Source organism: Camarhynchus parvulus, chromosome 5 (assembly GCF_901933205.1).
Source record: "Camarhynchus parvulus chromosome 5, STF_HiC, whole genome shotgun sequence".
NCBI lineage: Eukaryota > Metazoa > Chordata > Aves > Passeriformes > Thraupidae > Camarhynchus > Camarhynchus parvulus.
Window position 1 is genome coordinate 49078397 of NC_044575.1, and position 144179 is coordinate 49222575.

Consider the following 144179-nt stretch of genomic DNA (forward strand, 5'->3'; position numbering starts at 1 on the left):
AATACTGTAAACGTATTTTAAGACAGAGTGCACTAAATTTAACTTTTAAAAAAAAATTAGCCGTTGTTCCTGAATTGTTTTTTCTCATTCAATGATAGCAACTTGTAATTTGTGTCATTTGAGTTTTAATTCAGCAGTAAATCATTTCCATTCCATTTCCTAAGCAGCGTTGTCCTGAAAAAAAAAAAAGGCTGAGAATAATTCAGCTAATGTATGTCCGAAGTTGTGCTGGGTATACATCTTCATTTGATTGGGTCTTATGGCATTTTCATGTCCACTATCTTCAACCAGTAATTTTTATTTTTTTTAAGTAAATGTGGCTCTTTTTTTTTTCTAAAGAATGTACTTTTCTTGTTTTACTTTTTTTTTTTAAAAGTCTTTCCATTTCACAAAAACATTTTGCATTTGTCTCAAGAGACTCAAATAGGAAGATCAGTTTTCAAGGCACTCACGTCAAATTGAATGGCAGTAGAAAAACTGTCCAATAAATTATTTTTATTTATTTTTCTTTATAGTGCCAGTATTGTGAATGCCATGCTTAGCAACACTGACACTTAATCTCAGCTGTTCCTTTACAGTTTAACCCACCTTTGGGCCAAGTAGAATATGATGTAATTTCTTGTTGAGAAGCCATTTTTCTCTTAACCACAAACAAAAGATTTAAAGTGCGGGTCAACATAATTAAAATCTCTAACCATAATTGTCTACTGTTTGCTAATATTAGTTGAAAAAGGCTTTTAAAAATTTGGAATTTGAAAGTAGAGCAGGTGCATTTTTCTTTGCTTTAATTTTTCTCTGTCATAATGCTTTTATCTGAATACAATTCCATTCTGTTCCTAATTAAGTTGGAAAAAATCTTACCAACTTCAGCAGGAGCAGAATCTTGCCAAGACAGGTAAATCAAGCAGAATTTATTTTTCCCTTCTTTATAATAACATCACTGTACAGCATCTAAGATAGTTCTAATATTTCTATTCATAAACCAAATGCCTGAGTTGAGGCTTTTCATCGAGAAATTCACACTTTCCTACCTTTTAGTAATCAACTACAGCAAATATGTACTAAAGTAGATGTCCTAAATTCAAATTTATGATTTTGTGGTTTCAAAAAAAAAAATTATGGCATTTGGCTCCTCTGAGGTTTGAAAATAATATTAAAATGCTCAAGATGTACTTTTATTGTCTCTTGGAAGAGTCACAGGAGGGGAAGAGGGAGGGAAAAACACTCCAGAAAGTGACAAACTGGCATCATTATGTTGCCATAGCTTTTAACAAGAAGAAACTATCCTATAGTAATGCACAATTAAGAATGTTTCTGGGTTTTGAGTGTAGCAGCCTTCTGCATCTGTCTTTTTTGTTGCCATAACTTTAGTGCTGAAATTCATCTAGAAAAGGCCTCTATCTTCAGCGACATTGTCAGTGCTACGTATTTGATCCAATTTCAAAAGAAAGTGCTAATTTTAAAGATTGTTATCCGCTGTACAATTTTGTTTTCCCTAATCTTCAAGGTTATCTAAGGGGAAAGAAAAAAAGGAAGGAAGGAAGGAAGGAAGGAAGGAAGGAAGGAAGGAAGGAAGGAAGGAAGGAAGGAAGGAAGGAAGGAAGGAAGGAAGGAAGGAAGGAAGGAAGGAAGGAAGGAAGGAAGGAAGGAAGGAAAAGAAAGAAAGAAAGAAAGAAAAGAAAGAAAGAAAGAAAGAAAGAAAAGAAAAGAAAGAAAGAAAGAAAAGAAAGAAAGAAAGAAGAAAGAAAAGAAAGAAAGAAAGAAAGAAAGAAAGAAAGAAAGAAAAGAAAAGAAAGAAAAAAAAGAAAAAAAGAAAGAAAGAAAGAAAGAAAGAAAGAAAGAAAGAAAGAAAGAAAGAAAGAAAGAAAGAAAGAAGGAAAAAACAAAAAAGAAAAAAGAGAGATTTCAGTTCAAATGCTGGCTTCCTCACAAGAAATTACACACACTTAGCTTAAATTTCAACAAAGCAGCGGCCCAAAAATTATAATTTTAAAAGATATGTTTCTCTCCTACAATGCAAGTAATCTCAGGCTACAACTGGGTAAAATTAAAAAGGGATACCCAACAAAATTTTTAAAGAAATTTAAACAGAAAGAATAAAAAAAGTACCTGCACATGCCAAAAAATTACAAAAACCCAATAAATACAGAAATTATTGCACAGTTAAAAGGCTCCACAATTTTTACTGCCTTAATCAACCCTCGGGTTTAATAGAACTTTGTAGACACAGGTTATATTTAAGTGCCAAAGTCTGGCACCTTACCATAGTTATGCTAAGTTATGTTTACGGAGGCAAGTTAGGTCATCTTTTCTCAGTTGACAATAGTTAAACTGTACAAATAAAATGTTACCTAGACCCCTGAAATTTAACCTAGCGGAGGTGGGGGTGGGGAGGGGATGGGGGGGGGTGAGGGGGGCCTTAGCTTCTTTCTGCCTGCTCAATTTTGACGTCATTTGTCAGCAAATGTTCTCCATGCCACTTTTTCATGTGTTTCTCCAGGGTGCTGTAAACACTGAAGGGCATCTGGCAAATGTCGCAGCGGTAGACCTCCTTCCCTATCTGGCCATGCGTTTTCATATGGCGCGTCAGCTTACTGCTCTGGGCACATGCATAGTTGCAGAGCTCGCATTTGTAAGGCCGCTCTCCAGTGTGGCTCCGACGGTGAACCGTCAAATTGCTGCAGTTCTTAAAGACCTTGCCACAGTACTCACATGTATCGCTCCTGCGTCCTTCCTTCGAGCTGGGTCGCCCGGGGCCGGGTCCGCTGATGTGGGGGGTGCTGCCTCCGCTGGCCGTGCCGCTGCGCCCTGAGAGCCCCCCGTCCAGCATGTCCCCCGGCGGAGTGGAGAAACGCAGGCTCCCGTTCTCCGATGAGTGCTCGGAGGAGGTCGCGAAGGGGGATTGTCGGGAGTCTGTGAATCCGAGGAACGGATCCTTCATGAAGTGCCGCGATGCTGCATACCCTACCAGCCACTGGGAGTAAACGTTTTCGGAAGGTATTATCGTTGCTGGTGGCAAGTCCAAATCTTTCTCTACCTTTATTCTTTTAGAGGAATTGTTTAAACTGGGGCTCGTGATAGGTGTTGGCTTGCGGGGGAACAAGTTTGGGAAGGGTTCACCCGGGCCAAAGTTTCTTCCATTGACCGTACCTTCCTCAGTGCGGTCCAGCTCTCCTACCACTGAGTCTTCGTCACCCGGATCTCTCTGACAGAGGTCTCGAGGACACAAGTCTCGCTGGTCAGAGGACCTTTTCATGAAGCTACTCCTCTTCTGCTTCTCAGCTAACATGTCGTTATATTGCTGAATGGCACCTAGACTTACATTCTCAATGACTTTTCCCAGGACGAGGGATTTCTCATCTGGCAGCGACTTGGAGCCGTTTTCTCGGTTACGACTCAGCTCTGAGTCCATACTAAAGCTCGACTCTGGTCGGCTCTCATTTTCAAGCTCCTCTTCCTCCTCCTCCTCCTCTTCCTCTTCTTCGTTGTCATGGCCGAGGGAAGGATCGCTCTCATTCCTGAAATCTGCCTCACTGGATTTCAGTCCCTCTCCAGTGAGCTCACTTGTGCCTGGCTCAGGGGAACTAGTGGTGGACAGTCCATCATCTGACCTTCCCGTCATGGAGCCAGCTTTATGCATATGCGTTTTCATGTGGCGTTTTAGCTTGCTGGCCTGGGAGCAAGCATGGTCACAGAGCTGACACTTGTAGGGTTTTTCTCCTGTGTGACTGCGCCGGTGCACAATAAGATTACTCTGGAACTTGAATGTTTTCCCACAAAATTCACAGGACTTGCTCTTGGCCTGAGGCTGGGGAGGCGTAGTGCTGCTGGGGGGCATGGGGGGCAGTGGCGGGGTGCTCAAAAAAGGTGATTTAGGGCTCGGCTGGAAAGGATTCAACAGACGATGCATAGGGTTGGTGCGACTGGGTGAGACTGGCGGAGGGGTGGAACTGTTTCCTGCCAGCTCTCGAAGCCTTCTGGAGAAATCCATCGCTGGGGACTCAATTGCCATGGGGTTTAAACGCATAACTCTGTCAAAGGCACTGGGATGCTGGGCAACTAACCCCATTTCTTCGGCACTAAGGCGATGTGGATCCAGATGATGACGAGGCGGTGGGCTGAACAGCGGAGGCGTGTTTGGGAGCCGACCCTCACCAAAGCCAGGGTGTTCACGCAGGATGGGTCCTGTCATGCGCAAAAGGTTGAAAGGGTTGTTGTCTCCAAGAAAATTCATCAGCGGGGACTGTGCAACAGTCTCCGGTCCCAGAGGAGGAGGGATGGTGATGCGTGGAGTAAGGGAACTGTTTGAAGGGCTTGTTTCCAGGTAGATGCGGAATCCATGTGTGTTCTGGGCATGCTGAAGCAAGAACCAAGCGCTATTAAAAGGCTGCTTGCATGTTGTGCAAATATAGCTTGAAGGCTCATCTTTACCTATAAAAGAAAAAACAGAAAGAACACTTAAAAAATAATACAGCGGAGAACATTTAAATACAGTTGGCATTCACTTTATTTTGTTAACACACTTCCTCCTTGGCATTTCTGAAAGAAGGATTTAATTGCAACGTATTGACTGATATAAATTGTTGAACAGCACATTTACTCACCGCACTTATTCACTTAACATGTATGACAAATATCACACATACGCATTTGTGCTATATACGTTTACATCCTCTAATTTGCAAATAAAACCTTCTTTTATTATGTGTAAGGATCCAAATCCTTTCATGTGTTTATTCCACAAAAAGGAATTTGTTTCAAGGGATTTATGACTACAGACAAAAACCAAGAAAAATGTGGTGTGGTAGGTTTTACAAGGCACCTGTAAGGACCTTCAGTGTCATTTTCACTTTCTCATTTTATATACTTCATGCATCAGTCTCCTGAGATCTTGCTGAATTTAATTTATACATGCTTAAGTCATGCCAGCACTTCCATTTTTAAAATATTATGTAGCTATTTAGCCACAAAAGTCCTATTCAAGTCAACAGGAGCTTGGAAAACATACCCTTGCATAAACCACTTTGACGTTCTTTTTGCCAAAACACCAAGAAGCCACTCAAATGAAACATCCAGTAATCAAAGCCGACAGCACAGTTGCAATTAACAGTAACAAATGTCGGGCCATGCTTGAACCGGGTCCCAAGAATTTCTGAGCCTGAGCCTGCCCTCCAATGCAGAAATGCTCACCAGAGCCAAAAACACTGTTCTGTTTGCTTTTCTAGCCTCTTGGAACAACTGCATAAAGGTGGAAAGCATTCCTTTAACCTTGATTCAGCTTTACATAAAGGACAGGTGTGGACAAGTCTGCATCACAGTCATAATTTTGCTAGCTAGAAAATTCCTGTCCTGGGCACAATGTAAACTATGTGGTATCTGCAAAAAGCACTTCCCTCCCTGCCCCCCTCCTTTTTTCAATGCCTCTTCAAGACTCTGATAAATTCATAAATATGTGTCAACTTGAAAATCATGATCCAGGATTTGTTTTGTTGTTTGTTTTTAAATGAGTGGGAGGTTTCCTGAAAAAAACTGACCATTTTGGAAAATCAAAAATTAATTCCTTACTTGCTTGTTTGTTTATGATAGCACATGTCTTGTCTAGGAATGGCCACATTGAACATAAAGGCACCAAACTTCCTGAAAGCTCAATACTTGAACCAAGCTTCCTTTCTGTCCCATGATGGACCCAGGACACAAGCAATGCCTGATTCCACCCCTCCACGGGAGCTCAAATCCAGAGCTGAGCTAACAGACACTTTCTAGAAGGGGCTCTGCCATTCCCAAAAGCCTGTTACATGAGCTTGAAAATTAAAGTGTTTATAAAGAAAACAGAAACATATTATCAAAACTACCTTGTAAAGAGGAATGACTCATAGCAGACCAAAAAAATCCCAAAAAACAAAAAACAAACATTTGAACTTGGGCACATCAAGAGAAGCTGATTCAATTCCCCTCTTCTGGCTGTTACAGGAATGACTGCTGCTAGCAAAACCTACAAAACCTTAGACAAGGAGGCTAGAAGATTATCTGCCTACTTATCAGCCTGTCAGGTTATTTAATCTTATCAACAAAAATGCATCCATAACAGCATAAAGGAAAAAGCACATATCAGATTGAGACATATTTACAAAGGTAGGTGATAAATGTGGTGCAAATATTCATGCACTTATTGATTTAGCAGGGCTATTGCTGTGGATAGCAGCTTCAAACCCTGATTTCACTGAAGCTGTCTCCTCACAGCCAATAAAAAATGTTCACAATACAGTAGACATTTCTGCCTGGCTGATGTGGCCCCCACGCCCTGGCCCCACACTCTGTGTCTGTATGGGCCAGACACAGTTGCTTTGATTAATTTCTAACAATCACTATGGGGAAAAAACCAAGTTTGGGAACTGCCCTTGGCTTGGAAAAAAGTGCCTGTAACTGCTATTGACATTAATGAAAGCCACATACAAACATGGAAAGAAACTGATACATTATCATTTAAAAATCTACACAGCACTGAAGCAGTTAGGAAGTTTTATGTCAGCTTTGTAGCCAAAGCAACTGTAAATGCTCCCATTATTACTTCAAATATTTAAATTTCTCTTTCTTACAGAAATATTATGAAAATGTCTAGACCTTTAACTTTTCTTGCACAGCAACATGTGTAGTATAAAAAGTGACAGAAATCACTGAAGCAGACTAAAGTATATAACATACTCTGTCAAAAGCTTTTTTGAACAATATGTTTTACCTCAGCTCACCCTAGAATAGATTTTAATAAAGCCCCTTCCGAAGTGTGATCTAATAGCAAATGAAGTGCAGCATCTTACAAGGTCATATATCTTCAAATTAAAGAGTGCTCTGCACCCTTCACCTTCACTTTATCCACTCTAATTAATCGATTTATTACCCACAGCTGTTCAATTCTTTCATTTTTAAAGTCACAGCATGCACTCTTTTTTTGTTGTGGCCTTTTTTTCTTTAAAAAAATAAAGTGCCTGAGTGTCTGTGTATGTGCATGCATTCTCTTTGCTTAGCTCAAGAACTGACAGGGGGAAGAAAGCAGCTGTGTATTAGGCGACAACAACAGCAACATGTTTACTTCAGAAGAGGCACATACGTAAGAAGGAAAATCCCTGAGCAGGATGAGGATCAAGGCCAACCTAAAACTGAAATGGCTGATTAAAAAAATTACCCTCAAAATGGCAGCTGGCTGGATGCTTGCTATTACATGTTACATGGAACTAAGATATTTTGGTTTGTTTTGCACTCCAAAACTTCACCTCCATGAAATTCAAGAGGGGAAAGTAAGTCCCCACCTTTTTAGTTTTCTTTCAAAATGACAAAATTAGTGCTACTAGTGATCTAAGATTTATATGCTAGCAGCCATAGGCCTTCTCTCCCTTGTTTGTTTTGTTTAGCTTTTATGTTCCTTAGGGCTCCTCTTCAGGAGACCTCAGCACAACAGCAAAATTGACTGTAGGCTACCCAGCTACTAATCTCTGACTGATTCATGAATGTTCATATATGCATACCTATATATATATATATATATATCTTACAGCCCTCAAAGACTCTCCCCAGACTCCCCCTTTAAAAAAATAGAAAAAAATTAATTACCATATTATCACTTTTGGTTATCTTGCCTAAAAGTTGCCCTGAGCAGTGTAGATCCTCACTTTTAAGAACAGAACAATGTCAAAAACTCTTTGAAGATTCACTCCAAACATTTTTATGTTCAAAAACTTGCTAAATATTTTAAACATGCCCAGAAACAGCCATGTATTGCTCAAGAATGAGCCTTATATTTAATAAGGCACCTACACTATAAAAGTGTTTGTTATAAGGCTATTTTTGATGTATAGCTATCTTAATCCCTTGCCACCTGCACTGAAGTCTGCCTAAATACCCACTTTATGACAACTACCTATATAGTCTTTGCCATATGCAGTCTTTATCACTTCAGCATGTGCTTCACTTTGAGCATGTGAGTAATCAACATCAGTGAAACTTAAGCATAGGCTGAAGTGCTCTGTTGGATAGTGATGAAATTATTCATGTGCTTAGAGTCAAACACAAGCCAAGACTTCATTAATACTGTTCAATGAATTGCACATGGTTTCAATCCGACTGTCTGTAACTAGGCTTGAATTTCGGGGCTAAGGGCTGAAGTATAATTTATTTTTACAGTAGTTCGTAGATATGTGTATGTACAGAGATGAGACATCCAGGTCACAGCTCCTGAGCAATCAATTGTAACTTCCAGGTTACAGTAAAGCCAAACAAATCCTGCCAGTTTAGACATGACAGAGGTTTGTAGGGCTGAATCTTACTAAGACCTATTGAAATGGTATTTCAGTTATTCAGAAATATCATTTAAAGGCTAGGAAAGATTGTGAAATTAAAGAATGAGAGGACTGGGATAAACCCTAAGGTTTGGCCTCATCCAATTCCTGACCCAAAGGATGATAGAGTCATAGAATGGTTTGGATTGGAAGGGACCTCAAAGTTAATCCAGTTCCAGCCCTTCGGTCATGGGCAGGGACATCTTTCACTAGACCAGGTTGCTCAGACTTCCATCCAGCCTAGCCTTGAACACTTCCAGGGATGAGACATTTGTAACTTCTCTGGGTAACCTGTTCCTGTGCCTTGCCAATCTCAGAGTAAAGATTTTTTTCCTAATATCCTATCTAAAACTACTTTCTTTTAGTTCCCTCTTTGTCCTGTCACCACATGTCCATATCTATGAATCTATTCATATCTATGCCAGCTGCTCCAATATCCTGCTTCAAAGGCCACCAAATGGAGAGCCTACAATCTTTTTAAAGTCTACCTCATTCGTTCTCTCCTTTACCATCATTAAGATTCCCCAAGTGCCTAATCTAAATCTTTCTTCCTGCAATTTAAGATCTTAATATTTTGTCCTACCCAGATGTACATGCAAAACACAGGAAACAAGTTAGTCTGCACCTCACAGTTATCATCCAACCCAAGGATTTGCAGCTGAACCGCCTTGTGTCTTTTAGCATCCCCTTCTCCCAATTTGATTTGGAAATGTTGAGGGAGAATTCACTTTGTATTGGAGCAGTCAGTGGCCATGTTGACTATTTTCAGTATGAAAAAGAAAGCTGTCTTTCTGATTCAAATTGCTGAGTTCAACTCCCAGCAATTAGATCTTGTTGTATTTTTGCCTGGGAGATTAAAAATCTCTCTAATACTTTCTCCTAAACCAGGTCATTATAAACTTTGAACTTATTGAACACTGTTGCCTTTTCTGCATATTATGACAAAAAATGGTCTTTTCCAGAAATATTAAAATGCGTTCCCTCGATCAGTGCATGACAGATTATGTTCCATTCAAAATGTCAATGCAATAAGGAGCCTTTTTCTCTTTCATGAACAGCTCTAAACAAATCTGAATTCAGACCCCGCCTCCCAAATTCTGCCCTTACAGAAGACAGTGAGAAAACACAGGTCAGAACAAGACTAGACTGGGTCTGTAGACATCCACCCCACTGCACCAGTCAGCCTGAATCCCTGACTTATCTGTCCCCTGCAGTCTGACTTGTATCCTTTAGTGATATGCAGATCTTCCTTGCCCAGTAGGTGCATAACTTTATATGTACCCTGAATGCCAAGCGCCTTTACTCTGGAGATAAAAATTTCCCTCAAAATATCCTCAGTTATTCTGGATACCATCAAACAATAATCAGTGTGAGATAAGAACTGTTGAGAATTCATTATTTTCTGCTGAGCTACAGTGACATCCAGTGCCTTATGAATCCTCCCCTCAGCATGCCTGAATAATTCCATTAGCAGTAACAGGGAATGAACTCCCCCTCGTTTTCATCACCCACCCATAACCCTGCCAGGACTGCAGGGAAGACGTGCAGCCAGGTCCATATAACCACTGCCATTCCTTACCTCTAGCAGTACTTTCCAGATAATGTTTCTGGTTCCATTTTACAAAGTTACAACAGCAGCAATAAAAATGTTAAGGAATTTTAATGTTGGTTTACTGCACCTTTAGAAGTTCAGGAAAAGTAGAAACTTGCAAGCTTTAAAGAAAGAACACCTTTTATTGTAGCACTCAGGAACACACATGTATCAGGTTCCTACAATCTTTCCTCCAGTATTACTCTCTTCTCCACCACTTGATTTTTAATGAACATTTAAATAATTACTCCATGCTATTATGATGGTTACCCTAATAATACCAATAAAGGTAGCATGGATGCTCCATAAAAAACACACCTTGAATTGAATTATTATTAAATTAAAATGCCATAATTGAGAACACAATTTTAACAAGTCTCCTTATAAGACCAGCTGACATTAAAGAGAAGGGCATTAAATACTGGAAATATTTAGTGTTGCATGGTGAAAAAAATATACCATCATAAGTGGTTTGACAGATCACCCAGACAAGGGCCAAATGCTTTTCAGGTGTCTGCAGTGTTGATCTGCTATGTGACCTATATCAGTTCATGCTTAGTGCTTGGTTGGGTCTGCAAAAATATCTCCAATATATTGAGAATGGTATTCAGTATTTATGCTGAAGGGTTTTATAAGCCATATTATAACTTTAAATTTTCCAAGTTAGCAAAAACTTTTACTTACCTATGTTTATAATAGAATAAACATTATTTGAGCAGACACAATATTGAGCATTTTACCCTCCTTCCCTGCATTCACTGAGCTGTTTGAAAGTGCTGCTACCTCAATTTCAGAAGGACTGACAGTCTCAATAAAAATTAAGACAGAAATGTAAAGTAGGGTTCAAGTCTGTGTGTGAATCACCCCTGCCAGTCCAAGGCCAATCACTAGCTTTAAACAATAGACACAAAAGTTCCACATCTCTTTCCACCTCTCTTAATATTAATTCTGTTTTGATGGCAGCAAGAACTGAAGATGAAAAACAAGCACAACTCCATCCCCAGAGTTAACACAGTTCATCCATCCCTACACTGCCTCATCTAAAGAAAGGGCTCAAGAGAGTCTTGCAGCACATCCTGCTGAGGGTTACAGGGACTATCACCAACAGTTCATAAAGTTAGTGTCAATTGGAAGCTAAAGTTGGTATTTTATGACTTAACAAGTCGTCTGCAGTCTCACAGCCCACGCACCTCCAATTCTACGCTCAGATAAACAGCCCTGGTCTCCTGTAAATCTCAGCTAACCTGAAGTGCATCTCAGTCAAGAAGATGAAGGTTTAGGTGTAAAAGCCCAAGCATGAGGGGCCACAGGGCCTGTCATCATCTGGAAATGGGGAATCTAAGGATGAGGCCAGTGAGAGGAAAGAATGTGACAGGGAAACAAAAATGAAATGTTTTTAAGAGGTGGATGGAAAATCAGGGGTGTCTGAAGAAAGAAGTAATCGTGAGGTGTTACTTCTCAGCTACAGAATCCTATTTCCTCCCATACAAGGCCCTGTTCTCTTTTCCTACCTTGCCTTTTGATAGCCTATCTCCTCCAGTGCCATCTTCAACACAAGAAAAATCACGACTTCATGCAATATTCTTCTCCCACACACTGCCTGTAGGTTTTACAGCTTTCCCCATCCACTTTCTACCTTGACTAGTGAGACTGCAAGCTCTCAACAGAGATTATGCAAGAAGCTTTATGCCAAGAGACCCTACACACCCCACAAGACCCTATCATTCCCTGCACTGATTTTGATTAGTGATGTGAATATTCTAGAGAGCATTTTCTACCTGTTGGCAAATATATACAGTAGTACTGGTTGACACAAATATTAAAAAATATTAATATTACACTATGGTTAGCAATGTACTATTAATTCTTCCTGTGCTAAAGTCAATTGCCAAGCTCTAGTTTTGGTGGATTAAGTGCTACCCCACTTTTGGGAAACTATTTTATTTTCTGAAGCCATTACAGCAGTGTTTTATTCCTATTAAGCAGAACTGCAAATGATCTGTTTGTCACTCTTGTAATAATAAATATCTATTTTGCCAAATTAACTGTTTTATTAAATTAGGGGAAAACCAAATGAATTAATTACCAATAGAGAGTTGAGAAGTCAGACTGTCATGCTATCTACAGCCAACCTTTCAGAACTCCAAGAACAAAGAGCATGAATCCTTGAAAATCTTAGCGATATCAAGCTGATACACCTTGCCGAACTCTGATTTGAATTACTCGGCTATGAATTCAAAGTAGCTGTGATGATCACCAATGCAGACTTTTTCAAATTTTTCCAGATAAACCATACCAGGTTGTCACTAACAAGGATCTTAACTAGACTTACATAAATATACCAAGTTGCAATTCATTTGGTTTTTTTCATTGAACTTTCCCCAGAAGCATATTATATGTCCTCTCTGGCATTTATACTTATAAAAAAGGAGGAGGCTGCAGGCAGACTACAGCCATGCATAACACAAACAGATGCTTCCTGCTTCTTAATGGACATGGGCGACCTTTGGCTGAAGCAGCTTGCGTTCAATGGTCCCATTTTCTGTGAGACTTAATCATACCTCAGATCAGGACTGCCAGATTCACATAAATGAACCAAATGCACAGCTCAGTTTAATTTCTAGTGCATTACAAAACAGTAATATTATATTTTTAGGTATAAAATGTCAGTAGGCATTTTGGGCAACTTCCTTCTGGATGTCCAATTTCTCATTCCTTAAAAGAGCTTCTGGCTTACTGGAAGTTAATGTTCAGCCTACAGAAGCATAAGAAATGCTTTTACTTAGTGCAGAAAAGGAAAGAAAAATGGGTTGCAGAAGTTGGAACTCGTGACACAGGGATTTTTACCCAGAAGCACCATTTAAATGGAAGATAAAAAACATGTTTGTCATCTCTGAACACCTTCTCCTAATTGGTGTTAAATCTAAAATGCAAAGGCAATTTATAAAGCAGAGGAAGGGAGAAGTGTGAAAAGTAAGGAGCAAACAGGAAAATCAATATTAAAAGATCAATAGTGAATGAGTTAACTTTTAAATTAGCCCTTTGTGATACAACAGTTTCAACTAACTCCACCTTTAGCATCTAAAGAGCTTTGTGTCTTTTAGATAGTTTCTTTGAACCTAAAACATCAACTAGCAGACTGAACAGATGTTTTACAAACCTGCAGCATAAAATAAGTGAAAACTAACAGCTAAAATAGGGACAATGATACAGAGGGGCACCGTACCCACTCATGAGATTAAAAGACCATAGGACTACCCATGGCTGGCGGTTTAATATATAGGATCCCATTTACAGCACTCATGAAAAATCCTTGTACTGCTCAAGGACACTTTTAGGCCTTTTCTTTGCATAAGGTATTCAAATGCATTTGAAATAATGTCAGTCTTTTCTACAACATATGAAATATGCCAGCAGCTTCCCTTTAAATCGGTTTCCTGTAAGCAGTTTTGTTTGAAAACTGGCAAGTGCTGGGATTTTTTTTTTCCCACAGACTTCTAAGGTGCCATTTTCTCATCTTACAGTCAAGAATTCGCAGTAATCTGAATAGGAATTAAATGGAGGGTACATGAAGGAAATTGTCCATGTCATATAATGGAAAAACAAAGAGTAAATTAGAAAACAATAAAAAAAGCCAAAGGGTGAAAACAAATTTTCCTGGGATTCTTTTTCCCCAGGAGTACTTCTGTCTGTTTTACTACAACTATTTCTTAAGGGTATTAGGTGTCTATTCACAGTTACTAAATAAAATAGCATTTTTGTTTTAATTCATTGCTTCTTTAACAAATGCTAACTCCCATCTCTGCTTCTTTAAATCCACAAAATCTCCACATTCAAGCCTAAGAAGTATTGTAAAGGCTGTAAATCTTGTTTTAATGGAATGTACATTTAGCTATGAGGAGATAATTGACGTTATGGAGGGCCTAGATGCTGAATTATATAGGTTATCTAATACAAAGGGGACTCATTACCGAAGCACTACAAACAAGTAGTAATATATGTATATTGTTCTGAGTGGCGTTATAGCAAAAGTGTTCAGGTCTGCAGGGATTTATAAAACACAAGAAAACAGCAGACATGCACTTGTAAATTTGTCTCATTTGTCTCTGAAGTTAAAGGTTATTCCCTTGATCTGAATTTGTAATAAAAACATGCTAGACTAAGGTTTGTAGAGAATGTTTGAATATGTAAATTGTGTATAATGATAGGCAATTATAGGGTAAAAACTGGACCTTATGAATGTTAGAGAATTGCATGGAGCATCAAAGTATTTTCCTTCAGATGAAATATTTATCTTTTATGCATGTTATAAGCACTTTTTCAAAGGTATTCAGCAACCTATTTGAGCAGAGAGTTGACAAAAATCAAACCATTACAGCCAGCTAAGACTGTGGGCTTATGCACAGGAGAAGCCACAGCTTTTTACAGAATATACATAATAAATCTCTTGAACTAATGGTTCTGGAGATGGATCCTCAAGGACAAGTTCCACTGATTTTCACTCCCTTAGATGAAAGCTGGTCAGATGTTCCTGGATTTTTTTGAAAAAGCTATGGGGGTGGAAGTATAAGGAGGGAGACTGCAGAGAATAACTAGGTAAGAATGTGAATTTTCTTGGATTGATTCAATGAAGCTCCATTTTCCCTCCAGTTTGTTGGCTGCTGTTTTCAGGAAATAATAATAATAATTTTTAAAAAAAAGGACACTCCATCAAGATAGAAAGGAGTAAAGCCAGGAGATGATACTATAGTTTATGCTACTGAAGATAAGGTTTTCTCCTTCTCTGAGCACGACAGTCTGTTCAGGTTAACCAACTGCAGTGTTAGAATAACTCCAGCCGACTTGTCACAGAGTACAAAAGTCATCAGCAACTGAATGTTCTTTTCTGCACCGCAATTAAGACGAATCAATACGACGTGCCACAAATGGTATTTTACTCTCAATAAGAACTCGGGCTGAGTTTATTCAGAATATTTTAGCGCTTCCCCAGGGGATTTTGGTCCGACGCAGATGGCAAATAAAGTACTCAGCCTAGGGCTAGAGCACATTATGCTAATTCTAATGTCAGATGTACTTTAATATACAGCTCTATTTAATCACCCCATTATTTCACATTTCCATATGAAAAACCTGCGGCACTTCTGCAGAGCTTTCACTCTGCGACAATGCCAGCTTCCTTCAACTAGCTCACTGTGAAAGAGAAAAGAAGACTGGTCATTCTCGCCAGTCAAAATGTTACAGTTTCAAAGTTTCAGTATTCCTGAATTTAAAGTGGGTCTTCCAGTGCAATTAGCAAATCGCTCGGCTAGAATGCTGATACGTACAAAATGCTAAGGAGGTGTGATTGAAAAAAAATAAAAATAACAGCCCTCCCTTTCCAGCTCATCTGCTCACGCATGCAGACATAGGCAGGCACGTACCTCAAACCCACTTGCAGAACTGTAATAATAAAAATAATGAAAATATTTTCATAGTGCAATTCAACCAATATTCTCAACACTTGTCACTAAAACGTTGCTATTCCCGGCTGTGTGGCTTCCGTTACTTAGAAGAACAGACATGGCTGGCACAGCTGCCAACCTACAGATGTCTCTGAATAAAACCTTCCTTGTGTATCAATAATTTTTGCCTGCAACAAACTACACCTCTAATTAGGTTTTAGAAGCCACACACCTTCAATAAGGGCCACTACCCAAATAATCTGCAAATTTACCTTGATGCCCTTCTCTTGAATGTAAAATGATTTAAAACTGGATTTACATTGAAAAGAATGAAGGAAAAGACTTTGCTGTGGAGCAGTTTTTCAAGCCATGTAGGCTCTCAGTGTGCAGACAGGGAAAGCAGAAGCAGTCCTTGGAGCACCTCTTCAGCATCCAAGCTTTCTCTTCTAAATAATTCTGTGAAGGATCCTTAATTCAGCATGCATGTACAACCACCAGCGAAATGAGTTGCATGGTCTCAACAAAATCTTCCCTCTGTTTGGCATAACTGGGGCTGCATTGACAACTAGTACTGCTCCTCAGTGAGAGCCAGGTCAGGCCTAGATTATACAGAGCTGTTATTAGAGGAATGTATGAAGCTTAAGTCGATAATTTTTTAATCATTTCATTAAACCTAAAACATATTTCACGGGAAAAAAAAAATGTGTTTAGAAAAAGCCATCCTTTTTCCTCCTCCAACCACCCAATCTGCATCCTTTAAAAATTGTTCAACAATGCATGCAGCAGCCAGCACCTGGGGCCAGATCTCACCTGGTTTCACTGCTATGCATCAACATTTAAAGACACAGAACTGCACTCTGTGCCTTGACACGACATATGCCACGACTTCCCTGTCCTAATTTGAGCACAGAGGATGATAACCTTCACAGTCAAGGCAGAAATTATCACATATTCAAGCTTTCATTTATTTTTATATGCATACACATATATAAATGTATGTGTGTGTGTATGCATATATGTGTGTTTATACACGTATAAATATATTATTTGGTCTCTGTTAGACTGGCTATGAGTACAGCATTATGCACAAAGGAGAAGGGCAGCTCTGGACAGGGCAGAGGTCCATCCTTCCTTAGCTACTTAAACTAGACCTTCAAACCCATGATCTTACCATGGGAGGAGTATATGCTACAGTTTCACCTCACTGGAAGTTTTGTCTGCATGGTAAACACAGCCCAAGTTAATTTACTACATTAGGGCAACTTTAAGATTTGTTTAAAGTGAGGTCTGTCACTCTGAGAATGAATAGTTAAATTAAAAAAAAAAAAAAGAAGAAGATGAAATAAATGTTTAATATCCCAATGCAAAGCCCACCAAAGCCAATATGAATCTTTCCACTGGCTTCAATGGGCTCTGGAAGCAAGTCGTCTTCCACATTGGGATTTGTTAGTCTCAAGACACTGTGTTCAGTGTAGGGATAAATCTGGTTGCGATGGTGTAGTTAAAAGAAGATAACTGATTTCACAGCAGCTACAAGCCTAAAGAACTCAGCTGTAAATATTTTAGAGGAATAAATGGAGAAACAAATAGTAAAGGATCTTATGTATCTCTAGTTAAAAGGAAAAACAGTTGAAATATATGAAATACATAAACTGAAATTAATCCTTGGCAATTCTGTTGCTTTTTCTTCTGCTGATATTATGTTGATTTTTGGAAATAAAAAAAGGACAATAGCAATTCGCCCTAGGTCTGTCCTATTTCTTTAGCTCGCTTTAGATAAACTTCATTCTTAAACTCCATTTTTAAGAATTCTGTTGCGACTAGCAAAACAATTCTTAATAACATATTTATTCTTGAAAATACACAAATTTGTGGAATTCCATTCAATTTCCATCATTATGGAAATTTTTGAATGCCAGAATGTTTGCAGACACATCTACACTAAAGGGTTCCTACAGGACTCAGAAGTCCTGCAAAGGAAAATCCAGCCTGAGTGAACAAAGAAGCAAAATGAACAGAAGCTTTAAAAGCCTAAATGGGGAGGGGGCACAAAGGGGAGGACAAGGGAAGGAAAAGGGTATAAAATACCCAGATGAAAAATAAAACCCATTAATTACAGAGGTAGGGATCTTGAGGGTTACTCTAGATAAAGCAGTTAAATTGCAACCTATGACTATGAAGATGCAAAAGATGAATCTCCAATCATACTTCTTGAAGTGCAAAGATAAAAATACAACTTTTGCTCCTTAAATAATCCTGATCTTGGCTAAAAAAGAACATCCTAAAAACTTCATATTTTATTTCTATACAATCCAGATTCGTCACCTAAGAGTAGCATAATTAAACAATGCTAAGAATCCCAACCCCTCAGAGAATGTGCTGCTTAAAAATATTTTTAGAACAATCACTGTAGTAATTCTTCTTAGTTGTAGAAACACTCCAAATCAGAAAGTCAATTTTTCCTCTATTTGCAGAAGTGTGCTGGTTTTCACTGGAAAGGCGCCTGTGTTTTGTTTGGCTGCTGTTCATATACTGCCTTGGCAGGATTTCCTTGGATTGCTTACAGTGAACATTGCTCTTGCATACAGTAGCACTCCCATTTTAACCGTCCCAGCCACACGTTTTCTAATAACACACGGAGAGCTGCAAAATCCCTATAAGCACAGCTCTTTAAAGCAGCAACAGAAGGGGGTGGGGGTGGAGGACCGGAGAGGGGGAGGCTCTGCCCGTTCAAAATCCAGCGCTGCAAACAGAGGAGAGTCCTTTTAAAAACAACCAATGTGAATTGTGTTTAAGGAGCAGCTTTCCAGGGAAAGAAAAATCATCTCCGAGAAGATTCAGCTGATTCACCGAATCTGAGCGGCACAGGCTGGGCTCTGAGCATCACTGAATTGGGTCCTAAGCACTGTTTATGTGCAGTTTCTTTTTTTCCTTTTTTTAAATATTTTTCCTGCTCTTCTGAGGGGTGTGCATTTTTGAGACCCCGCACCTGAGCCTGTGTTCCTCATGTGCCCCAATTTTTTGCCTCATCATGGAGAGGCTGGGGTGCATGGAGAACACAGGGCTCCACTGTGAAAACCAAACAGGCAGGAGAGATGAAAAAGGAGGACATCTATCTCGCTGCAATAGTACCAGGAAACAAATGCAGCATTTCTACCTACGGCTGAGCAAGAGAAAAAGCCAATAACAAAACCGTTATTCAGCTCCGTGCCCTTTACAAATAGGACTGACTTGTTAGTGGACAGCTGCGGCTCAGCCCCCCTCCACACCATTCCAACTTGCTGCCTTTGCCACCCTGCTTTTGGAGATCAACAGCAATTTGCATCTCCATGCATCTCATTTCTCGTTAAGTAAGTTGATTAATTTGGGCAAAGGAAGTTGTCATTCAAAAAAACCAGAAATTTCCACTTGCATAATTTCTGCCTTTCAAAACTGGCTGACCTCCTCCCCACCGATCCAGCCCCCACTTCACACCTCTCTTTCTCCAGGTCCCTTTCTCCCCCATTCCCGCTCCCTCCCTCCCTCTTTCCCTCTTTCTCCCTGTTGTTTACAAAGGTTTCATTATGTTTTCAACTAATCAGAAAGGCCTACTAATACACAATTAACATGTGACTATAAAAAAATAGCTTCCAGAAGAAGGAAAAGTAATTAAGTAGAGAATGCTTTTCAGTAAGTGCTTGCTTTAACCCATTGTCAGAGAACAGAGTGTAGGTTAGTCCACAATGGATGGAACAGATGCCAAGGGCGAAATGTTAAAAGCAAATAAAAAAGGGCATTATTTTCTTTGGGAATAATAACTATCAACGCCACAAAAACGTACATCACATTGCAGTTGTTTATATCTGACCTCCTCCTCTTTCCTACACTTTTCTGAAGTGCCTTTTCTGCCTTTTTCATTAAAATAAATGTAAAAATAAAGGCATCATTTATTGCATCTTTGCTTCCAAAGTGACAGGAAACCAAGTGTCCTGGTTTCAGTTGGGATAGTGTTATTTTTCTTCCCAGTAGCCAGTACAGAGCTGTGTTTTGGATTTAGAATGAGAATAATGTGCATAACTCACTGATGTTTTAGCTGTTGCTTACCCAAAGGACTTTTCTTCTTCTCGTGCTGCCCTGCCAGCGAGTGGGCTGGGTGTGCACAAAAAGCTGGAAGAGGAAACAGCCAGGACAGCTGACCCCAGCTGACCAAAAGGATATTCCATGCCATATGCCCTCCTGTCCAGTATATAAATTATGGGGAAAGCTGGCTAGGGGCTGCTGCTTGTCTATAGTCTGGGTATCACTCTCTTCTCAGTAAGCAGTGGGTTTATATTTGCATCACTTGTTTTTCTTCAGTTTTACTTCTCTCTTGTTTTGTTATTTGCCTTTTGATTACAATTTTTCATTATTCTTTTGTTTCATTTCAATTATTAAACTGTTCTTATCTCAACCCACAAGTTTTCTTACTCTTACCTTCCTGATTCCATCTCCCATCCCACTGGAAAGGAGTCAGCAAGTGGCTGTGTGGTGCTTAGCTGCCAACTGGGATTAAGCTCAGCGACACTGAGTAATCACCATCACTATCAACATAGCACAACACTGTAGTTTATTAAAAAGATTTTACTTCAAAATATTTTAGGCCTGAATGTACACATAAACTAAGCACCCAGAAAAATCAGTAGGAATTATGCCCAAGTAATGACAAGGGGTGTTGAACCCTTCTCAAGATGTGCTGTGTTATTACAACACAGGAACTGCAGGAAACAGTTTTAAAGGATGTAGTGTTTGCAACACTTCAGTTATTAACTTTAGATCTGTCTGCTGACACTGTCCTCAGGCTGAGAGCTGCCACACAGGTTGGAAGCCTGAGGACACTAGCATATATATGTGTGTGTGTATATTGGGGAGGGGGCTTAAATGAAAGTGTTATCTAAATAGATTCAGTTTTTTTTTAACTTTTTTTTTAATCAAGGGATTGTCAAAATATGTCCAAATGTTCCCTGTGTTCTTTTTGCATTCAGTCAACCTCCACAGTAAAAATGGAAAAATATGTATTCCTCTATATGTCTGTCCTTGGAGTGGAGTGTTTGGGATATTTTTTATTTCTGTTCCCCTCCCTTATACGAGTTCTAAAGCAAACAAGACACTTACTTAGTTGTGTAATTTCAAAACCAAATCCTGCAAGGAGCTCATTATTTTCAGCAAGACATTAAACACCATTTTGGTCCCACTAAAATCAAGTGAGAGGTGTTGGGAGGAATAGGTCTTCCAAAGTCATAAAGGACTACACATAATAACAGCTCCTTTTCCTTATATTCCTCCCCCCCACACACCCCATGAATTTATATTCCAAACTATGTATCACATACAGAGTATTTTTTACTATCCAAAATCCCATTAGTTTCATTGGCACTTTAGGTAATAAGATTTGCATGGTAAAAATTCCATTTCTATTAGATTGGGTCCATAGGACTCACCAGCCTGATATGATTGTCAGAGGAAAGGGAGGATGTGTGGGTTTGTTACAATATGAGGATTTGTCCACACAGAATTTGGCACCAGTTTAATCAAAAGGACTCAGTTTAACCAGTGCAAACCCCACTGTAGCTGCTATTTCTGTCAGCTTAAAACTGGCTCTATCAGGAAATTTCTCACTGTACATTTATACAGGTATGCTAAAACAGGCCAGCTGAACTGGAGTGGCAATCAGTTTAAATTATCTATACCCTGAAGTATTCTGGATTATCTGTCTGGAAGACTCCTTTAGCTAAACTAGTGGAAGGAGGTGTTCAGGCCAGACCCAAATGATGTTTCACACAGGAGAGAGAGAGATGATGGCCTCCTGGGCTGGATCTCAAGGTCTCTTTCTGGACAGAGTGAAATCAGTGAGAAACTATCAGCCAGACGCTGCTGCTCTTGTTCATGTAAGAGCCTAAACCCTCTGGGTCATGCCCACAGTCAGGAACCCATTTTCAAGCATGGTCACCAGCTGAAGCTTAGGGGAAAAGCTTGTGAACCAAGGTAGAAAAAAGTTCACAACTAGACCCTGTCCAGACCTCCTGGCAATCAATGGTTTAGAGTACGATTGATCAATCGTACTCTAGCCTGTTCATTATTTTTAGCCCATAGGGCAACCTGCAGCAATGAGTTCCACATCTCTATTTGTTGTGAACAAAAAACTACATCAGTTTTTGGTCTGCTGCCTGATTCATGGGGTATTAAACGGGGACACTTGCACTGCCATGTGCAACCTGAGCAGGTCACAGAAGTAGACCATCACAAGGTACTCTCTAGAGATATGGACAGAAAAATCACACTGTCTGCTTTTACACAATTCTTACTTTATTCTTTCTTATTGTTCCCACAGGAGACTGAATTGTAACTAACAGCAAATGGAAAACTTCAGGACTGGGCATAAGTCAGATATGGTAGCTCCTTTACAAACCATCCCTCCCTTAGTTTGTTTGCTCTTGATTTCTGATTGACTAAAAAGTTTCTTGTCTGTTCCTACCTTTGTTGAGGCTTAAACAAAGGAGACATATTCACCAAACACTAAGAGATGGTTTTGTAAGTACTTTGCTGAAATTTGGCAGTTTTCCACCTCTTAAGAGCACTCTATGACCTGAAAATGAGTCATGGTCTGGAATTTTTTTCTAATACTCATTTCACACATAGTTCTGTTACCTATTATTCATGGCTATAACTCTCATTCTGAAAATACACCTATGTGTAGCATCAGGCTGATACTGAAGTCTATTTGGCTTCACAGACTTTGAAACCTCACTCCAAACCTTCTGAAAATGGGGCCTGGAAGGGCTGTCACACTACTGAATCGTCTCCACCGTTCCTTGACACTTCAATCATAATCCCTCTACCTGCTCTTTATTTAACTTGCTCATATATTTTTAGTTTTTTTATCTTTCCTTTCAAAAAAATCCTGTCAACATTTTAATAATTTTTGTTGTTCTTCTCTGAATTACCTCCAATTTAACAACGCCCTCCAATCAGCAAGGTGCACAAAATCATAGGCCATTTTGGTCTTTGTTCTGCAGAAAAAATAGTTTCCCATTTAGTCTTGCTGTGGATCAGATTCTGACTTCAAGAACACCTTGGGATGGTGAAACTAAGGACTGAATTTGGCCCATGTACTTAACTGAGAAGTAAGATTACTTTCCACAGTTCTGTGTCAAGGTTCCTAGATGAAGAGCCTTCCCTCCTCTACCCCTGAGACCAGAAGACAGAGCTGGGTGACAGAAGGGTTGATTGACAGCGCTCAGTCTGGACTGTTTTGCCTTTATCACTCAGGCAGATGTTTAATCCTACACAGAAGTTATTTTCTAACCAAAACATCATGGCACATCAGATTTACAGAAAAATGCAGTTGGGGATATGGGATGCAAAGCAGGAAGAAGGGCCCTGGACACGCACAAATCAGACAGCAATCAGGCTGACTTATAACCAGAGTTTGGTTGGAGACTCCAGATAATCATCCAGGAGTGTCTGACAGGAGACAGATAGTGAGGCTAGCAAGGAATTGTTTGCAGATCTCACTGGGGTATAAGAAGAACTAATGAGATTTAACTGGGCTACTGACAGTATAGGCTGATTATCAGGAAAATATTTCCTAACTCTGAGGCCAGCAAATCCTTGCAAGGAGCCCCAAGACACTGACATCTCAGACGAGGAGAGCACTTCAGAGTACACAATGATAATGTCCCATTGCCAAAGTCAGGCAGCATTATGAAACAGGCACTTTCTGCTTGCTAAATTTACAGTTGTGATTCACAAAAATGAATTGAGTTGATCCAAGAACTTCATTTAGAAACACTGGACTCAGCATGAGCTTCACACACCCCCTCCAACCTCAACAGAGGCTGTGCCGTATGGGAACCTCAGTGTGCTCTAGGAATGAGTGTTATCAATATCAGTCACTGAGAGATCAGGTCAAAACTGTTAATATCTCATCAGTCACGCGAAATTCATCTCCTTTCCAACACACACCTACAGATTTATTATTAGGGTACTTCAACTCTTTTGTATTTTTAAATCAAGCTGATTCACATACTGTAACATTCATTACATAACTAAAAATATATGATGGTAAAATGTTTTTTCATAACTCATTAGGAAAAGCATATGATATATATTTATAAATTACATATTATCATCTTTTTAGGCCTAATGATGTGTGCTGTCTCAGGCAAGATGACCTGTTACTCAGGCTAATTGATGCCATTTCATAGCTACAAGCACGAGGTATTTTTATCTAAGCTTGGTCAATTGGGTCTATCCATTAAACATGTACTTGGGGTTTTGCTAGGAAGGGGGATGGGAGGGAAACAAGATTGAACATTTGAGTCAATATTTATCCCTTTGTCAATATGGATGAGGAATGGATAAATCTGGTGTATATGCTTTGTCTACTGAACCTGGCAACATGGACTCTGCTCAGCAGACCTATCTAAGTCAACAAATACTCTCCCAATTAACTAACAGGGAATTCTAGGTATGAGGCAAACAAAGTCCTGACTGCTGCAGTGAATAACATGAACTTTCATGAAGACAAAATCAACTCCCCCTAGGGGTGAGATAAACACTCAAGGTAATTGAAGTGTTGGGAGAAATAATAAAAATAGTTTTGGGGGTGTCAATCCAAAGATATCAGTTTCTAAAGCCTCTTTCTTCACCTAAGATCCCCTACAAATAGTAGCCTTCAATTCTTCCAAGCCCCAATGCACCCACAGTTGCTCTCAATTGTATTCGTATGTTTTTAAAAGAAGAAATTGGAGTAATGCATAACTCTTGCCTTACTGAAGACTAAAATGGAACAGAGGCATGAAACCACCCCTAATTTTCTAACCCTCAAAGCATGGAAAGGGACTTGTATCATTTTACTCCTCAAATCAAAGAGGACCTAAATCAAAGTGGTCACTCCTGCCTCAGCCAAGGGCTCTGACCTTCCTCAGAGACAGGGAGCATTTTGTCACATCCCCTGCACAGAATGATGTTCTCTGAAAACACAAAGCAACAACTGGCGGAGTCTGGAGCCATATTCCAGACAGCTCTGCACTGCCAGCTCTCCCTCTCCTGGGTACACCAGTGTTTGTGCTTGGATCTGGAGCTGCAGGCAGACCGAGCTCCTCTGCACACGTTGGCTCTGTGCTGAGCAAAGGCCATGGCCATGGCACACACGGCTTCAGAAGGACAGGGCAGGGCTGGGAAGCAGCATGAGGACAGCAAAGGGTAACTGCCACAGAGGTACTGCCTGTGACAAAGCCACCAGGCTCCGATGAGGGAAGGTAAATGGTGGCAAGGGCGACATCAGAAAGCTGCCCAAAGAAAAACACTATGGAGCTCTAGTGAAGATACAGGGAACGAGAGATCAGCATTCTCCCCTTCAAATCTCACTCTGTGAAACACACAGTCCATTCATATCTTTCCTATTAATTATTCATCCTTTCTTTGCCAACTTCCCCTTTGTTTTTCCTCCTATTATCAAGCTCTCTTATGGGAGCTTCTGTTTAATTTTTCCACCACTGGACTACAAGTCAGAAACTAAGCAGACCAAATTTTGCCCTATTGAAAAACTACCAGAGCCTTTTACCAGAGATAAATGTAGCTCTGCAGACACAATAGGATGCAACAGCATGGTATATGGAAAGATCTGATTTTCATTACTAGAAGGATAGACAGTGCAGATATGTGGTGATTATTATATAATCCACACTTCTATAATGGACAAACAGGAGTCAAACTTGTGTACTTCAGTAATAAAGGGTTTACAAATGGGCCTCTTCTATTCATGTAAATAGTCTTCCCCATTTTATTAAGATCCATCTACTGTATGATGCACTGAGCTAACAGGCAATCTTCAGTTGCCACCTCGCGTGTCTGCATTGCATAGTACAATTCCTCCTAGTTAAATATCTCAGGAGAAGCAGGAAAACAATTAAAACTAGAAGGTAATAAATGATGAAGAAGCCTATGAACAGCATGCTGGCCCTCTTCCCAGTCTTCATTCATGCATCAAAAAATCCCATAGCTCTGAGTCTTTGAGAGGGCAGCTGGGCAGTAGGGATGTCCACAGTAATATAAATGGGAATTAGATATGATCGAATGTGCTCATTGCATTTTCAACAGCACATGTAATATTCTCCCCCCTTCCCTCCAGTTCCCCCACCTCTCACCCTGCTACCAGAATAGATGACTAATGATCCTGTAACCAAGCAACGGGGCAATTGAAGAGTTTCAAAGTTCCAGTACATGATAATTTAGCTATGATCATTTGGGTGATCGGGCTCTGACTGGAGAACCCATCCCTGAGTTAAATACCTCTGCTCTCTCCAAATAGTTTTACCCTGGCAAGGGTTTGCAAGGATTGGCGGAGGTAGAATTTTGTCCTCAGAGCTTGGCAGCTCTGTTCATTACTTCTGCTTCTCCCTGACACACGCAAGAGGATGACGAACACAGAGGAAATGAAGATGCATCTACTTGACAGTCACCTGCATAGCAGCAATGGAGGCAGCCCAGTTAATACAGCCATTGTGAGACTCCGTCAGTGATACCCCAATGAGATTTCATCCCCAGTGAGCAGTGCTTATCAGTAGGTACACTTAGCACAGTTTAATCCACCACTGGGTTTTTTGGGTTTTTTTTGCATAACGCAAGAACATTATTTATAAGAATTAAGTCACTGAAAACATTTTAAAATACCTAAATCTTTTTCATGGGTCTATTCTAACTGCAGTAGTCCTTTCCACTGGGGAATGTATTGTGAGATAATTGATTTTGATGCCACCACGTGTGCCCTTGCTTTAGACTCAGGACACATAACTCACGTGGGTCAATTATCTCATAGTACAATCCCCAGTGGCAAAGTCTATGGCTTGAAAAGATCCTATGCTAGAAAAAGTATACCATTATCACTGGCTGGCATTTGTTTCCAAAGAAAAATGTATTGGTAAAATTGTTTATTGCTGGTCCACGTATACATGCAGATAAAAGTGTGTGTATAAAATATATATTGAATATAAAAGGAATATGTTGAATGTATATCTATTTGTACACATATGTCTGTAATTCTCACCACTACAGCATCTTTGATGTAGATGTAGAAAAATACAATAAGGATTTTTAACTCTTGCCTTGCAAAGAGATTATTTCTAGTAAGGACATCCAGCTCTAGTCATTTGAGTAAACAAGGCAAATATCTTTAAAAGAAATGCAGCCCAGATTCTGCTAATTGTTTTTAAACTCTGAGCTTTATTAAGCCTTCTTAAATCCTGGACTATCTTGATAATACTGAGTTAGCATTCATGTATCATCTTTAATTACCAACTAGCCACCACAGTTGAAAACTATTAGTAATAAAACTCAACTCTATCGCATTGACCCTAGATTAAGTTTTCTGGCTGATCACTGAATAGAGGTGGTCAGACATGCATCTGCACATCTCCATTTAACCACAGAGGCCCAAAAGAATGAGGCAGTATTCTAAAGAAAACTAGTCATAGGTAACTAAACCCCCCACAAAAGACTTGGCAAGCCACCTTAAGATCACACTGCCAAATTCCAAGGGAATGAGCGCCTTCCAATCCTCAGTAAATAGAGGGGCTAGATTCTCCGGTGACATAGAGCTTAAATTAGTATCAGGTAGAGAAAATTGGTGCTAACAGTGGCATGTTTACCAGTTTGGGATTCTAGGCTGAGCAGTAAAAGGTAGCTTGCAGATAAGGGAATATGGCAGGAAAATCAGTCAGCTGGAAAACATCACATTCCTTTTCCACAGCCCAGGTGCTTGGTGTCACTCCATAAGCACATTCAGGTTCCAACCTCAGGTTTTAAGTTACGTTCAATTTCTGACCCCAGGTGAATGCTGAAAGTATTCACATCTTACCACTTACAACTCCCATTGTTTTTTACCACCTTAAGCCCACACAATATAGCCTCAGCCATTTGAATACCAAACCTCAAGTCAATGTCAGTCCCAGTGAGAGATTTGCCAGAGGGACTGAGATCTGCCTTAAAGTGAAGACAGCAGAAGAAATTAGGAAAACTATCTTGGGAATGTGCATCACAGGGACACTTTAAATCTAAATGAGACCTATCTTCCTTTTCAAAGTCAGGCCAAAAAACAGAGCTTCAAGTAAGAAAACATACACTTTGGGAAATTAAGAGGTTAGCGCAGATGGAGTTTTTAATCACTGCTTCTTAGTGTAGGTTTATTGGCCACTGTTAAATAGAGAAAAGAAATCATCTTCAGCACGAAGAGCTTCAAACCTGGAACTATTAACAACCTCTTCAGGGTAAATAATTACTATAAATAAATTCACCCTCTTCGTCCATGTTAGAATTACTGTAGCTGTGAATAGTGTAAATAAGGTGGAGGGTTTTGGGCAGTAACCATGCTCACCACACTGGTCCTTTTGAACTTACATCTCACTGTATTGGGCAGTAGTTTAGAAAACTAGAGGTTTTTTTTTTTTAAATCATTAAAAAAAAAGAAACACAAAACCAAATTAAAACTCTTTCCAGGTCTTGTAAACTATGTGAGTGAAGGAGACCAGGTCCCTATAGAGGCTGATGTTTAATAAAACTAGTGAGAAAACAACAGGGATAAAAGAGAGTGAGAGGGTTCAAGAGCAGAGAACAGAGTACCAACCACAGCACAACTGCCAAAGCACTGCCCATTCTCTTCCTTCCTGAGGCTCTAACTCCAAACAATTTGCTCCAGCAAAGAACAGAGTTAATGAAACAACACGGATGCAGGACTGTGGTGACAAGAGGCCTGGCAGCCCATGTGACATGGCACAGAGCCACCTGTGCCAGGCAGCACCAGGGCTCCTCCCCACCAAAATACCCATCCTGGAATAGCCATGCAAGTGGCAGAGCCACCCACTCCTGCTCTCCCTCCAGCCTTTGTCCTCTGAGGCAAACCCTGGGAAGGAACCTTGATGCTCCAGAGATAGTCTGGTGTTGGGAATGCTGGACTGGGCTAAAGGAGAAGAGGAATGGAGGATGCTCTGTTGCTCACACAGTGGGGTTGGGAGGTACCTCACTCCTGTCTTACAAAATCCAGTTAGAAGCCTCCACAGAAGCTGATTGCGTTCCCCAAAACAGGCTGCTGATGGTCAGAAAGAGCCCCTCCTAAAAGGGTTCCTTGGCAGAAGCCAGGGTAAAAGAACTCAAGCTGAGAGTGCCCACCACAAATCACTGGGAACTTTCAGTACCTCAGTTGCTGACCCAAAATGTGCCCTCCTAAGTGTTAACGGGGGTGACCAGCATGTCCTAGGTTTACTAATATGATTTCTGCTTGATTTACAAACCTCTCAGTTTTCCTGATCATGTTCTGCAGTTGTGCACGCTGCACTTGGAACGCTGCAGGCCCATCAATTCAGCCTGATTCAAATCCTCACTCTGGAGGGGTGCTTTGCACCGGGCTATTGTCTACAAACCATTATTTGTCGAAAAACAAACGAAAGGAGAACATTGGAGATACTTTTGCATGATACTTTTCTGATTCCTGAAAATGTGAGATAATGAATAAAAATGTTCATTACAGAATTATTCACTTTTCTTCATGATTCACATCCTAGTAATTACCGTGACCAGCCTAATAAAAACTGCTACAAAACGAAGGTCAACTAGCAGTTAAAAGTGTTCATTTTCATTTCAATGTATTCATCTCTGGCTCCTAATGGCCTCATTTTCTCCTATGCTCTTTAATAAATACCACTGAATTACAGGTTAAATAGCTAAATTAAATTATTGCAATTACAGCGTGCGGAGCACTGAAACTGGTTTACCTTTCCCAGTTCAATTAGAGGGGAAGTTTCAACAGCCTGAGACTCCTGATTGCTGTCAATATTCTGAATCACTAGGAATCCTCACTAAAGGCCAGGTTATTTGGCTACAGACTGGGTAATTTCCACACCCCTCTTCCCTCCTGTATAAAGAGGAACGACTTGAGTGCTCTCAGCTAAAACAAAATGAGGCAATCAAAGTATTTTGGGGAAAGTAACCGCAATGCATAATTGATTCTTTTTGACTGAAGAGAAGGAAGTCTTGAAGTGTCTCAGGCTGAAGGAGAGTATATGAAATGACAATCTCCTTCCTCTAAAGCAGAGGCAAGTACATTTTAATAAATATGAATGCTTAACCTGCCATCGGCCCACAATTATTTTACATGTACAAATTAAAGATGTTCTTCATTATTTAAATATATTCCAGCATTTGTTGATGTTGCCCCTTCCACAGGCTTAATTATTTAACATCCCTTTATAAGAATGAATATCTTAATAATAAGGACTGTTGGAATATAAATTTTAAAAATATAAAAAGGTTTCTTTCCAAAAGATTGCAAAGCATGCAGCGATATTTGTTGTGGAAGAGCTCCCCCTTACTTCTTCACTCTCATCTTTGCAAAAAGAACCAAAAAAAGCTATCAAGAATGGGGGATTCTTTGCTGCAACGATAACAGGACATGAAACACAGGCACTCTCAAACACAGCTAGAACAAGAGACTGAAATATTTTGACTGCTCAGTGCTATTGCTATTTCTAGCACCAAGGGAGAGGGGATCTCTTTGTCTTCCACCAAAATCCACATGTTCAAAGCCACATGTTCTGAACTGCACTTAAACAGAGAAATTATACTGTCACAGTGAGAAAAGTGAGCTGGACCATGCAGGTAAAACACTATACAGGCTTGCATTATTTCTTCTTACGATACCTACAGGAAGTAGCAAGAAAGGGAATTACTTTGTGCCAAGTTGAGGAGCCACATTAAAACATTTCTACAGCCAAAGTGAAAATATACAAACTCATTAAGGTAATTGGAAGCATACACAAAACCCTGTTATTTTATTATCTCATCTTTGAGATGTTTTGCCATTACAAGAATTTAATTCCCAGTAATCAACTGGATGTAAGCTAGAACAGAAAATAGCCAAAACACTGAAATGAAGTTGTAAATTATTATGAATGTTAAAGAAGGGGACACTGATAGGGGCACGGCTGTGAATTAAAAACGCTACTGAGTCCTTGCAGGTACCATACCAAGGGTATCCAATATTAATATGATTTTGCCTACTAGATTTTAGGCTGAGGTCTTCTCACATGTGGATCCTGCTGCAGTTAACCCTAACGAGCCACAATGTTACAATGGTGAGTATTCTCAGTAGCTCAAGCAGAAGTGTATCCTACTGTATTTTCTGCAAAACATAACCCACATTACTCATGAATTTGGGTAGAGAGACAGATTACACATGTGAATTACCAAGAGAAGATCAAATCACCCCTACAGCATGGGGCAGATCCTGAATGCACGTTATAGCAATGCAAGAGTTAATTAGTGGCAGCACCCAGGGCCCCAAAGGAAAGCACTGTACAGCTTGTGGGTGACTCAGCAAAGACAGAAACACAAGTAGAGGGAAAGTATTACCAGGATCACTTCAAAGTCCTGAGTAGAGAGTACAAAAGGGCTCAATGCTCACATGAGTAGAGGAAGATGAAGAGGAGTTCTGAAGGTGTGAATTTCTCAGATTCATCCCTCTAAGCAATCTTGAAAGGTTTGCTTCTCCACCCACCCTTCCTCAACCTGAGAGCAGGGTTCAGTTCACACACAACCTTGTGAACTGGACCCTGCAGGGCTTGAGAAGTTCTAGACAAAACTGTAGCAATAGAAATGAAATGAGTGTTTTGTGATAGCTGACAAACTAGGTTACCTCTCTCCAACTGTGAAGTGCATCCACCCTACAAGGTATGCTTCCACCACTTTCCATACAGATCTGAGGGCATCCATAACACCCCAGGGCTGAGTGACCCATGCCTGGACTTTCATATCCTATTTGCAATCTAGCTGGGATACTCAGGACATGGAAGAGACAATTGGAAGGCTTTTCTTATGTCTATCATGTTAAAAAAGCTCTTTGATGATAACTGTACCAGCCAGGCAATTTAATCAACATGTAAAGGCCACTTGTCATAGAACACCGCAGTTCCTATCTTACAGATCTGACATGGTTAAAGCTAAAACAAGTTAGAAGACAATGAACTAGAGATGCTCAGAACATTTTTACCAAAGATCTTTGAAGGCTAATATGACCTGTGTTAGGAGCTGAGTTTCAGTGGAGTTTCATCACAAAGACTGAGTGAGAAAGAGTTGTTAAGTGGTCCTAAGCCCCATGTTCTACTCCACTCAGACTACAAATCATGTCAGAGAAAAATGCTGAAATGTTATTGGTACCTACCCAGAAGTCAGATATAAAATACTGTGTGTTTGCCTAACAAACAGAGAAGAAAATTTAATTTCTTATAAATCTCCACATTTGGGTTTCATTCCAGTAGAAAAAACCCACAAGACCTCAGTAATTTTGCAAAGTGAACATTTGCTCTTCTCAGTTCTTAGGATGCAAATCCTTATGAAAAACCTACAGAAGTCACCATGAAGTTTCTGATGGGTTTAAGAGACCACAGTTTCATATGTAGATCATGGAGGGTTTTTTTCAGAACACTAGTGCTAATACATGAAAAAATGAAAGAAGATTAATTTTTTCTGGGCAATTTCAAGCTTTTATATCACTATGAAGTTCAGGTTTCCACAGCAAGAAACCAAGGCAGGAATATTAATGAATTAGTAACATATAGGAAACATAAAATATACATCTACAATTCCTTGAATTACAGAGACCAATCAAAGCTCAGACAACTTGGAAACATGAGCCAACACCAATTTCTTTTTTACCCTTTGTTTTCACTCGGCAAAGCATAGTTTGTACCCTGTAGGGTGAAACTTTTATTATACTCCCTAGGGAAGAAGCAACAGATTGCTGAAGTCACTTGTTCGCTTCCGGCTAAATCACCACTCCCTTCTTTAAGGTGAGGAGAGAGGGCAATATCACCATAAAGCACTATCGAGATCTCAACAACTTCAAGAGGCTCCAAACCAGCCTCTCAGGGCTGGTGGTAAACTGCATTGCCTGAGGGAGGGTAGCAATAAAATCTAGAGACTTCTTCAGGGCTGACAACTGTATCACTGCAGTCACATGCAATTACAGGGCTGGAGCAGCCAGCAGGAAAGGGGGTTGACAGTGACCAAGAAAGTGGAAAGGCCTGGGAGAAAGCAGACCAAACATTAGTAATGCAAAGTCAGTGCCCGCATTGCTAAATCCAGGCGTTACACAAAGGACCTCCTTTGGCAGCCACTACCCAAGATGACTAACGTTTGCTCATGCTGACTTCAACGAAAATTAAGTGCCTGAGAAACTGCTACCTAGGGTGAGGAAGGGTATGTCTGCATGGCACCTGGCAGGCTGACAAAGCTCACCCTGCCTGCACTCCAGCCTGGCCAGGCACAAGCCAGCACCAGTGCAGAGGACCTGCAGCTGTGGTTAGTACAACCCAAACCCGAGGTTGCTAACCAGCTCTGCAGAGGAACAGGGCTGGGGCTCCACATCCTCGCTCAGGCAGCTGTACAGCTTCCGCTGGAGCTTGGCTGGGCTCCAGTTGGCTTGAAGCATGGGCAGAGCAAGCTCATGTCTGCTTGCAAAACATTGCTCACACCTACCTTCACACAGACCTGACTCTCGCCCAGGAGGCAGAAGAAATGAAGAAGACTCACATAGAGCAGCCATTATGGATTCTTGACTTCTTCAAAACCTGGAGACTCACACTCTAGAGCAAACCCTGGTTGGCCTCCTTAGCAGGCTCCAGGTATTAAATACTTAATCTCAACAAAATAAAATTAATTGCATTTAAATCTTTCAAGTCCCCTCTTTTTTTTTTAAATTTATTTCACATGTTCTCAATTACAGTAAAAGTTAAAACTCATTATTTGATCCAAAATGCTCCAGTATCTCCACGTCTAAGCAAGAATTGTGGAGGTACTGTCTGTCATGCATTTTAATTCTGGCTACTTTGGGCCAAAATAGTCTTACCTTCTGCAAGATAATTTGATGACTGCTGACCTGGATTATGGGCCTAATCCAAACCCAAAGCAAACCACTTTCAACAGTAAATTCATTTCATGCCTTTTGTTCATGCAGCAACGTGACCAGACCAGATTTCTAGAGGCTGGGAACTTATTAACCAAGTTTGTGCCCAAGCTCTTTGTTTTTTTCCTGCCTGTAAAATGGTCATTTGCACCTGTGAGGGCTGATTAGGAGAAACCACAAAGAACTAGGCTATATAATCTCAGGCAAGTTGCAGCATTTTAAAGGATTATCTCTCCACTTTTAAACCACCAAAATCCTATACTTCAGAGAGCAGAGCAATCAAGAAGCACTACACTTTCTGACCCAGACTAAATCTTTAGAAATCTACATGTCAACGTGATGACCAGTATAAGTAACAAAGCTGGACACTTTACCCTGGTGCTTTCCAATCAAACCAGATTGCTACACCCCTTTCCAAAAATAATGACTAATGAAATGACTAAGAGGGATGGGTAACTGAAAAGAAGAGGCTGCAGGAATGACACAATACTGTGAAGTATTACTTCTGTCAGGGAACCTGGCACTGTTTGAGTATTTTTTATCCTTTCTCTTTGGGAACACAATATTAACCCAGCCTGGTCATTTCATTGCTTAGGGGAGGGGAATTCCTCCTTGCAGCAGGAACCTCAGGACCACAAAGGGAAAAGTAAAGTAATCCAATGGAGAAACAAAATGTTAAAGCAAGCCTATGAATTAGAACTTAAAGTAGGACTCAGAAAGATGGCAAATGACAACTGCATCAGAATCTTCTCTTGCTACTTGTACAAAAGATGTGAGAGAAGTGAGACAAGAGCATGGCAATTGCAAAAATGAATGGATTGTGCCAGACTTTCCTTTACTGCCAAAATGCCCTGTTGTCTCCTGAAATACAACTTAACAGCAGTCAGGGAGCAAGCAGCCTGACCTAATGCTTACTGAATCAATAGCAACTGATTCTCTGGGTAACTTCCACGAACTTCATCTATGTCCTGCCCTGAAAGAGTTCATTTATTCCCTCTCTATTTGATCATATTTCTTCTTAGAGTGGATCTCCATGGGTTCAACTTCTCTGAACATACAAGTCTATTCACAATAATCCTGTTTAGATTCTTGCACTGCTTGCTTTATCCACAAAACTGTTTGCCTGAGATTAAGCCTCACACATCCCCACTGCAGCCACAGTTCACAGAGAGATGGTGTGGTGGGGGCAGCAGCAAGAAAACCATTTCCACTGTCTTCCTAGTTCATCCCTTGAACTACAAAACTACCCCTGCTATAATGACTTGGATTTCATTGTTTATTGTTTGCTCACTCTTCAAATTAGAAGTGCTCTGAGCTCCTTGGAATGAGAAGTCCCAGCTAAGTGCTTGTTGTAGTTGTTGCTATTAAGATCATTTACGAATAGAAGTGTCAAGGTAGATTCAGAACAAGTTCTTCTGAGGGCTATATTTCTTCCAGGCAGCCATCCATGCTGTTATATAGTATTAAGGTGTGAACAGGGAAAACCATGTACCCAGTCAGTGCTGTGTTTAAGTGGCCTGCCAATTCCAGCTAATCACCAAGTTATTTACTTCCAGTTTATTAGGCCGAAACTGCCACTAGCTGTTGGCAGCCTCTAATATACACATCTCACTTTCCTGGGGTCTCTTCAAGCACTGCTGTAATAAAAAAGCCATTTCTTCCAGTTTCAGATGCAAGAATTAACACACAGAGCACCTCACAAGGCCAAGGCAAATTCTGATCTCGGTTACAAATGCGCAACCCCATTGATTTCCAGTGGCTTAATTTGCAATGGTCTTGAGCTGCTGTACCTGAGAGCACAATTTCATCCACTGTTTTCACAGAGAGAAGTAACAGCAGTACCTCTTATGTATTTGTGAGTATTTTAAACACAGTAACAGTTGGATAAACATCAATCACTATCAATGGCCCTCAGAGTCATTTACATCACATCCAATAAAACCTTGGACAAGCAATTCATCAAAAATTAGCCTAAATTATTTGCAGTCATTTTATATACTTCAGTAGCTTTTTATTCTTTTAGTATTTGAGCACCTCAGAAACTTCCACATCTTTATCCTCATAATATTCTCATCCAAGAGTGAAGAGTTGGAATTCCTTACTGAAGTGGGAGACTTCCCATGGAGAAATTAAAGGACTTTTCCAAGATCACAGGAAAAATTCAACAAAGTCTTGGATTTAGATTTCCCCAGCCATAGGGAATAGGACAGGAAATGCAAGGATCTTCTTCTCTTATCAGTGCTTTTCTTATCAGTGCTTTTCACTGAATAACAATAAAAGCATACAGTAAATTCTCAAATTCTTTCATAATATTTTTCAACTTGGATTTTCCTATTTTAACCAGATATAGGGTCCTTACATTGGGATCACTGGGGACCCCTAGACAAGAATGTTTTATTTTCTCCCACCTGTACAGAGAGCCTGCTGTTGGTCTCCTAGAGCTGTCTTTTCCAAGGAACACTCCCTGTGCGGTGTTTTCCTTTGATTTTAGATGCATGATTAAACCTTACAGCCATGCCCGCAGTTGTGTAAGGCCAACAAAGTATTTGTCCATGCAGAGAAAACCAGATTCCTGATGCTAAGCCTGAGGTGTGCACTGAGCTATGAGCACCACGTGAAGTTCCCAACCCCATTACACCTTCCCACTGCCAGCATGAGGGAGTTCCACAATTTGCCCAGGGCCAGGCACACCTTCATTCAGAGGAAAACCTGCTAAGAAGCAGCCAGAGAAAACCAATACTTACTCATAGCACATGTGTACTTGTTCAAGTGACCACTTCCAGGAACAGTAAAATACTGCAGACAAGCCCTGTCCTGCAAAAATTACACATTCACAGCTCATTCTGCAGGCTGAGTTCATTACAGTGAGGAAAGCCACCATGTTATAAAAGATATCTTTAAGAAAAGGGAGATATCTTCATAAAAGATATCTTTTCTTAAAGATACTTTCTCGTACTCCACATAAAGATGCAGGAGCAACCAGACAGGAGACCAGATACAAAGAAATTGCCACATATATTACTGACTGCATGGTCAGCTGTGCTCCATCTCTGAACTTCAGTCCTGACTCTTTTCCAAAGAAATGAAGTTTGCCATGCACTACTTAGTGACCAATAATGATATCAGCTACATGAGTAACTCACCAGCTTAATTTAGGATGGTCATATTTGCACCAATTCCATTTCCTGCCTACAAGAAAATAAAAGCTAAGAAGAGTGTGCAGAAACTAAGAGAAGTAAAGACAAAAAGCAGATTTTGTTCTATAGTAACTTGAAAGTATGTCCTAATAGGGAGAGATTTACCATTTACTTTATTTTGATCCACTTTCTGATTTCCAGTCATTTTGTGAACTATATCAGCTAGGAATTGTAGACATCATAGCACAGTCAGGTAGATATAGGTCAGGGAAAATCATCAAGAACAATCAGAATGGTCAGGTTTTATGCCAGTAAAATATAGTTACTTTAACTGAAAGAGTCTCACTGCTCAGATCAGTACTGTCTTAAAAAAAAAAAAAAAAAAACAAAAACACCACAAATAGATTATTGTTTTTAAAGTTACACCCCAAATGAAAAAAACAGCTTGAAAAAGCAGTCTCTTCTCTGTTCTCACCTGGCTGCTGTATGTAGAGCCCCACTGAGGTTCTAGGGGAACAGGAGGTGAAACTGAAAGTACTCTTCTTTGCTGTAATTTTGTCATGACTACAGTACAAAAGCTGACATAGACAGAGTTCTGGGATGCCAGTACCTGTCCTTCCCTATGATTCCCAATCCTTTCTCTGTGCCTTTTATCTTCCATCTCCCCTCCTCTCTGTCTTTCCCTCTTCTGCCATACACACATCCCAGGTCAGTCTGATTTATTGACATCAAGGAAGAGTTATGTTGGTCTTTACATCTTTGTCTGTCCATCTGTGAAATAGTTTTCTTGTCACAGACATTACCTGAATAGCAATTTAACAAAGAGTAAAAATGCAAAAGCTATTACACACACACACACACACGCACGCACGCACACACACACACACACACACACACACACACACACACAAAATCAATGTGACTCAATCTGTTATGTTTTCTCTCTAACTCACAGTAATACTGGGGAGCATTTTAAAACTACTGGAAATATTTTTTAAAAAGGCTTTACAAAGAAAGCGCTCTCTGTTTTTTGGAAACACTGACAATCCTACTGCCATTATCAGAATTTCCTGCCCTTGGCCAAAATGTCTCCTCCCCTGTGCACTGGCCACTAACCTGCTGTTACACAGTGGCTAGGCAGGGGAACTCCAGCAGCCCAGAGAGCATAAGAGAGCACTGCTTGTGAAAGGGCTCTAAAGCATCTTTGCTAAACTGAAGAGCCCATGCAAAAAGATCCCATCTGTACCTGCTTTGATCTAAAAAGTTGTTGCAGTTACTGTGTGCAGTGCATGTCAGAGCTGCCTGGATGATACAAAAACTGACCTTGTGCCCAGGTCATTTAGTATTTTGCTCCTTTACTGTCTGCTCTCCACAGATCTGCATGAGCTCAAGCTAGCAAGCTCTGAAAGGCATTTGGCCTGGCTTGCCAGAAGTGCCTGAGCACCTAGCCAGGCCACCAACAGCAAAGACACCAGTATCAGCTTTGGTTTGGTTGTGTCGGGTGCTTTCCCAGGGATTGGGTTAACTTCAGAATCAGCACTGTGCACACAATGCACTAGAAACTGAACTTACCAGCCCTTGGACAATATACCAACACTACTCCCTGAGTGAAAACTCACAGACAAAGTCCTTCTTGTCATCAATTCACAGTGCCTTCCCCAAACCAGAGTTTGTCAAGTACTTCTGACAATTTGAAGATAACACTGTCTTGGGTATAGCTATTTCACAAGCAGAGAAAAAGCTACCTGTGATATTTTATTTGCTAACTGTTCACTCTGCTCATGATAGGTGTGTGACTCTGGCATCTAGCATCTCTCTTCTGATAGATAGCAGTCTCTCAGCAGCTTGCTCTCTGAGCCAGTGTAGGCAAGGAATGGGCAGCACACGTTCATCAAACTAACATCTGCTTTCAGTTCTCATTCATAGATACGGAATCCTTTCAACTGGACATTAATCTTTCTCTACAGCAGCAATTAGATACTTGAGACAGATCAGAACAAATCAAATTAGCCTTATTTATTAAACAAAAAAAAAAATCTAAGGAGTAAATAAAAAGGATGGCAGACCATCCTGTGTGCATCAACATAAAAAGAAAATTAAGATATTGACACACAGGAGTCTAAAAGCTTTCAGGTGCTATTTTCAAAGCCTCAACTGTAACCAAATAGCAGAGGGCTCTACTGCAGAATGCCTCATGGATTATTTTAGCAATAAGGTATAATTGAAAGGATTATCATGAATGTAATGTTTCCCTTCCAAAAATTCCAGGAATGCAAAAATTAGTCTCATGTGCACTGCATGACTCATGTTTTTAATGCTGGAACTTCATTTTCACTCATGAGGAATTCAAGCTCAGGGAAATGTTACCACAGAAATTCTCATTCGGTTGACAAAGGAAAACCTTTCTTTTGCTACAGTTAAACAAAGCCTAAGAATTGTATCTTTAGAGAGACTGGCTTGGTACAGCTTCAGGCAATGGACATCCTGCACACCAAGAAGAGACTCTGCCATCCCTGAGGCATCAAATGGGTTGTCCTGAAGAGCTCAAATTCTGCAGATTTGTCTCAAACCAGGCAGAGCAGCTTCCTCTTGCTAGATTTCCCCAGCTTAACATGGCAGATAGCTTTAAGCGAGCAGGGTGGGAGACCCTGCCATATTTGCATGGAAATTAGAAGCAAAACATTTGTAAGTCACAAGATGAATGGACTGATCATGGGGAAGGTTCACAGCTGTCCACCAAACACCTGATACTCTCCCTCTTTCTGCTTTTTTTCCAAAAGTCACATCAAGTTTTACTAAGGAAAACATTTCAACATATTCATTAGAGAAAACTAGCACTGCCTGAGTGAAGCAGAGTTCCCACCATCTAGACTACATGTATCAGCAGCATTCCAGGGTTGTCTTTTACAATGGGAGCTAAATGTTAAGCAGATGAGAAGTTTCATGAAAGAATATGTTGGAGAACAGGAAACAGGGTTTTGCCATCCAAAACCAAAATGATCCTCATCTGCTGGTGCCATAGATCATAAAGCTGATCATCTGCTCTCATCCAGAAAGCCCCATCCCACGCTGGGCTGCCTTTGCTGCTGGAGAGCACGAGGGTGGGACAAGCAGGTCTGGAGGAAATGTGATTCTGCTGCACGCCTTAAAAAGCTGTGCTGCTTTATCGCCTTTGTTCTCAGCATCTGTTCAGGGTGTCCATGGGTGGGATGCATGGGAAGGAGGAAGACATTTTTCCTCTCTTTCAATAGCCAGAGCCACTCCTGCTGATCCTTCAATCTCCCTTCCTCAACTCTACATACACCTGACTAATAACAGCAGAGATACCATCTGGGGTTAGCTCATTACATGTTTATTACTCCTTTGTTTATTTCTTCATAAATATAAACTGTTGCTACCTGTGCAAGCCTGTGCATCTAGCCCAGTTCTGGTGAGCCTTAAAAGCCCCAAATTGAAAATAGCCTAAAGATGTGAGAAATCTCAGCCAGCATCACCACCAGTTAGCCAAGGTATGGAGACAGAACCATTGCAACATGCAACATGTAGGGTTGGGTTTATATTTAAGATTTCCTGGCTCGAAGGTACCGTGTTAGCTGGTTAGATGTGGTTATAAATGGAAGCACCTACTGACATTAATCACAATAATTTGGCAATGTGGCTACCAATGCAAAATTACGAAAGAGAGAGTCCCCTTGAAAACCTAAGTCCAGTTTATGGTTGGCCAGAGCAATTATCAGCCAGAGAAAATAGCCTTTCCTCTGTGTTCTGTGATCTCATGCAAATGGAGATCTGAGGAAGAGAGGGAGGAAGGGACCATGCTTTTTTATTTGATTGGATTTTTCATTTGGTTCAATGTAACTTTAAGAAATATTAATCTGCTCCTTCATTTAATTTCATCTGTACCACTGGCCAAGAGAAATGCACTAATTTATAAGTTGAAGCAAGCCTTGAGATAATGTCACCCACCATTCATCCAAATTTGTCACTAGCATCCCATTAAAGCCATAATTATTTTTTAATTAAAACTAAGGAAGCTGGCATGTGTGTGCCTACTTTATACATCTGTTATGGGTTAAAATAGCTTTTAAAAAATGTTTCTTTAGACCGCAGTCTTTTGTGGCCATGGCCTATGCCAAAGAAAACGCAAACTTGCTTATTTTCTCCGTGGGGCGCAACACTGCCTATGTGTGCCTGAACAGATTCGACTGGCCGTGAAAAGAATTCTAAATAAAACACAAACATGGAATTTGGCAACGCCACAGAAGCGAGCTTAAGACTAATTCCAGCATGCGGACGGCTCTCACACAGCAAGTCTGGCTCCACTATAAATGAAACCAGGCTCTGTAAAATCGCCAGTAAAGTTTGAGTTAGGATTTAAAGAGACAGCACTCTTATTCCAAGGTCTAAGGGGGAAAAACACACACGTGCACGCACACACACATACCCCAGCTTATTAAGGAAATTCATGCTGGCTCAGTAAGTCTATACATTGCAAACTGTGTTTATTTTCAGCAGTCATTTCCATTTTAAAAAATGTGAAGTTTAAAAAAAAAAAAACACTAAAAAGAACAATTTCACTTTGGATTTGTTTTTTAGAAAAAAATGTGCTGTAATTCTGACTTCAGGGACTACTGGCAGTGACAGCAACGAATGAAGGACCTACCTGATGGAAAAATTGAAATGTTATATATAAAATAAGAAAAAAATATGAATGTCTAGGGCAGAGCAGGGGAAGGGAAAGGTGCAGATGGGCAGAAGCTCCATGGATGGAGTGGCCTGGGACAGAGCATCCTGTTCCAATCAGAGAGCCAGCAAGCAGGATGGTGACTCACTGAGACTTGCTGGGAGGGAGCTATATGCACTACAGCTCCATGCTGCTGTGTAGATGGAGAAAGCTAACCCTGGGGCAATGAAATCCCCTGGGAAATACCTCCCCAGCAGTGCCAGCCAGTCCCAGAGAGCAAAGACATCTGTGAAGAAAGAGTGAGGAGAAAGTGAAAAACAGCTTTCGCTCATCTTTACCTATTAAGGAGAATACAAATTTAAGAAATCTCAGTCTATAATCACAAGACACAGCCTGACAAACTTAGACAGAAAGGGCAAGGAGCAAATTATTTAAGCACTGATGGTACTGTCTCCCACACTCTTTCTCCCCCTTACAGCTCTGGATGATATCAGGTCACTGAATTAAAATTATGTCTCAAGTGCCCACCTCAAACCCTGACCACTGTGGTTTTTCTCAAAAAGGAAGAGCAGAAGGGGAGGTTTGCTGGCTAGAGAGCTCTAAATATGGGAAGAGCTCAGACATTTATGAGTGTGCTCAACTGCACTAATGAATGGTGACAGTGGTGATTGAGGCAGGAGCAGGATGGATGCAGCTTTCACAGCACTCTTCATGGAAAATGGGCAGGGAAAGTGTGAAGGAAATTGGGAAGGAGTTTACAGCAATCTCAGAGGATCATTTTACAACTATTCTATGTATCTATTGTATAATGACAGTGAAGTGTTTGGTTTCAATAGACTGTGGAGCTTTTAAGAGTCTACCTCAAATTTACAGTGGAGGAATTAGTTCCATTTGAAGAGGGGAAAAAATAGAGAAAGATTGATGTTTTTTGAATTAGATTTTACAGGAAGGTAAAGTTCCTCACTAGTCTTGTACTCAGTGCATGTCCACAATGGTCCTGTTCCCTGTTTAATCGACAGTTCACACATTTTTATAAAGGATTTGGATTGATCAATCCATAAACACTAAGATCCAATTTTTGGACATACTTTACATTATAAGCCTGTCTGTGCCATAATAAGTTAACTTATTCCCTCCTTATTCAACCAGAAGAGATGAAAAAATAACCCAAAACTCTGTTAGAAGATGCAAACTGAAAAAAAATAATTCACCAGCAAGCAGAACACACTGCTGCTATACTGAGGTCTTAGGAGATACCATGAATTACTGGGTTTTACTCTCATCACCATGGACAGTTTTAAATTATACGTATTTCCCAATAACGCTCTGACTCTTACTTAAATCTCTGTACATCCTCAGATTCCACAGACCATGTTCACCACCGGCAGAACAGTATAACAGCACTGAAGTCAGAAAACACCTCACAGGAAGATGCTCAGCCAAGCATCCCTAGGCAGCCCCTAAGCCATCTCTCAGTGAATTGTTGGCATGGCACAGCACACCCTGGGAGCTCCACGTTTGTCATGCAGCCGTGGAAGAGATGTAAGGATCAGGTCTAGATCTGTACCTCACGTGAAATAATCTAGGTCAATACAGGACATGTAAGGAGCCAGCCTGACACACAGGAAGGATGGGATGCTCCTCTCATATTGCCAAGGGGATGTACTGAAAATAATACATTTACTGCTGGCTTCAAATAGCCAGGTGAGGTTTAAACAAGAATTAAATTAATGAATTAAATTAATTGCAGGTATGTTGTGCAAACCAGCTCCTCTCTAACCAGAGGCCCTTTATGTTCATAGCAAAGACAGTAATTTAGAAAGCTCCATTTCATAGCACAATTCCAGCAACTGTCTCCCCATCTCCTTGCTTATAGCCTGCATTAACCTCATTCCTGAAGTCCCAGGACCTCTGACTCATACAGCTGAATTCATAAAAAATGCAAGCCTTCCTATGTGGGATTTTTGCCTGCTTCCTTCCAAGTGCAATTTTTAGTATCTCATTGAACCTGGCTTGCCCAGCCTGTGCTATGGCAAGTTACATTAGCTGGAACAAGGATCCAGAGAAATGTCCTGATTAAAGACAAAAACAAGAGGAAAATAAAGATACCAAAGGCATGTACCATACACTAGCCTACCAGATTTCTGTATATACTGCAAAAATTCTTGGGAAAAGCCTGTCCAAAAGAAAGCAAACAGCATAAAAAGGTATGTTGCTAACAGTTGCTCAGCTCTTTACTGCTCAGCAGAAAGAAGGACCAACATGCAGAACACAGGAACACAGTGGGGCACACATGAGATGCATCAGCATGGCTTCTTTGACTCAAATCCCATTCTGAACATAAAGCATCCCATCTGAGCATAGAACCCTTCCTTTCATCTATTTTTATGAAGCATTCAGAAAACAAAAAAGCAGAGGTCCCCTGAATTAGCTCTGGAGGGACACATGCTGCTTTTTTTGCAGTTCTCTGGCCTAAACCTGAGCCACCCCAGGAATAAATGATCCAATTCCTCTAAAACAAATAAAATAAAATTAAGTGATTTCACTACAAAATGTACAACACCTCATTGTTCCCTCCACCTTTCCCACTCTGGCTTGCAAACTAAAAAGCAGTTCTAATCACAACTACCTACACCATAGTTTGCCCTACTTCCTTTGACACTGAGCATTATATTTGTGCACGAGAGGTTTATCTCTGTTCTCACAAACTGAACAGGCCAATTCACTTCCTGGCTCAGGCACACGAACACATCCGCACAAATCTGACAGAAAGCGAGAAGAAAAGTGATGACAAAAAGCTACTGCTGAAGGGGCAGGAGGAAACTCCATCCTGAATATGCCAGGTGAGGCTGTGCAAGTGAACTGTTTAGCATATGTTATGTACAAATGAATGGCAATTTGCTGAGAGAAAGAAAGAATAATTGCAAACATTTATGAGTTGCGCACGTGTATTAAAAAAAAAAATCAGCTTTAGGAAGCTGGTGCATTGCCCAACCAAAAGGCAAGGCACCTGACAAGTACTACCCCTAATTTTGTTGCTTTTTAGGTGATTGCTTCCTTCCTTCTCTTCCTGCAGTTGATTTCTTATCTTTTTAGGAAGTGTTCACCAAGAGGCATTTAACTCTCTGAAAATGGGTGGGAAAACAGCAGCAGCAGGGAAGAGGCTGGTCCCATCCTGCAAACCATCCCTGGCAGTTACCCTGATGGAGAAACACAAAAGCCATTCCCATCCCTTTGCTGAGCACAGACATGCACCATGCTACAACTTCAAAAAGAGGTCTGCTCCTCCTTCAGTCAACCCAAGTGTTTCTGGACATAATGGCTGCTGAGAGCCATGATGGTGCCCAAACCTTTCCCACTGTGCCTAATTAAAGCAGTCTTCACTTATGCTGGTGTCTTGTGAAAAGTACTGCCATGCAAAAAGAAGACCCTAATTGTTGGGTCTTCTGTCAGAGCAGCATAAACCATGTCATCAGTGGTGCCTCTTTATAATGAAGCTACTCTCTCCCTTCCAAACTACCAGTACTCCCAAATGTTTAATGAACCAAGGGGGGAAAAAAATGTGGCTATTACTAATGGGAACAACAAGGCACAACAAGGCACAAGAAAGAAGACCTGCAATGAAAAGAAAAAAATCTGTTCAATGAGATAGAACAGAAATGTCCTTCCCTTGCTTTTCCATAAGCTCCCTTTTTACCTCATCTCCCACCTGATACCACCAAAGCCTGTTTGTGCTTTAACAAATATAGATCTGTTGCTATGTGCTGCATTGGTCCTTACCTATATTCTGAAGTCACCTCTCCTAATTCAGCTATCAGTCAGCAAACTCCAAAAGGACAAAAATTCATTCATTCCAATAAACAAATTATAAAATCACCTTCATCCATCTTGTTCCTATATTTTTAAATTTGACTGTGGCCAGAGAATTGCTGGCTGGGAATTACCCTTCCCCCACTCTCACATACACCCTTTAAAAATGCAAAATCCAGCCCTCTATTTCAATATTTCTGATGTCAGTGACCGGTGTCGGCTCTCCCCATACAGTAACTGCTTTAAAGCGCTGCATACAGCACTGCATTAAAAATTAATTACACATGCTATTTTATTGATAGTGCATAATGTAATGAGCACCAGCTGTGCTAAACATCCAAACTCCTTTTTAAGACAGCTATAAAAAAAGAAAGAAACTGCACTTCCAAATGCTTCTCCTGTCAGAGGAGAAAAACAGCAACATCTTGGATGGATTTGAAACAGGATTCTTTGATTTAGCTCTCCATTTGGAGCGTTTGAAGAGTTCAGACTCTCGGGCTCAGTGTAGTGGTATGTGATCGAGTTAACTCTCTCAATGTTGGAACCATTGTCCTTACTGCAGGCAACGTTGCCTTGCATCTTTTCCTACCAAGACTACCAGATTCAGTTCCACCCATTAATATTGCAATTAAGGGCTTTTCTTTTTTGCTGGGATGTCTGGAAATGGCAAGCATCCGCTTTAAAGAACCTTTAAATATCACTATTGTTCCTGCTGGTTCTTAACTTGACATAATTAGGACTTACAAAGTTATAGTGATCAGCCATCTGTCTAGAACAAAGCCACAGCCATGCTCTCAGTGCCAGCGACCCTGCCCCATGCAGCACCCTCGTTTTAGTCACCTCTCTGCAATTTTAAGGTCTCTTTGCTGCCTCTTGGCAAACACACCATTCAGTCAAAAACCAGCCTGTGTTAAATCCACTTATTTTGAGTTTGGATCTGATTTTAATATCTAGTGAGACAGGGAGCAGCCTAGACAGCCGGTCACATATGATTTTAATACTTGGATAGGTGAATGAACACAGAGATTGATAGATAGGTGTAAAGATGGATGTATGCACTCACACTGATGCATTACTCTCTTTAGTGTATACATCTCTCACACATCCCTGCACTCTGTAAGTACTGTCCACAAAGTCAATTCTACTATAGCATGCATTAAATATTTCACTAAAATAAATAAATACACGACTCATAGGGACATCTCTCCTGAATGTTAGCCAGTATTTTATGCAAACCTCTTATTTATGCACCAAAATGAAAAGATACATTTACAAAGGCTCTCAGGGAAACTGTAGATCTTTGTCTGTCCTCTGACACTTATACCAAATTCCTCTTTCTCCTCTCAAAAAAGCATCAGTGCTGAAGAGAAATCAATTTTTTTACATCTTTTTTTTTTCTTTTTTTTTTTGAAACTCCACTCAGCAAAAAATTAAGAGTAGAGTATCAGTCATTTTCCTGGGACATGATGAGTTAGAAGGTTTTTGCTGGATGAGTTTGTATTCTCTGCTCTGATTACTGTTTTGTTTTCCATTGATCCTCCTGTGTTAATAAAACCCAGGCTGGAGTGAACAAAAGCTTGCTTCTTGTTCAAGTAAAAAACGTGCCGAGTGCATACCATATCATTAACATAAAAGTTTTTGAAATAATACTTCTCTGTAGACAGACTGTATTAATTGCATCAAGCCTTTTACAGCAGGGTGGTCTAATCTAGCTCTTCTCATTGGCTGACTCCAGTTATAAAACCAACATAAAATGAATATGGTGATATAAGAGATGGAGAAAAAGTATTCTTTTAAAACCTATGATTTAGTTACAGGGACTGCTTTTATCTTTACTGTCACCTTAACCTCTGCCAAGAAAACACCAGACTAGTTAAATGAAGCAGTAAGTGGAATTTCAGTAGCCAAGTAAATTGATATTAACTTTACAAGATGACTGTGATTTTCAGAATATCCTAATGACTAACACAGCTGATTCCTTGAATTAGCAGGAGCTTGTTCCTCTCTTCCAAGATATGGCCCCATGCCTTACTCTATTTTAGACCTTAAATTTCACAGCCCCGTCCATTAATCACTGCTGTCCATGCCCACTTGCTGTTTTTATACATGCAACTAAGTATCATAATTGCTTTCCACCTCCTTCCATCAGCCTACATGTGGGAAGGAAGCCGTTTCACTGCTTAGATGAATATATGTGTATTGGACAGATTTAATTATCTTTACAGGGGTATATAAAACCCTCATTTGTAGGCCCAGGTCCAAAGAATTTGGACCAGGTATATATCTGAATGCAGGCACAGGGGATTAATTATTCTCTGTGCCATTACAATCCCCTTTGTCTTATGCTGGTTACGATCCTCTTCCTGGGGCTTTTGCACCACAGTATCTTCAAGGCAGGGCCTTTTTTCTTTGGAGAACACACTGTAAAGTGCCATGCACTTCTGTGCTGAGATTTTCAATGCTCATTTCTCGTTAACTTTAATGGGAAATGGGCATCCAAATCTCTTAGGCAGCTTTGACAATTTAAGCCTTAATGTACAATATTAATAAATCAGCATCATAAAAAGAGCCTTATGAAGATGTATTGTGAAAAAATAGCCCGACAAAAAGCATTGCAGTGTATGTGTGCATGCACACAGACATATACTTTTCTTTACATAATTATGTCTCTCAACAATCATTTGCATGTCTCTGTTATGCAAAAAAAAACTGTGTGTGTTTTACAGTTACTCTGAGCAGTTGCAATTCATTGAAATGAAATAAAAAGCCGGCTCAAAAAAAACACCCTAATCTGGCAAGGGGTAAAGCAAAATAAATGTTTTGCCCATCTATATTTTAGATCCAAGCTACATAACCCTGTGAATTTCATTACTCTATTCCAACTTCTAATTAAATAGGCACTAAAAAAATTTGAACAGGAGAATCCAATTCAACAGACAAAAGCTTCTGGGGCAAAATATATAAATAAATAAATAGACTGAGAGAGATTGAACCAGTGGTAGAGATTTTTTTTTTAAATCACATGAAAAAACATGGACCTTTACTTGCAAATTCCTCATCCTGGGGTGCCTTGAACACAAAGAATTGAAGAAAGATGGAGAGGACCACGATCAGTGCTGGCTGAGCAGCGCAGTGGACATCCAAGCAGACCTCCCAGCATCATGTGCTGTGACTGAAACTATCAGCAGCACGTTTTCTAAAGATCACTAACAGCTCTGGATGAGGCAGCGCAACTTCCTCTGTGCATGACTGAACACTACTCAGCATCCCAGACAATCACTCTTATCTAGGTCGGAGATTTCCACATGCAGTTTTCACACATGTGTACCCCAAATCCCACCAGCAGCCAGACATTTAGATTCTCCAACACAAACTGCTGTGAGAGACTCTTGAGGGCCCAGTTTGTGAGTGCCCAGCCAAGATTTTGGAGTTCCTGCAACTTCAAGCCATCAGAGTTGCAGTCTGCTTGAGAACTGCATGGAAAATCTCCAGGTCCTGAATTAAATAAATGCTGAAAAACAGGAAAGGTAAGAAATGATGAAGGATGAGGGGAGGCGGGAACTGCTTATGGCTTTTGTTCAAAGAAGTAACCAATTCCTCAGAAGCAAGAACAGGGCTGACAGAATAAAAGGCTAATCAAGTCAGAGAGACAAGCTGATCTCTAAAGCTGGAGCAAGTGACTGTTGTAAATGTCTATATTTTAAAAAAAGGCACAATGCAGGGATTGTCACTAGATTATTAATCAACACAAAGAACTCACTTTTCTATCATTTCCACAAAACATTTTGGGCGACAGAAAGAACGTACAACCCTTGCCTAGGCTCACATACAGTGAATACTATGGGAGCTAAGAAAGGGTTAAGTAGACATAATCTCCTGTTTCAAGGGAAGAAAATGTTTCTTTCAAGCAGACCTTGACCAACTACTGTCATAAACATGTAGCATGCACTTTGATAAAACCTATTCTCTGAGTGTGGCAGACTGCAGCAGTAATTACAGGAAGCCATGATAACAGGTCTCCCCCTCCACAGAGCTGGCACCGCTCTCTCCCAGCAAACAGGCAATTCCAAAGACTCACAGCACACAACTCCAAAGTGAGAACTCCAAGTACACAAAGTACAAAAGCCTCACCTTCCCCACATTCTTCAATAAGTTATTCCTTCCTTCCTTTTATATTTTTAGGTGTACTTGCTTCCATTCCCGCTAGCTGCTGGAATCAGAAGCAAGAGGGAACTGGGGTACCCAATTCAGTGTTACAAGTATGTGCCTCCCAAAGGCATACATGTGCATACTACACCAGTGAAGACAGAGAAGACAGCAAAACGTGAGACCAGCTCCAGTTTGGTTTACTGGTTCCTGGGAGGAGAGGACACAGGGAAGCTTTCTGACTTTCTGATCCGATGCTCACCATTTGCAAGAGCCTGTCTCAACATTGGTCAGCCTGCTGAGGCTGATGAAGCAGAATTCCATTAAAATTGCATCCTCTGCCATACTGCATGCAGCAGCTTGGATAGAAAATATAACCAGACCCTGGATTTACTGATGGCACCTCACCACACAGCACATCGCTACAAACCCAGAGCCTGTGCACCAGTGCAAGCAGATGGGTGCAGGGTGAGCATCTTCCAGGCAGCAAGGGAGCTCTCTCTGTGTGCCCTGAGCTTCATCCAGGACCTACACAGCGCCCTGCAGAGTGCTCTTAGCCTCCTCCTGAGAACATCTAATCTTCCAAGACCCGAGGTGTCCAAGAAACAAATTTAAATTTCTTGCAAAATTTAAATCTCACTTTATTACATCAATGAGACATGTACAGGATCATTCTCATGAGATACAGCATACTGTAGTCAAGTGGTATCAGTGCTTGTGGAAGGAAAAAGCTAGCACAACAAAGCTTTGCCAGCTTCAGGGGAGAAATGAGGAGCCATTTCCCAAAAGCTTTACTCCTGACAGTCATTGCTGTCTCTCTGAATCCTTTGGTCCTCACGCTTTACTTATCCAGCATCATTTGGGGAACTCCTTATTAAAACTAGATGCACATTATCATGAATGAGGGCTGTGGGATTTGGGCCACCACAGTGAGAGTCCATAAACATTTGTGGATTTTGCTACATCAGCATTTTCTTTTAAACCCTCCCCATTTTCACCTCACCAGCCCAGAGTTCATCATAGACTGAGTCTTGCAACTGATCCATGCTCAGAAACACCCACTGATTTCAAAGAGATCACTGGGTCTGAAATGATGGGGTCTGGTGACAATATGTCCGTGTTCTCTTTGGCTAGCTTGGTGTGCCTTCATTTTCACTTTCCCCTCCTAGTGGTGATAAAAGTCAGGCATCCAAAAGGAATAAAGGAAAAGAAAAACTGATGGGGTAAGAGGCCAGGGATGCATGGTGAGTTACCAAGGAGCATTGTCTCAAAGCAAGGGAGAAAACAGCATGGAGCACATACATCCTGCGTGCACATGGATGCGGAGGAGAGCCTTTAATATGAATGACTGAGGAGGAAGGGCAAAAAAGAAGGAAATAAAAATACCTCAGATGTAAAATGCTATCCAATTAAGCTTAAAATAAACAGCCTAAAGAGATGAAATCTTGATACTGGGCTACCACATTCTGCAAGGAGTCTCAGACATTTGTTCACAACATGGCACAAACGGCCCAGCAGCGGCCGCAGGTGACAACTGAGGGTGGGCAGGCAGGAGGGGAGGGATGAGGAAATGGAGGAAGTCGCATGCCCTTTCCCACTCCCCATCCTCCTCCAGGGTGGAGAGGGAAGGAGGAAGGGAAGTGGCAGGGGGAGGGCAGGTTAGGGCATTTTCTCTGCCTTCCCCATGCGACCCAGCAAAGGCAGCTCTCCCACAGCAAAGACGACATCACTTGGCAGCACTACTGACCTTCAGATAGCAACAAAAAAAAAGTATTTCTATTACCTGACAACTGACAATGACATCCAAATGTGCCTGACGTCTCAGTCTGAATCTCAGTCTGAGTCCCGCCAACTGAGACTGCACGTGCACCACAGCAGGGCAGGCTAAGGCAGGGCGGGAGGGAGGCCAGTGCGCGGAGAGGTGACGTGATCACGGATGTGTGAGGGTGGGAGGAGGCAGCTATGGGAGCCCCCGGCAGGTTTGCAGGCCTGGACGGCCCTGGAGAAAAAACAATAGAAAAAACTGTCAGTCGGATCTAAGTTTGAAGGGACAGAGGAGGCATCAAACAAGCGAAGTGGGGGCTGGCTGCCTAACGCTCAATACGCTTGCTCTGAACCCCTCTCTGGGGCCGGCTGAGGCCGGCGGGCTCATGGGGGGTGGGGGAAGAATAAGAAGAGACCTGAAGGACCTGCAAACCCAGGCTGAGGGCCTGTGTGGGCATGGAGAGGGGTGAAGGTGGGGGATGGCCAGCCCTGGCACGGAGCAGAGCTAGAGACGGTGGACGTCGCCACCAGCGCCTGCTCAGGGACCAAATGAAAAGGGGGATAATTGTTTTATGGCTGTGTTAATGCACTGAGCCGACACAAAACTGGGCAGGCTTTCTGCCGAGCCACTGCTGAAGCGGGCTCCACACACCAGCCCGGACAAAGTGCAGTGACTTAGAGCTCAAATGGCTTCAGTGAGGTGCCAGGAGCCGAGCTCCCAGAAGGAAGCCTTGGCGGCCATGTGCTGCCTTCCCGCTTGAGCTGCGGCCAGTTGTGCATTTTGCATGCCCCGATTATGCAGGCTGATTCCCTACTGAGCCTGCGAGGAAGGGAGCAACCTTTTTCCTGGTAGCTAAAAGATGATATTGTAACCTACAACCTTATTATTTATTTTTAACCCCTCTAGGAATCACCTGCCATTTAAAAGCTGTATTTAAGAGTTTTCTCCTGCTCCACTGGAAGCGCTTGCTCCTCCTGGCACTAGTCCAAACTGAACTCTGTGGCTTTGAAAAACTAAGATACAAGTCTTAAATATCGACATACACCTGCACAAATACACACACACACACACAGAATCATGTAGGAGTCACGTTTTTAGCTGGCACAAATCAGCAGACTTTAAAGGGAAGCTGAGTGAACAGCACCACTTTCCATCCATTGGGAATCCCAACCTCTCCATTTCAAACTATTCCTGCCACTAAGTTATTAACTAAAGGGTAGCTGCTAATCAAGGCCAGTTTCTACATGAAGAAATGTGGTGGAGTAGTCACCATTAAAAAGGTGGCATTTGCCAACAGTTACTGCACAGTGGTAGATCAGAAACCACAGTTTGCCCCTGTATTTAGATTAGGAAATATGTGTGCTAATTGTGGGGTACTTTCTGGCAAATGCTTTCTTATTGAATGGCGGCATCTCTGGCTGTGCATGAGTGTGCACCTTGCAGATAGATGCAAACACCATGGTAGCAAGCAGAAATATTTATCTGTGTTCCCTCCAGTCCTAGAAAAAACATTTCCTAAAGGAACCTACACTGCGGCAGCAAGGAATAATATTTATCCATGCTCCTTCTGACCCTAAACATGCAACATTTTCCAAGGGAGTCTCTCCACCTTGAGAGTCCCTATTCAGAAACCAGGCCTGCATGTTGATCTGACAGCTACACATGTGAGGCAAATGGGGATACTTCATCCTTGGCACAGCATCCAGCGCTCCAGTCTGCAAGGACTGCATTTGATTTTGGCGTTTATCTTAAATGGCTAAGAGACCACCAGTGCAAAACATTTGTGTGAAGCTTTTGCCAAAACCACAAGTGAAGAGTCTAAATTCCCTGTGTAAATACTTGGGCTTCAAGCATCGAGGATAAAAATTTGTGCTGTTTTGTGAGGGCTGGTTTTAAATAGAAGCCATCTCTGTGGCTTGTGGGACAAGGAAGGATTTTTTTTTTTTTTTGGGAGCTCTGTTTTGTAACTCTTTGATCTCTCTGGAAGTACTATACAAGCAGGTATGATAACTGCTATCCAGATCCTACCTACATTGCATTTCTGGCAAGACAGTGTGCTGTGCATGAGGAAACTGATGTTGGACATGGATTTTATGCACCTAGGCACCACTCTACTGCCACTGTAACAGATATGAATAATGTTTGCTTTTTTCATGGAATAAGGAAAGAATAGTACAGGTTCCCTCCAATGACTTAACAATTGTATCCTGTATTCCTAATATAATAAAAATTGTATGCTGTGTTGAGCTGCCTGGGCACTTGTCCTTGCTTAGAAATTCATGAGCTTGAAATGGGGATTTAGAGTAGAATCACAGGGCAGCTACATCTCAAGTTACACTGAGATGTGTCTGTGGTTTCACCACAACTAAGGGCACAGCTCTTGCAGTCACTTGGCCCTCTATATATCATGATGCCTTACTATGGGTTTTGAAAGAGATAATCACACAGAGAAACTACATGAAGTCCAGCAAATGCATCATCTGACTCCACTGCAAGGGGCTTTAATGTGGAGGTCCATGGGCCCCGGCACACAACACTACCCTGAGAGTAACAGCCTCCTCTCTAGCCCTGGTGTGTCCCACATGGCCATTGGCAATGGATTTAATGCATTTTGCACAGCCCTGAGGTGTGCAAGAAGATGCAAAAAGCTCTCACCAAGGAAGGCCCTCCGAGATCTTACTGAGCACGTCTCTAGTGCGGAAAGGGAAGAAAGGTCTCAACTAGGAGATTTGTCACCATCTGGCCAAAGGGATCCTGTAGGAGCCTCCCAACTGTGCTCCTGGGGGCAAAACAGCAATCTCTTTTAACAAGATATCTAACAATTTTACCAGAAAAACTGTATGAACCAGATGCCAGTGAATGGATGGAACTGAAACTGTCATTCAGAAGTTCTTTTTTTTGTCCTCACCCTGGAGAAGAGATGCTCTGGGGAAACCTTCCAGCGTCTGAAGGGGGCTGACAAGGGAGCTTGTAAGGGTCTTTTTACAGGATATGTGATTATAGGACAAGGGACAATGGAATTAAACTCACAGAGATAGGTGCAGAATAGGTTTAAGAGAGAAATTCTGTACTGTGAGGGTGGTGAGAGACTGGAACAAATTGCCCAGAGAACTGTGCTCAAGACCAGGTTGGATGGGTCTTTGAGGTGTTTCTGACCATGGCAGGCGCATCTGTTCTAACCCAAAGTATTCTATGATTCTATGATTTGATGTTGTCCAGGACAGATGTAAATTTGAGGAAATCTAAAAATTGCTAACCTGGCATCACAAAAGAATGGATTGATAAGGGAGAAGAAGAGTGGACCAAGAGAGACTCTGGCAGATGATCAGGGATTACCACCAGCACTCCCAAGTCCACCACTAAGAGACAAATATTGTGCAGTTGCCAGACCAGGAGATTTAAGTCTGCCCCAACAAGCAAAGTCAAATCAGGTGATTTCTCCTCTCCTTTACTACCACTTCAAGGTTTACTTCTTTGTTACTAATCAGGACAGTCCTACAGAATCAGTTCAAGTGGAAAATCATGAAGGTGGAAATCATATCCAGTGGCCTCAAGAAAAGGCAGGGAGAAAAGGAGGGGTCCACCATTAGGTATATGATCCCTCTTCAAAAATATAGAAAAAATAACACTTGTGTTCAAAAATACTCAGCTTGTATTTGCTGGGAACATGTTCCCATTTCATCTCTTCATCTCCTCTCTGTGGGATCATAGGTGTATTTTTTATTCCACAAAGGGTCTATTTAAAGCTGAAAATGAAGATGGGTCTATTTAAAGATGAAATGAAGTAACAACTTAACTGTTACAGGTAGCGGACAAACACAAAATGAACAAAGATAAAAAGAGAGATGGACAGATTAGATGATAGATAGACAGATAGATAGATAGATAGATAGATAGAATCTTAAGGTGGTGCAGAGAGTTTTTTGCTCAGCCCACACAGCAAGAGGCAAGGGAGCAGAGCTGATCTCTGGAATTCTACATCCAATCGACCACATCACATTTTCAAAGAGAAAACACACCTGCAAGCCCCTGACTGCCACAAAGGGCATAGCCACAATCAGCAGTAAAGGGAAAGCAAACCACAAGAACTGCAGTGCAATCTTAGAGGCAAATATCCCATCTGGATGGGGAGAGCAGGCACACACATGCAGCATTGTGTTGCCTGGACATCCCTGACACGATGTGTGAGGCTCGATTTTCATCTTGGGTCAGCACTGGGAAATCACTCACCTGCACTGCAGATCTCAATTATATATTCTGCATTCATTCTGCACAGAGAGTTTTGCACATAGCATGAGTGTGAAACACGCACAGGGACTGTCACCATGTAAATAAAACATCTGCATTGCTGATGGTAAAGGAAGATTTTGTTCTCGTGCATTAAACAGGTTCAGCATTTCCTCAGAACCTGTACATGACAATAGCTCACAGGTGATGTTGACTCCGATGCACCACTAAGGATAATTTTCTTTTTTCTCCCTGCTATTTTTAAACTTGCAAGGAAGAAAATAAGGTAAATTGGACATGACCCCAGATGGAAAATGGAAAAGCCTAGATGAACCTGACAAAAGCCACAATCAAGGCATAAATTGCATCCTTTTGTTGCCCCTCTCCCAGAGCCTAGACATGTCTGGCCATATGATATGGTGTATGTAAAACACCACGCTCCTCTGGCACATCTGCAGTAAAGTCCCTGAGCAAAATACAAAGAAGGAGCCAAAGCAGCATTCATAATGTCCTACCTCATCATGGCTTAGACCAGGGGAAGCAATCTTAAATTTAGAGACCTGGCTTTACATCTCACGTCACATGTAACTGCAGCCACACGTAGCTGGTGTGTGCCAGGGGGGCTGTGTGGGTGCCTGGGTGTGTGTCCATGTTCAGGCAGACAGACAGGTGCACAGGCAGACGTGTGAGCTGCTTAACAGGGCACAAACCAAGTTTTTCTACGTTTCTCTGTGCCTGTCTGGTGATAGAAAATCCAATCAATAGCTGGTTAGAGAATAAAGCTCTGCTCCATTATTAAAAAATTCTCATTCAATAAAAAGAAAAACATCTGTTCAAACAGTGTACAGCTACAAATTTGGAGTGCAGGCTGAAGCATCATCCCTGCCCTGTGCCCATCATGTTCAGGGAAAATACTGCAGATGTTTTGAGGGGAGTTTTACATGAACCATTGCAGCAGGTTTCCAAAAATGATAGACAAATCTATCCACTGATCTTTCCAACAGATTTTTTTTTCCAAGCTTTTTCTAAAACAAGTTGTTCTACGTGCATCACACCCTCTCCTGTGGACTGTTCCCACCTGATAGTATTGTCTCTCTGCCATGTCTCTTTTTGCAGACACCAAGAGGGTTGGGAAGCAAATACACACAAGCACACACACATACACACACACAGACACACTTCCAAACACACACAAGCACAAACACTTCCAACAGCAACCAGCAGAGCAATGCCCCCTGCGAGGGGCAGATACACACAGCATCTCCCAGGAAAGCAGAATGACTCCCTGGTGTGCAGACACACAACTGCACACACTCACACCCAGAGTCCAGCACTCAGCCAGACACATCTGCACACCAGCCTTCACCTGTACCCCCCCACACACACAGCCCTTTGGGAGAGGTTTCCCCACACTGATTGTGATGCTTAGACTGAAACTTTGCTCAAGCTGGAAATGCAAAAGTTGCACCAGGTAGAGAAGAAGGAGAGCAAGGAAGAGATTTCTTGTTGTATTTTGCTCAGGGATTTTTTCATTTTGGCAGACCAGGATTCCCTGTGAATTGATACATTTCTTTCTCCCAAGAATTTCAAATGATAATGCATAAATGAGTCATAGATCAAGAACACGACGTGGTGAGCAAGGAGGAGAAAGAGTGTGAGTGAGGGGCACTGGCACAGAAATTTGACAGTACCCCAACTCCCCCCCTTCCTCCCCCCATGCCAAGACATTAATTCTCACAAGTCGGAGAAAATTACTATGCATGAATGCAAAAAGCATGATCAGGAGTAATTAACATGGCTTCATATGCAAATTTTATTAATGCAGAAGTACAAAGTCATTATGCAAATGAAACTTACGTCAACTCTCTTGACAAATATTCATTTCTAAAGCTCAAGTTTCTCCCTTCTAATTTTTTTTTCTTGATTTTTGGTGAAAAACCAAAAAAAAAAAAAAGTGATGAGGACTGCTTGACAAGTTTGCAAAGTTGTTTTTCAACCGGAGAAATTTTATTCTTGCATTGTTGATATATTTTTTTTTGTTGTTGTTGTTGGCAGGTACACGACAGCTCATGGAGGAGAGCGGGAGGATGGGGGACGCGGGCTACCAGCAGCAGGCAGCCAATCAAAACGCCAGCGGCTGTAATGAGCGCGATTGATGACTGTTTGGCTTTACTGCAGGGTAATGAACTAGAATCCAGTCTGAGGAGGGAAAAAATATGAATATTCATGAAGCTGTGCTCCTGCCTTTGATGATTAAAGAAATTTTTAATATTCAAATAAGCGCTTGCCAAGTGATTAACAAAGAACAAGCACGCAGGAATATGGAAATGGAGCTGTGGAAGATTTGGGAGTCACAGTCTGTGCAGAAAAGACAGCACAAAATTTCATAAACAAGATAGGCAGATAACCTAATTCAAATCTGAGCAAATAAAGGGGGGAAAAATCACCTTCTTTTTCATCAGTTTGGATATTGTATCAGTCACTTTGTTTTAGAGTGCAAAGGAGAATTAAATCAACCAATGCAATAAGACAGGGGGAAATACCCAAACCCTGAGAAACACAACCCATCAATTGCAAAGTAAGAATCCTGGGTCAGAAACCAATAGGAAAATGATGGCAAAGGCCACTCTCTGCTGTGGGCTATTGCTTTTCCAAAGCAGGACCCTGCCTGATGCTGAGAGCCTCCTGGCTGCTGAGAATCGCCAACTTGTTGTATACAACAGGCAGGAGTCAAAAGTATCCTGAAATCACCAAGACCAGTCCCTGCTGTTAAATCCCTTTCCTTGGATAAAGGGCACACTGCAGGGCTTGACTGCTGTCTGGGAGAGGAGGGAGTGCAACAGAAGCAAGAAATATTATTGCCAGGGAAAAGAAAGCAAGAAAAAAAAACTGAAAAGGAGGATGCAAGGAGGTCTCAGCTGCCCACCCCGGTAATCAGTTGGTAAAAAATGTGTTTTCCATGTCTGAGCCAGAAAGGTCCTCCACTTCCCACAGATTTCTGAACAAGGATACAAAAATTCAGGCACATTATAAAATGTCTGATAAGTTCAGGCTCTCACAGTTTAATAGCTTCACTAAGGATTCACACTGAAGCAGATAGTAACAATATTAGCTGCTAAAATGACTTTGCAGTTAAAATACATCTAATTAGCAGCCAGCTAATTTTTTTTTCTTTGAAAAACAGTTAACTTCAGAGCTATATTATACCAGAATGAAATGTGGCTGAGGTCTTTCTATTACTCAAAAGCCAGAGTAAGGATATCTTCAAAGTCTTAGGGCACTGGAAAATCAACTCACCTTTTTGTTATTAGATCCTGGGGTTTCACAGGCCTGTTTGCCTTTTCTGCAGACCTTTAAAAACTCTGGTTAATTATTTCTTATTTAAAAATCTAAAGAAAGCATAAGCTATGTACCATTTAATAATTAACTGCTGTTTTCAGAATGTAAAATTTCAACTGTACTTAAAATAAAAATAATAACAGTAGCAGCATGAGGACAATGCTACAAAATGCAAAAAATGGCCATGATAAGAACCTTCAAAGTTGTCATGAAAACACATTATGTAGCTAATGGAATTTTTCCCTCTATATTTGCTTCATTTTTGGAAATGCAAAATTATTCACTATTGATGTATCGCAGAAAAGAACTGAAAAAAAAAAGGAAAGAAGGAGAGAAAAAAAAAAAAGAAATCCCTAAATGTAAGTAAAGATAAGGTTAAACACCATGCCGAGGTATTGCTGGGAGTCTTTGCTCTGAATAATGCCAAGACCTTTCGAAGATGTCTGTTGTCTCTGAGTGCGCGTGGGCGGGTGAAGTGTGATATTACATAACTCACACGCGGCAGCGGCTCTGCACAACCGTACTGATTAAAACGCCCGGCTGTGAAACTCAGATCTCCATTTCCTGGGCTGTTTGTAGCTCGTGTCAGACCTCTGAACACCGAAAATGTTATCCTTTGTCTGCAAGATTCCTTGGCTTTGTTTTAATCAGTGCATTTTCTTTTTTAATGACAGAGGAGCAACTACCAGCTCCTACAGTTGGTTGCTTTGAAGCGCTTCTTAAATGGCCATTAAATTCTACCATACAAATGTGAATACTTAATATTTATTCCATATTTTCATTATTTCTTTAAAAGTACCCCATTTACATGTTTCTGGAGAATAATGGTACTTCTGCAGGGCAGGTGAACACACATTTCTACATATGGAGTCAATAGGGAAAAGCATTAAGAGTCCATATTGTAAAAATCAGCCCCTAAATTTAAGTGGTTTGAATTGAGCATGCAGCTGTGGTTGCCTGTCAGTAGTTAGATGCTGTAATAATAATAACAACAACAATAATAACAATAATAATAATAATAATCTTTTCATTTCTCTAGTGCCTTCCATGCAAAGATCTGGAAGTACTTTACGAAGATAAATAAACTGAGTTTGGAACACCCCATGTGGTTAATAAATATCCCAACATATCTAAAGAGCATGCAATTCCTCTCACTGTGTAAAAATCCACATTCTGTCATCCACGTATTTGCATATGACATTTTGGAGACTTGGACACCAAGGGCAGTCTGGGGAGAATTTTACTTACCTTGAGACCATGTGAATTCACAGAAGTAGCCCACACTATGCCAGCAGGACTGTTTTGCCAAATCCACTCTTTTAGAAAACAGGGGGGATTGTCAGTGACCCCACTCAGGGGCCAGGGTGAGTGGTCCCCAGGGGTATCCAGGTACCACGTGGCAGCATCCCTCTGAGCCAGGTCTCCACAGGGGCTCCTGCAGGACCACCTGTACCCTCCTCCCACCTGATGCTCATCTAAGCTTGTTCCTCACCCCTTGTATGTGCTATGAACCATGAAAAGAGAAAAAACTGAAACATCTTGGCTCACCCCCAATTGAACACACAAGAAAAAGAACTCTCGCCTACCCCAAGGCTGCTTTCATCACCTCCTCCTGCTGTGTCCTGTGCCCACCCCACCAACACAAGCCTTTGCCCCAGGAGGACTGTATCCCTTTGTGATGAGAGCAACTGGGTGCAAGAGCAAGAGAAAGCAGGGCAGGATATGGCCTAAAAACATCTTAAGGCATGAGTAAATATGACACGAGGACAATAGATGAGCTGAAAATATAACACAGGAAACCAGGGAGTTTCCTCATCTCAGGAGAGTGGTCTTGCAGACCACTGGGCTAGGAAGAAGGCTGGGACGCACACCCCAGGGCATGAGCCACACAGGGTATGGCACATTCTCTCCTGGAGCTCAGCTTCCCTTCTGACCTTTCCACTGACTCTCTGTCTGGTTTGTTCAGCCCCAAGATGCTCTCAAGCAGAGCCCAGCTCTCACTCTGGGAATGTCGAGTGTCTAACACAAGGGTGGCCTGATCTGAGTTCCAATGTCCAGAAGCTACCACAATAAACTAACAAATAATAATAATCACCCTGATTTGTGGAGGGTTGGGGGTTTATTTTGGTATTTTTTCCCCCAAAAGGCATAAAGGGTAGACAATAAACAGTTCATCAATTTTCCCAATTTTTTTGCCCAACTCCTGTAATTAAGTCCTGGGGAGTTTTCAGTGGTTGTAAAAATCCTTGTGGGTACTAAAAATTTTAGGTCTGATTATATCATGAATATTTCTATTTACCGGCAAATATTTCTGATGTAATTGAAACATATAACTATCCCAACAGACAACTGTAGCAATTTGACAGGCCCTGAAATTAATAAAGTACCTCAGTGGATGGAAAGGGCTGCTTCCAAAGGGCAAAATAATATATATACATGCAGCTAGAGCAAGAAACGCCCCTACAAATAATCAGAGGGCTTGACCACAAGAGGATGGTCAAGAGGTTAAAATGAAGGAATTGAAGTGGCCAGGGAAGAGACACAGATAAGCAAGAGTCATTAACACTAGTGGACTTCTCTGCCTGGGCCTTTTGGAGCGGAGTCCCACACACTGGCAGATGCTGCATTGCAAACATGCATCCTCAGGGTGGATATGGCCTCTGGAAAAGAGAACAGCAGGATCTGCTGCTTGGCTAAGTATCTCTGCCTTGCTCTGAAGTTTGCCTTCTACTAGTAGTTTTAAATTTTGTCCCTAATTTTTTTCCCTATCACAATAAAAAATAATCTCAATTTTTAAAAACTTGGAGGAATTAGGCAAAATGAGGCTTTAGCAGCTCTTCAGCTGTTTGGCAGCAAAATCAATTCCTGGAATGGGAGGGAACTGAGGGAAAAAGAAGCAGATGAAGTCACTCTGCCCCTCTGTGCCTCAGTCTCCCCATCTGTGAAAATCGGCTAATGACATCCACCTGATTTAGTTAAATGTCCTGGAAACTAAAAAGACTCTGTAACAGCAATATATTAAGCAGCAGCACTGTTAACTGCTTCACTGCTGGAAATGCAAAGGAGAGCCATCAGGTGATGCCATGTCCCTGCACAGCACAGATGGACAAACTTAATATACAGAAACAATTAGCTTTGGGGGAGAATCACAGCTTCTGTTTTTTTGGCTCACACCTTGCCAAAAGCAATGTAAGTGTAGACACTGTAAGTGCTGAATTTCAATGTGAAAAATAGTCTACCTGCCTAGTGTGAATGCATACACCAGACTTAAAGTAATATAACTTAAAATAAGTGGGGGAAGGGAGGGGCATTAACAGGCACATTCATGATTTTCAAATTTTTCCTTGGGCATGGAGCACTTTCACACTTAGAAAAGAAATTCACTAACACCAAGCAAACTTGAAAAAGCAAAACAGAGCGAGCGACTGGGGAGGGAGGGAGAGAGGGAGGGAGCAGCAGAGATTTTTAAAATGAGGGTTCCCATTGAGTTTTGGATCTCTCAAGTGAAAACTACTCCAGCTATGTGTGTACAAGTAGACCCAAGACTGATAACTGAATCTATCAAATTAAATGAGCAGAGCAATCATCTGGAGAAGGTAAAACAATTCACCAAATGAGAATGACACTGAGGATATAAAGGTGCAGTCTTCAATCCGCTGGACACCAGCACAATTATGCAAATAATGCTCTGTGAATGGAAAAAAAGGCTAGGAAATTAACCAGCTTTTAAATAATGAGAGAAAGCAGATAAATAAACTAGTAACCAGGAACTCAGTTCAAACTATAATGTAAGCCAAAAAAAAGAAAGAGTGAACCAGCATTGCATTTGCACAAGGAAGCATGCTGGAAACTTGTGCCCAATCCCTCTGCTTAATAGAACAATGAAGTTTTACCCAAAGACTTGGATCCAAACAGAATTTGGCCAGTCACAAGCACTAATTAGACAGGATAACCAAACCCTGCACCAGGAGAGGTAAAACACAAGTGCAGTATAATAAGAACCCTGTAATCCTTTCACTCTGACACAAAACTAAAAGCAAAGTATAAGAAGCCAAGAACCATTCCACATAAAGAATTTTTTTCTGAGGTATTTATTTTCTGGACCAGAGTTCCCCGTAACTCTCAATTTACCTATTATTTGTACAGAACAGCATCTTTCTCCATAACATAAAAGCACAGGACACAAAAAGGCTTTTTGTTATCAAGTCTGCTTGAAACAGAAGCTGAATACACTTACCTAGGAAAGTGTATTCAAAAAAATGACATAAAAAACCAGACGTACTGTACAAGCAAGGTGAGGCAAGAGAATTCCTTCAAAAATCCACAGTTAGGATGAGGAAGCAATATTAAATTCATACCTATCACCCCAGTAAAATAAGGTTGAGTGGGCTTGTTTTGTTTCTGATGAAAATGTCAATATTCTCCAATGACAGCTTATTGCTTTATATCACAGTCTAACCAAATCTTTCTATAACCTCCTGCATTACGAGCAAAATCTCTGAAATGTCACCAACTAAAAAACTGAACCAGTCTGTAATTAGTTTCAACAAAGTCATCCTTTTAACTCTAATTTTCTAGATGTAGATGGTATTTCCATAGTAAGCATTATGAACCTTCCTTAAGGACAAGTGGAATCAAATTGTAAAATCATAAGCAGCGATCTAGTAGTTCTTCCTCGAAGCAAGCCCTTTATTTGCTTGTAATAAATTCAAATCCAGTCTTCAGTCTCTTAATAGGTGATCAGAGAAAATATGCATGCACACCTAAACTGCCACAACAAACCTTATTTTTTAAATAACACTTCAATAGTTAATATAATAAAGATTGTTGTAACCCGTTAGCGCTGGTATCATTATTCCTTATGATTCAATATTCTAATGACTGGCTGTAACAGAGGTTTATGTTCTGCAGAGGTTTATACCACTATTTAATGTAATTAAGCAAACTGGCAGCCAGTGCCTCTATGGAAATATCATTTCTATCACAGAGTATTCCCACCAGAAATTCAGAGGGATCATAACATACAAACTTTGATTCTGTTTATTTTTTCCCCTGTTCTGAAACTGATCTGGCATTTCTTGGACTTAGTACTAAGTGGAAGAAGGAATTAATTTGGCTTCTGTAGACATGTTATTATTGACAATACTAATAATCTATGACAAATGGGCCATCCCCGCTCCTCTCTTTCAGCAGGCATTGCAGCCTGCAGCATCACTTTGCAAAACCCCAGAGCTGGACTCTCCTCGTGCAGGGAGCCCTGTGAGTGTACCAGCAATGGGGTTTTAAGTAAGCCATTAAAATGCTAATATTCAGCACGGGCCAGATCCCTGTTACCACTGAAAGCAGAACTAAAGCTTCTCTGGAGACAGGATAAGGCCCTTCCAATGTGATCAAAGAGTAAATACATGCAAAGCTCTGATGGGAAAAAGGATCTTTTTTCTAATTTTAAAACTAAACAGGGAGAGTCCACCAGGCTCATAATCCATGTTACAGTCACATCTGGGATCACTGACATCTGGGATAACAGCCGTGAGGAAGATGGGTCCAGGCTAAAAAGTTGCCACCTGGGGTCAAAGAGGAGCACTTAACACACAGGATTCTGTGAAAATTGACTTATTTATCTTTTGGGCTACACTCCCGTCCACTCTACACAGCTCTGCTGATGACAGCAAATATGCCACACTATATATATTTGTTTTATATAGGTACATATGTATAGATATATACATGCACTGTGTGTTGCTTTGTCACATTTGCATTTACCCCATCTTGCAAAGGAAGCTCAACCCATCACTCAAGCAGGAGGTTTATAAGGTCATCCAAGAATGCAGGGTCAGGAGCAGATTCAGACCAAAAACGAGAGTTCACCCTTTGCCTGCAACGGCAGAGCCAATTTTGTTAAATAAAGGCTTAGTTACCTCTCCTTCCCAGCTGTAAAGCTCTCTGTAGAGGGAAGGGGGAAAAAAAAAAGCCAGAAAAATTTTGAAAGAAAACCCACTCCTATTTGAGGGGGGGGGATGGGACTTGGAATGATAATAGAAAAGGGAAAATGTATGGTTCCTATTATTACTATCTCCAACACTTTCACCTCCACGTACATCTTAAAGGGCTTCTGGAACAGAAGTTCAACTTTCCTTAATCTGGGCTCTTAACTGCCAGGATCTGGTTAGATTTTCTCCTTTTCCAGATTTTCATACTGCTATTATATATTCTAATGGGGAGTGGGGGGAGGAAGAGTGGGAATCTCAGTGTCACTCTAAGGAAGAAGTCACTGGGTTTTGTGATCCAGCAGCTTCCTTGGCAGAGGGAACTGCTGGTTGGCATAATCCACTCGTTTGACAAAACTACTATTTCTGGGCACAGGCTCAAAAACAGGTAGGAAGCAAATGCTGAGAAATAAGGAAGTAAAAACAGCCAACAGATTTTTCACTACCAAGAACGCCAAGAGTAAACATGATTTATTTAGCTGTGTTTAACATGTCTCTTCTGCACTAGACTGCAGAAATCTGCTTGCATTTAGAGCAGGAGGAGGAGGAGGAGGAAGGGGGGAGGGGATGAAAAGGGAATCCATTACGGCGCTCCGCTGGTACTTTCTGAATTGTTCAGTCACACAGTTTTATGGAGTACAAGTATTTTCTAGCCCAAAATATATTCATGTGTCAGAAGAAAGCAGCACTAATCTGCTGTTAATTAACAAGCTGCTGCTAACAAAAGATGAAGGACCCAATTCATACAAACAATATTTACGTGGGTGTCGCATGATTTTGTCACAGATCTTTTCTCTTTTCCCCCCCCCCAGTTTCCCCCCTGCCTCTTCCTCAGCACCCAGTTGCAGGGATACAGAACAGAGGAAGAACAGAGGAGTGCCAGCTCCTCTTGGAACCAACACCCAGAGTGGAGGTGAGGGTACAAGCCGTGTCCCAGCGCAGCCAAACTCAGACAAGGTCTCACCTGAGCCACCCAGCTCTGGGGTTCACGCCTATCCACACGGGGAAGGGATCCTTCATTTATGAGGGAGAGGTCATCTCCTGGCACTGTGCCCACAGTGGCAATGCTGCTGAGGCTCCAGAAAGTGGCATGAAGCCTCCCATCCTCATCCATCCTCGCCAACCAGTGCAGGCTGTGAGAGGGGATGGGAACACCACTGCCCTCCCCAGTGCCTGGCCTGTGATTTCATTTTTGTTTAATCTTTGCCAAGGAGTTTGGGGATGGGGAGAGCACACTAACAGCACAGAGGCTCAAAGGGATTAGGGCTTGTTCAAAAATACCCATGCACACACAAATGGGTAGGGCTGTGAGCAGTGAACCAGAGGGCAGCTCTCCCAGCCACAGCTCTGCTGACCTTCCACACTCCCCTCTAGAATTTTGGACAGTAGCACCTGTGGCCTCATCCAGAAGGGTGCTGAGCACTGCAGGCTGCCCCAGGTCCCGGCTGATGCAACTGGGCACTTTGGAAAACAAACCCATTCACAATCTTTTCTGCCTCCTGGGAAATGAGAGTGCATATCTCCTGTGGGCGTCTCAAAGCTGGTGCTGGCAAAGACATGGGAGAGTTAAAACCAACAGCAACTAGCACTAAAAATTCCTGGATTTGTTCCCCTCTCAGGAACAAAGCTGGGGCTGCAGGGTGGGAAAAAGGGCTGCAGATCTCCTGTGCTTCACCCATCAAACCACGCCAACCTGTCCTACAGAAGGGTTACGGGGGACGGGGTTTAGGCTCTGCTCTGCACTGTCATCACACAGCCAGGGCTGGGAGAAGCACAGAGACAGGACGGTGGGAAACAGAGGTATTTCAGTGTGATTCTGGAAGTGCCAGGGCTCTCCCGTCATGGCATGGCGGGGTGGCATTTCTGCTAGCACAGTTCTCTGCACACCCCAGTTACTGTCTCACCCTCAAGGCCACAGCTCCTCAGTGAGGAACAAACTCCACTGGAGCATACACACATCTGCCCTCACAGGTTTTCTCTCTGTACCCTTATCCCATTCCCCAAATCATGGGATTTTCATTGCAAAAGTCACAACTACTCTCTCAGCACATTCCCTAGGCACCCTGGCCAGCACCCAGCCCCACCACTGGCTCCTTCCAGGACCTGCTCTAGCAGGAGCTTCTGAGAGGGACCAGCCCTGAATGCAGGCTAGCACTGACTCTTCCTCAAATCATCTCTTTGTGCATTTCCAGAGCGATCCCTGCCATTTTTAGACCACAATTTTAACAAAGTCCTGGCCTGGGCATTTTCAAAGATCTTTTTTTTAATTATTTTTTTGTTAGCACTGATACTTGAAACACTGACATCTACCATTTGAAGAGCAAAGAAAACACATTTAAACAAGCATCTTAAAAGAGCTAATGAAAGAAAAACAGATACATATTTATTGTATTCTCCACTATCTCTCAAAGAAGTAAACCTTTCCAGATAGCAGGGAAGTCTCCCAAAAGTGAAGACAATAGCTGTTCCCAAGCTTCCTGCAGACAGAGTGAGGACAACCAGAGAATTGCCCCACCCGGGTAATGCCTGTTGCAAGCTGCCATCTGCCCGGAAAAAACCCTTGCCCAAGCAGCCCCAAGGCCCCAGCTCACAGACTTCATCAATCCAGCTGGTCAGTCCTCCCAAAACCAGCAGGTGCCTTTGCTAGGGGTCTCCAACCACCACTGCATCCTTGACCTCCCCTTGCCAAATTATTTCTAATGAATGTTACTGTCAGATAGCGAGCATTGAGGATTGAGGGTGCTTTTCCTTACCCGCAGAGCAGACATGGTAAGGATGAAGCCAGTCCAAGACAATGTATTGTCAAAAGCTCCCTGAAGGGATGGGTGCTTCTGGTGGCCAGTAAAAATGCCTTTTGCTCCTGTGTACTAGGTCTGCTAACAGAAAATCCTGTTGTGCATCCCACTGGAGAATCACCCCCAACCAGGAATCCTCAATCAGTTCCAAAATCAAAAATAATGTGCATAATCTTAAATTATGAACTTGGCACAATGAGGATAACATCCTTCAGTGGAGTCTGGGAGCTGGAGTGGGGGTTCAGGGGTTTTTTAGGAAGTTTTGGGGGCTTACCATTTTAACTTCCTTCTTGTAAAAAGACCCTGAACCATAAACATTAATCAAACACTATATTCTGCCTTTTAGTCTTGAACAATTATGAGTACAGTTTTGTGATCTTTAGCCATATTTACTGATACTCAAAGGCAGATTCTATCTTGTTAGATTGTTATAAATGGGACCCCAGGGAATCAGCACACAGGCAGAGGCAGATGTGAAAGAGCCCTCTCAGAGCTCGGGTGTGCTTCAGTTTTCTACTGCTAAAATTACAAATGTTTTGGAGAAAAAAAAACCCAACCAACTTTAGATTCCTCTGCCAGATCATTACAAAGAGCTGTCTGTAGATTACAAAAAAAAAAAAAAAAGAAGCCATTTTGTTGAACTTAATATTTTTTCAGGTTAACTGTTAAATTTCAAAGTGTGGTTTACATGTGCTGGCCACTTGCATGAACAAAAGTTTCAGAGACAGACAGAGAAAAGGTTTCTGGTTATAAACGATTAAAGAAAGAAACCCACAAATTCTATCTCATTCTCTCTTACTTAAATATGTTGTTTCTGCTCCAGACCTGTTTCATAATACCATAAAATAGAGGCATGTTTCCGACACTAGATTTGAGAAGCTGTCACATTAAAGGTAAACTTTTAATCTGCTAGAGACAAACAGCACACATTTTTACTTCCCAAGAAATAACTCTTGAGAAATGTTTAAACAAGAATTTAAGAGCTGTGTGGTAAAGCCACATACAGGGGTCTCAGACAGCTACTGGGTTTGAGCTTCTTTTCTGTGTTGATGTTTTTTTAATTCTTTAAATAACCCACTAAAAAGTAGACTTCTAGGAACAAAGTAACCAAGATGCATGGTAAAGTGAACCTCTAGGCTTACTTTTATTTCTAGTTAATGGAAAAGAAATGTTTTAACTGAAACACAGGCCTGAATTTCTAGCTGTTCATCTCCATCTTTTTATTTTCTTGGGACTCACAATCAAATACTTTTAAGAAGTTAATTGTGTCACAATTAGTAACACATTAGTCCTGCGATATTTTTAATAGCAACCCAGGTTTTTCCCCAAGGCACTTAAAAATGGCAGGCTCGGCTATATTCTCCCTTTTTTAAAACTCCCATGCACTTTCTTCTTTAAAAAACTCCCACATGCATTTCACTTGGTCTGAAAATACCAGCACAGATCTTAATCCTGCCAACGCTTACAGACATGCTTAACTTTCTGCACATCAGTAATCCCGCTGACTGCAGAGGGCCGTTGGCGCACCTACGGCTCGGTGCAGCTAAGGATGGGATCCGGCCCAAGCCAATGGCAAAACCCCCATTGACGTCAATAAGGTTGTGCCTTGACATCCAGTTTGTTGCAGGATTGGGACCATCCTCATTTCAAGGTACTTTCCCAAAATCTATTTTGGTTTAGTTTTTTGTTTGGTTTTTTTTTTTCCTCTTTTTCTCTTTCTGCTCTTTCTCCCCCTCACCTCCCACACTCGCTCTTGTGGGGCCTCATATTGAGACCACTTGAAAACTTCTGCCTTTCAAATCCCTCCGTGAGGAAAACCCCCTCGCTGAGACAGGAAACATCCTTTGCAGGTAAAGCTGAAAGAAACTATTTTGCTCCACTGTGTGCATTTGAGCAAACTAATTAAAACCTGGGAACTTAGGTTCCAACTGATGCCAAGAAGCAATCATTAATATGAGCTGAAGTGAAATGGGAAGCTCCAGACATTTAAAATCAGCTGTCGGAAAAAAAAAAGAAAAAAGGAAAAATCGAAAAGTGGAGGAAAGAGGGAAAGGATGTTTTGTAATTTTTGCCAAAAAGTCAACTCACTGCAGCTTGAACTGCATGGGGTTAAAAGACATTTGGGGGGGAAGCTATACAATGGGGGGATAAAGCCCTGCTGAAAAGCAGGGGAGGCGAAGCAGCGGCAGGCAGCTCGGAAGCGCGGCGGTGCTGTGAAGAGCGGGCAGAAGTGAGCAAACCAGCTGAACCGCTTGCAGAATTAATCAGTAACAAAGAGACTGGAGCTGTTGGCGGGCTTCAGCCCTTGAACCTGGACTCTGCTCTATAAATTTCAACTTGGAATGGCTCTCTACTTGTTGAAAGACAGGTTGGCTCCAGGCCAAGATATAGGGGGAAGCAAAAAAAAAAAAACAGAAGAAAAAAATTCCTTCTTGCTCAGGAAACTTCCCTTCAGTTTCTAACTCTTTTTATGACCTAGTAATAGGGTAGTATAGAAAATGGGAAACAAAAAATGGGTATTGAAAGGAAAAAATGAACCAGAAGTTGGTTTAATAAGGAAAATAAAACAAGTAGGTGCTAAGTTCGAATCTGGATTTTGTCTGCACACAAGTACATCAGCTCTAACAGAAGACTTCAGAGCATCTCGGCAATAATTCAAAGGAGACTTTTACAGTTACATTAGCTGACTACAGGTTTGACTCTGAAAATAATAAATGTCTTGAAAGAGGAAGAGGGCTGTTTAATCCTTGTCTGCAGCCTCATCTTGTTCTCTCCTCCCCCACTACTCCACCTTGTTTAAATGACCATTACAAAAGCAGTGTGGTATAAAAAAACATGTAGAACCATCATTTATTCAACAGCATCCTTTCTTATTTTTCCCCTCTCCAAACAGGGCTGTGCAGGAGAACTGATGCTTTCCTCAAGCTCTCCTCACTGCCAAGGCAGTCTCAGCCACAAATACCTTGCTGCCGCCGCACTTTCCCAGCACGAGAGACAAGGAGCGGGCTGGAGCAGAGTGAGGGGCTGGAGTGCAGAGCGGGGGAGCTGTCAAAGTGGGAAGAAAGAAGGCAAACATCTATTCAGAGGCCAGATGCGCTGAGCAAGGTCAGCTACAGAGACACAGCCCCTTGCAGCCACCATGCAATTACATCCAAAGTCTGCACAGCACAGAGAGTCCCACAGCCTGCATGCAAGGGCTGGACTGGAGGGTCTAGGGCAGCTGGAAGAAGGTTTATAATGATTTTAATTGCTCTTTCAAGCTGCTAAAAGGTAGATGAGATGCTCTTTAACTAGAGCAGAAGGGCTGATGCTCTGTACTGCTTGCAAGAATACATGCAGATAAATTACCCTAACGAGAGAATGGAGAGAGAAACAGGGTAAGTGCCAGTCGTGATCAAAACATGAAATAAAATAGTGAAATAAGATGCAGCCTAATCACAACATGGAGGACAAGGATACAAGATCTTGTCACCAAAAGTGGCTGTTAAGGTAAATTAAATTAATCACTCCCAGCTCTCTTCCTCTCCAAACTCCCTTAATTTTAAAGAAGAGGCTGACTCCTGTGAGGCTGCACACCATCCAAGACTGCTGGACATTTAAAGCTATATACATAGCATGCCTGCTACAGACACACATCCTGTACTTCCACTTTCCAAGAAAACCGGGATCTGCTACTTGGTAGGTCTTTTCCATCTGCAGATTTTATGACTCTGCCAAGGGACCAGTGAGCAGTGTCCCCCTTTTCTTGCTCAAGGAACATGCTACCAAATGCCAGAAGAAGGAGAGAGTTTAAGAGCTGTTGGGCTTAACAGTGGTTTGGGCTGATCACACTTGAATCTTTCTGCAAAGGCGTACATGCAAAGAGAAAAAAACAACAACCACTAAGTAACCACTTCACATCTGCCATTAACGTTATTAAACTCCTTACAAGCAGTATCTACCCCACCTTCCCCACTACACACAAACATACACACACCCCCGAGCTCTGCAACACAGCAGCTAGGAGCCAAGACAGCTCTCCTCTCCTCACTGCAGCAACCACATTCATTCCTGTTAAGGGGTTAACGATTCATTTCCACTACTTCTCTCGAGAAAACCTACAATGAAAACATTGGCTCACGAAAGCGTTCTCACTGCCAGAATGCCACAGCGCGAGTGAAAAGTCCGTTTTGTTTTCATTACATCTCTGGGATTTCCGGCTTAACTCCTGAGCTTAGACACCAAATCCCTAGATACCCCACCCACCCAGTTTTTCTTCTTTTTTTTTTTTATAACATTTCTACTGCACAGCCCACCAATTACCATTTGGAGGGTGGGAGGGAATGGGGAAAAGAAACCATGCAGAAAAGGATGTTCTCATTGGAGAGAGCACACGCATCTCCCAAGACAAGAGTTACCCAATTTCTCCCGGCTTCTAGGATTTTCTGCTGAGAAAAATGGTTTTATTTCTATACCTGGCCTCTCTCCTCTATTTCTTACCCTGCGGGCTCCCATCTTCCCACTCAGCCACTGAAGCCAGTGCTGAAAGTCAGCCCCAAATCTATGCCCTTTGAAGTTATGTGACATGACATAGAAATCCAAGCCTTTCTTGTACAAAAAGTATGATTACTTCACAGAGTTGGGGGTTTTTTTCTCCAGTTATGATAGAAAAATGTTCCAATCTCAGAAAAAACCTAGAAAGGTTCAACCTTTATGTCACAGCTGATTTGGTCACTGTGTGTATAGGCAGCACAGTTCAAACACTGGCTGAGAAAGAAAAACAATCTATGGAAAATACATGAAGGGAGACAACCTCATGTTATAGCAACACTGCTGTCCTGCTCAACAAAGGAACCACTTCTGTGCCTTTAAGTATTTATCCACCATTGGAGAAGAGCGTCGTTGGAGACAGCTTTTCTCGTTTATAATACTTCCACACACCCGGCTTTCCTTTAGCTACATCCCAATCCAAAATTCCCCTGCAAACACATACAAATTCTTCCTTGCAGTCAACACTCCAACAAGCACAAGCATATTGCTATTTGTCGCATCCACACAAATGCCAAAGCAGTCCACAAGCTGGTTGGGCACTATTTTTACTTTGCTCTTAAAAGTTGCTCACAAAGTTGTCAAGAAAAATGAGTAATGGCTGGCTGAACAGTGCCTTTTCACCATTCACTGTTACTGTTGCCTATGAAAATCTACCAATCTTTCCATGGTTAATAATAACCAGATATGCATACGGTTTCTGGACACATGACCCAAGTAATTTCACAAAAGGATTTAAATAAAGGCAAAAAGCTACTTTGTTGGGTGACATTTTTAGTGGGTTTTAACTCTGAGTAAGTCCAGAGTTCTTCCATTGAATTAAAAGAGGCTAACAGCAGTGCCAACATGGTACAACAAGCAAGTTTTGCTCTTAAAGAGTGACTCCTCACACATATTCACCCCAGAGCAAGAAGACCAGCTGTGTGTACTGAATGACCTTCTTAAATCCCCTCTCATCAGCCTGCAAAATGGCACTTCTGTCGAAAAGGTTTTACCCAGCATTGTCACTCATAAAACTGAAGATGACTATGACTAGGAGAGATTAGAGAGGGAGAAAATAACAGCAGCAAGCTCCTGTTTCTCAGTACAGCACACCATGCACTCAGGGGCAGGTCCTCGCTTGTGCCACCCAGTCAATCCAGCAGGATCCTGCTGGTTTCAGGTGAATTACCCCAGGTGAAACAGGGGCACAGCACGGTAAACTGGACCCCCACCACTCCTGCAGCCTTGTGGGAATCCTGCTAACCACATACAGGACACAGAAGATAACTGAAAAATGGGATGGTGAGAAAAACAAAACAAAAAGCTAAGATCAGCAGGGAGAATCAAGAGCATAATATGATCAGTATTTTTTTTAATCTGCTTTTAAAACTTGGTGTGATTAATTTCACTCTTTACTGGCAGATGCCAGGAAAGCCTTGGTGCCTGGCAGGGCCAGACCCTGGGCAGGACACAACTGGGACAAGCTGAGGTGGCAGCAGGGAGAGGGTGGTTGGTGGCCTCGGGCTGAGTCTGAGCAGAGGGTGCTGGAGTGGGGCCCCAGGGTGTGGTGCAGTTCAAGCAAGGGGAAGGAAGAGTTTTGTAACTGGCAGGTTTCTCACCTTTAACTCTTGCTGGGGTTAGCAAGGTCTCCTTGGTGACTTGCTGCCTTGGTGACACTGGAACCACTGCCCTGTGGCTGCAGCCCTGGGGATAGTGTGCTAGCACCCTCCACACTGCCCTCTCTTGAGATCTCCCACAGGGCACAATCATGTTCCTTGGAAAGCCCCGTGCTGACCTCCATCAGCAGCCTTAAAACTTTAAGCCATCAACATTTCAGCAGCCCTTGTTGAAGCTTGAAGCCTCAGCAAACCAGGGGAGGGCAGCTGCCACTGCAGGCTGCTCCTGCAGGCTAAGGGTGCCTTGTCCCCAGAGGAGAGCCAAGCTCCCCAGGCATGCCCTCCACCCCCATCCAAGCAGGTGCAAGCAGGGCTCTGGGTGAGATCACCCTGCTTGTTTTTCTCTCCACACCCCAGCAAGGACCTCAACAAGGTCCCAGGGGCTGGAAGCTTGCTCGTTAACCCACTCTCAGGGCACTGTCGGTTGACACCTTCCTTGTGTCATGTGTCCTCCCCTTACTGTTCAGCAACACCAATTAGCAAAACGTGTTGCTAAATACCTGCTGAAGCAGCAAAGGACTAGGAGGAGGTGACCAGGTAACTCCTCTGCACTCAGGAAAACCCTAGCAAATTCAAAGGAAGAGACAAGCCTGGAAAAGCCTCATGAAAAGGATTGCAGCTGAGTTTCTCAAGCACTGTCACCACATACTTCTAGAAGCCTCTTTTTCTTTACGTATTGTTTTCTCCTCGCCTCACTTTTAGAAGTCACTCCTGCAAGACCCATTACCCCAGCGAGGTTCTGGTTGCAGCACCTGGTGCCATGACAGCCTTGAGAAGGGGACAGCCACCATGCCCTGCGCCAGCTCAGCTTCAGACCACCTCTTCCCAACCTGCCTGATGGCAGTCCTTGGGTCGTTTCAGCTCGCCTTTCCCTCCCCTCACGTGTGAAGGCATCACGCCGGCTGTCTGAGTCCTGCAGTTAAATGTGGGTGCACGGGTCCATAATGGTACATTGTAAGAGAATGTCTCAGGGTAGGCAGCAATAATAATTAGCTGTCAAGATTTGAAAAAAGGATAATCCATGCCATTGAGTTAACAGTCACTCACACAACACACATGGATTTAACTAATCTTAATTTGGAGAAAAATAACAATTCTAAATATATCAAATAGCCCATTTCATGGCAACCTGCAGCGGTGTTTATCTCTGGCTTCCAGCACATGCGAGTTATTTAGTTTCTCTCACTGGCAGTTTTACCATTCAAAAGCTTGAAATGAACATTCATGGAGCAGGGGTTGCAGTTAAATCCTGCCTCTGACAGGGAGCCTTTTTTCATGATGTACATCTAGTACAATGTGTGGAGCCCAGCACCGGTGGCCAGGACAGGATGAATGAGGAATTCCAATCAACCCCCTCCCCTCTTCTAGCACTATCTTTGCAAGAATTAGCTCACCATCTTAGTGAACCTGTGCTGCTGCTGTAGTTATATGTTTGTGAAGGTCTGCTGGCCTGAAGGTGCAGACCTGCCAGTGAATCTGGAGAAGGTCTGGTCCAAGTAGTGCCAGCTCCACAGAGGCTCCCTCCTCTTTGCTGAGGTGCTCAGCATTAAAACCACTCAGCATTAAAATCAAGCTGACTGGTACTTTTTTTTAAGTTTCAGAGAATCCTGCTAACAAACAGACCACAGGGCCATGGGGAAGAGATAAGATACCATCAGTGAAACGACAGTGGGAGCACCTTCCAGGTCATTCTTCAGCCAGGACAGGTCACCTGGTTATGCCCAAGATCTGATAAATATGAAAGATAAAAAGAGGTATAACATACAACAGTGGTCTATTTTTTTCAAAAATACCTGCCAGCAGTGAAATAAAAGAAGCAGTGACCGATAACTTCTTGCCAACTCATTGGCCTGGTTATGTTTTGCTGTGCAACAATCTGGTACATCTCTTCGATACTATCACACCCTCTGTACAAGAGGCAGAACTGATTTTCAAACAGGTCAGCCAATTTGAAAAACAGAAAAAAAAAAACCTTAAAACCTTCACAGGGCAGACTGCTCCTAAGCAAGTCACGTCCTCCCAGTGCCAGCTGACATGCTACCACACATCTTACGGACAGTGGTAACTAAATGAAAACACCTTCAAAACTTGGATTTGCAAGTTACCAGTCAGGGAAAGATGACAGATTTCATTATCAGAAGATCTTTAAAAGCTGGTTGCAGAGACAAAGTTGCCTTTGTTTCCACTGGAATATAGAAATGTCTGTCAGAGATTTGTGTTGCATACATAAAAATTTTCGTGGGCTCCTGAGTTCTGCTTTAATGTGTCCCTCAAAGCAGCACAAGGTCTGTTGTGTGGTCAAGAGGCATTCAGTGACTGGGGCAAGAAGAGCTACCAAGAAAGTAAAGAAAAGAGAGGAAGAAAGACCTGAGGAGCACCCTGTGCCAGGATGAATACTGAGCGCGGTTTCTGCATCCCAATATCCTCGCACCCAGAGCTACGAGAGGTACAATGGCAGAGCCAAGCTCAGCGCTTGACATACCCTCAGAGCATTCAGCCTTGGGAAGCTGCAAGGTCTTAGTCACACCACAGAAGGCTTTACAAATCATTCTGACCAAATAAGAAGGTCTGCAAAAATAACACAGGATCAAGGAGAGGAGCTGAAACCTCTTCGAGGACAGCAGTGGTGGAAGCGTATTTCAGGGAGCCAGAGTGGCGAGTGGGTGATTTCTGGTTCCCCTCTTCAAATATAAAGACTCAATTATCTTTGAACAGCTTGCTTTACACATGAATTGACACATTTATTTTACAATAAATAACTGAAAGTTATCTATGTTTCCTTTACTGTTAATCTACACAAAGAAATAATAAACAGAGCTTGTCTACAAAAATGCAACTACTGCAGTCCTCAGAATTCAATTAAGCTAAAATAATTAATGCTTCCACCATATTAAATTACTTTATACATTTGAGCCACTGAAGTTTTTTTTTATTCTTTAATCTTTTTCGCCTTTTTATTTAATAAAAAAAAAGTTAGTTTCAAAGAGGGGGGGCTGGCTAGGAGGGGGAAAAAGAACATGATTTGCTGTTAAAATGTAATGGTCTCCTTTAGCTGACACAGCATGTAGAGTGTTTTGTGCCTTTGATTAAAATAACATTTTAAATGCTTTGAACAAACATATCTCCCCATACTTCTAAGGGATTATTTTACATATTTCTTGGTGGAATAAAGAAATTCATTCTTCCTGTCGCAGTACAGAAAGGCTAAGAATATCTTTCGTCACATATAAAGCAAAAATACTGTAGGCTGTTGCATTATTACAAAAAAAATAAAAAAATAAAGAGAGGGGGTGGCAGGGTAGGAGAAAGCTGCCTTAGAGATTAAGTTTCCCTTTTATGAAATCGTATTTAGTCTCTTTTTTTAACAAATCTAACAACAATGCTCTACAGCCGCTCACTGGGAAATACCTTTAATGTTAAATGCAGATTCTGATTTTCTTGGCTAATGCAGAAAGCCTTTCTATTGAAATATAAATAAGGGGTTTGGTATATCCCACTAAAGCCTTTCCAGTGAATGACTTCTGTGGGTTTTTCATGGCTACCCTCCATGGCTGTAATGTGAGGCTTTTATCCTACTATTGAAAACTATCCGCTGCTATTAAAAAAAATATGGAAGGACACTGCACCTTTTTATCTCAGAGCTGGGCTCCTAATTGAGAAAGTATTATTACAGCACTGTTTAGTGGATGTCCCTATCTCCATGCACTGCTGAGAAAATGCCAATCAAATGATAAACCCTTTTATTTTTCTCAATTCAAAATCTTTCCTACATATTTTTCATTTGATATTCAGTTTAGTCTGAAAGAGATTAGGTGCTCCAGATTGGCTTTTAATTTTTTTATGCCTTTTCCACGTGTGAACATCTCCTTCATGACCTCCCAGCAGATTTTTCTGCATGGCAAAAGCTTTGGTTATGTTGTTGCTGACCCCCAGAAGCTGGGCTGGGACAGCGCCCTCTGCTCTGGGAGTAACCATTGAGGTACTATGGACTGAACTTGGGCAGAGATTAGTAAGAGATGAGTCTGCAGCTGCAGCAGAGTTCTCCAAAACCAGCCTTACTAAGCACTGCACACCCTCTGCAAGGGGCTGAGTGCCATCAGCTTGCACAGAGATCAACGGCTTTTGGGAGTGCTCAGCACCACTCAGGCAGCCTTCAGCAGATGAGGGAAGGTCCTGAATATTTCCCTTCTGCTCCTACCAAATGGAAAGGAAATCTAGCCCTCAAATCTGCTACACCATGATGTAATCATCTCCACCAAGAAATGCATTCACGACTGCAAAAGGATGAGGAGAGCTGAAAAAGGATGAGGAAAAGACGAGATCAGGTCTCACGGTAGGTTTGCTTCCAATGCTGCAGCACAGGCCTGCCACAGCTAATGCTCCCAGAGCTAACAGCTGTCCCACGTCAGGGTGGTGGCTGCACCCCAACAAAATACTCTTAGAGGAAAACAGTGTCATCAATGGGCATTGTATGCCCTGTCCTAAAAGACATGAGGTCCAAAGCCTGCAGCATTCTAAAGCCCACACCCTCACTGATGTGATGCCCAAGCCTGTCAGAGATGCTGGGGACTGGCTCAGACACCTCTAACACTAAAGGCAGAAATCTCTTAAGCTTCAGTTGTAAAGATAGGAGCCTCTCACCTGTCTTCTGGGGATCGCCTCATGGGAGCATCTCTGCCACAGGCGGGATCCTGGACTGTCAGATCTAATCCCATAGGACAATTCCTAGATAAATCGGGATAGTGGCAGCAAAGGCAGATTGTCACTGGTCCTCTGTATGGGATGCAGTTGGTTTGAACAAAAAAGGCCTGTTTGAGGGGACATCCTGCTGTGTAACATAAAACCCCCACTCACTAGCAGGGAGGAGAATCATCCTTTCACCACTGCTGAGGGGAAAAACACCCTGCTTGGTGGAAACAACCCCATGCCAGGCACTCTGCAGGAGCCACTGCACACCACCTCACCTAGGTGGATAATCATCACCTGCCTGCCCACGTCTGAGCGGGGGAGGTCCACTGAATGAACGTTAACTTCACCACATGTGAGAGTTTTAGAAAAAGAAATGCCTCCAATTTGCTCACCCAGGCCAGCCTGTGCTCTTGTATCCTTATTCAGAAAATGTCTTTGGGGTGTGCATGAGAGTGGAGGTGTTACCCACCCAACCCAAGCCATTTAAGGAGAGCCAGGACAGGCAGCACAGGCAGCAGTGCAGCCCAGGAAGCTGACATCTACGCCAGGGAATGAAAAATAAAGGATTTAATGAAATCCTGCTTTAGCCCTCACAAAAAAATCTCCTTCCTACTACCAGTCAGTGGGAAGAGAATTTTTCCTAGTGTCAGAATGCAGCCCTTCACAGTGAATCTGCATGTGACAAAGGGTATCTGAACAGGACTGAACTGGGAATCTCACCAAAGTCCCCTATCCTTCTGCCACTGCCTACTTGCTTAAGGATGCTCCTGAGATGTTTTCCGACCCAAACTTTCTGCTTTTTGCCAGATATACAGACTGCCCCTTCGCTCTTCCAGCTGCCTGAGAGGCCCCTTTCTCCAGCAGCTGGCCCTGCACAAACAGCTACAAAGAATTAAACAGGGCATGGACAGCCCTGCAGAGCCATGAGGATCCTCCAGATGGATGGCTTCTATAAAGACGTGTTGCTGAAGCCTGTTTCATGGCACTTTCTAGAGGACTCTAGTTAAAAGATTACCTAGGCAAGTTGATTGAGTGTAAAACGTGCTGTACCTGCAATGTTCTCCTGCTTGGGGCAAATTCCTTTTGTAGGCGTGAGAAGACGGTCTTCTTCATCGGGTGTGACTTGGATCCCGATTTCCACTGGCTCTGACACTTTCCTGAGCTCGGCGCGTGAGGAGGGGGGAGGGCTGCTCTTATCCATGCTCTTTTCATAGCAGACACCACCAGTGCCATTGCACTGTTTTCTCTTGTGCTCTATAAAAACCAAGATGTCTCCCAGCGGGAAGTTCATCTGACACTGTCCGCAGGTTAGCAGGTCGGGGTCAGTCCCGCCTGCGGCGATGCTGATGCCGCCCGGGTCTGCTATTGCCAGGCTCTCGTCCTCGTCGGCCAGCGCCGGTTCCACATGGTCAGCCTCTGCTTTGCATGGACAAGGAGAAAGAGGGAGGAAAGGGACGAGGGGAAAAGAGAAAGAGATTGCTTTGAGTGTTCACAGACTCTGAAGGATGCATCGCCAGAGGCCCAGCCTCCCCGCACCCCCCTCAAAGGAGCCAAGCCTGATTAGATCTTTCTTTGATTTTTCAACTTTTCCGCTCTCCCAGAATGATTTCAATATATTTTGCAACCAAGCTTGCCTGAAACAAAATGGAAAGGCTGACCTGGCATAGCTTTCTTGACAGCTCCTTCCCACTGCTGCCAGCACTGCAAGGATATCAGCAAAGAGCCATTTTGCAAGCGTTCGAGCCCCGAGTCACATTCTGAAATAGTTCCTCTCTTTTTATCCCACCTTCTCATTCCCTCCACGTCTCCCAGCCATCTGGCCAAGGCCCCATCCAGCAAAGCTTATGCACCCAAGTCTTTCCTTCTTTTTCAGGGAGAGGGGGAAAGCTTTTATGCACCAAACTGTCAGGGCTGGGCTCCCCAGGACATACAAAATTAGTACCACCTTGTCCCATTACAGAGTTACCAGCAAGATTAAATGACCACCCATTAGCAGAAATTACAAAAAACTACTTGCAAGACTAACATAATCAGGGTATGGTCTCATGAGCAGTTAAGGAGTTTCAAAACTGTGTACAGTGGGAAAGGGAATGAGGCACTTATTTAACATACCGGAATATTGGCTGAGCCTGAAATATTCCACTCTATCTTTCCAATGCCAAAACCCTGCCATTGCTACATAGGCTAATAAAAGTTTTTTTGTTTAAATTTTGTCCACAGACTTGTTGAATTTCCTACCTTTACCCCCAAAGACTGGGAAAGAATTTCTGGGTGACTTGAATCAGTTTCTAGGAAATATGTAACTTTTCATGTCACAATTAATAAAACCCAGTATGTTTTAAATCAGTATTTAGAAGATAATTTTTACACTATAAAATAATTGTGGATCACAATCCATTTTTGGGGCAAAACGTGGTTTTTTGTATGTTTTCTCTTGTTCGGCCATGTAACTGCCAAATCATACAAACCTTGGACTTTACTGAGGCAAAATTTCCACTGACTTTTGCCTAAGGCTGGTTTGCGTCTGCAAGGACTATAGGATTTGGACTAAATCCTATAGTCCTTGCAGAAGACTAAAACAGAGGAACTAACAGTATGTAAATCAGTGACTGAGACCTCTAATCGAATCAGGATTAAAGGAATAGGAGGAAAAATGTTCTCTATTAGTTTCCTCATGGACTTCCTGGGAAAAGTAAGTAACACAAATATCTCAAAAATGTAAGACTGTATTAGACAGATATTATAATTCAGACCTGGACTCTTCTCCACTCTGAAAACAAAAGAATTTTTGTCCCAATCTACAGTAATTGAAAAAAAAATCAAAAAAAGCCCAAAACATAACAAAAAAAACAAACAAACAAAAAAAAAAAAAAAAAAAAAAAACAAGAAACACATAAAAAAGGGGCGGGAGGTAGAAGGTAGAATGGATTGCCTGACAACAAAAATGGTTAAGCCTCAAAAAAAGGTAGTTTAGAAAAAGAATCACTCCCGTTTTTGCCTTCCAGAATAAATAACTGATCAGCATATCTACCAGCTGTATTACAAGTTGAATCAGAGCTCTCTAGCAGCAAAGCAGGGAGCGGCAGCAGCAGCGACGGCAGAAAAGGACGGGGACCCCAGAGCAGTGCCCAGACATGGACCATCCTGCTGGAGCCAGCCATGGGCACGAGAAGGCTTATGCTTCCCAATTCACCCATTCTGAAAATCATTAATTACCATTTTCCTCTTAATCTAGGTTTAAAAGGAGTTTGAAGACAATGCTATGCAATTAATTCACCAATTTATATCATGAAAAGATGTCTGCTTGCCTTAGTGAAAATGTGACTATAACCCTGTGCTGAAAAGGCACTGCTGGGAAGGGAGCAGATACCTGCGAACAGTGTGTCACGATGCAAAAGGTAATTATTTAGTGCTGCAGTTCCCTTTAATGATCTAACATTGAGCAATATTGTTTATATTGAAGAGAGCTTGCACCTTTAATTACCAATTACATATACATCATTTTAGAGCCAAAAGAAAAGGACTGTGAAAAGGGTCTTTTAGAAACGTGCACGCAATTTGTAGCCAGAATTCCTATTAAAGGGGAAGAGTGTGTCAAAATATTTAAAAAAACTGTACAGAGAGGCACACACAGGCACGAAGATACACAAGTGAGAGATGGGACAAAGAGCTGGAAAAGACAACAAGAAAACAGGAACTGAACCAAGGGTCGTAAGAATAAAAGATGGCACGGGGGAAAAATGCTTGTTACTACTTTCACTAACATTCCTGTAAATCCTTTTGATTAAAGTCTGTGTCTTAAATTACAAAGGCTGAATTTTGGCATTTATATATATGTAACAAATATAAAGAAAAGCACGGATCTCAACTTTATTATCTTTTTGATGTGAGGATTTTTTTTTTTTGCCTGTGATTTAGATCGTGCTCTTCTGAAAATGTAGCAAAATTGCTGCAATTGATAAGGGTCCTGACCAGGCATCTGTGGAAACATGAGGGAGGTTTGAACAGCTAAACTGTTACGAATTCTTTCTTTTCAGTTCTACACTTCATTTGAATATTAGTTAAATCCACATATGCCTATTCGCTTACACTCGCTCACTCTCTCTTTCCAAGGACTCTGCAATGGCACTTTTTTAAAATAACATCTGGTATTCCTTCATATTTTGGCAGCCGTCACATCACCAAAAATCAGCTTTTCGTTTTCTTGGTACGCCGAGCCCTCGTGATCAGTAGTAATTGGGTTTCAAACTATCAAAAGATTTTTTTTACTCAACTCTATTTCTGATTTGAGCTTAATAAATCATCAATCATGAGACCAGCTATTCACCCAACAATGCAAAAGCTATATTACATCCCCTTATTCACAACATGGAGAACAGACATAAAAGAATGAAAAACAAAATACTGAATAAATCTTCAAATGCATTTTATCCATGTCAATTTGCATTTATTTTTTTTACTCAGAATAAAAAAAAACACAAGAAAGAAAAGGCTTCCTATTGACAACTCAATTAAGCCATTAAAAACCTACATTCAAGTAACATTACAGGAGAGATTTAAAACCCACAAAGGGAAAGAGAAAAAAGCCTGAAAGTCCAGCCCATAACGCATTGGGTCATGCCTGGTTAATACAACAGCCAAGATCTTAGGCTGTTTAAGGAGCTCTTTAATACCAGTGAGGCAATTTAGGCCAGCCTCAATATAAAGTTCTGACTCTGCTTGTGTCTGTGGGCTTAAAATGAGTCGCTTCACATTATTTGAATTTAACTCTGTGGTTTTATTGCTGTTGTTGGTAGATGGGTTTAGAGGTAGGAGGGTGTTTATTCACAAGTATTTATTTTAAATTAATTTTTATTTTTAAGAAGAAGAAATTAGGCCACACAAAATAGGAGGAGGGAAAACATCTCCTGTCGCTTACATGGGAAAAGTAAAAAAAAAGCAAATGAGCTATTTCCAGCCAGGACTCGTGCCCTGGTTCTTTCAGGCATGTTAAGGTGTGCCCAGTATTTTCCCTACATCCAGAGATTCCTACACAGAGCATTGCCTTGGCACTGCCTGCCTAGGGAGCACAGTGAGTTGGCAATGGGCAATCTTTGGGGACATGAGTGACACAGTTGTTATATGATGGCTTTGTGAAATTAAAGCAACTGGACAATCTAAATCATTTGCTTTACTCAAAAAAAAGCGTTACACTTGCTGACTGGACTCTAAGCAGCATCTCCAAAGTCTCTGGCTGTCTACCACACCAAAATACAGTGGACAAACCTCTTAATTCCATAAAGGCACTGTCACAAAGCCACCAGCACTCCTGCTCCAGCGTGGTGACATCATTAGAGCATATGTGCCCCATGCAAACAATGCTTTCATGCCCAGTATTAAAGTGAATGCAAATGCTAACTACTTTCTGCCTGTCAGTTGTCTCAAAATCTTACCCATTAATAGTGGAAAAGACTGTTTTGTTAGAAGTCATTTCCAAGGCTTTAAAGGACAGAGCCATAGATGCTTGTTCACAGAGTTTGGGTGAGGCTGGGTCCAGACAGCAATCATTTATTTTGTCTTTTTATTGCTCTGCAGAAGCAGGGTAAGAAAGGATCTAGAAGTTGCCAACCTATTCTTTTCCTTATTTTTCTTGTTCTACAGTATCAAAATGAGGCAAAGGGGGCAGAGGAAATGTTTTGGTGTTGGGCCAAAGTGTCGCATGTGAAACTTCCCCCCCATGGCTGCTTTCTGCACAAATCAATAACGGGGTGGTGAAGGCAAGCGCTGCCAGTGCCTTCACTGCAGAGGTGCTGCTGGGTGCCCTGCCTGCCCCAGCACCCTGCCACAGCTGCTGCCCAGCCTTGTGCCCAGCTGGGGGACAAGGCACAGGCTACCCCAGGAGCCACCCTTCTCTGGGACAAGTTGGGAGAGCTCTGAGTCCACCATGGGGACACAGATCCTGGTGGCCAGGTACAGGATACTGCCTAGAAATGCGCTGCAGCACGTCAAGTGCACTGTTCTCCTCAGTCTTGAAGGCACAGCCAGAGAGAGCTCAGCCTAGTTGGGGAGCAAGCACAAAGGACTGACTTGCTCTTCAGGGTGTTGGCCCAAAGCAGGCCTGAAAATTATGTCCCTTCAATCAACACCCACATGTCACACTTACTGTAATATCAACATGCTTAACGGAAAGTAGCTCGAATCACACGCTCTCAGGCTGGGTTATCACCGAGATCGGTGTCAGGATCCTCGCTGCACAAAGACTAACGCTGCTCAGAGCGGGCAGCGCGGCTCTTTGCTGGCGAAGTTTATCAATAACCTGCTTCCAGAGCATCCCAGCAGCTCCCTGCAGCCACAAGGTGCACAGTTGAGATTACGCCTACATACTGCACCAGCATCACGCTCAGCGGTACCAGGCACCGCTTATCTGACACCAGTTTTTAATTTTTCTGAAGACTGCAAAGCAATTTTTTGCAGTATTTAATTTTTTTCCTAAATGCAAGTCTGAGGCTGAGTTTGCCAAAAGACACAACTTGATGGAGAAGCCCCCAAAACACAGAGGACCGCACTCTGCCTCACTTTCCCAGCGACTCTCCGGCATGTGCGAAGTGCACAAAGGCAGCCGGAGCAGCGGCAGGCGAGGCTGTGCCCCTCCGTGCCGTGCGAGCGTGGCCCCGGTGCAGCCGCAGAGCCGCCGCCGTCCAGTCCCCGCCGCCACGTGCGGGCGGCGGCGGAGCGCGGCAGGTGCCGGGCCCGGCGGGCGGGACGGAGCGGCCGCCCCCGCGGGGACCGCGCGGGCACCGGGACGGGGCATTGCGGAGAGGGTGCGCGACATGACCCGGCCGCTCCAACGCTTCGGCACCCGCCGAGGGCTGCGAGGTGAAGGACTGTGCTGCAGCACTGGTACCTCAGACACCTTCTGCAGAAGCTCGAATCTCTCAAAAAGCAGTTTAACCCTCACAGCAGTTTAACCCTACACACCTGAGGCAGAACAACCCCAAGCGTTGCCACAAAGAGCCAGTCAACACATCAGGATTTAGGGAAAAGAAAGAGGAAAATGACATAATAACCATGCCGGACCCAAACAGGACAAAAGACAAGAATATCCAAGAATCTGCACAAATCTCCAACACTTGTCAGATGTTATTTCTTCAGAAACTATGTACTGTGTTACGGAAGAGAGTAGAGTATCTCTTAAGTAAATGATACATTCATAAAAAAATATTTACTGCTTTTGAAAGCAGAAAATGTATAGGCTCTTCTATAGACTGCAGAAGCTGTAAATCTCTGCAGATAAAATGGGATGCGATGATGTGATATAAAAGCACTCTTTGTTCCCCAGTGAATACATTTGTTTTATTTAAAACTAAACGACAACCAAGGAGAGAAAGGAGTGCTCAGTGCCACAAAAGGAGAAGGAGCGGTATTTGGGTACAGGCTTTCAACTGGCATAGAAAAGAATACTGGAAGCAGAGATTCTTACCCAAGGATTTAAAAGGCATGATCAAAATTAAGTGATTAGTTCTGAGCATGTATTAAACACACAACAGATCTGTTCTTTTCTTAAATATCAGACTCAAAAGAGGCTGCATTTTTCAATTGTTTATGGCACACTGTTGCCCATGTACGATTTTCTTAAGCCTTTTTTTTTTTTAACTTTCATTGAAGCATACTCATTATAACATTCAGCGAATTTATGGCTTCTTCCAGTGGCTTAGTAAAAGGGGTCATAAAAAAGTTAAGTAAACCAGTATGTTTTTTTCCTCTCCCTTAACTTTGGATTCCTTTTTTGTACTGTGCTGTCTAGTGCTTAGTCTTTGGAAAGTACCTTGGGCATATCCAGCACACATACAAATTATCAGCTGCTCCAGGAAAAAAACAAAACGGAATTTCTTGCACTGAGGCAACTACACAAAAGACTTGCATATGTCAAAAACACAGAACTAAGTCCCTGTGAATGCTGCACCATTAATCAAATCCCCGATCTGGTGTCACTTTTGCCAGTAAAATGATTATATTCTTCTAACCCCCTTCTACTGGCGCGTGCCTGCAATGCATGAAGTGTGTCCCTCTACTTTAATTTGTTTTCGAATAGCCTGCTTTAGGCATTTTTTATATATCCTTTGAAAAAAAAAGAAAAAGAAAAAAAAAGAAAAGCAAAGAAAAAAAAGAAAAGCAAAGAAATAAGCTGCTACTTAAAGCTCCAGCAAGGGTCTACAGCACTGAGCAAGCAACAGCTTTTTGAGAAGGAGGGCAGACAGCGAGAAAATTTAACTGATGTTCAGGAGCCTCTGAGGCTGCAGCTGAGTGCCGAGAAATGGTGTGCAGCCTGCCCAGATACATTTTAAAAAAGTAAATAAACAGCGAGGAGGAAGGTGCTATAGTACAAGCAGCTGAATGAATCATGCATTTATCAATGCATGCAGTTATTGATGCCTTTTCCCTCCCTCATTAAAAAGATACATACATATAAAGCCATCTACAGACGATGCTGATGCTTCACCAAGTGCTTTTGTGGGATTGCTAACTTTAAAGCATGTGGGTAAACCCCAGCCACTCTATTTTTCCACACACTTTCTCTGGACGGTACTGAAGGGAGACTAAATTCAACCAACAACTGTACTGCAACCTTAGAGAAACCGAACTGCTACCAAAGAGTAGGAAATGCTCTGGCGAGGAGGCTGAGAGCCATTTTGGGGTAACAGGTCTCTTCAGGGAGGCTTTTCCACCAGGCTTTGACCTGAGGGAGCGGGAAGGGTGGGAGGCAGAGGAGGGAGCGAGAGGAAGGGGAGCATGGGTGTGTGTGCGCTTGGTGGGTAGAGGAAGGGGAGGAGGAGAGAGGGATAGCTGTTTCTCTTGATAAAAGTTAACAATCATGCAATGGAAGGAAAGCCACAGTAAGTGAAGTCTGAGGTTTTGGCAGGGGAGAAGGGAAGGTTTTCCCCATGGCTGTGCAACACTAGCATCAGTAACGGCCCAGGCACTGTGCTCTACAGCTTACCAGTCTGTCAAATGAGCTGGCTGCTGTCTATATGCTTCCAACTAGCTCAATTCAAACATTAAATGAAGTAGAGAAATCATCAGATAAATTACTGGTCCTCTCTACCCAAGAGTGAAGGGTTTTTGTACAGCTGATGACAGCCCTGATCCTTTGTCTGACCTAATTTACTTCTCTTGAAGGTTAGAATAAAGCGCACTTTCCTGTCACAGGATAACCTCCATGCACATATTGCACCCTAAAAGCAAGAAGACACTTCTCCTGTGTTAATAGTGCTGTAACTCGATGGAGTTCTCAGGATGAGTGAAACACATATCCAAAGCTTCCTGTGTGCATGCCACTAAATTATACATTTGGGCAGCAAAACGTCCTGCTAAAGTCTGTCCACGACACGCTAGCCGACTGCAGCAGAGAACAGCACAAGCCCGCCGGAGAAACCTGCGAGCTGCTCAGCAGCAACTTCTACGTGACAGATGTGATTTTGTGTTTATTTTTCTAGAAGAGAAAGAATGCTTATTTTCATTTGCAGGAACTACAGACAGTTTGCTCTAAGGACCTGAGGATCAAAGTACATTAAACTGTCTCATATCAATCCTCTCCACAGAAGTATATGCAGCTTTCTGATATGTAATAGAAGCCAATTTCTGTACATGTGTCTGCTTTGTTGCTGCACACATCTTGCCCTACAACTCCAGCTTCTTCACTCTGTGTTTTCACATCCACTGGAACAAACATACGGATCTCCCTGGGCTCCCCCCACTCCCCACCACGCAGGAGCTCACTCATGTGCAGGTATCATTACCCCCATCACTATCTGACAACAACAAATTGAGAATTTAAACATTGTCTGTTGACAATAAAAAGCACCGTTAAAAACTAATTTTAATTAAAAACTCCTGTCCGCCCGAGTCAATTAATCAGCCGCGATTTAGTTAAAAAATAGATTCGTCTCGCTGTCAGCCTCTCTCGGCTAGCTCTCTATAGATCTCCGCATGAAAATCAATAGCACAACTTTACGGCGAGCGCGTTCGGAGCGGGGTGCGCGCCGGGCGCGGCGGTGCGGGCTCCGGCGGCGCATCCCGCGCGTCCCGCGGCGCGGCCGGCGCGGCCATCGCACGGGCTGGGAGCTCCCCCTAGTCGCCAAGCCCCGCCACTGGCGGCCGGGACACACGGCAGGCTCCGGCAGCCGGCGAAGTTTATTTTGGAAAGTATTTTCCATCAACAAACAACACAAAGAGCAAAGAGATCCAGGTAGGAAATGTGGCAGACGAGCTAAATATCGTGTGCGAGGCATTTTGGAAGCAGAGAGGTTTGCTCGCAGCCAGCTCAGCCCTGGGATGAGCAGCTGAAGTCAACCAGAGTCCATAAATGATATCAAAAATTTGTACTACTTCTTCGAGTGCACACTTCGCTAAGTCATAATTATTGCCAAATATGCCACAAGACAACCCTTTGTTCTGCAGAGAAACACACATTTTGTGCAAAACAAGGGCTCCCACCATTTCTATTAAAGGCAGCCAGTTTGTGAAATCTTGAACAGTTTTATTTCTCAGTATTTAAATAAGCCTGACAAAATATGCTCTGCATCTGCCGACCAGAAAAAACCTGCAAAATGGTTTCTCACCCACTGTATATCTATTTAAGCCACCGGACACACCAACCAAAAAGGACAGAACAACCCACAGCCACAACCTAGTTACTCTGCAGCAGTATTAAAAAATATTTTTAAAGAACAGAAACTATGAAAATGTGCCAGTATTTTTTTTACTTATTTTGTAAGTCCAATACAAATATATTCAAATGAAAGACAACCTGGAAGTCGACAGCATACAACCTTTATTTTCCCCTGTCCTATTTAAAGTAAACACGTGTGATGTCTTTTAAAAGGCTGTGCTTTTCTGTGCACAGCCATGCAGGTATTATGAAAAAGTCATCCATCCTTAAAATAATAGTAATTTCCTCTCTAATTCTTCAGTCACAGCTTACATTCTCTTTGTATTAGAGTTGATTACATTGGTGTGGGTTTTGTTCTGCAGGGAAAGTGCGTTAATTGCACTAAATCTAAATGCATTTTAAGAGAAGCTCCTTGGAGCAATTTGCAAAACTTTGACATGCAAAAAATCATAGGAGTTTTGGTTATGATTTTTAATGACTACGTACAAACCAAAGTGATACAGGAAATTATTGCTCTTCCTAGGAAACCTGTTGACCAGGTATTGAAGACCTGTCTTGGGAAACCTGGTTCTCTGCCTGGAATTGTATGATTTTCTTGTGCCTTTCCCTCTCAATCTTTGCTGCTGCTCTACAGAATTGTTCTAGCTCTGCCGCCTTCTGCAAAACTGCTACCAGCGAGCTTTTCGCATGCTCTTGCCTTTCACATTTCCTTCAAATGCAAAATGCAAGGCTAGTTGGAAAACAGATTTCTTAAGTTAAAAATGGAAGATCTTAAGCTGGAAAATCAGCAATTTGAACCGAACCAAAATAACATTTCTTTGCACAGAGCAGCTCAACACTTCAGCCTCCTCTCCTATACATAATCAGCTCTTTTGCATTGTCCACCCATTTAAATGAGCTTGGCTGCCAAGTTTGCTCTGTCCACCAGCGGTGGAGAAAGGTGCAGAGTTGCTTTTTTCTCTCCATGTGTTTCACCTCTTTCTTTTGTCCTGCTCATACACGGTTACAAGGCTGCCTGGGTGAGCCTGGCAAACACAGGCAGGCCACCCCGTTTTGCAGTCTCAAAGACCACTGTGCTAATGAGATGCTGCAACTCTGGAGCACAGCAACATTGCACTTTCTCTCCTTTTTGAGTTTGTTTGTCTTACACTCAGGATCTAAACATTTCTCCAAACACCAAGTGGATGAAACCAAATAAACTCCAGCTGAACAGTGTCAGAAAGCCCTTCCCTCTCTCTGTCTCTCTCCCCATCTCTTTCCTTGCCTGGCAGAGATCTCCAATCCATCCTGAAATGCAACTCTCCTTACAGATGCCAGAAAGGGAGACAGGTCAAAAAAAGCCCAAGCTAAACACAACATAAAAACAAGATTTCTGAACACAGTATCTCTTCATCCTGGTTTTGGGGGCTTGGTTTGGGATTGATTCTATTCTGTTGTAAGTGCTTTGGTTCCCTATTCTGTTTGCCCACTACTTTCCAAACTCCTCTTTAGAGAGGACACTGCCTGGCTGCTTTTCCCCCATGAATGACACTTGCCAAGGAGTGCAGAGACTGCGACCCCCTCTCCTGCAAGCCTGCAGCTGAGGCTCAGACCTGTGCGCTGAAATGCCTGCGCTCCTGCTCCTGCTCCCCAGCCCCAGCCCCAGCCCGACGATGCAGCTCCCCCCCGCCCCCCGCCTCCCACCACCTCCTTCCCCTGGATACCTTCATTTTTTTCTGCCACTGTTCAGTATGCAGCCTGATTTCTCCGCCAGCTTCCTCAGGATGGAGAGACAGATAAATACAAGAGGGGAGGGAGGGAAGCTCGTACTGCTCTGCTCTCCATTCCTCCCCCAGCCTTCCCGCTAAACCCATTGTACACGCAGCTCCTCAGCACCTTTGAATACTCTCCTGCCTCATTATTTACCTTCAAGTAAAGCGATCGGAAAAGGAGATCAAATTGGAATAACAAACCTACCTGACTCTCTTCTCCACCCCCCTTCCCCCCCTCCCCAGCAGCAACAGCAGCGAGAAAAGAAATGTTTCACCCATTGAAACAAATTCAGACGTGCGCAACAAAACAGATTTTCCGCACACCCCCTTTCAACACCCCACATCTCCTCGCAAGTGAGACAGAAAACAAGTGGGAGAAATTACACTGGGCGATTACGCGGGGCGATCAACAGCCCCGTGGCTGTTGATGCTTTCTCTTTTAAAAAGAAAATTTAAAAACAGAAAGGGGGGCAAAATAAGAAGCCATCAACAAAAAGGATAAGACATTTTCCAAACCGGATGGTTACAATCAAAAATGCAATTAACGAGGGGAGGGAGTTGAGGAAGGGGGGAATCCACCTTTTATGGTGATGCAAATCTGGTTCCAAAATAACAATGAATTAAAAACAACCCCCCCAGAAAAAGCTGAGTACCAGATGCATCTTCATCAAGGTTCCACCAGCTGATGGGCTGGAGGTGGGGTGAGAGGTACTTTTTAAAAAATAAAGACGCACATTTTAAAATACATATTATATATATATATGTATGTATATATATATATACACACACATATATATATATGAAAAAAATACAGAAACAGCGAAAGAATTTTATATTTCAGGACTCAAACCGTCCCCCAACAGCCCTCCGCTATGAAAAGAAAGTCCCAGTGGAGGTGGAAAAATTATATACACATATATATCTCGATTCCCAAGGAAATCTTACAAACAGAAATTTATCACCGGTAACAAAGAAAGAGAGGAGCTCGCAAGCACCAAATGCTCCTGGCAGATGGCTCCTATTCTTGGCTTTCACGGGAGGGGAGAGAAGCCGGGGAAATATTTTATTTATTTATTTAAATTTTTTAAAATCTCAACATAAATATTCGGATCCGCCGCGGCTCAGGCTCAACCCCGGGCTGGCTCCGTGCGAGCCGCCGCCCCCCGCAGCACAACAACTTGCGGACTCGTCTTGCGGGGCGGGGGGCGCAGGGGTCCGGCCGGGCTCGCCGGGTGCGGGGCCACGGCGTGCCGGGCATTTTTTTACCACCCCCCAAACTTGTCCTATGCTATAGGAGGGAAATGGGGACCCCCCCTGACCTCCCCCTTCCCCGTGCCCCGGAGGCGTCGGAGCAGCGCGGAGCGCTGGGGGCCGCACGCCCCGGGAGGCGCCCCCACATTTCCCCCCCCGCCTCTCGGCACAGGCCCCCGGGGACGGGAGCGGCGGAGCGGGGCTCCCGCTCGGGGACCTGCCCCCTATTCTGCCTGCAGGCACTCGCCCCTCTCCCGGAGCTTTAGGGGTGGGAACGGGGAGGAGGGGGATTCTGGTGCTGGGGGGAGGGGGGATGCCTCTTTCCCTCTCCCCCCCCCCCCTATTTTTTCCTTCCCTATTTTTTTTTTGGGGGGGGGGGGGGCGGCGGCGGGTGGGAGTATATGTGTGTATTTTCACTTACAATGGGAGCTTCAGCAAAGTGCAGCCTCCACTCCTGCCCCGCAAGCGAGCCGGAGCCGCTGCCCGACCCGCATTTCGTGCACTCCATCCCCGGTCCCCGCCTCGGCTTACCCCGCGCCCCCCGCCACCGACAGACACTCCCGACCGCAGCCGGCCCCTCGGCAGCCCCTGCCCTGCCTCCAGCCTCAGCCGAGCTGGTTCTGCCTTAGCCCGCGCTTCGGAGAGCTCTTTTCCCCCGCCGGCGGTGCACCTGGGGCGGGCAGGGCGCAGCTGGCCGTCTACCTGCCCCGCGCTCCAGTGCCGGGGGGCTCGGCCCCGCCGCCGCCGGCCCAGCGTCTCCATGTGCTTCCCGCTAAGTCCCCCCGGCCGTTCCGCGTCTCCCTCCCTTGCTGCCCACCTTGATCCTCCTCCCCCCACCCTCCGCGGCTGTCACGCCGAGGCGAGGCTCTCGGCCAACTTTTCCCACCGCTCCGTGCTGCCCCCGAAGCGAGGGACGAGGAGCGGAGCCCCGGCGGGGCGGCCCGGCCCGGCCTGGAGCAGCGCGCTCGGCCCGCTCCGCGCCCCCCGCACACGCAGCCGCTGCCCGGGAGAGCCCCGCGCCGCCCCACGCCGCGCTCTGCCCGCCGGCTGCTCCTTCCCCGCTCCACGCCGCCTGCCCTCCCGCCTGCCTGGCCGCCTCACCTCCGCACCGCTGCAAAAACGCACGGCAAACTTCGGGCTTCTCCCCCTCCACCCCCAGCCCATCCCCCCAGCCGCACACCCCCCCCCCCTCTTTAATTCCCTTCTCCTCTCCCTCTCTCTGAAGTCATTTACCAGCTTTGGTTGCTCCTGGAGTTTCCCCCCCACACACACCCCCCCTCCCCAACCGCTTCCTCCCCTTCCCTAATTTTGCTTCTCGATTTCGGCTCGGTCTCGTTCCAAGTTCAAACTTACGTGTGATAATCTCTCTTTGTGACAAGTGCTGCGGGTTTCCCTGCTTGCGACGGGACATTGCCCTGGCATTTACACTGGCATCGCCTGGAGAGCTGCACTGGTTTGGGGGGATGTGTTGGGGGGCCGATCCTCCTCCTCTTTTTTGTCCCCTCTTTATTCTTCTTCTTCTTCTTTATCGAGTTCTTCTTTCAAAAAAATCAAAAACGTAAAAAAACGCCTCCTTTTTGTTGCTGCTGTGGTGCACTGGTTGGGATTCCCTCTCAATTAAAAATCATCATCATCATCATCATCATCAGGAAAAGCTCTTTCTCGCTCTCTTTCACACACTGTCTTTTCTCCACTGCTTCTGCCACTTGGACTTCCAGATCTCTTCTTGAACTTAGGAGGATATGCACCGCCAGTGACACTTTTCTCTTTCCCTCTTTCCAGAGTGCTTGGCAAATTGGCAAGTGCGCTTTTCCACCAAGAGGGTAAAAAAAAAAAGAAAAAAGAAAAAGGAAAAAAATTAAAATTAAAAAAAAACTGTAGTAAAAAAAGAAGAAAAGTACTAGAATTGGGATAGCCCCCACTCAAAAAAAAAATCGCCAAAAAAAAATGTTTCTCAGAGATTGACCCTTGCTGGGTAGATATATAGAGAGAATTTTTTGAAAAGGGGTAGCCGAAACTGTGTCTCCTCTTTCCCAGTTCAAGTGGCACTGCTTTGCCCTGGTGCTTTTGGATTGCCAGTGCTCCTGCACCACTTTGCACTCTTCCCCCCTCGCCTGGCACTGGGACTGGAAGGAAGGAAGCCCCCAGTGCAGCTGGGCTGGTGCTGGCTATTACTATTATATATTGCAATGTGAAGATGGCGGAGTCCTGGTTCTCTGGGAGCGCTCTGTCTCTCTATGGCTGGGGCTGCCTCTGTACAATGGGATAAAATTCAAGTTCAAGTGCGGACGTGACGTTTAATCTGCACTAGAGACAAAAAGACCCAGAGAGTAGGAGCACTGGGGGCGACTAGCGGTGGCTTTTTAACATTGTACCCTGCAAGAGAACAAGAAACGCCACTCGCACACACCGCACACACCGCACACGCACACACACCGCACACACACCAACTCCGGCACACGCAGGGCTCGCCGCCGCTCCGGGCTTTGTGCGCTGCCGCTTTCAGCACGCGGAGCGCCGGCGGCCAGGGAAACAGAGGGGGGAAGGAGTAAATCCGCATCCTCACGCACGGCCAAACTTCCCCGAGCCCGGCGCCGGCCGCAGCGGGGGCGGCTCGGGCGGGGGAGGCTGCCGGGGTCCGCGGGGGCGCGGGGGGGCGGCGGCGCTGCCCGCCCGTGCCGCGCTGCCCCGCCCGTGCCGCCGCCTCGCCGCTGCTCATCGCTCTCCGCCGCCCCGGCTCGGCGCTGGGTCCTGCTCCCTCCGTCCGTGCCCAGGAACGGAGGCTCCCCAGGGGTCGCGGGCTGCTCTTCCTTCCCTCCAGGCGCCGCCGCAGCTCCTCGGCGGCGAGCGCGTTCCCCCTGCATTTCTTTCAAACAGTTTTACAACAACACAAATATCTGTGTGGGCTGGGGAAAGGGATTTTTTTCCCCCTCCTCTCTCTCTACCCGAAGTGCGATGGTAGCGGGACACGCGCGCACACCCGATCCGCACACGCACACACGCTCCGACCTTCTCCCAACCCCCAGCCCCCCTTCCCTTAAAATCCTGGCAGAGACTATTTTTCCTCGGAGAAATTAAGTCTCAGCCACGAACGGAGAGACGCCGAGCTCCCAGGAGCTGCATCCCAGTGCACTTGTCCTTCTATTTCACACGTAGGTAAATGCCCACAACTGTGTGCGTTTCTAACTTAGAAGATTCTTGGAAACCAACTTTTTCCCCTCTACCTTCGCTCTCCCGGCCCATCTCCTGAGATTGTTTCTCTGTCTCCCTCCTCCCCCGATAAGTAAACAGTTCGGTGCAAACAGCTTTTCAGCACCGGGTCTGGCCAGGGCGAGAGGAACGGGGAGAGGGGAGGCCTGGGGGCTCGGAGGCAGAAGGAGCAGAAAATCAAGGAACCAGCCTGTACCCGGAGCCCACTTGGAGACCCGCGCCGCACTCTTGTCATTTATTTTCCACGTTAAATGAGTGATTTTCGTATTAAATCGCATGAGAGTCTTGAGGGGACCAGAATTCATCTCGGTGCCCTTAATCAGCTTTGAAGAGAATTTGGCTAAACAGCATCGCTCTCGCCTCCTCCAGCAAATCTGCCTCTCCCTCCCCACGCCCGTCCGCCCGCTCACAGCTCGCGTTCCGGCGCTGCCAGACCCCGCAGCCCGGCCCGGCGAGTGCCGAGGGCGGCGGGCACCCAGCCCCGGCCGGTGGGCGCCGGGCCAGCCTGGCACTGCCCTCCGTGCCCGATCCCGGCCCTCCGCCTCCACTAGCGCTCGGCAAACACGTCCAAGACCATTGACGGCGCTTAAACTGCCGCGATTGTTCGCCCCGTGTGTTTGGTGTGTTCTGCGGGGTCCTGCAAAGGAAAATGACCGTCGTGATGGCAGGGGCCCCGCCGCTGGGCAGGGAGGGTCAGGTCCACGGCCCTGGGGCCCCGGGGGGAGCCCCCACTCCTGCCCTGCGGGGCAGCCGTGTCCGAGTCGGGGTAAAGGATGCGGCACAATCGCGGGGGAGCTGGAGGGGAGAGGAGGCTCCCCTCGCTGACCTCCGCCCCCGCGGGAAGGGGCCCGGGCCGATCAGCGGGGACGGAGCTGCCCTCACGGCTCTCCCGGCTTTGCTGCCGCTCTGCTCGGGCTGGCGGGGCCGAGAGGCTTTTGTGTGGCTGCGCTGCTGCGCTCAGCACGGCCCGGCCCCAGGCCACGCCGCGGGGCTGAGGCCGCGGGGCCCTTGCGGGGTGCAAAGTCCGGCCGCCGGCGGCCGCCGCCGTTCTCCGGCGAGCTGCAGGGAGCTGCGCCCCTCGGGAGCGCGGCTTGTCGGGAAGTTACTGGGCATCATCTGTTGATTGACCAGTGTCTTCCAGTGGGCACCGAGAGCAGGAGATAAGGGCCGGCAATGATTGACCGGGCGGACTCCCCGGCTGCCCTGGGCAGCGGGGCCGCCGCAAGTCCCCTCCCGCTTCTCCGGCTGCGGGCAAGGCTTCGGGGGCTGACCCCCAGCCTGCCTCCTCCTCCTCCTCCTCCTCCGAAAATACATCCCAATAGAGGAAAAAAAAATTCCAAAGTGATTTCTCAGTCTTCTCTTTCCTCCCCTGTCTGGCACTTGTGATCATTAGCACTGAAAGCTGTTAATGTCTTGTCTCACAGCTCCCCCTTTAGTCTCTCTGCTCTCCCTGTCTCGCGTTCAAAGCCAGATCAATAGCAGGCTCTTTCTAACCTTGACCTATCCCCCGACCTGCCTCCATCTGCAGCTGGCCCCGCGCTTCTGTCTCTTCCCCAGCCGCCGCAGCAGCCCCTTGAGAGGGTCCAGGGTCCCCGGGGGCTGCCCGGGCGGCGGCGGCCCCGGCATCGCCCCGCTTTGTCCCGAGAGCGGGGCCGTGCTGGGCGCCCGCCGCCGGCACCGCGGCTGAGCCCCCCCAGCCGCCCCTGGCTGTGCTGGGGATGAGGCCGAGCTCCGGCCCCCGCCGCCGGCCTGCAAACTTGGGATGGCAGCTCCCCATGACAACAGCAAAACACCCAAACCCCCCACAAAAATATGTCTAAAAGAAAGGGAAAAAAGGCCAAGAAAAATGGGAGCATAATCTGCAAGAAGAAAACAAGCTTTTTGCTAGCTTTGAAAGTACTATGGTCCCTCGTTTTAAATTAGGGGAGAGAAAGCACTCTCTTGCACTAAATATATTAAGATAATAATATTCTCTGTTTTCATAGTATGAAGGGATTTGAGTTCTCATAGAGAAACACCATCCTTATAGGGAAAAATAAGCTCATCCGATGTCAAATATTCCATTTTATCCAGTATACAGCAAGGCATGCTGAGTTGAACTCTCTCAGCACAGAGGTTTATCTTCTAGGTTTCTCTTTCTTTTTTCTCTTCTTTCTTCTTTTCTTTCTTTTTTTTTTTTTTTTTTTTTTTGATCATGCAACATCTTTAGCTAAGATTTTGTGCAGATATAGATGCATAAATAACATCAGCATCAGTGTAAACAGGAAGTCCCAATATCCTCGTGGAGGACAATCTTTATGTGCCACTTGGACATATTTCTAATGCATTTCCACTTTCTCTCCATTTGGTCAAGCAAGTTTTCAGTGGAAGAAAAATTGTAGCTGTAGATTCTGCGTGATGTCATTTTGGTTTCTGCTCAGTCTTTAATGTAAAAGCTTATGCTAAGCTAGAAGTAAATTGGTTTTGATACAGGTGTGGAAGTTGGGGTGGGGGGAGAGAAGGGAAGGAAGGAAGGAAGGAAGGAAGGAAGGAAGGAAGGAAGGAAGGAAGGAAGGAAGGAAGGAAGGAAGGAAGGAAGGAAGGAAGGAAGGAAGGAAGGAAGGAAGGAAGGAAGGAAGGAAGGAAGGAAGGAAGGAAGGAAGGAAGGAAGGAAGGAAGGAAGGAAGGAAATTTGAGACAATCTTGCATAAATGAGGCTGCTGTCCTCATTCTCTTTGAATCTTTAAATGTTGCTGCTTGGGAGGGAAAAAAAAAAGGAAATAAACAGAGGGCGTTGATCTGTTCGGCTTAGTTAGCCGCTCCACCTTGTGAAACGGCACAGAAACACAGGATCTAACCAGATCATATTTACATACATATTAATAAAGCTCCCGAGGTGGCAGTTCAGCCTTCACATACAGAGCAAGGATCTCTGCGAGTTCTCATTTTAGACTCATAAAAACAGATAAAAAGAGGTCTTTTGGGCTTCCCCGAATATTTTTCTGCAGTGGTTTTATATCATTTCTGAAAATTACATAGTTAAGTGGCATCAAATTTCTGGGTGATATAATAACTCAAAATGTGTAATTTTTTTTATCAAATCACTTTGCAGCCATAAACAGAGCTTCAGAACCTCAATTAGAGGAATGATTTGGTGGGGTTTTCATTTATGGCAAACAGTAAAATTGTTCTTGTTATCTATTCAAATATATATAAATTGCAACATTTATTCACTTGATTTTCTTTTCCATGACACTGGTGTATTTGAGAGTGTAGTGAAATGAAAGCTTAAAAGGATAATGTATTATCCCTTGCCCCATTCCCAAGACTTTTTGGAGTGAGGCAAAAGGGATGAAGATTTTGCTGTGTTTTCAAGACATTTGGTGTCCCCTTATTTTTGGTGGCTGTGACTTGCTGATGTTTCTAGGAGTGAATTTACAAAATGAGATTTTTCTCACCATTCACATTCTAAACCTTCCTTGGAGTCTTTTCCTTAGTCAGTAGTCTGTGAGTTCTTTTGCTGAGATTTTCAGGTGTTTTTTTTTTCAAGTCACACAGAGTCCCTCATTTTTCTAACGCTTTCCAAGTGTCAAATGTACTAGATAGCAGTCCAAATGCTGGGGCTGAATTTTGCCCTGCACCTATTTTCAATAAAAATAAACAAGAGCAAAAAATGTCACTTAAAAAAAAAAAAAGGAAAAAAACAGAAAAGAGAAAAAAAAACCAGAAAACCAAACCAAACACCAAACAAAAAACCCTTATGGAACCAGCAAGCTGGAACAGAATAAAAACATTGATTTAATTTTGAGACTTTTTAAAAATCACATAAAATGCAAGATCAGTCCATGTTTTCCTTCTTTTAAGCATCAGACTTTCTGACAGTAGATATTCAGTTGTGCCCCCACTGAAATCACTTGCAGGATCTTAGGGACTGGAGAGACAGCCAAACCTGCCCTCACATTTGTAGCTTGAGGGTCCTTCTAAAAGATAACACTTCTGTCCAGCACCTTCTCTCATCCTGCCAAGGACTCCCTTCACCTGTGTGCACATGCTGACAGGCAGAGATAGAGGGGAACATGATTTACAAGCATCCAACACAAAAAGGAGTCAAGCATTCCATCTGCTATAAGTACTCCATCCCACCATGAATGCCATTTGTGCATCCACACAGCACCCGCTTTAGGACAAAAAAATATTTGAAGGAAGATGGGCAAAAACCCGCTGTTGCTGGGGAGGCTTTTTTTAAAAAAAACTGGCACATCTTTTCTAGCTACTTCAATCCAAGGATTGTTTTTGCCTTTGGAAAACAAATGCCATCATTGCTTGGTGCAGTAAGCTGAGTTTTGTGAAGCAGCACTAAATTCATCCAAAAAAAAAAGAAATCCCTGAAAGCCCCCTGAAAACAACAGAACTTGAAGGCTATTTTTGTCTGAAGAAGTTCTTTTAAAACTTGGTCCATTATGGAAATGCATAACATAGTCTTGCATGAGAGATTCATGTATAAGTTGGTTGGCATGTGATGGGGACAAAGAACCCCTTTTCCTTCCACAGGTATTCCTCAGAACTCACACAAGCTGAAATTTGGTACAGCTCTCCTCTGTCTTCAAGTGCAAGTTTCAACCAATTTCTTCTCTTTCCCTTCTCAGATCATTTTAAGAGGATTTGAAATCTTTACATTGTTTAAAATAACAAAGGCCTCTAAGCTCTGGATGTTGCAATGAAATCTTCAGCTTGAACTAATGACAGAAACATTCCAGCCTGTCTCTTGTGAATCATGAAAATCTGTGTCTGAACATCAGAAGAGAGCAGCAACCCATTCATTCTTGTTCTTTTCCCCTCTACCTTCATCCTACCTTATTTTATTTAAATAGGGTATATCCATAGTAACAAATCAGCACCGTTGTTATTATTATTTTTACTATTTTAACTTGTGCAACGGAGCTCATACAGGGAAATTCATCAGTTTCTAGGTTCAGTATCAGCCTCTGCAGTTTCATTATTCCTGTTGACAATTACGGATCGCAGAAATGCGGATGCCTGGCCAGGGAGTGCTTGTATATTGCACCCAAATTACACATTCCTGTTCATAAAGAGTGGAGAAAAATATGAATGTTAGCGTCATTGCTCGTGTCTCAGGCAACTACTCACATCTTAATTGAAAATGATCAAGTAACAGTATTCCCTTTGACAAACAAATGACAATGTCTTGCCACGCTTGCTGAGGACAGTAGAGCAGGAAAGCCAGGGGCATCAGCTGGCATTGGCCAGAACACACTGAGAACACACATGGGCACACACACGCATGCTCCAGCCCGGGATTGTGTTCCCTTCCAGCTCAGTTCCTTCAAGGATGCTGCTGCTGGCTCCAGGATCATGCTTCCCACTCTCCCAGCTGTGATTTCCCCTTCTCCTCACACACCTCGCTTCTGGCTTCTGAGTGTGAGCTGCAGGTCAGCGCCACAAGGACAGGTCAGTGCTTCCCCTCACCTCCATTGCTGCTTTGAAAGGGAATTTTGGATGATCAGGCCACCTCAGTGCTGGGTGGACCAGAGGTTTGATAGCACCCTAGCCAAAGGCCACCGAGAAGCAGAGCATGTACAGAGCAGCAAATGAAATCTTCTCTGAGCCAACTGTTCCACCTGGACCCCACTACAAATTACTGTTTTCAATTACCACCTGTGTACTCCTTCCCATGCAACTTATTGATGTAAAATTACAACAACACTGGTATAAATAAGTTATGCTGTGGTTGTAAAATGGAAGAAATTTTGTTGTAGCAATTATGTTCAGCAAGATGACAAAATAAATTTCCAGTGCTGTGCTTGCAGTAACCTGGGGAATTTAAACCTCATAATTTCCATTCATTTCAGATAATTTGGAGTAATTTCTATATGTAATAACTTTGTAATGAAAAACACAGCGGTACTGAAGTGATTTCAACTCTTTTTTTTTTTCCTATGGTATACATGGTACAAAATAAATAATAAAAATAATATTTCCTTTTTGTATGTGTTTGGTAATTCTTTCAGCAAAATCATAAACTAATACCAGGACTAAATCTCTGTCCATGAAATGAAAAATAAATTGAGTTAAAGAAAGTGAAAAAGTATGAAAGGCCTTGGATGTTTTATTGTGACTTTATTAAATTGTATCATCTCTATGCTCTATGGTATCCCCAGGGGTTACTGTGCTGGGGAAGGGCAGAGAGCTAGATAGATACATGTCCCTAGATCAAAAGCAGAGATGGTTGGAGGAAATTCATAAAAAAAGTGCTTAATTCAAGCCCTTAATTTTTAAAATGGAAACTGGAAGTACCAATTAAAAAAAATATATGAGAGGTGTGGTATGGTGCAGGACAAAAGGCACAAGTTGCTTTGGGGCACTGATTTTCATTAGTGTATTTGATGGTAAGTTACTTAGAGACTGTAAACATGTGTAATCACAGAATGTGTTCCAATACAGGGGAATAGCATTTAATTAAAGATAAGAAAGAGTACTGTACATTGCTGAAAAGTTGTATCTGTGTCCTACTTACCATCACAGCACAGGGCTATTATTACACAATAAACAAGAAATCATGTGCTCTGATTTGTAGAAAACAGTGAATTGTTTGGAGAAAATAATAATGCAACACCAATAATCTTCCTTTTGCATTTATGTCTCCCATGCCTCTCCAGGTAGTTTACAAAGGTGTGTAATAATTGAAACGCTTGTCCTAATAATAAGAAAAAGGAGGCATAGAAGGTGTTCCTATAACCTTGAAAGGTCACCCAGTCAAGCTGCAGGACTGAAGCAAAAATGCAAGATTACCAGGCTGAAAAACAGTTCTCTTAACAGCTGAAACCCACCTGCCAACAACACCTCTACCTCTCTTTTTAAACAGCAGCAATATGAAAATGCCATGTGATTACTCATGAGCTGTACAAGACAAGGGTCAGCTGGAGTAAATTCCCCCAGTGTCATACAGAGATGGTACTCAAGGTTTGCACCTGCACACCCTTGAATATTCTGGGTGAGTGCTCCATGGTCTGTGCTGTAACCCTGCCTGAAGATAAAATGGAATGCAAGAGGACTGAAGATTTATGACAACCTACTGAAAATGTTGGCTGGAGATACAAGAGCAACGCTGGGTAACCAAAACTACTGTCTGCTCAGAGGGGAGGAAGGGAAAAGGTTAGAAAAGTCTAGAAAATACTCTGATTTTGAAGGGACAGATAAGCCACAGAAAAACAATGCAAAATTTCTCAATTTGGGGCTTGCCTGATACTGAAACCAATGGTCATTAGGTACATAAATAATTCTCGAGACTCAATTGCCAATCTGATCGAGTCAGGATTTGTCATACAGCACTTTATGTCCCAGGTCACCAGGAGATGTGGGTCCAGAGGCCATACTCCAGCAGATACTTTGGACAACTTAGATCTACAACACAAGAGGAAATGTAAAGGAAGCAAAAGTCAGGCACAGTACAACAGCACACAGCAGTTGGCACCAAGGTTTTAAAAATACAGATCCCATCCCCAACCTTCACACTAAAGAAATGGAAATGGAAACAAAGTTCTGAAAGCTAGAAGCAGGTAGAGGTCAACAGCAACATGTAGTGGCAGGGAGCTAAAAAACTCTGATCCCTTCATCAAAAGCAGCCTCAAAAGCAAGGACCAAAATAGAACCCACTTGTGGTCACAAAGTTGAGGGGCTGCATTTGAATAGTGGCTCCCGTGTCTCTGTATCTTTGTGTAATGATGTTGCAGCTACTGAGAAGAGGGAGCTCTGCTGCTGCTCAGAGCCTCCACACCAAAGCCCAGGAATTTTTTGAAATCTATTTTTTAAACATATATATGTATATATATATATATGTGTGTGTGTGTATGTATGTATATATATATATACATATGCTCATTCTATCTTTTGTGAATTTTCTGATCCCCGTTCAGAATTACAAATAATTGCACTGCCTTCCACTAAATTGCTCAAGAATTCAATAGATACTTTCCCAAGGAATATTTTTTAAGAGAACATGTTAATACTTATAAGCAAAGCAAATAATCACATACTGAAGTATATATCTAAATTCTTCTGAGTCAGGTTACGACAAATCTTTCCAAATGGCAATGCCCTTGCATATTAACTGCCATTCGAAGCATGACCCCTCCTTAGCCCTTCCTGAAAGACAAGGTGTCCTATATTGAATCTTAGCTAGGACAGGGCACAAGTGGATTCTATTTATTTTGCTGAATATATGTAGATGAGATCAGCCTCTAAATTGAGATTATATTTTAAAAAAAACATTCTTTTTTTGTATTAAAATTTTAGTTGAGACACTGAGCTCAAACTAGCTATCCAGAAACAGAAGTATATTAATAGAGGGAAGGAAAGAGATGAAGATAAAAGCAGGTGTCATTTTAAGCATATTAGTAAGTCTTCTTGCTTTTCAGATTATTCATGTGTTTGCAGAACCAGGCCCTTAGACAAAAGTACACCCAAGGCCATGTTTGCCTGTATGCACAGTGATGAGCACACTACCAGCGCTTGCCATGCAAAGGAGCACATCGAATAAGAATAAAACTATGCCAACAAAATCCCCCTCACCCCATGCGCAAATTAAATTCATGATGAGCAGGCCTGAGGGAGGGAAGCAGCAGTGGAGGCCTGGCATGCCATGTTAAACTGAATCTCCCTTCTGCCTACTCCTCCACCTCTTTCTTTTCCTCCTCCTCGCCATGTGGCATCCTACTCTCCTGCTGCTTGCCTGCTACGCCTCTGCATCCCCTCCATGAAGCACCGCACAGGAGCAGGAGCAGCAGCAGGAGCACGCTGCCAGCCCTTGCCTCATCATTCCCCACTGTGCCCTCCAGGAGGATCTGCTCACCCCCTCAGGCTCCTGCCCCACCCAGCATCACACAGATGCCTGGGGAGTCAGGCACTGCACCCAGCCAGGACGCTCGGGCACCTTCTGGACCCACTGCCCTTGAGGACACAGGTGTCAGGCAGCTGGCAGAGCTTCTGTGCCCCCAAAGCCCCCACCAAGGTGGCTGAAGCTGCCACACCTGCAACACTTCAGGCAATCCACAATCTCAAAAGAGCTCCATGGGGCACTCAGACGTGCTATCCCCTGTCCTTTGCAACAGATTGCTGGGATATTAAACTCTTCTGTGACTTCTTCAGGATGAAAGCTCACAGACTGACTTTTCAGGATTAGTTTCACTGTGGTTAACACTGAGCTGGTCATTCATGGACATGGGTGTTGCTTTATCATTCTCTATCAGAGCCACGTAGCTCAGGCAGTTCCTCATGTTGGTGGGTGTTGCTGAACTTTTCCACACTTCCCTTTGGCTGCAGGGAAAATCAGAGGAGGAGCCATGGCACTGGCAGAAGGGGAGATGGGGTGCTCTGGACCATAGGCGCAGGCCAGCAGCACCCATGACAATACTCATACCACTGACAAACCAAGCCTTATCTCTGAGCCAAAGTACAGCGTGTCTGTTGCTGCAGGCTGGAGACTGTTCCGAGGTGACCAACCCATGCAAATCAATTTAGTTTCAGCATAACACATTCTGGTGAAATTATAAGGGTATAAAATATGGATACAGCAAAACCATTGGACCTAGGAGCCTCTGTGTACATCAGCTTTCTGCAGACAAAATCTGCAGATACTCTCATGCCTGTACACACAGCCTTCTGGTGTTTGCAGAAGGGCTTTCAAACCCACTGAGGAGGGCTGGGCACGTCTGTGGGTTCTGCATAGGCAGCTTCTGCCTGTTGGCAGCCACGGCAGGCAAGCACTGCTCTTCCCATCTCAAGGCTGGACAGTCCTCCTAGAGATGCAGGGTTTGCCAGCTCAGCCACACACCCTTCCTGAGCCAAACTGCTGAGACCTGAGACCTTACAAACTCAGCATAGCAGAGCTTTTGAGATATCTTCATTTTGTGATGTGAACTTGCCCTAGAAGTTGTAGTCGCAGCCTTGCTACTGTTTCATTGCTGCCACCTTCAGATTTTATTAAGATTTGGAATTTTTTTTGTGAAAAAAAGTTCACAGTAAAAAAAAAAAGCTTTTCCTAACTGCAGTGGGGAAATGAAAAAAAAAAAAGAAAATTGAAGTGTGCCAAAGCTCCAAACTGTGCCAACCAAAAGGTTTAGCATTCCAGGGGGGGGGGAAAAAGGACACTTTGCTAAACACAATAAAAGGAGGTAAACCAGCAAATGCTTCTTCAGTCACATGCAGAGTGCTCAGTCTTACCTCATGAATCCAGCATGCCCGTGGTTACTGTCTTGCTCTTCTCTATCAGCTTGGGCTTCATCTGCTTTTGAGAGCATGAGCCCTGAAATCATTCCCAGCTGGCCAGCACCCACCAAGGCATAAATCTGCAGAGTTGGGGGTCTCTGGTTCACCAAAAGCTTGTCTTCTGGGGCACAGCAATTCCAAGCACAGCAAAAGCCTTATGGGTTATGTGAGAGGTAAAGCCTCAGCCATACTTTTCTCACCTTTGAGAGGTCAGTGATGAGGTTCAGTGCAGGAAACCAAGCAGGAGGCCCAAGGCTGGCCTGGCCCAGCCTGGCATTGACCTTGTTTTGGCTTCCCTGGCCACTTGCACTGCCTGGTGCTGTGCAAAATGTCTGTTGCTCCCTGATACAGGGTACAGGCACTTGTGTGCTGCTGACTACTTCTTGAATGTAGTCACACATCACAGGCATATTCCTGCGTGCTTGAGGTCTTAATTTTTATCATGAATATGTTGAAATGTTTGGATTCCCCAAGAGGCTCATTTTGTGGCCATTTGGGACATTTAGTATTCAAATTGCCTGTCTCTGGGGCATGTGCAACTCAAACCTTTCAACTCTGCCCATTGCTCTGCAGTGCCTGGATTAGTTGGTTTGAAGGCTAGAAGCCACTTGCATAATGCAGGCACCAGAACCTCACCCAGGCTTTCCAGCAGCCAAACCCACAGCTCCCCTCTGAAATGTAGAAAGCTGCCCCATCTTGACTTAAGGACAAGTCCAAAACCACCAGAAGTGAATTGTTTCAGTGAGGTACTGCTGACCTTATTAAAAAAATGCATCTTATTGCCAGCCTGAATTTGTCCACTTTCATCTTCTGATCCATGCTAGGACAGAGAACTGAATCCTTTTCCCAATACTGGTCATTCCCAATTTCTGGTGACAAAATTCCTGAACTTTGTCATCAACAAATCAGTTGTGGTGCCTCAATAAAAGGTGAAGAATTCAGAACCCAAATCACCTCCTTACCTCTTCTCTAAGCCTTTCCCAGCTCTCACAAAATTACACAAGACTTCCTTTACAGTGCTAAAAAGAAACAAAGCTGGTGTTCTCACCTCACTTGCAGAGCCAAAGAAATCAGTCATCAGGAACCAAAATAGATTTATTGTGCATAAGAAACCTAGAGAGCTTGTTGTATTTATTTAAATGGACCAGGGAAGGAAAGCATTCAAAATCCATTGCAGAACCAAAGCTGTGCTATAACCAGTCTGCATCAAAGGCAGGTTTACTGAGAAGGATAAAAAGGCTCAACCTCGTCCTCCCTAATTAGCTCTAATCAGTGAGAGAAATTCCTGCCACAGGCTAAAGGAATTGCCACATCTCTGCAGAGCCCTCATCTCCTTAGCACTGCTGTCTCCCATCCTGTTGGTTTCACTGTATTTACCCTTGTCCTCCCTCTCCTTTGGTTATCATCTCCACTCTGTTTCAAACCAGAGATGCCCAGTATTATTCTGTTTTCACTGAAGCAGATATCAACCAGGAACTTGTGCGCTTTGAAGGCTCCTCTGAGGTATTAATTACATTTTTAAGAGACACATATACCTTTCAAAATCCTGCTGGCCAGAGCATGGGGCTGGGACTCATGAGAGGCAGATTCACTTAGTAACAGCCACTATCAATGTCAGTATTCATTTTAACAAACTTATCTTTTTCCCCCTACTTACATTCTAGCTTATTAATATTACTTAGAACAGAATGCAGTAATGTCCCTAGTACACAAGAAAATTATTTGTGCTAAGCACTTTCTGCACAGGATTGTCTTCTTGGATATTTCTTGTACCTTACCAGCACAAAAAATCTGCAGTTCCCACTGCACAATATTGTGAAGCAGAACATTTCAAAGAAAATTAAGGCAACTGTATTTTTATCTACAGTTGTTGCACAGACGTCCTATCTCAAGTTGTACTTCAAAAATTATATTTACAAAAGAAATACATGCTTAAATATATGTTTTATGCTTTACCTTCTATGTATTGGAATAAAAATGCAGATGTTCAATGAGATTATATTTTAAAGCAAGGTCATCGGTGCTGTCTTATATCTACTGGATACAATGTCTAGCTTAATATCTCTGCCTATTTCTCTCTTGTTATTCCCCAAAAATTCTCACACAGTCTTTAGCACAGGTCAGCTGAGTTATTTTGATAGTGAGAGGCAAGCTTCACATAGGTAAGGTTTTGTTACTCATTTTCATTAAAAGAAGGGCACAGCTGATTCCTCTGAAATTTCATCTGTCAGCAAGTGATGATTATTGTGTAAGTTATCTTTCTTTTATTGATAATTCTAGCATGTCAGTTACTTTGAAATATATAGATACCTGCATAGGAAGTGTTGGATATTTATACATCCTGATGCCAAACAAAGAGGCAGTCAGCCCCACTGTGATTGCACTTGAGCTCGTGTGGATGGAAGTACTTCAGCTGTAGGATGGCACCAGTGGTTTTAGATTTCAAGCCCATAGTCTGCAAGGAGATGTGTGAAAGCATGTGGCCACCTGCCAGATTCTTGGCACAGTAGGCAAACCACAAATTTAGCTAGCTCTTAAAAATACAGGCTGAAGAAATAATTTTTGATGATTATATAAATTAGCAGTGTAAGATCTATTGTAAAGTATATAATGCACTTTCTGAAACAGGAACTTAGAAGCTTTGGACCTCATCTGTGTCTATCTGGTACCTTGGGTCCAAAAATGAGTGCCCAAAGCTACCAGATCAGAGTAAAATATTTTATCCACCCTTTACCCTTTGCACACAATGTGCAGGAGCATGCAGTCAGGAGGTCTCTGAGCACAACGCAGACTGTGTCTGGGCCAGATTCTCTGGGCGATGTTATCTCTTCTGACATGGCACAGGGAGCAGAGCTATGCCCTTTAGTCCTGTTTGAGTCCTGGACGTGGCCCACAGAGACTGTCTGTCTCCTTGAACAAGCAGAGGGTACAGAGGGTTTGTACTGTGACAGGAGGAAAGCTGTGCACTGCCCCGTGCTCTGCCCTGGGTGGTGATCTTGAATGTCAACTGTTATAAACTCTGAGCAATAACATCTCTTGTTTCACAGATTTATTATCAACAGCCTGTGTTGCCCATTGACCTCAAGGTGGTTTTATTGTACATCACCATGCTGTGGTCACATATCTCTGGGTTACAATGAATTGCTGCTTATCTCTCCTTTCAACGGCATCACAGCTCCGTGACCCAGCTGGCTCTGGCCTGCCTGGTGGTGTAAGGACAGATGTGGGGCCTGAAGTCTGGTGGCCATGCCCTGTCACGTGTGTGGACCCCCAAAGTCCCTCCTGCTGCTGAAGCCATGCTGTGGATATCTAAAAGGCATTCAGCTTTTTAATTCCTTAGGGAGCTGCAGGATTGAAGCAAATGTTTTGTTTCTTTACCTCTCTTGCATCTTTGCCCTTGCCAGGCATTTTCCTTCCAGCCTCTCTTGCTGTTTCACTGCAGAATTCCCACACTGGCCCCCACTGTCTGTGTTATTGGTAGACTGTTCCCTCCTGCTTGCTGCCTTCCTTTGCTGCATTGGTTTGACCTTTCCCTGGGATAGCTAGCTGTTCCCTTGGTATCTGGAGGTGTTTCTCTAGGGCTAGATCTCCTCTTTTTATACATTTCTGTAAGAGGGACTCATGTCCTACAGATGATCTTGGTTCCATTTTAGGGAGTGTTTAACATCTCCAGAGCTATAGATTTTGCAGCTCTGTAAGGCAGGTGTCTATCTCAGCTCCTGTTTCTTGAGGTGGGGTAAAAGATACAATATTTCTCCAGAGTCTCATTCTGTCTGCAGGGTCATGATTCTAATCAAACACCTTTATCAGCTATTCCAGTGTTTCAGGCATTATTTCTGGCAACAGCATCTCACTTGCTTCTTGTCCTTTAATTCCCAGTGGGACAGTAAAAATCTTTACCTTCATTTTCTCTTCTTTATCTCTCATGGTCAGCTCTGCATACAGACTTGGTTCTGGCTGCCCTGCTACCATGCAGGGTTGGGGTTTTTTGTCTACCTTCACATCACTTGTTTGCTCTCTTTCTATCTGTGTTCTATAAACCTGCTTTTTCTTGCTTGCCCTGGGTTGACTACCTGGGTTCATGTGCCACATGCTGTGTGATCCCAGGAGAGGACTGTAGTACTTCTAGGTGTGGCTCTCTATTAAGACAATTTCTTTGTTTATGCAGATATGCCACAGACACTGGCTTCCTGGTGCTGATAAATGCTTCTGTCCTGCAATTCTTGTCTGCCTGTCCTGTTCCCAGGAGTAGGCTAGAATTGTCCAGCCAGCATCCATCACAGTACCCTGAGCTGCTGCTGGCTGGGATGGGACATGCAGTAACAGCAACCCATTTGGTCTTTTTCTCTCTTCTTGAGCACAGAAAGGTGTCCAGACCTTTAGCAGCCAGCAGGATACAGCTGGACAGACGTGGTGGGACTGTCTGTGTGCAATGGGCAGGACTTGTGCAGTCCCACGCACACGTATGCAGGCCTTGAGGTCTTATCACACATGGAACAAAACAGATATGGCACAATTCAACCTAGCCTAAAATGCATGCTAAGAATTACTCCACAAACAAAAAACAAAAACAAAAACAAACAAACACACAAACAAAACAAAAGAGCTTAAAATGCTTGTTTGTCTCCTTTTTTTGTCATAAGAGCAGACTGCCTCCAAAATGGAGAAAACATGAAGTAAGTGTGCTTAAGAAAGAAGCTCAGAGAAACAACCCAGGGAAGAATATTGATTTTGCTTTGTTTTGCTGGGAAAAGGATAATTATTCCTTGTTCTTTTGTACTTAGAAAAGGAGAAAACTTTGGTGTTTGCAGTAAATGTTCAGGATCCAAATCTCTTCTTTGATGTAGTTGCTGCTTTCCTTTACTCAGTACAGCTATCCCAGTATAAGACCAGCAACAGAATAGAGACCCAGGATATGTTTTTGTTTTTGTTTTTTTCAAATAGGTGAAAAAATAAATGAATGAAAAGCCCTGTTCTCCTGGTGTTAATGGAAGGCTTCTTTGTATTTAGTACTGTGGAGAAAATTTGTCCAAGAGCAATTCAACCAAATGTAAATATTGCCCCCTACTAGTACTGCCAAGATCAATGAGAAGCTGGATTATCTGCCTCTTAAGCGACATCCTTTATGCTAGATCAATGCTGGGACTGGTTACATGTATACACCTGATTTTCCAATACCTTTTTTTTTTAATTCTTTTTTAGATTAATTTTTTTATTATTTCAATTCAATGATTGCAACGTCGATGAAAGCTCTCAGGTTGAGATCTTTGGAAATTGAAGTCACCTGGTTATCAGAAGAAGACACTCTGGTGTGGCATCATCTGGTTCCTGAGGTGTTTTGAAGAGACATCCCCCAGGTAGGATCAGTCTGCTGCCCTGTGGTCAGCTGGTCTGACAAAGATACTTGCCTGTGTGCAAACTGCAGGACATGTCTGCACCCCAAGGTTTTCTCACTCAGCTTAATAGGCTGCAGAGCTCATTCCTCACTGCTCATGTAAGCTTAGATCCTCATTGCTGCCTTGGGTTTCTCTATAAAGAAGTGGGAACTGATTTTCATTGCATACTCACACATTTTTATTCATTTTCCACAAACATTTATAGAGGAAATGTTTTTGTTTCTTCCTTCCAAGAGTGTTCCCAGAAAGTCTTGCAGTATCTACCAAGAAAGTTGGACCCCGATCCAGCAAAGTAATTAAGCATGTGCTTAAAATCACAAACCATCCCTGTGACTGAAGCAGTCTGTCATAACCAGGACATCTTTCTCCTGTCCTGACTTTTCATTTTGTGATTATAAATTATCAAAGTAAATGAAGGCAAGGCAGTGATGCAGGGTAGGCTGCAGCAAAAGTGCGTGAGCATCATCCCACACAACCAGCCCCAGAGACAGGTAGCTGGGGCCTGGAAAGCACATTTGTGCTTTATGTTACTTCCAGATTCAAACTTTTGTGTCCACTTAGGACTGTCCCCACTTGGCTGGACCCAGTCAGCTTTGCCAAGCCCCCCTGGATGGCACAGCTCCTATGCAGGTGCCCACAAGCTCCCTGCAACCCCAGAACTTTCCTGGAGGTGTTTCCTACACATAGACCAGGGGGAGACCAGCACCTATTCTTTGGGGAAATTCCTGTGAGATGGAATCCCTGCAGCTTCAGCATGGCCACAGCAACATTTTTGAGCCGCTCAGGATGGAGGTGGTGGTGCCAAAGCTTTTACAGGAAATCTGCGCTACGTGGAGCAAAACTGTTTCAGGACACCCTGAGGAGCCTTAAAGCAATATGACATTTTGTCAAATTTAATCCAATTCCACATATTTTGCCAGTGCTTTCCAAACTTCGTTGTCCTACGAATCTGGCAACTCTTCCTTGTCTGCCCTTACAAAACAGGATCAGCTTTCAAAAAGAAATGTGCCCAAGCAAAATCTGCATCTTCCTTGCCAGCAATTACAGGAACATTTTCCATCTCCTTTGCCTTTCTCTAAGAACCTTCTCCCTCCCATTCAAAATTCACTTTATAGGACTTTCAGTCCTTCACCCTGATCTCCTCCCGACAGATTTACTAGCTAAGGAATTTCCCAACCTTTCTCTTTGGGAAGCTGAATCGCCTTCTAGAAAATGAACGCACTTTGTAAAAGGAGTTTTTACTTCTTGCTGAGAAAAAATATTCATCTTCTGTGATATGGATGAAAAGGTGGTTGCTCTGATTAGGGTAAAAGAAACCAAATAACCCTCATCCTGTCCAATAATAACTGAAAGAGCAGTGGGCTATATATGTACACTCTTACCAATGCATTCAAATCTTGCCATCTGCTGAACAGAACCTGAACTGGCAAGCCATCTTGCCTAAAAGTGCTAAAAATTGAAGAAAATTTTCCTTTGGCTCATGTTGTCCAACTATTTGTCCTGAGAATCTGACAACTAGGGCCACTGTTCTCACAGTACAGCAGCAACTCTGGAGATTCAATGAGCTAATACTCTTGTAATAGTTCGTATTTATAGTGCCTTTGCTTGAAGAGGTTTTTTTTCCTTCAAAGCCCATTGGTGAAGGGATTAGGTGGGGTGAGGGGAGACATAACTATCCAAGAAAGTAAGAATATACATCTGTGAGTCATCACTTATCTTAACAGACCAGTCCTGAGAGCAAAGAGTGCTATGGAAATGTCTATTTTAGTCCAATTAAAAAAAAAAAAAAGTTTGGAGAAGTGAACATTTCTGCACAGATTGTCACTACTTTGTGAATACTCACTGAAAAAGCCATGAATCTGGTACAGCTCTGCTGCAGACAACTTTGGAGGAAAGCTTATTCTCCGGCCGTGAATTATGCACAGATAATTATACTGTTCTTTTTTGGCAGCCCACTCTGTGGTTCCCATCTTGGCACATCATCTCCTGTTCCAAGGCGCACACCCATTAGCTCGAGCCTGAGAGCCCTTCCCCGGGTCACACGCACAACACCCTCCGAAGGAGTGGGACCACGATGACAATTTGTCAGATATGATAACTCACAAATTAGTGCCTCGCATCGCCGTCAACGTTTGGGGTTTCTGATACAGTGCATGTAGAGCTATTCATTAGGCATGTTTGACAGAGGGTGGGAGGGGAGAGGTTGTTTTGTCTTCCTTCACTTTTAATTCTGACAATTGCAAAGACGCTGCAGGCTTCTCAGCTCATAAGCACAGTGCACTATCCTGGCTAAATCCTACTGAGGAGAAGAAATGAGCTCTCTTGGGTGACCACTCCAGCGTGTAGGAGTGAAGCATCCTTTTCATATTCTGTCAGCACTAGAGCAAAAGCAAAAATCTTTCAAAACATCCTTCATGTATATATTCAGATTCCTCATACTTTTGTTCCACTTTAGGAACATAAGATCATTGGAGACATCCTAGTTCTAACAAGTATTGTGGAAATACGTTGTCAGAGCCTTTTAAAACGTTCTCTTAGATACCTCATCTTAAGAGGCAGCCCAGCAGCTGTGAGATACTGTAGTCAGCCACAACTGCTACAATTTGCTGCAGCTCAGCCTCCTGGAATAATTCCTGTCAATGAATCATTATGGATTAGGCCATACTTAAAAGGTTAATTTATATACAACTGCTGGAGCTTGTATTGACCCTTCTTACACTGGTCTAAGGCGCTGAATGTTTTATTGCCTCTCTGTATAAACAAAAGTTCCAGATAACTGCATATCCTTGACAAGATGTTCTTAACTCTTTCAGCGATGGGCAGCCTCTGTGAGAAAGCTCTGCTCGTGAGGACACCAGGAGTGGTGTGTTTGGGGACACACCAACACCTCCTGCTTGGGGTTACTGGTGTGTTTGCAAGGCAGTCCCATTACACCGTGGCACTGCCAGACTGGGTTTTGTAGTTTTGCATCCCTGATAAATATATCAGAAGGGAAAGCTGTGCAGAGAGAGCCGAAACCTTTCATTAGAGGAAATGGTGGGATTTGGGGGATATGTTTATTGTTTGTTGCTCTCATTTCAGCCTGGAGGAAGGAGTTGTGTGCCTGGGAGGTTGTCCATTTCTATACAAGTCTACCATGTTCCTAGTGAAAATATGATTCATCCTTACAAACCTCATGTCACCTGATGCATGCTTAGCCACCCCACAGGTTAGAGCCTTAAGTGTTGTTTGTGAGTAACATTAACCATGTGTCCTGGGCAATTCTGCACTCTGTAGCCACACAACAGTGGATACTGCTCAAGTACCAAGGTATCCTGTAAATCCCAAACATACCTGGTACTAGCATGGCTTGGGAAAACAGTAACAAACACACTCCCATAAAAGCTCATCAGTGGATTAAATGCCTCCAGTTGCTCTATGCAGTAGAGATGGTTGCAATCCATCATGGCCCAACCATATGTGATGGGAGCACAGGCTGACCTCAACCATCTCCTGTGTGTGTCACCTGCTGCCCTGCTGGAACCTGACCCTCCCCACAGAAATGCCTGCCAGTGCTGCAGCCAGGCCCTCCACCGTCCTGAAACCATCACAGCAGAAAAATCAGAGAGAGACTTCCTGGGATGCATTCACCATGGGCATTTTGGGTTTCCAGATACTACTGGAACCCGCAACCACATAGTAATGTCTTTGTTATAATGACTGAACCACAGTGTGCTACACAGACTGAGACTCCTCAGCACACCTTACGTGCCTCTTACCTCTGATTTCAATGTGTTAGAGCTCCCATCCACCACGTGTGCTCTCAGCCATCCTTTACTCAGGCATCTGCTACCTGCATGTGAAAGCATCCTCTCTGCTGGCACTCTTGAGGAGCAAAGACACGAGATGCATGTCCTCGTCAAGGTTTTCCTAGATGGAGAGACCTAGCCCTTCTGAAGCCATTTCAGGCCATGTTTGCCAGAGAAGTTTCCATCAACTCTTCCTTCTGACATGTGCCAGGATTACAGCTACGATCTACAATTTTTTCACAGCTCAGAATTTTTTTTGGCAGGAAAAGGCCACCATCTTCTCCTCCCAAAGCAATCCCAGCAATCCCAGTGTGAATACTGCTGCTGCCATGGGTTGTGTGACTACAGCTGGGTGCTGAGGTCCTCAAACTCCTGTAAAACAGATGATTCAGGGCCAGTCCAAGGACTTTGTAAGCCAGCCTATCCATCTCTGCATATCTGGGCAGTGCTGCCACAATGAGCCTGGTATCCTGATGGCCAGGAAATGTTCATGGCCACCTGCAGATACACAGCTCAGAGCTAAAACTGAATGAGTGTTAACATAAAGCACCTTGGGGATACTCAGGTTAAATTGGGCTACTTTATCAGCACTCATAAACCCTACCCTCACAGATTTAGCAATAGTCCTCCCTCCTGCCAAGACAGTAGATCATTGTTCTCCTGGTATGAAGGACAGAAGCAAAACTTCTGTCTCCCCATGTACCCAGAAAGGACAAACACACAGAGACCTGATGTAAAATACAAAAACCTTCCCTCATACAGAGCCTGTTATCTTCTCTTCACAAAAAACCTGAAGTTACAGAAAAATACTTTTACCATTCCAAAAGAAACATTTTTTCAAAGTCCCATGCTAAGAACTTTCCCTGCTTCATCTTTGATATTATCAGAGGGCTAAAGGCCCTTTTCTGCCAATGTTGTGTGTCAGTGTCATGTAGTGGAGGCCCCTGTTAAACCCAGTGCCAAACCTCCCTGGGCAGGTTATCAGTACCTCTTTGCCCCTGTGTTTCTCCCCTCTAGAGATCCTGTATCTCCCCCAGGCTCAAGGGAAGCTGCAGCCCAGTGCTGTCCCTCCTGGGGCTACTCACCCATGCACACAAGAGAAATTAAGAAATCTAAGGGACATTCCAAGGTCCTCAGATGTAAGGAGGTGGTACACACTTTTTTATGAAATGTACATTTAATATGAGAAGTTCCCTTAGATCAGATTAAACCTACCAGCTCGAATTAGAAATAAATTCAATACCAATCTGGACAACAAAAACAACTCAGGGTGTCCAGGGTGTCCTTTTGTGGTACCTTGCTGTTGTTAGATCCCTAGCAAGGATGGATGGGCTGATGGATGGGACAAGCAAGCCTTGAGATATTTTGTCGTGGGAGTGTGACTGAGCAAGCACAAAAGTGCTTCTTGATCCTGCTCCTATTTCTGCATCTCCTACTCTGGGTAGTGGGGACACAAGCTGACTGTTGGGGTCAGTTTTGCTGCAGGAGGATTCTCCCACTATTTGTTGCCACATCCACACCCAGCTCTTGGTTGCCAGAAGTGATTTATGATGTGGTGAGTTATTTTTGCTAAAATCAGAGGTACTTCTGCTAGGAAGAGAAAATAGATCTAAGTCCTGCCTTACAAAAGCAGATAAGGATCTATCTCCGTTTGAAATTAGAGGCTGCTTTAGAAGCCTAAAGCAGGTCATCATTCTCTCATAAAAACTACGTGGAGAGAAGAAAAAGTCTCTTCCCATGTCCCCTGGATAGAGATGCAGCACAGAAGGGGAGGCTTGCTTTCCTCTTTACCATCCTGCCTGAGCTCAAGGACAGGTTTCCCCTGAGAAGAGGCACAATCCACCGTACTCGGTTTCCACCAGCACGACTCCTCTTGCAGAAACCCTTCCACTTGTTGTAGATTATAAAATATTTATTTGCCCAGAGATTTGGGCCTCTCTTCCTTATTTCACATTAGTGTGCTAATCGCTGGCAGCAGAGTAAGTCTCTCTCCCCCTCATCATGCGCGGGTGCTCTCCTCCTTCACTTCAATGGATATTTATTTTTCATATAAAGTAGACTAACTGGAAAACCAGAGTATCTGATTACCTGGGGGCAGTGCACTGTGCTGAAATGATGTGCAGCAAGCAGGCAAAGAGTTTGAAGGGTGGTCTCTGCTTTCCATTTTAAATGGTGTGGTTGCCATGGGGTAAAACAAGATGCCTCTATGGCTCAGCAGCCTTCTTAACCCAAATACATTGGGCATCTAATAGTATAAAATGTAACTCTGAAAGGACTACCTTTAATGTAAAGTTTACTCCCTTGATGGGACTGCAGTCGCAGTGTCTAATACCAATTTTTTTTCCATAAAAATGGCATGGAACTTAAGGACCATGAAAACCCAAAGCCAAATCCAAAGCCTTATCTCTCCTGGCTTAGATGATGCCTCTTTTCTGACAAAAACCTCTTTGTGGGTAATTAAAGGGTTTTATTTGAGAATTTCCCTCATTGAATTTTTGAGTCAAAGACCAAAAAATAAAAATTTTAAAAGTATTCAAAGATCATTCTGAAATCACTTGGCATTTCTGATCCTGAAAAGAAACAGAAATTTCGCTGTATCATGAATTCTGTGTTCTCCTTCCTATCCAATAATCTTCGAAATTCTCACATGACTACTTATATGAGTGGACAATTACAAATTTAAGCAAGAAGATCAGAGTTTTTCTCCTAAAAATCTTTCAAACTTTGACAGAGGGCAAGTCCTACTCCTTACCACCCTTTCCCAAACAAATCAGCCTCTTCAACCACTTTGAAAGTTGGCTGTACCTACAATGTTATTGAGAGCATTTTGCCAACATTGCAAGAAAAATTGTCATGACAACATATTATTAATAACTGAACCTGCTGCTGTTCTTCCTCTGTGGCACTGAAATGTTAGAAACTACTTAAAGCAGGAAAGATAATAATCTGTTTAATAAACATGTTTGATGGTGGAAGACGGAGCTTCTAGACCTTTTCTAGTCAAAGAACCACCTAATTTGTATTTTAAAAAAATGGACAAAAATAACTTTGGAAAATAAGTTTATTTATTTCTGTCAAGCTTTTTTGTTTCAATATTTGTGAATGGGAGAAGCATATATAGTAGAATTTATGTTTATTTTTGCAGTGTACCTCTGACCAGGACCAGAGCGTTGGTTCCTGGGCAGGATGGTGACGATTGTTTGGCTTGGGCAACAAGATGCTTTGGTTATGAGGATTTCTGGTGTTTTTTCGTCAGTGCCTGGTTCCAACACAGCCCTGGTGTGTAACCACCCACCCGCCTGTGACAGCTGCTCTCCATAAACCAGTTTCTACTTCGGACATGACCAGCACTGGGATTAGCTCAGCTAAATCTCCCCAAACTGGAATGGCTGTAAGGTGCTTCTTTTCAGAGTACACCATCGAAGCCACAGCTGTTAATGGCTGACCACCTATGCAAATCTCTCCTAACTTGGCCTCTGCACCAGGAAATGTGCTGATGGCCACCTGCAGCTCCAGGCTCTTCCCTGCACAGGGCATGAGGGCACTGCCTCCTGTGTAAGCTCTGCTGGCTGCAGCAGTCATGTGGGGCTTGCACAGGGCTGCTCCCCACACCAGACACCCTTTCAGAGAAGGACTGAAGCAGGCTGGCAGGGTGTGAGACAGCAGCTTGCACAGATATCTTTCAACCTGCACCTAGGTTGTGACTGAATATATGCCCTCGGGTCTACAGAGAGCAATATACAGCCTGTCCTTTAAAAACTATGTTCTATTGGAAAGCGTTTAGTGTAGTACAAAGCCAGTAACTGGGTGTGTCTGTTGAAACTCTGAGTCATTTCTCAAGTCCACTCCAAAGCCAATTTGAGTCCTAACGGGCAAAGGAGCAGTTAAGCAATTACTGCACACTGCAGTCCACACTGCTGATAAAAGACAAGGGCTCAGGTTGTCACAGCTCAGAGAAGTGTCCATCCCCATTTTTATGTTCATCACCAGGGCTAAGGTTTTAATTCACACCCTTGTCAATTTTGTTGCAATAGGATGTAAAATAAGATTGGATACAGATTTGTTTCAGTCAATCCAAGTTATAATTATTGGTCAAAAGTCACAACGCCAGACACATTTATTGTTAGTTATCTCAGTAATCTTTAACCTTCCATGGCAAAAGATCTCCAAAGAGAAATAGAAAACAAACAAAGGTTGGGCATTAAAACATGATGACTCAACTGAACCTGCACTAGCCTAAGACCATTTTCTCTTCTTTTGTTTTAAATGCCCTTGCAAGATTACAAAGCCAGCTTGGCATCTGTATCAGGACACGAGTTGTTAACTTCCTAGTGATCTTGTCCATGGAGCATCTGTGGAAGTGTTAGGTTCTCTGAAATTCATGGGTTTTGGCCAATCAAAACCCAAATCGTCCCCTACCACTGTGTGATAACTTCACACATTGCTTAAAACTCTGTGTTGAACTGAAGATGTTAAGTCTATGCATAAATTCCAGCCTGTTTGTTAGGTACTGAAAGGGTAGATACTTCAGATACCATGCAAAAAAGCTCTGAAAAAGTGCATATCACTGTACTGAATTCATATGCCACTTGATATTATGTGCACCAGAGCACATGAGGTATGTCCAGAGAGAGATCACTCACCTATTCTTTAAATATGCAAGTGGAATCACGAAATGTCATTGGCACAAACTGAATTAGACAGCACTCTGCTAGCAAGGAAGATGAGCTGGAGTTTCAGGCTCTGAGGAGACCTGGGTTCAAACCTCAGCACTGACTTTCTGTTTGACCACGGGTCAATTAATTGTGCAGATAATCTTTGTAAAGTGATGAGAGACCTTTGAGTGAGGGATCATGTAAGAGCCAGGTGATACACACTTTCATTAATCTCTGGTGTATCTAAACAAAATACTGAAAAAATAGAGCCTGTGAAAATAATGTGAAAACATTATTTCATTTCACAAAGATTCGTTTCAATTTGGGCTGCTAAGGAATTGCACAGCCATGTTTTGGTTTGCCTTTTGGGGTTTAAAAAAACCCAGTGTTGGCTCTAATACTGGCAATCAGTAGGATTACTGAGACGTTTCTGAAGATGTTCAAACTCTTTAATGAGCCAAGTCTGTGGCTCACAAATTTGCAGGGAGAGAGAATGTGTGTCAGCTGTTGGGATTTTTTGTTGTTGTTGTTATTGGTTGTTTGGGGGGGGGAGTTTTGGGGCAGCATTTTGTTTGGTTTCTGTTGTTGGGATGTGGGTTTTTTCTTGGAAAGACTTGTCTACTTTCACCTGGTTTTAAATTGACACCATGAGAGAGTACTTTTGGCAGGATTTTTAGTCCAAACCTGTGAGTCCTCCTAGCTCCTGAGCAGTGTGGAAATAGTTTTAGAAATTCAGGCAGATTAGAGAGAGAAAGAGAGAAAAGGAGCTCACAAGGGAAAGAGAGAAATTTCTCAAAGGGCTAGCAAATCTCAGCAACCTTTTGACAAACGTGGTCTGAGTTCCAAGCTTGCAATGAAACCTGAAGCCAGGCAAGTTTCTTGTGATTTGGGGCTCTGCTATGAACATTTTGCACAGCTCTAGCTAAAAGGATCTGTCCTGCTGTGCTGCACTCTGTGCCCTGTGTGCAGTGCATTTGTCACTGTGCAGAACAGAGGAGGGGAGTACAGATCAAAGGCATCAGAGAAAGATGGGCTCAGCAGCATTCAAGGATCAAGGTGCCCCTTAAAGTTTTTCTGGTTTTCTATTTGTTGTTAAATATTTCTATTTGGGGGCATATGAGGGGGGAGATGCAGAGAGAACTCTGCAGCCCTCTAGTTCTGTGTGCTGCTGATCATTTCTGCATGTAGCACACTGAGCCTTGTCAATTAATGCCTTAGCACCCACGTAGAAGTACATTTGTGATCTTCATGTAAATAAAATCAGTCTCATTCCTTTCCAGGAAGCCTTGCCTGCTGGAGCAGACCAGCTCTAGAAGCCCACTTCTAAAACAGTGTTTGTGACGCTGCAAAGGAAGGATTTGGATTAATTTCTGTTGCCCTGCTATGTGCAGAGATTTTCAGGCAATCGGAAACATCACCTGCAAATCTTCCTGACAGTAAAATTTTGCCTGTAGCTATGAGGTTCAATCACACACAAGACATCTTCCTTCTAGTCTCACTGCTCTTGGAACAGTGGTGGGCACACTTTCTGTTTGCATTAAGCAAACACACAGACTCAGCATTTGGCATTGTTTGTAAGTCTATCATTACCTTTGTTCATATTGACATCAAAAGCTTCCTCCATGTGTGTGTCTACGAGCTCAGTGAAGCCTCTCTATCAATCAATCAAACAACCAGGCAATCAATCAACTTACAACTATCTGAAGCTAAATACAACAAGAGAGCATGTCAGGCAGATACCTGGCTTCTAATTAGGGCTAGGTATTATTCTAATTTCTCTGACTTGTTCTGTACTTCATAGGACCTGGGGAAGTGTTTTGTCATTAACATGTCAATAAAGCAATACAAATGAGGCTGGAGGGAAATAGCAGCTCCCTGCTCCACAGTGTCAGCCCTGGTCTCTGATGCATTCTTCTGCTGGGGGGTGGGAGGGGGAAATGCACTTTCAGACGTAGTTGATCAAAGAAATATCATATACAATAGATTTCCTTCTCTTCACTCCAGTGGCTGGGTGGCCCATTGCGATTGATTGAATTTTATGAATTAAGTGAATGAGTGAACAGACAATGACAAGGAGGTTGTGCTACAAAAGCTAGGATGCCACATTCCACATCCCTTAAGCCAAGGCCGTTTGGGAATAATCCCACTGACAGCAATGGAGTTACACCAGATTCCTTCTGAGGCTGCTTGGATCTGGCCTGCCTTGGTTTTTTTGATTGCTGTAATTTAGTTTAATTATTTATGCTAACCCTTTGTGCCATACTTTAAATGTGCTATGATATATTTTCTCAAGGTAGAGAAAATTTAGTAATATAGGTCATTACTGCAACATTAATGCTACTAAATCTTTGGAGAGAAGAGATCCCACTGCTGGCAGTGTGAAAATGATGAGGTATGTAGATTAGCACAGAGTGAGATAAAAATATTCAACTGTAAAAGAAGCAGGGGGAAAACAACAATTCCTCTTCACATCTCTTGTTATTTGCAAATAGCAGAAGCATCTTTTTTTTTTTTTCTATAATATGATATTTGCAAAGTAGAAAAGAAAAAGAAAAGGAGGAAAGTGTAGGGATCCTGGAAATATATGCCTAGGATTAAGAGTATCCATCTCTTTCACAGCCTTAAGAGCATCCAACTCTTTCACAACAATGTACTTTCCTTCACCCTTCAACTTCTTCACTGCACACATGACAATGAAAAAAAAAGAATATGAGAAATAATAGCTTTGATGACTGCAGAGCCTGGATAAGCAGAATTATTGTGCTTAGTAAATTATCAATCTCTATTCTTATGTGGTTGCATAATTCAGATAACTTAAAGGAAGAGCTGTTCTGTTCATGAGATTTAAGGATTGTTTAATGCATGAATGAGCTGCTGCCATCTTCTGACTTTTCTGAGTTCTGCAAATTAAAAAAATTTTCTACTGTAATCCAGTGCCCTGGGGAAAATACTTGTAGTGTTAGAACTTGGAGGCTCCTAGGGCTCCTTTAATAATTTTTAAATATGATTAAGTGCTTCAGGTAACTTTTACAAACATATGAACAAAGATTAAAATTGGAGTTTGGATATACCAGTGGATTACCATGAAGAGAAGTAAATGAAAACACTCTGCCTGGAAAATGCTCTTTCTGACAAAGTTAGACCTTAATTTGCTTCTCTACAGCACTATGGACAACTCTATTAAACCACTGGGCATTGCCCATGTGTAAATGGGGTGGAAACATAACCAGCTGAAGGTGGTACTGAGATTAGGATGCATTTGACAATGCATGCTCTAAGGAAAGGCTCATAGTTTACCCTATCTAAAAAAGAAGGAGCAAATGAAATGTCTGGCTGAAAAAAAACCTTGAATTTAAGTAATTCAGTTTCAAATTTTTCACATGACTCTTCAGTTTTACAAGAGGCCAAGATGGAATCTCAGCTGTGAGCATCCACAGCCTTGGGGACATTTGAAATGAGGACCTGTATTCTGCACTTTGAGTCTTTTTGAATATCAGCACTCTTTCTGCTGTTATTGTTTTGAGGTTTTCTTGATGCAATGTTTGCTCATAGAGGCTGGATATATAATCCTATTCATTTATCAGCCTCAGGGAAATCCAGGGAGATTCTTTTAAGTTTATTGTGAGAAATAAAGACATTATGGGCTACTTTAAGTGAACTGTGACTACTGCCTGGCATATTAATTGCTTCTGGATTGTCTTCTCCTTCCTTATGGACCCGACTCAGGTATCATTGCCTGAAGAGAGACTTTGTGCTGAGTCTGAAGACTGGCTATTCACATATTTCAGGAAGAAATATGTGGATATGTCTGGGGAGAAAAAAAAACATTTTGAGAAAGAAACTTTACGTCCTAGATAGGTAATTTTTACCTCCTACCTCTCACTTGTGTTCAGCACCAGCCACTCTGAATATTTACAATTTATTTTTGAGATATGTCTGCACTCAGCCCATAGGTCTGGGTATCTATACACTGATTTTGGTACCTGACAAAGTGAAGCCCCATCAGACAGCCTCTACCAACACACCATCCCACCCTGGCAGTGGAGGCACTCAACCAGGGTGAGCACATACTGTGAGCACTCATCCTGCTCTGGGAAAGAGCTCTCTGAAGTTCCCCTGGAGCTCAGCATGTATTCAAATGGGAAATGCTGTAGGTAATTTAATAAACCCAGAAATTCACTGGGACTCTGCCCATAGTCCTAAGGAGCACACTACACAACAAAAATCATAGATACAAACATTACCTAGTCAGAGAGCTTTTCTTTAATTCCCTCTGTTGGATATACTGCTGTCCTCTTTAATTGCTCTGTCTCTGGGGGAAAAGAACAAATTGACAAAGTATGTTCTGATCTGCAAATCAATAAGAAAGAGTCAGAGGATATAACACATCTCTCTCCCATGTGCTCCTTTCTGCTCCAGCAGCAGCCCAAACCATGCAGAGATGACATGGCTTCTAGGGCTACTCTCATACCCATCCTGGTGCATATTCTCAGGTGAGATGGGTGGAAATGCAAGATTCCCTTTGCCATGTGAATAGATAGGTACACCAGGATCCAGAGCAGGTACAGGACAACAAGTACTCAATGCTACTTCTGTCAGGGGAGGGAGAAACCCCAGGTCAGACAGTTCCTCTGAGTGTGGAGCTTTCCACAGTCCCAAGCAGAAGCAGCTCCTTGCTCCAGCAACATAACAAAGCCCCAAAGCCTCCTGAGATGAATCTCCACACCCAGCGGCATCTGTCCCTGTCAGACCAGACCTGATCCAACACGTCTGTCACCCACTGCACCCTTTGCCCTTCAGTCAAAGAAGAGCAAAGCACTCTTCACTGTGCCTTGGTGCAGGAGGCTGGGAGCCCCTGGAGGCTTGGTGACCTGCCCTCACCCTGGCAGCCTGCCCCTTCGTGCCCACACAGTATTTACAGCTCTCCTGTGCCAGCCCCACTGCCAGCTGTGAGAGTGCCAACGTGCTTCCCCTCTATTGCCTGTGGAGAGCCACGAGAAGCCTTCTGCCTGTGTGCTGAACCAGTGTCGGCTTATGAAGTACAACTGACATCCAAAGGCCAGCTGTGCTCCATTCCATGCCTAAAATCTCGAGCTGGTGAATGAAATGAATGAAATGTAAGTGCTGCTTTATGAGCTTCTTTCATGTAGTCACCTCAGGCTGCACAGGTGTGCTAGGAGCTGCTGGGATGGGAGCTGTGTGTACGTGGTTAAGCCATGCAGAGACATTTGGGAGCACATGATGAGGAGAGGAGAGCCTGTTCAGAGACACCACCAAGCTGGGCCTTGAGGAGTTATAAGGCTGGAATACTGACCACACCTGGCTGTCAAAAATGCTCTCTCTTTAGCCATGGCTAAATTGCAGAATGGGTAAATATACTTTAAAAACTCACATTCTTTCTATATGTTCCAAAAGAAATTAGTGTCTTAGGCTTACTGTGTTAAAGTACTGGCAGCTCTGCCTGAAACACCTGTACCCAGGAGGGATAGCAGGTAATCAGGACATATATTTATGTCTCAGGGATGCCTGCAGATTTTCTATGCAGCTTTGCTGTTTGGAACAAAGTCTTCCAAATACTGTAACATATTTCCTAACTACCTTTGGTTAGGAAAGGTGTTTCCATGATGTTGTAAATCCTAAACCCAAGCATCCTCGAGGAGACTTTTGTGTTATTAGATGATACTGCTAAGGGATGAAAGTGACAGTTTTTCCATATGCTGGTCCCCCCATTCTTCCACCCTCTTTGCTTGGTGCAAATTTTTCCCATTCTCCCCGGTAACATGCACAGCTGCTGTCATCTCCACAGCTTCAGAAAGTGTCTTCTTGCTTGATGAGCAAAGATCAAATTTCCCTAAGACCCCCATGAAAATTTGTCTCCACTTGCCTGAGAAATTCACTCTTTATGATACATCCTGCATTCACTGCCTGTGAAAAAAAAATTAGATGGAAAATATGCTAAAAGTTGGTGGGTTTTCCCACCCTCATGCCTATGATCTACAAAATGTTTTGAATCATGCCTTTTGCATTAATATATTGAGCCTTCCTAAAGAAAGCTGGTGAGACCTTCTGGTGATTTGCAGCCCTGGCTTGTGAACATGCAGACTCTGGCCTGTAAAGAGTAAGGAATAGGTGTACAACCTTGTGTGTGAAGAGCTTTCATGCTTACTGGGCCTGTTCAGAAGCAGATGCTGCCAAGGAGAGTGCAGTTACAATTCCAACAATTACAAGTCCCAGCTTTGCTTTCCTTGTTCTCATCTCCAAGAGTAATTCTGATACAAGGACAAATTCTTTCCCCCACTGAAGAAAACAAAACTTAAATAGCTCTCAAGTTCATTTGTTGTGCCTTCTTATCAAACTCCCATTCCTGTTCACGCAGAGGAAAAAAAGTAAATTTCTACTTCCTCTGCTAAGAATGGAAAATGCCTGGTCTTTAACCCAAGAGGCAGCTGCTTTCCAAACACAGCAGAGTCACTGCCACATCTGCAATTTCTTGTCCTGAACTTCATGCTCAGGCCACTCAGGGTGCTCAGGGTCCTGCCAATGAAGAGTGGGAGTGAGAAGGGTGACAGGGCTGCTCCACTGCACAAACTCTCTGACCAAACTGACAGAAATTCCATTGGGAGAAAGCTCCCTGCCCCATCGTGTTTGCACATAGAGGGAACACAGACAGAGCATTTTCTTTTAGTGCAGAATTCATTTGGTGACACTTCAGGGATTGCTATGAATAAATGCTAATTCAGAATTGCCAAAATAGTAAAACTGGAAAATGAGGAGACATTGCACAGCAGGAAATTTTTTAAGTGTTCAATTGCTTATTCTGTTGCCTGAGAAAGTCCTTTACCAAAAGGGAGGTGAACTTAAATGTGATTAAATAACCTGGGTGATGTGTGTGTGTATATATATATATACGTGCGTGTGTATGCTATAAATAAATACCTCAAAGATGAATATGTGTTTCTTTTTCTAGAAGATTTTCCACAGTTGATGTCTCTTCACAGATCCCACCTACACCACAGTGTCACTCATTTATTTACCTCCATTTGGAATAAATGTACATTCGGAATAAATTCAAACATAACTTGTATTGAAGGTTGTCCAGCAGAAACAGACTGAATGTTAGTTGTGATTGTTTGGGTTTAATGACTACAGCTCAATTGGTGTATTAGATGCTGTGCAAAGTAGAAATGAATGCCACATCTCAAGCACAAAATACTTGACTAGAACTGGCTTGAACCTACGTGGTGCAGATTGGTGTTAGAAGAGTGTTGAGTCAAATTTAATTCTTGCCTTTGAAATCCAGAGAAATTCAGGCTTTACACACTCTTACTTTCCATGGAAGAATGCAGAAGTGTATTAAGGTTCTGACTAGTATCTCTCATGGACATTTTGTTCTAGAATAAATTTAACCATCTTTTTACTGAAGGGTTTCTTCCCTTGTATTGCTGGTAAGACAGCAGAGAGTTGCATGGTGCCCTGGCAGCAGAGGACCTTCTTGCTCTTGGTGGCCTCGGCTCTGTCTCCCATGTTAGCCTCTTTTCAGCCTAGTTCAGTCTTAGAGCAGCAAAATCCAGGGAGTCCAAGGCTCAGAGCTGCCAGCCATTCTTTATTTAGGAGGTTGAAATAATAGTCTGGATTTTTGGGAAGCAGTTTCCTGAGAAAATAGCTGAGGCTTGACATTTCCCTTGATGTTTATCCAGCAGAAAACTAAAGATCATGAAGACAATATATTTTTGATAATCTCTGCACTGCTGTAGGGTTTTATACCAATTCTGTTGTCTTCTCTGAGCATTTAACTAGACTTAAGATGTATATTACAAATTGATTTGTCAAAGGACATGGGGGGAGACTGTAAGCAACTAAAGTGGTGGCCTTGGACCAGCTGACTTACATGTGGTTCTCTGGCTTTTCCTGGGGTTTCACAGTCCTGTGGGTGGGCAAAGTGACCTACCTACTAATGACTCCAAATAGATTGTGAAAAGAAACAATAGGACTAAAATGCTTGGTGCACATGCAAAAAAATGAAGAAATTAGAAATTGTTCTCTATGTGCTATTGAATGACTCCTCCCCCTCACCTTTCAGTGTACAGGGTAGACAGTATCTGTAAGAGAAAGCCAGTGGTCAAGGGTTTTTTTTGTTTGTGTTTGCTTTCAGATTGCAGTCTGAAATGTTTCTTTAATTAAATCCAAAGAAAATAAGTTGTATTACTGATTTCCTTTGAGAGGTTTCTGGCTGATGCAAAGGCAGTACAAATCTGTGACCTCTTCAGAGCTTAACTTCAGGCTAACTTCTGTGTTGTCTTCTTATATGGCTGGACAGACACAAGATATGAAATAAATATCAAAAAGTTGTGCAGCTCCAGGTGTTCAGGCAAATGGCAACACAAACCACTGGCTAAAATCAGACTTAAATTCAAGCAAATGTAGCAGTGCATTACTGAAACATTTGGCTCTTTCCTGTCTGCCCCATCTTCTGCCACCTACTTTGTCTCTCCCTGAGGGCATCCCCACTCCTTTCCTTGCATTGTCCAACTGTCTTTTAACTATTGTTTTCAGAATCTCTCTCCTGATCTTGACCAGTACTGGAGGGACAGAATTATACACTGAGTGAGTCTCAGTGCTGGAAAATCACCTGAGAAACAACAGAGCTTCTGACAGCATAAAAAGTGGGGAAAAAAATTGATATTTTCAGATTAATTTGCAGTCCCTCTTGTTGCAGGCCAAAGCTACTTGGACAGCCCACATAGCCATCTGTGTTTCACACTGCTTACCTGAACTGAACTGTCATTATTTTATTTCAGGCTTATCATTAGCTTTGAACAGAACTTTGTCAGGTCTAGGAAGGGAAGGCAGGGACGTAGCTGTTGGCCCAGTCTGTCTTCCAACCACCTTCAACAGAAGGGATGAACCTGTCAGGGGCTGATTTGCCTCAAGGTATCCTGTGGCAGTTATTTGTTAGTCCTGTTACCACTGACCCGCTGACAGGGACTCTAGCTCCTGGTTATGGCCATACAGAAACTGTAAATTAGGGGTTGGAGACCCAGAGACAATGATTGTTTTGCAAAGAGACAGCTCTCCAAGAATGTGTTTGCACACACACTTGTGATTTTGCTGTGAAGGTTTTCCTTGCCTGTCATTCCTATAGATGATGAACGCCAGTTGTCAATGAATCTCTCAAAGATCTGAAATTAATCTTTCAGAGACCTGCTCTGAGTTCTTCTGTATTAGAACAGAATTTACAAAGGAATGCATTACAAGAACTTACAGCCAGCAGTGGCTTGCAAGGGATCATGTTTTAAAAGCAAAACTATTGTTTAATGGTGCCAAAATTCATTCATTCTTGCAAAATCTCAGATCTTCTTCCTGCAACACATTCATTCTTAAATATCATACTCCATGCATGCAGCCAAATTTGGTATTTACATGATGAGCACTGCAAACCAATACTCCTTAATATAGTTGCAGCCTTGTAATGGGATTATTTCCCTTGTGAAAAAGCAGAATATCAAGTCCATTAAAAGATATGTGAAGTATGGCAGCTACACAGTAGTTTTATAAGACTAAGGGGGAAAATGATGTCTTGCTATGCTGAGTTGAAGCCTTTTCTAGTTTTTGACAGTTTACATTTCCAACCTATCTGGTAAAAATCCTCTTTGGTTAGCACCACTGGAGCAAATTCAACTTTCAACAATGTGGGTGTAGATTTGGAGTAATTCCATTCTGAATGGCAGAGATATTTCAGACGTGCTCTAGTCCCTCTGTTGCATAGGTGACATGATGGAGAAAGGCTGAGAGGAATCCAGCTCATGGAATTATTATTACCAATGACTTGACCATCACACGTGTTTATCCCCAGGGGAATTACAACTGGTGAAGTGAGGGACATATCCTATGAGAAGAAAGAGTATTTCAGACTTGTTTTGTAAGAAGCAATCTGAAACACAGAACAGAGACCTTGCTCAGAAAAGTACAACGCTGTGTCTAGCAGAGGATTATCCTCAGGTCCCACTCTTGCTGCTGGGGAGCAGGGGCACAGAGACAGAAATTGCTGCAGGGCACTGCGAGGCCACAACCAGAGGGAGAACCAGACTCTGGTTGGGAGCAGGAGACAGGTGCACGGGCTGTATTGGGAGGAAGCACCGAGGTAAAGGAAGGTGTGTACAAAACAACAAGTTGGGCTTTTACACAGCATTGGGCAACCCCTTTGCAGGACAGGAAGAGTGTATGTGTGTGCGGATCAAGAAGTTGCTGTTTCATGCCAAGTTTCAGGCTGCATTAAGCCAAGTTTCTATTCTTCTTCCACCCCTCTCCCAAAGCAGATTAACAAGAGGGTGATGCAACTTCACACGGCCAGGGCTAGATTCTGCAAGCCCATCCATCACAGCAGCCACTGGCTGCCACAGGAGGCCACAGAGGCAGCATGACTGTGTTTTAGGGAGGCAAGGAGAGATGCTTATCTGGAAGGGAGCCAAGGCCAGCTGCCCCATAACAGGTGTCCCCATCTTCCCCATTCCTCCCCTTGCCTTGTTGTGTATCTGCTTATCAGTCAAGCTGTGATTTTGCCTTCGCAGGCAGGGCTGGAGTGGGATGTTGCTGTATGCCCTCCCCGGCTTCTGGTAGCTGCCTCTCATTACTGCCATGTTGCTAAGGCTTTCGTGACTTTTGTCCAAGCCCAGCAGCTGGATTTTGGCAGACTTCCAGGCACTTCCACTAATGTAACTCAGAGTTACTGTAGGTTTTCTCAGGAGTTTCAGGTTGCTGCCAGACTCTTAGGGATGCTGGCTTTTCCTGGCTCCCCTTCTCCAAGGCTTTCGCTTTAATTCTGGATAGTTTACATCTCTGGAGTCGTTAGCTGTGGGACCTGTGTGCTTCTCCCTGATTATGTATCACCCCAGCATTTCATCAGAGCGAGGCGCAGCTCTGGTGATGTATGACATGGGAGCATCATCAGTCAGCCGGCGCAATAATGATGCATTAGCGTAATATGCCTTCAGGATGGAGTTGTACTGATGATGTATTTTCAAAAAGATGGAGTCCCAGAGAAAAGAAACAGTCTGAAGCTAATTCAGTATGAACATGGCCACCAAGAGCACACAGCGTGCAGATGATTGGGATAAGAAAGATGACTTTACATTACCCACTCTGACCCTGATCCTTTCTTTTTCTCCTTTAATCTTTCTTCTTTGTCCCCTCCTCACTTCTCTCCTCCACTAGCACTTCTCCCCTCTTACTCTTTGTTCCTTTTTCTTCTTTCTTTTTTTTTTTTCTGTTTGGTTTTTTTTTTTTTCACACTGGTGACTCTCATGGCCACTGGCTTTATTCATATATTCCTGTCTCTCACAGTCTGACCTTGTGTCATGCTGTATAACTTAATATTATCCCACTAGAAACTTTTTCCCCTCTCTGAGTGAGATAATATTAAGGTGACCTGAAAGTGCAATAGATAAAAATCTCCAGGCCATCTAGGCAGTGACATTAAAAATCATCACAACCCTTAAGTGATGGAGGGGGTGAAATCTTATGGGATCTTTTCTTGGCAAAGGCAGCAAATGTGGGCTGAGGAGTGGCTACCCCTGGGATTTCTCATAGCCTTCAGCTTCTGGAAGATGAGAAGTGTGTTAACCCATTCACGCAGCTAACAATATTAAAACAACAAACAGCGCTCCATCAAACCCAGATTGTCATCTTTCATTGGATAAAAAGTAACCTTTCTAATAAACATTTCAACTAATAAAGACTACAAAAGTAATTAGACTATTAGCTTGCTAGCCCCTGACACCCAGACAATCATTTGAAAGTAACTTTCCTGCAGTGTTTAGAGCAAGACAATTGAATGACAGGAAGATATTATACCAAGATGAAACATAAATAAAATTGGCTGCAATCTCGTCTGGAATTCAGGCTATACATGGAACTCAGATAATGCCCTCAGTCCAGTCCCAACATGTTGTTAGCATCCACCTCAAGAATAGATGAATTCTAGGAATTTGATCTTTCAACACTCTCAAATGTATGTTCTGTGAAATAAAGAATTTTGCAATACCTCACAATGCAAAAGAATTTTGTAATAAATATTCACCATGGAAAATATAAAAGACTTTTTGTGCTGTTTGCAGTTATTTTCAATTTTTGTTTTTACTGTAACTCTTTATTTATTATCATTGGTTTTTATTTAAATTACATTATACTCAGAGAGCTCAATCAAGACACAGCAACCCATTGTAAGAGGACCAGGGCACATACACTTAAAAAAGCAATCCTTGCATGGCCACTTAATCACTACATCCTACACAGTGCAGAATTTATGTTTAGAGTGAGTTAAAAATCCTCTGAAAAATGCAGGGGTTTGTAGCCCTGGTGGTTGAAATAATCTGTTTATTCATGTATAACTCAGGCACATCAGTGTGCCTCAGCACCGAGTTGAACTGACAAAACAAGTGTTGATTTTCCATGTCTAGTTTGTGGCCTCACTGTTATAAAAGCTACTAAGCAGGTCAGCTGTGGAGACAGGGAGAAAATGGACTGCATCCCACTCTGCTCATTTCCCATAGCCTGCCATGCTCAGTGCAGTCAGGACCAGGAAGCAGCGACCTGCAAGCTTGATGTAGTTCTGCTCTTGCTGCTCCAAATTCATTTTCAGTTAAATTGTTCAGGAGGGAAACTGTAGTATCTCTGGAACAGATATCTTGCTTTTCATTTACTTCCAGCATGAGCTAATTCATCCTCAGCTCATCCAGATGGAAAACCAGGTCGTTTTATTCCCTTTTTACAGGTAGCGAAATTGAAGCAAATTTAATTGACATATTCTGAGTCATAAAAAGAAGGAAGAGCATGGGTAGCTTAGAAGTAGGAGTCTGCTATTCTAAAGTACCAATTCTGCTTCAGTCCAAGAAAGCCAATTCTGCATTAACTTTTACCTCTTCTGAAATACAACTTCTAAATACCTATTCATCAAGTATCAACGTGAATAACATTGTAATTATTTTATGTTCTTTTCCCATAAATTCCCGTGAGTTTCTCTACCAGTATTAGGTCAGAAAGGTTTGGCTTGCACAATGAATGCTGCCAGAGAGATGATCTGTGCTGCTCTCTAGGACCAAAGCTTTAATTGGCTGGTGAGATTGATTAACATGTGAAGCAAAGCTAAGGTCTTTAATCAATCTTAGAAGTCATTTATTGAGAGTATATGACAAAACCATAAAGGTTGTTGCAAATGACATATTTTAATATTAAAACCAGAATCTTCTGCCTTTGTAGGGGTTTGAATGTGTTTTTCCCCTGTTTATAATAAATTAAGATTAAAATTAAACAGATACAAAATAAAAGGATGATTTGTGAATGTAAGTCTCTTTATCACTAGTCAGTAATATCCATAGCACTGGAATTCCTTGCCCCAGAATGCCTCAGAGCTCAGCCCAAGGTTGATTCACCCCAGCTAACACCTGCTATCACTCCAAAGTGGTTACTTATCATCATGTCTGATCTTGATGAGAAATTGGAAAACACTATGCACACTATTCTCATTTCTCTCTTTGTAGAAGTAAGGTTGAATAAAGTACAGGTGGTTACATGAAATGTCGGTTTCAGTGTATAAAGAAGTCCTATACTGAGGGCTGATCCCCTGCTCTGCAAGGCAGAAGGGAGCATTTATCCTGCACAGATATCAGATTCAGAATGGACCCTCAGGGAAAGTTGGGGGTTGTAAAGATAAACCTGTTCCTAAATCTGAAAGCTCAGCCTGAGACTACACTTCTATGTAAGGAAGGGATATGCCAAGACATTGCATAAGAATCTGACAGCTTGCTAGCTGGATGAAACAGAGAGAGACACCTCTTGGGTGATCTAACATATAGATAGTTAAAATTATGTTTTTCTATTTCTATCCACCTGTCTTGAAATTGAGTAACTATGCTGTTAAATTTGGATTGCAATAAAACCAATATCCTTTGCACTTACCTTAACATTTCCCTTATGTTCAAAGTGACTTTAGAGTAACTGAAAGCCATCCCACTGAAGGGACTTGACAAGCCTCAAAGGAGGATCCTGGACCAACATCTAGAACTGCCTCATTGGCAGAGCTGTACAAGACTGCTTAGTGATTTGTTGTTTACATCCTCAAGGATGCCCAAAAAAGGCATCCATTGCCCCTCTGGGCCCAGGAGTTTCTCCAAAGGATCAGTGCAGAAAGCACTAGCCAGAACAGGAATTTATTGTTAGTTATTATTTTTCGAAATAACACTTTTTCAGTCTTGCTCTGACTACAGATTTCTTACCACAGAGTTTTTGTTTGTTCAGCTGCTCTCCAGCTTCTTTTCAGTCACCTCAGGTGAAATGAAAGACCAGTCACATTCAAGATCAAGCAAAACTGTCATAACAAGGATTTCCAGGGTGGTTCAGAGTAAGTCCGAATTCATCCCCTAATGTAGATAATATGAAACAGGGAGCAGCCAAGTGTGATTTTCACATCTCTCATGAAGATAAAAGTATTTAATTCCATAAAATTTGCCATCTACACTGTCAGATGAGGAAAATGAGGCAGAGGGAAATCTTCAATTTTTTTCCTCTACCACACAAAACAGCAAAGGAAAATCAATTGTCTGAAATACAATTCAAAAAAATTCACTATAGGAGCAACTCTCTTTTTTTTTTTTTACTGTTGTAATCATTGGCATGTAGAAGCAGCAACACTAAATGCCTGTCCTCAGCACTGAAGCCATGTGCATAAGAAGTGAGGATTTCCATGGGCAATTGAATGATCTGGTACAACAGCAGTTAAGAGAAAAGCTCTGCTGTTGATGGCCAGAAAGATAGTGCTTGGCCTAAGAAGAGTAAAACCCATACATTTTGTTTCTCTGACCAATGTGAAAGCTTCCTAAAAAAAAAAAAAAAAAAAAAGGATGAGAAAGGAGATGTGCAGTTTTGTTTCTAATGATGGAGTCTGTACGACCCTTAATGACCTCCTCCCATCTTCGGGCTCTCAGTGCCCTGAAGAGTAACAGATGCACAGCTGGTAAGGCTAAATCAGGCCTGACAGCACAGCAAGACGGCTGGGGAAAAGGAGAACACTTTTTTCAGATATTAAGTCTGGTATTCTGCCTTTTATTGTGCAGGAGTGTCCTAATGAGGGAAGCGTGCATATAGAAATTAGAGATGGGAAAGGCTATCAGGTCATCTTGTCCATCGTCCTACAATGAGAGAGGTTCTGAAAGAAATATAGCATTAATCTGGGGGCAAAGAACAGAAGAAAAATCAGGATGAAGTGAAATAAGTTCCAAAAGCATTAGAAGCTGTTATAGGTAACACAAGTTAATAAATAAAATTAAGGCTGATGTGAACATTAATTGGCCATTTAAATGGGTGTGCATGAAGTTATTAATGACAGACAAGTTCTAATATATCCTGTCCATCTCCACAGTAAAAGCCAAAGAGTCCTCATTCAATAGGATAATGAGGCAGTCAATGGATGATCCAGCTATTTGACCTGTATTTTTAGTGCATTTAAATAGAATAACTAAAATATGTTAACTACAGCTGATATCCAGCAAGAGAGAGAGAGAGAAAAGGCAAGATGACTCATCTTTGGAGGGAAAAGGGCTGGAAGCATTACTTCAAAGTTTACACTATGCTTAAGAGTGGCAGGAGAGATGGTGGAGAGGTTGTATCACACAAAATACTGCACTCTGAGAACCTCTATCACCACAAAACCCTGGCTGCAAATCTCACCATGGAAGAATTATATCCTAATCTAGTTCATTTTGCCAGTGTTCAATGCAAGCTGATGCAGCCACCTGTGATGAAACAAGGTGGTTTGATGGTTGTTTTAGTTTAGATGAGTTGTGGGGTCTGTGGTGGAAACATCCTCAACCTCTACAACAGTGGCTCTGTCATAAGCAGAGAAGAATTTGTGACACCTAGAGATCATTCTACAGATGTGTTCAGCTCTTCTCAAAACCTCTTCTGTACAAAGAACGAAACATAAACCCAAAACTTGGTCATTGCATTGTCTCTACACACAGTCTGTGACTATGGGTGACCCAGCTTTTGCAGACACACTGCGCATCCTCATGGTCTTGGAAACTCTATGTGGGGCTCATTTGCAGAGGTGATGCTGCCACAAGCAGATTGGGAGTAACTCCATGATCCCAAAGTGTTCTGCCCCAACAGCCATCCCTGAATACATTCTCTAAACAGGTGCCAAGACTTCCTTGGCATGCACCATGGAATCTGAGGAGAGCAGGGCAGGATCCACTCCACTGGCACAACTGGGCTTGAGACAGGAAGGCAAATCTCATGGTATGTGAAAACAGCCCATGTTCATTGGAAGCAAACAGCATGGAAACAAAACTTCTTGTGTGACTGAGGCCAGAAAAAATATGCACATGAAAGAAAGGTGGAGATTGTTGGCCACTAGGAGAGAAATATAACAGTTTGTAATGAAAAAAATTGGTCCTACAGCTTAAGTAGACTGTCTATTCCTTTCTGTATTCAATCTTCTGGATGATGATTTCTTCTCATTCCAGTGTTTAGAAAGGGTTTAGGGGAAAGGAGGGGATTTAATTTCATGACTGACCTTTACAAAGTATTTACATACACAAATATTTAAAACACGTATAGCACCTCTCCTGTTTGCCAATTTGTCTCACTAGGTAAGCCTCTCCTGAAGAGCCATTTGCACACACAGCAGTCCTGATCCCTTCCTGCTTCCAGTGGCCTGCCAGTGGGATGTGGGGTCTTCCTGGGACGCTGACTTGGCAGGGTGATGGGGTACTGTCCCTGTTGGGGTGTCTGAAGGGTGAGGTCAGTGCAGCCTGAGCACTGGGCCTTATTCTCAGGCACTGACCACTTGTGAACAAGGAGATGGGAATCTCTCCAAAGAAGGAGTTAAGGAAGGTAAATCCCAGGTAATTCCCAAGATGCCAATCTCTATGCATCAGGAGACAAAGATATTAAAAATGCATTGTTTAAGAAAGCAATGAATGTCATCTGCCTTCTTAGTGGGGTGTTCCACTATCTCAGAGGTGGCAGGCAAGGGACCAAAAAGCAGTATTCCCAACCTCTCTTTTCCCAGGGATCCAAGCGACCATATTTCCCACCCTCCTGCAAGGGTTAACAAGAAACCTTTTCCGTGCCCCTGACTTTGTCTTTCCCCCCTCTCTGTTTTCGTGCTTCCCTTGCCGGATCCATTTGCAAATGATATCACTTGTCTGCATATTGTCACTTGCCGCCTGCCCACCCATTTATCAAGTGTCTGCAGCTCGGCACAGGCTTGCCCTGTCCTGCTTGCTCCATTGTTCCTGCTGACCCAGGGGAAGGCGCGTGTGAGCGGGAGGGGAGCGGGAGGGGAGCGGGAGGGGAGCGGGAGCGCTCCCGCAGCCCCGAGCCGGCCGGGCAGAGCGCGGTGGGGCAGCTGGGAAGGGACAATGACACGGCGAGACTGACAGCTCCCCCTCCCCGGCTGGCATTGACAGATGACCTTGCAGGGACAGCAGCCCTGGGCCTCCCCACAGACATTAGCTGATATAATGGGCTAGACTGGACATGCCATCCTGGGAACGTAGGAGGTAGGGAAATCATCCCGGCTTGGTGGAAATAAACTCCGCCGTTTACTTTCACAATAGATTTTCCCTCAAACTCATAAACTTGTTTGTCAGTAACCCTAAAGCAAAATGATCATGGAATTTGAACACAACATTTACCAAGTCCTAATGAATAACATAATTATCACTTTATGCAAATCAAAGCTCATTTGCATATGTGAATATTTAACTATTAAAAACAACGCTTTGATCTTGAATAAAAATATGTATATCACATAATCATAGCCTTATGGAACATGAAAACTATCTTTTTTTCCTTTCTTTTTTTTTAACTGTACAGTTTTGCTGCGCTTGGGTTTGCTGTTTGAACGTTCTCGGCAGGGACTCCGTCTATGGAGCTTCTTCCCCGAGGATGTCCACTGGGGTCTCTCGGTGGCTGTCATCCCAGCTGGGTACATCAGGCCTTTCTCTTCAGGTCACTGAAGCACGGCAGCCTTCCTTCAGTTTGCTTTTTCCTTGCCCAGTAGTGTCCGCTTTGGTGGCAGGAGCAAACCCCAGCTCTGCAGCCCAGGTGGGCTGAGTGCTCCTGTGTTACACACCACCCGGAGATGCTGCCAAGAGATGGGTACTTTATACATTAATTACAGAGTAAGGGAAAAAGTCAAACTCTGCTTGCATATTTAAATCAGACCACAGTAATGCAGATTTTTCTCTTAGGGAAAGATTACCAGGGATCACAGAGGAAGCAAGAGTCTTTCACGGGAGATTTCCCCACTGAAAGCTTTGAACCTGGTTCACAGAATAGCCTTGTGAGGGAACACTTGGAGCCAAGGATATAGAAGCATCCAAGCACCCAACATCCACAGGTATCCTCTTATAATTGCTAAGAAGCATCTCTGAACGTTCAAGCCATGCACTGTGATATGTTGAATGATAAATCTCCTGTTTTCATCTATTGGAGCTATTATCAGCTAGCTACTATCACTAATTGTTGTCCTTTGTCATGTTCCACTAAAAATAAAAACTAGATTTTAAAATAATCCCATCCACTTTACCAAGTAACTCCTTGTCTGCAAAGTTATTCATAGTTATTAAACTAAATGCACTAATAATGAATAACTGGTCACCTAACATTGCCCTACAGGCTGTCATTGATTATGGCCCCTGAACAACGTTATCTAGAAATGTGCGTACCTAAATGGGGTGAATAAAAAAATCAGGCCATTGATTGTCCTGCACTTCTATCCATGGCTTGATGTGTTTCCCTAGGAATGTGAAAGAGTGGCCCCTCCTGGGCTGATGGAGGCATCCATTCCCTGCTCCCCCACCCCATAATCCCCTCCCAAATCCGGGTTTTCAGTTATTGCCCTGCCCTGCCCTGCCCGCAGTAATCCTGTGTGCTAAGGGAGCCAGACAGGGACACAAAGCATGTCCTTGACACTAACTTAGTGAGGATGAAGGTGTCCACTTAGGAAAAAAAAATAAATTCATTCCAGCTCTTAGCTCCAACACCTGCTTGAATATTCTGCCCTAACAAAGTTTTTGCTGGAGCAAGGCTTGCTACCCTTGTCTCTCTCTTCTAGGTAATATTGCCTGGGATAAAAAATATTCATGCTCAAAACCTTGGTTTTTTTTAATCTAGCATTTGATGAAGACAGTGTCCTTTTGCAGGACTGTCTGAATGAGACCCTCTTGAGCACATCCTGAGAGTCCCTGGGTTCAAATGCTTTATCATCTCTCCAAAAACCGAACGTGGGTCATTCCCATCCTGGCGGAGCACAGTAACCACTGAGCTGTTGCAAAAACTGGGAGTGGTGACGAAGGAAACAGGTGGTAGCACTTGCACCTCTTCTGATATTTTGTAAGCAAAGGCTGCTGTAAAAATTTAACTCCAGGACTGCTTATAGTGCCATGATTCCCAGTTGGACTTCAGTGACTTTAAAGTCTGCGCTGTTTAGAATTTGAGTGTTGGTTTGAACTTTGCAGTTTGGGCTTCAGTCTAGCAAGTGCATATTTTAAACAAAGAAAACATTTGGCAAATAGTTGATTCTGCATGCAGGCAATGTCCCTCTGCTCCACACAATTTATTTTTACAAGGGTCTAAGGGAGACACATTTCTCTAAAAATAAAAGGCATCCACACGAAGCTGAATTATTCCTTCGCAAACACAAACTGATCTTTGCTTGTTTCCAAGCATTCTATCAAATCATAACAACAAAGCAGCACTGTACTCCTTTAGTTAATGAGCCTGTGGCTGTACCAAAATCTTACCCTTTCCAGCCCCAAACACATGCATTGCTCCTATAATGCTTTTGTCCATCAGAATGGACACCATGACCCCTGACCTTTGAAAGGCTACAGCTTATTGATGGCATTTCCTACATGCTGCGTAACATGACAAAGTGCAGCTGATGCAAAAGTAAATTATTAGTGAAGAGTACAATACTAAGGGTCATAATTACTTTTTTAACTATTCAACTTCTCTGCAACAAGTACAGGAAGATGATTTTCTTCAAATCACTGAATTTCTCTTAACGTGCATAGCTCAAATTTTAGTGATGTGCAAGAGAGAAACTCCTGTAGATCTGTCAAAGGGACAAAAGAAAACATAATTCACATAGTAGCACTAATTTGGTATTTTTAATAGGTTGCTAAAAATCTTCCAGCATGTGGTGGGTTGACCCTGACTGGATGTCAGGTGCCCACCAAAGCCCCTCTGTCACTTCCCTTCTCAGCTTGACAGGGGAGAGAAAATAACAAGGAAAAGCTCATGGGTCAAGGTAAGGAGAGGAAGAGCTAGTGGGCAGAACAGATTCAACTTGAAAAAATTAATTTCATTTGTCACCAATCAAATAAGATAATGAGAAATAAAACCAAATCTTAAAAAACACCTCCTCCCCACACCTCCCTTCTTCCCAGGTTTAATTTTACTCCCAGATCCTCTCCTTCCTCCCTACCAATGGTGTAGGGAACAGGGGCAATGGTCAGTTCATCACACGTTGGCTTTGCTGTTTCTTCCCTCTCAGGAGAGGGACTCCTCACACTCTTCCCTTGTTCCACATGGGGTCCCTGCCAGAGGAGACACAATTCTCCAATCTGAGTACCGCCCAAGGCCTCTCTTCACAAACTGCTCCAGTGTGGATCATCACCTCGGGGTGCAGTCCTTCAGGAACAGAATTCTCCAGTATGGTCACCAACAGTATCACAGCTCCTGACAGCAAACCTGCTCCAGCATGGTCTCCTCTCTCCACAGGTCCACAAGTCCTGTCAGGACCCTGTTCCAGTGCAAGCTTTCCATGGGGTCACAGACTCCTTTGGGCATCCTCCTGCTCTGACACTGGGTCCTCCAGGGGCTGCAGGTGATTTTCTGGTCTACTGTGGACCTCCATGCACTGCAGGGACACAGCTACTTCACCTGGACTGCACCATGGACTGCAAGGATCTCACCTCTGATGCCTGGAATACCACCTCCTCCTCCTTCTGCACTGACCTGGGTGTCTGAAGAGGTTTTCCTCTCACACATTCTTAGTCCTTTCTTCGGCTACAATAGTTACAGTGCTGAAAATTTTTCCCTTTCTCTTAAAAATGTTACCCTCAAGGCATTTACTTTTGCTGATGGGTTCAGCCTTGGTCAGCACTGGGTCTGTCTTGCAGCCCACTGGCATTGCCTCCACTTTACACAGAGGGAGCTTCCAGTACCTTCTCACAGAAGCCACTCCTATAGCCATCCTTGCTACAGAAAGCTGGTCACACAAACCCCATACAGAAAATATTTTGAATAAGTGACTCTTCTGTTTACTTGCCCAACACAAAGAAACACCCCAGTGCTGTGTGCACAGGATCACTCTGCTGGCTGCTCCTTAGGAGGGCAGCCAGAAATGACCAGCAAAAATTTGTGCTTGAGCATCTTGATTCAAGATTTGTAGAAAACCAGACGAAAGAGGATGTGAATTGAAAATGTGTTTGTCACTGCCCCCCTTTTTCCCAAGGTATAGAACAATGAGGCCCAGATGTTATGATTGCAGGAATGCTAAAAATTTCATGAGTTATTCTGCAGGCAAGAAAAGCCACAGAAGGTCAGGCCAAACAGGCTTAGGGTTTGTGTGGGGCAGGAGCTGTTCAGAATGAATCTTTTTAATGTGCAGTATCCATTACCAATTGATGTCAGAGATCCTCTTATAGATGGATCATCTAATGTTTTTTCTTAAAAGGCAGAAAAATATCCATGGCAAACCTTCAACACATGTATTGGAAGGAAAATTCAGAGTTATGGAGACACAGTATCTGTTTTGACCAGCTAAGAATGGCAAGTTCAAGTTTTATTCTGCTGTCCTTTCCTATGAAAGGATGATTACCAGTAAAAAAAAAAAAAAAAAAAAGCTAGAAACTATGTAATGTAAGAAAATTCATCTGAAACTCTCTATTTCTGGATTTTAAGTGAACTAAGCCTGCTTTCATCAGGTAACCTGTTGTCAAGTCAGCAGGTTTGAACAGGCTCAGATCTAACAGTGCATAAGTGCAGCATGTGTTGGTCTGTGTTTCCAGGACAGAACCCCAGTTTAAGCAAAGTTCAAGGTCATACACAAGGCAGAACCATGTGGAGAGTTTGCAAACCACCAGCCTCCAGCAGCTCCCAAACACTGCTGGGTTTGCTCAAAATGATACCCAAACTGTGGGCATGCCGCTGTGTCGTGGCTCGAGCGGGAGCTGTGGTTTCTTTGCCAGGAAGTTTCCCATATCACAGGGGTTTCCCACCTGAATGAACCAACATGCCAGTGTCTGCAATGGCAGCTGCAGGAGCTTCTGCTGCTCCAGGCCACATCTGGAACAGAACCCTACCTACAACCTCTACTTTCACCCTTCTTGTGTCCTCCTCAGAAAAGTTTTCTCTCCCTTTCCCTTGATATCCAGAGTAGCTCTGGGAAAATACCAGACATGCCTGCTGGTCTGAGATAAAGATACAAGGGTCAGCAGGACTCCGGCCTCCTCTGGGAGTGTAAATCTGGATGCAGTCCAGGGCTTTGATGGCTCTCCTGCACACCCACCACCCACCTCTGCCTTGGCAGTCCCACTCACAATGTGGCCACTGACAGCACATCAGCCCCCTGTTCCTGAGGGCAGAAGGTCCATACATCCCAGGAATTTCCTGTGTCCTCCACTTTAGTGTCAACACACCTGCAAATGTCCCTCCCTTGGAGCAGTGCTTCCCCATCCAGAGCTCCTCTTTCCAGGCCATCCTGCCCTGCTTATTTATCCAGAGTCGCTCTCACACCCGTATCTCACATTCCACACCATCAACAGTCAGAAGAAACTATTGACAGAGAAAGATTGACCAAAGAGAAAGAGGCAACTGATGTCTTGCTCCCATTCAAAACAAAACAGTGCAGGAGCAGAGGGCTTTTGTCTTGGCTGCCTGGGCTTGTACACACAGCACCTGCCTGTATTGGCCAAGCTTTGGTAGTGGGGATGCTACACAGGCGGCTTCTGTGAGAAGCTGCCAGAAGGTTCCTCCATGTCCAGCAGAGACAGTCCCTGGCAGCTCCAAAGATGGACATGCTGCTGTTCGAGGCTGGGTCAATTAGAAATGGTGGTAACACCTCTGTGATAGCATATTTAGGCAGAAGAAAAAAATTTAAAGATATTGTGGTGGTGTAACTGTGGCCAGAGGAGAGTGAAGCAGGGGAAGGACTCCTCTCCCTAAGCAGCAGCAGAAACAATGTGTGACGAACTGACCACAGCCCCCATTCCCTGTCTCCCTGGGCTGCCAGAGGGAAGAAGGTAGAGTAGGGAAAGAGGGAGGAGTGGGGAGAAATTGTTTTTAAGGTTTTGTTTTACTCTCATTATCTTGCTCTGATGTCATTCATAATAAAGTCAGTTAATATCTCTAATTTGAGTGTGTTTTGCTCATGGCGGTATTTGGTGAGTGATCTCTGTCCCTATCTCAGCTCATGAACCCTTTGTTTTATTTTGTCTCCCCTGTCCAGCTGTGGAGAGGCTTTGGTGGGTGTCAGGCATCCAATCATCATCAACCCACTACACTGCCCCATTTGAAACCAGCCCTGTCTCCTTTCCTGTGGCACTATTGCAACAAGGCTTGGAAACACGTTGTTCTGTGCCCCAGCAAAGCCAGACCCTGAATGAAGAAAGGTGAAGATTCCCCATGACAAACACCCTTCTCCGCTTTCAGTACAATCATGTAGCTCCTGCTAATGATGAACATTTCCTGGCCACAGCCTTTGGCAGGACCAGAATCAGGGTTTCATTTACTCACATTTCCTGTGATTTTCCTTTAGTTTGTCCATAATTTCATACAGACATTAAGCTTTCTTGCTATATATATCTCAAGTAGAAATCCATTCAACCAGAATTCCCTTAATAAAGGTTAAAAGATTTGCAGTAAAGAAATGTCAAAATACAGTAGCTTATAATTGCCCTCAAATATGCAGTTTTATATATTTACTTCATGGAGAGGAACCTTGGCATATATTTAATTAAAGAAATGGAGCCTGCAGGAGGTCTTGGAATGGAGCTCATTGTATTTTGGTTTGGGATGAATTTCACAATCTACTCTATAGTTTTATTAATCTCCCCAAGCATGAAAAAACTCCAGCTATTTTTGTAGAAAATGGCAAGGAAATAAAACATAGAAGCCTTTGGAAGTGGTTTTAAGCATGGCAGGAGAAATTACAGTATTTAATGTCAGAATCTAGACAATTATTACAGAATAAATGGCTCCTCGCAAGAGAAATAAACTTTGAACCAAGACAGTTAATTGATACTTCAACAAAGAAGACATTTTTATGAAACAGAAATTCTGAAACAGACTTTTAGCACTTTTATCAATTAACCAACAATAAAGGTTACAATCAGCACCGGGAAAGCCTACAGTTTGATTCCTGTTGACATCATCTTTTGGATTAAAGCTAGAAACGTTAACCTGAAGACCTGCAGAGCAGGAACTGGAGAGGTAAAGCTCTGGTGAGTTTCCTAACACCAGCTACTGATTCCTGGAGAGGGTGTAGAAGAGTGTCACTTAAAAGGATACTTGGTGGGTGTTATAGAGCCACAGCTCAGTGTGGCAGAAAATGGTGCCATGCCAACCAGAACACGACAAGACTTGGAGATAACTTTTTTCCACTTTTTGCAAGAGGTGGAAAACCTGACCTCGTGATGGAAGCAAACAAGGGAAATGCACATATGTAATGCTGTGTGTGCAGGGTCCAGGGACATCAGCAGGGGGGGAGAACTCTGAATCTGAAGACTTGTTCAATCATGGATGAAATTTAGCATCCTTCTGAAGGGAGTTAGCACTTCAGTGGGACCAACAAAGATGGGCCTGGGGTATTATAGGGTAATCTGTGTCAGGAACATGCTGCTTTGAGTTGCCTAAGGAAAAGGGTGATTCTATCCTGAAACAAAGACTAACACTTTCCTTCTCCTCTTTCTTCTTCCTGAAATGTCAAGGCTAGAGGAAAAGTGACCAGAGCAGTGAAAGCAGTGAAATAAAACATTGGAAAATACGACTAATTTATTTGTCAGATAGGCTCTGGTGTCAGAATCACAGATCTAAAAAAGAAGCTAACTGT

At 43.0% G+C, this 144179-nt stretch overlaps 1 protein-coding gene across 5 annotated transcripts; it reads right to left on the minus strand.

Annotated features, from left to right (window-relative positions):
* Positions 1-1800: 1800 nt before the first annotated feature.
* Positions 1801-94312, minus strand: BCL11B (BAF chromatin remodeling complex subunit BCL11B). Of its 5 annotated transcripts, none has more exons than XM_030949520.1 (4): positions 93101-94312; positions 79148-79516; positions 50894-51109; positions 1801-4431 (listed from the first exon to the last, which is right to left on the minus strand). In XM_030949520.1, the coding sequence occupies exons 1-4, from the start codon at positions 93156-93158 to the stop codon at positions 2420-2422; spliced, it is 2655 nt and encodes an 884-aa protein (XP_030805380.1). In that variant the 5' UTR covers positions 93159-94312; the 3' UTR covers positions 1801-2419. The 5 variants fall into 5 exon arrangements, with proteins under 5 accessions (XP_030805380.1, XP_030805382.1, XP_030805383.1 ...); XM_030949522.1 differs by lacking the exon at positions 93101-94312 and adding an exon at positions 90449-90710; XM_030949521.1 differs by having other exon boundaries at positions 1802-4431; positions 79148-79513; positions 93101-94310.
* Positions 94313-144179: the final 49867 nt, after the last annotated feature.

Coding starts and splice junctions, on each gene's coding strand:
- BCL11B (XM_030949520.1), bottom strand. CDS start 93,158: ATGTCCCGTCGCAAGCAGGGAAACCCGCAGCACTTGTCACAAAGAGAG. Junction 79,517..93,100: donor ACAAAGAGAGATTATCACAC/GTAAGTTTGAAC, acceptor GTCCATGCAAAG/CAGAGGCTGACCATGTGGAA. Junction 51,110..79,147: donor CAAGCAGGAGAACATTGCAG/GTACAGCACGTT, acceptor TTTTTTCTCCAG/GGCCGTCCAGGCCTGCAAAC.